This window comes from Chanodichthys erythropterus, chromosome 3 (genome assembly GCF_024489055.1).
Source record: "Chanodichthys erythropterus isolate Z2021 chromosome 3, ASM2448905v1, whole genome shotgun sequence".
Classification (NCBI taxonomy): Eukaryota; Metazoa; Chordata; class Actinopteri; order Cypriniformes; family Xenocyprididae; genus Chanodichthys; species Chanodichthys erythropterus.
The window spans coordinates 37,389,141-37,533,319 of NC_090223.1; the positions used below are offsets into that span (position 1 = coordinate 37,389,141).

The 144,179-nt window shown below is 37.6% G+C and overlaps 9 protein-coding genes across 20 annotated transcripts; 3 read left to right on the forward strand and 6 right to left on the reverse strand.

The window, feature by feature from the left end:
- Window positions 1-12,848: 12,848 nt before the first annotated feature.
- Window positions 12,849-15,826, forward strand: pyya (peptide YYa). Its single transcript, XM_067375074.1, has 4 exons — window positions 12,849-12,978; window positions 13,610-13,797; window positions 15,072-15,152; window positions 15,629-15,826. The coding sequence occupies exons 2-4, from the start codon at window positions 13,610-13,612 to the stop codon at window positions 15,651-15,653; spliced, it is 294 nt and encodes a 97-aa protein (XP_067231175.1). The 5' UTR covers window positions 12,849-12,978; the 3' UTR covers window positions 15,654-15,826.
- Window positions 15,827-16,571: 745 nt separating this feature from the next.
- On the forward strand, window positions 16,572-31,374 carry mpp2a (MAGUK p55 scaffold protein 2a). Its single transcript, XM_067375088.1, has 13 exons — window positions 16,572-16,642; window positions 21,788-21,836; window positions 23,120-23,220; window positions 24,543-24,695; window positions 24,788-24,943; window positions 25,406-25,633; window positions 27,262-27,393; window positions 27,641-27,743; window positions 28,459-28,527; window positions 28,637-28,798; window positions 30,472-30,674; window positions 30,987-31,115; window positions 31,198-31,374. Exons 2-13 carry the CDS (start codon window positions 21,806-21,808, stop codon window positions 31,372-31,374), a joined length of 1,644 nt encoding a protein of 547 aa, XP_067231189.1. The 5' UTR covers window positions 16,572-16,642; window positions 21,788-21,805.
- A 5,057-nt stretch (window positions 31,375-36,431) lies between these two features.
- On the reverse strand, window positions 36,432-57,451 carry abi3a (ABI family, member 3a). Of its 2 annotated transcripts, XM_067382117.1 has the most exons (12): window positions 57,199-57,451; window positions 56,033-56,203; window positions 53,660-53,839; window positions 51,881-51,939; window positions 47,359-47,454; window positions 46,963-47,264; window positions 45,255-45,374; window positions 42,634-42,759; window positions 39,969-41,388; window positions 38,858-38,922; window positions 37,862-38,093; window positions 36,433-37,742 (listed from the first exon to the last, which is right to left on the reverse strand). In XM_067382117.1, the coding sequence occupies exons 1-9, from the start codon at window positions 57,328-57,330 to the stop codon at window positions 41,225-41,227; spliced, it is 1,350 nt and encodes a 449-aa protein (XP_067238218.1). In that variant the 5' UTR covers window positions 57,331-57,451; the 3' UTR covers window positions 36,433-37,742; window positions 37,862-38,093; window positions 38,858-38,922; window positions 39,969-41,224. The 2 variants fall into 2 exon arrangements, with proteins under 2 accessions (XP_067238219.1, XP_067238218.1); XM_067382118.1 differs by lacking the exon at window positions 38,858-38,922 and having other exon boundaries at window positions 36,432-37,742.
- Window positions 57,452-60,063: 2,612 nt separating this feature from the next.
- On the reverse strand, window positions 60,064-61,459 carry LOC137017647 (Ig-like V-type domain-containing protein FAM187A). The gene has a single exon (XM_067382101.1). It carries the CDS (start codon window positions 61,457-61,459, stop codon window positions 60,197-60,199), a length of 1,263 nt encoding a protein of 420 aa, XP_067238202.1. The 3' UTR covers window positions 60,064-60,196.
- Window positions 61,460-61,528: 69 nt separating this feature from the next.
- ccdc103 (coiled-coil domain containing 103) lies at window positions 61,529-63,756 on the reverse strand. The gene is made up of 3 exons (XM_067382102.1): window positions 62,387-63,756; window positions 62,120-62,249; window positions 61,529-62,002 (listed from the first exon to the last, which is right to left on the reverse strand). The coding sequence occupies exons 1-3, from the start codon at window positions 62,542-62,544 to the stop codon at window positions 61,529-61,531; spliced, it is 762 nt and encodes a 253-aa protein (XP_067238203.1). The 5' UTR covers window positions 62,545-63,756.
- Window positions 63,757-63,882: 126 nt separating this feature from the next.
- rpl23 (ribosomal protein L23) lies at window positions 63,883-67,060 on the reverse strand. Its single transcript, XM_067382103.1, has 5 exons — window positions 66,989-67,060; window positions 65,869-65,952; window positions 64,475-64,603; window positions 64,282-64,395; window positions 63,883-64,007 (listed from the first exon to the last, which is right to left on the reverse strand). The coding sequence occupies exons 1-5, from the start codon at window positions 66,999-67,001 to the stop codon at window positions 63,925-63,927; spliced, it is 423 nt and encodes a 140-aa protein (XP_067238204.1). The 5' UTR covers window positions 67,002-67,060; the 3' UTR covers window positions 63,883-63,924.
- Window positions 67,061-67,659: 599 nt separating this feature from the next.
- On the reverse strand, window positions 67,660-73,443 carry si:dkey-283b1.7 (von Willebrand factor C domain-containing protein 2-like). Its single transcript, XM_067382119.1, has 3 exons — window positions 72,285-73,443; window positions 71,873-72,002; window positions 67,660-68,909 (listed from the first exon to the last, which is right to left on the reverse strand). The coding sequence occupies exons 1-3, from the start codon at window positions 72,636-72,638 to the stop codon at window positions 68,665-68,667; spliced, it is 729 nt and encodes a 242-aa protein (XP_067238220.1). The 5' UTR covers window positions 72,639-73,443; the 3' UTR covers window positions 67,660-68,664.
- A 6,703-nt stretch (window positions 73,444-80,146) lies between these two features.
- Window positions 80,147-94,328, forward strand: gtpbp1 (GTP binding protein 1). 7 transcript variants are annotated; one of them, XM_067382110.1, is made up of 13 exons: window positions 80,147-81,031; window positions 83,229-83,340; window positions 83,426-83,606; window positions 85,233-85,581; window positions 86,714-86,837; window positions 86,943-87,057; window positions 87,150-87,294; window positions 87,371-87,553; window positions 90,672-90,807; window positions 90,899-91,107; window positions 91,235-91,399; window positions 91,704-91,742; window positions 93,094-94,328. In XM_067382110.1, exons 1-13 carry the CDS (start codon window positions 80,843-80,845, stop codon window positions 93,190-93,192), a joined length of 2,046 nt encoding a protein of 681 aa, XP_067238211.1. In that variant the 5' UTR covers window positions 80,147-80,842; the 3' UTR covers window positions 93,193-94,328. The 7 variants fall into 7 exon arrangements, with proteins under 7 accessions (XP_067238211.1, XP_067238215.1, XP_067238212.1 ...); XM_067382114.1 differs by having other exon boundaries at window positions 80,148-81,031; window positions 90,899-91,077; window positions 91,283-91,399; XM_067382111.1 differs by having other exon boundaries at window positions 80,150-81,031; window positions 90,899-91,077; window positions 93,094-94,244.
- Window positions 94,329-95,641: 1,313 nt separating this feature from the next.
- sgsm3 (small G protein signaling modulator 3) lies at window positions 95,642-115,857 on the reverse strand. 5 transcript variants are annotated; one of them, XM_067382107.1, is made up of 22 exons: window positions 115,686-115,857; window positions 108,881-108,953; window positions 108,694-108,782; window positions 108,482-108,545; window positions 107,410-107,621; window positions 106,997-107,104; window positions 105,077-105,244; window positions 104,780-104,975; window positions 102,838-102,983; window positions 102,476-102,709; window positions 102,175-102,357; window positions 101,073-101,228; window positions 100,934-100,988; window positions 100,325-100,374; window positions 100,082-100,234; window positions 99,850-99,920; window positions 99,715-99,763; window positions 99,539-99,624; window positions 99,313-99,435; window positions 98,268-98,328; window positions 98,084-98,155; window positions 95,642-96,713 (listed from the first exon to the last, which is right to left on the reverse strand). In XM_067382107.1, the coding sequence occupies exons 2-21, from the start codon at window positions 108,885-108,887 to the stop codon at window positions 98,084-98,086; spliced, it is 2,283 nt and encodes a 760-aa protein (XP_067238208.1). In that variant the 5' UTR covers window positions 108,888-108,953; window positions 115,686-115,857; the 3' UTR covers window positions 95,642-96,713. The 5 variants fall into 5 exon arrangements, with proteins under 5 accessions (XP_067238208.1, XP_067238205.1, XP_067238206.1 ...); XM_067382104.1 differs by lacking the exon at window positions 98,084-98,155 and having other exon boundaries at window positions 95,643-96,713; XM_067382105.1 differs by lacking the exons at window positions 98,084-98,155; window positions 115,686-115,857 and adding an exon at window positions 109,089-109,377 and having other exon boundaries at window positions 95,643-96,713.
- Window positions 115,858-144,179: the final 28,322 nt, after the last annotated feature.

Here is a 144,179-nt window from a genome sequence, read left to right on the forward strand (position 1 = left end):
GATAAGACCCGCATTCCTCGTCTGGTATCGTTTAAAGCCCTTTGAAGCTGCACTGAAACTCTCATTTTGACCTTCAACCGTTTGGGCTCCATAGAAGTCCACTATAAGGAGAAAAATCCTGGAATGTTTTCATCAAAAACCTTGATTTCTTTTCGACCGAAGACAGAAAGACATGGACATCTTGGATGACATGGTGGTGAGTAAATTATCAGGAAAATTTTATTTTATTTGAAAGTGAACTAATCGTTTTAACCAAGGTCCTGACTCTCTCTGTGGTCATAAAAAATCCTAGGATGTCCTTCAAAAAGATAAAAGGTGTAACTCCGGCATTCTGGCGAAACTTGCCCATTGGCCTCTGTCCATCATGGCCTCCTAATCATCCCCATATATCATATTTGGCTTCATCACTCTTTGCCCTCTCCACCAATAAGGTGGTGTGTGGTGGGCGTTCTGGCGGACCATCCAGGTGGAGGCTATGTGTTCAGCACTTCCAGGATCTATGTCAGAATGCCGACTCATTATTGGCTGGCTCCTGTCTCAGCATCACACACATTTGTTGCGCTGCTCACGTGAACGTTTTCTACCTTTCTGGGCCTTGAAAGTTTCACTGACGTGGCTGTTTTTTTTGTGGTTCAGATACCTCTGGGATTTCATCAAAAATATCTTAATTTGTGTTCTGAAGATAAACGAAGGTCTTACAAGTTTGGAACAACATGAGGGTTAGTAATTAATGACAGAAATTTCATTTTTGGGTGAACTAACCCTTTAAAGTGTGATTTTTTTTTTTTTTTTTTTTTTTTTAAATAAATGCCACTTGGTTTGATATTTTGTTACATAATACCATGGGGTCACAATAAATTTTCATCATTTGCTTTATTTGTGCACTTGATATGTTTTTCAGGTTTTAAAAAGGTTTTCTTTCCCTGAAGCTATATTTAGATATTCTGGAACTCATTGACATACATAAAATCTCAGTAGTGTCGTAGTGGCCAGTGAGTGAAGTGTTGACCTTGTGTTCATGGTTCAGTGCATTGTTTGCTGGGATGGTTCTTTGAGGCTGGGGGATGGTTATGAACTCATGAGTGTGCTATTGAACAGGCCACAGGTGTTAAGGTTGCATGAGGCCTCCAGGGCTTCGGTTGGAGCTGTCAGCTTCGATCAGGTTCTCTAATCGAGATATAATGTTACAACCCCTGCACCAGAGGGCTGGAATTAAAACTGGAGTTACCTCAGTTGTGGTCACCTCAACAGAGAGTTCAGAAGCAAACGTATCCTTACGGCCTTAAGTTCACTGAGCTGCTTTTTTTTTTTCATAAACCCAATATAGCATAGTTAAGGCCTCAAAATACTAAGCAAAATAGAAGAATGAACTGGTGTAAGATCATTTCAAACAAAATCACTCCAAAACAAAGCTTGTTTGGAGTTCATTTCAGGAGCTCTTAACAGCTTGCCAAAGAGAACTCTCTGGAAAATTTGGCTGGTAAACACCCTAGAACTACCATTTGTCCATGGCTGTTATGTAATAGGTGGATGTGGCTCTGGGGCTCCGCCTTCTTTGACATGGTAATCTTCTCCGGTTCATTTTTTCTTTTCAGTTCATCTCTGAGGTCAGATGTGAGTAAAAAGATGAACACGCTGGGGAGCTGTTTTATGGTAGAAATTAAAGTTGGCACTGGCACTGTTTTTCATGTTTAAAGGGGACCTATTACGCAAAATTCACTTTTACATGGTGTTTGAACATGGTGTGTACACAACCACCCTATAATGATAAAAATCTACCCACTCAGAACAAGCCATTTTCATTTTCTGAGCAGTAGGTCATACTGCTCAGGCCCCGCCCACGACTGCTGACGGACTCTGCTGTATTAGCATAGTTTCTGCCATATAAGCCTAAGGCTGAACACTGCTACTGACAGTTTCAGACATTTTCAGTGCATGAGATTGTCCTGTTTTGCTGTTGCATGAGCTCTTGACACGCTGCCCTCTTCTTGAAAGGGGGTGGGAGCATCAGCTTATTTGCATTTAAAGGGACACACACAAAAACGGCAAGTTTTTGCACACATCCAAAAATGGCAATTTTAACATGCAATAAAAATAATCTGTGGGGTTTTTTTATGCTAAATCTTCACAGACACACTCTGGGGACATCAGAGACTTTTTTTCATTTTACATCTTGTAAAAAGGGGCATAATAGTTCCCCTTTAATACTGTAAAGCTGCTTGTCTATCTCTATATATATATTATAGAGTTCTATATGAATGGACATGATGTGACTTAACTGGAGTGGATAATTCCAAAGCTGGTGCAAACATTTCCATGTCGCTATGATCGGATGCTTTCTGAACAGCTGTTTTCTCACAGCTGTCATTTTTTAGTGTGTTTATTTTGTTTTTGAAAGGAAAGCATGCAGCACATTTTACATATCCATCTAAATGCCGCTTTCAGCACCGTCAGGATGTTTGCTAACAGTATAGCAGCGAAGGTATTTTAAATTTCTTTCTACCTGAACAAAGAACAAAAAAGAACTTCGCCATGAGTAAATTTTATCAATCATTGGTCAGTGTTGCCAGTGTTTGTCAAGTGGCTGCAAGAGCAGCAATACCAGTACAACAATACCTCCTATTTCTTATTACCTTTGCGATACAATATCCAGCCTAACGTAATAAAGCAACCCCAAGGAAAACTGCCACGAATCAAACCACGTGATATGGACATTATGTGCTTTGTATCTACTGAGCCAGTTCCACATTATCATATCGCTGAGCTGCAGGTGAATGATGACGAATCGCTGTTAATATGGGGTCAGTCAATGTTATTGAGGTCTCACTTCCTCTTCATAACATGTTCTGCCATCGGCGCTTGGAGTGACTGTTCACTCATCCTGCCATTGCTCAGATTTCACCGGTGGTCCGCTGCCAGATAATTGTTCTCATAAAAACACACTTATGCCAGTTGCTCTTGCAGTAAAGTGCAAACATTCAACAACACAAACTCCTCGTCATTGCCACGTTTGGTCATACGGATTGCATAATGATGCCACTTCTCTGTCCACTTCCTGCCACATGACAAATTTTATCAGAAGATTTTTTGCAAAGAATGAAAATAAGAGACTTCACAGATTCAAACTGTCAATGAGTCAATGAGCTGAATGAGGACTAGAACAGCAAGTAATGCAGGAGACACAAACACATCCATTTCCTGTAAAAGTATCACAGTTCACAGGCTATTTCAATGGCTCAGAATTTTTATTCTTTTCTTAACCTTTTTGTACCACCATTTCAACAGATTAGATTAGAATTGATTATTCTTTCTTTTCAACCAGATGTTTATGCCATATTTTGTTCACCTGAGATCTTTGCAGGAAATCCACGGTTGCCAAGACAGAAGGCTGTGTGAGTGACAGTGTGCGTCTGCAGGGTGTGTTATGACGCAGAGTCTGCAAACCCCCTACACATGTTCTCCTACTCCCTCAACCGCAGGTGTAATGGCTGGTTCCAGCACAGAAAAGTTCTTCTCCTTTTCCCCTTCAAAGAGGCTCCACTGCTACATTTATTTTCATTGTCTTCAGCTGCTTGGTTTCTGTATAATTTTAAAGAAAACCTTTTATGCTTTTTTACATTTTCGACCTTCTTTAGTTGCTGTTTGAGCATGAAAAATGTCTGCAAAGTTACAAAGCACAAAGGGAGTTATTCTCTATATCAATAAGCACAGTTTCTGAACTCCCTCAAACGCCTTGATTTTAGTGTTTAGTTTTCTTCCGGGAACAAACACATCAAAATATCTCTCATTTAAATAATTACCACCGAAGATATTGTTGAAACTCGTGGTTATGGTAAGAGGCGTGACATTTTTGAAACATGCTCGAAGCAGTTGACTAATCACAACACTGATCCAGCCAACCAATCAGAGCACAGTGTGCTTGTAAGTAGGAGGGGCTTCATAGAGACATGAACTAAACAGAGTCCTACTGACAGACTGGGAAAAGAGGTGCTGCAATAATGTAAAATATGTGAAAAAATAATGTGTTTTTTGAAAATGAAGCTTTTATTGGTTTTCTTTATATATAACAAAACATACCAGTACAAAATTAAATAAATAAATACACTGTATACAAAATCAAACAAACAAAAGTAATTATAATAAATAATAATATTTATAGAAATGACACTTAAATGCACAACAGTGTAAGCATGTCTCTTCAGATCCATGCCTGAATTGACAATCTGAATAAACTTCTCCCACACGTCAACATCCATGTGATTTCCATTCACTTTAGCTAAGATTTTTTTCATATGATACATCCTCTATCATAGATTCAATCCGCATTTTAAGTGAAGGGCATTGAATATCTTTCCAAAGTCTAAGTGTCATACTGCTGTGATTACACTCACAGTAACAAAGGGAAAACTCATTGTTTTTAATCTGAGGAATTTCAGATTTATCTCCTAAAAGCGTATCCTTGATGAAAATGGAAGGTCAAATCCCAAACATCTTTCAAGAATTTTCAACACAATTTCCCAAAAAGGTTGAATCTTTGAACATTGCCAGAGAGCATGAATGTATGTGCCAAAATAATGTGTTTTTTGAACATTCTTGCATGGAAACCTATTCTAGTAGACCCCCCAAAAAAACTTTATTACTCCTGTTGAGAAATAAAAGGACAAATTTAACTTGTCATAATCTGTCTGAGAGGGTTCCTACCTGCGTAAAAGGTGTTTGAATCCTATAAAATTCCCCAATAAATCAAAAGGACATTTGGGATTTGTGTAAATGGCAAGCAGACAGTTTTTGTTGTGCTAATAAAAGGCTAGTCGATTATGTGACACAGCCCTGAGAGGCGGACAGTGAAATAAACACTCAGTATTCCAACAGGCACAGACTGAGTCACAGTAGTTCATTCTGTAACACTTTTGTCACTTCAACATACAATGATATTTGTATGTGGTATTAAGTCAGAGCACTGATTTACTTTAATAAACTGATGAGTCTTAATCAGAGAGGGAAATCACACTTCTTTTTAAAGTTGTAATGTCTATGCCCAGGAAATTGTATAAGCCACAGCTTGATGCTTGAAACTTTGCAGATGATACAGTACTGTAATCCATGCATGGATGGGATGTCATGGTGCCCATTTCTTTTGTATTTGGCAAATGAGTGTACTGAAGAACAAATGTATTTAACCATATATGTTCATATCTATCATCTATGACTATGGGTCATGACTTACTGTCAGAACTATAGTGAGGTGTATAACAATTGCTGTTATATTTCCTCCACCTTTAATGCTTTTATAATATTTCCAATGTCATACAATGGAAAATAGATCATACATCATGTGTAGAGTGTTTTTTTTTTTTCTTTTAGACAGATGAGCCATGGGTTTATCTAAGTCTGTCTCTCAGCCTGTTAGCTTTAACCTTATATTACCATGTCAAAGGAATTTATGACCTGTGGTTGTGTGTATTTTTCCAAATAATCTTTTCCAAGAAATTTCCAAAATGTAATTTCTTTTTAAACCCACTCACACTGTAAAAAAGTGGAAGCCTTCAACTGTTACCAGTTAAGGAGCTCTATTTAATCTTACATAGTTTTGCTGGTGTAACCTAATGTATTTGGTTTGATTCAACGATGCTAAAAAAATTGAATAAAATAAATGAATATACAAACCCGATTCCAAAAAAGTTGGGACACTGTACAAATTGTGAATAAAAACAGAATGCAGTGATGTGGAAGTTTCAAATTTCAGTATTTTATTCAGAATACAACATAGATGACATATCAAATGTTTAAACTGAGAAAATGTATCATTTTAAGGGAAAAATAAGTTGATTTTAAATTTCATGGCATCAACACATCTCAAAAAAGTTGGGACAAGGCCATGTTTACCACTGTGTGGCATCCCTTCTTCTTTTTATAACAGTCTGCAAACGTCTGGAGACTGAGGAGACAAGTTGCTCAAGTTTAATACATTCTTGTCTAATACAGGCTTTTAGTTGCTCAACTGTCTTAGGTCTTCTTTGACGCATCTTCCTCTTTATGATGCGCCAAATGTTTTCCAAGTTTTCCAAAAAGAACTTCAAATTTTGATTAGTCTGACCACAGAACAGTTTTCCACTTTGCCACAGTCCATTTTAAATGAGCCTTGGCCCAGAGAAAACGCCTGCGCTTCTGGATCATGTTTAGATATGGCTTCTTTTTTGACCTATAGAGTTTTAGCCGGCAACGGCGAATGGCGCGGTGGATTGTGTTCATGACAATGTTTTCTGGAAGTATTCCTGAGCCCATGTTGTGATTTCCATTACAGTAGCATTCCTGTATGTGATGCAGTGCTGTCTTAAGGGCCTGAAGATCACAGGCATCCAGTATGGTTTTCCGGCCTTGACCCTTACGCACAGACATTGTTCCAGATTCTCTGAATCTTTGGATGATATTATGCAATGTAGATGATGATAACTTCAAACTCTTTGCAATTTTTCTCTGAGAAACTCCTTTCTGATATTGCTCCACTATTTTTCTCCGCAGCATTGGGGGAATTGGTGATGCTCTGCCCATTTTGACTTCTGAGAGACACTGCCACTGTGAGAGGCTCTTTTTATAGCCAATCACGTTGCCAACTGACCTAATAAGTGGCAAATTGGTCCTCAAACTGTTCCTTGTATGTACATTTAACTTTTCTGGCCTCTTATTGCTACCTGTCCCAACTTTTTTGGAATGTGTAGCTCTCATGAAATCCAAAATGAGCCAATATTTGGCATGACATTTCAGAATGTATCACTTTCAACATTTGATATATTATCTGTATTCTATTGTGAATAAAATATAAGTTTATGAGATTTGTAAAGCATTCCTTTTTTATTCACAATTTGTACAGTGTCCCAATTTTTTTGGAATCAGGTTTGTAGATGTTACCACATGATTTACATTACACACTTTTTACATTAACATTTTGTTTAGTGCACTTGAAGAGACACCAAAAGAAGCTTTTCTACTTCAAAGAAGTGTAATTGTAAAAACTACAAATAAAAATTAAAGTGTAACTATAATGCTATTAACTTATCCCGAAATTATTCTCATTCTATTATTTGCTGTTGCCATATGAATTAATTAGCATTAATTAAAGGTGCTAAAGAGGATGTTTTGTTTTATACATTTTGCAATATTACTTGAAACTGTCTTTACTAACTGATAAAAGACTATTTATTAGGTGCACTGAAAGGAATAATATTAATATACATCATCTGTGCACAAGGTAGGGCCTTAAAAACATCAGCCAATCGTCAAACGACGAACGATTGGCCCTCTGGCTTGTCAATCACTTCCATGATGTTCCTTGTGAGAGACGAGTGCTCAGGCATCACTCAGGCATCTTTTATCCACTTTTAGTGGTGTTTTGAAAAAACTCTAGTGAAAACACTAAAATAAAGTTTTATATTGAAGTGAATAAATTGTATTTCACTTTCAAGCCTTAAAGGATTAGTTCACTTTCAAATGAAAATTAGCCCAAGCTTTACTCACCCTCAAGTTATTCTAGGTGTATATGACTTTCTTCTTTCTGATGAACACAATCTGAGATATTTTAATAAATATCCTGACGTATCCGAGCTTTATGGTAGTGAACAGGGGTCACGAGTATGAGCTGAAGAAAGTGTCTCCATCCACATTCATCCATCATAAACGTACTCCACACAGCTCCGAGGGGTTAATAAAGGCCTTCCGAAGTGAAGCGATGCGTTTGTGTAAGAAAAATTTCCATATTTAACAAGTTATGAAGTAAAATATCTAGCTTCCGCCACACCGCCATCCATATTCAAGTTACAAAGAAAGTGTAAACTGGCGTTACATCATTTACACTTTTTCAGTAAGTAGAATAGGAAGGCGTATGGTAGCGTAAGTGTTTTTAACCGCAAGAGATTTACACTTTCTGCGTACATTGAATATGGAAGGTGGTCTGGCGGAAGCTAGATATTTTACTTCATAACTTGTTAAATATGGATATTTTTTTACACAAACGCATTGTTTCACTTCAGAAGGCCTTTATTAACCCCCTGCAGCCGTGTGGAGTATGTTTATGATGGATGGATGTGGATGGGTGCGCTTTCTTCAGCTCATACTTGATGATTTCGTTCACTGCTACTATAAAGCTCGGATGCATCAGGATATTTATTAAAATTTCTAAGATTGTGTTCATCAGAAAGAAGAAAGTCATATACACCTAGGATGTTTTGAGGGTGAGTAAAGCTTGGGCTAATTTTCATTTGAAAATGAACTAATCCTTTAACTCTTAATAAAATAACTGGATTACTAAAATAGACTTAACCCTTTTTATCACTGACTATACTGAATATAATGAATATAAACCACCCAGCTTTGGCATACTGTATAACTAATTCAAAGCCAGATGGGATATGTGACATCCTGTCATCACAACATGCAAATGCATTTAAATACAATTTGTACCTGGAAGTTTAGTCAGATTGTTTGATGGTTCTTTGGCACTGTATATCTTTTGATTAACTACAGGTTTCAAATGTTGAAAGATGACATTTTTCTCCTCACAAGGCAACAAATAGGTTCAATTCAACTGTCACTGGCAAATTTAATAATGTCACTTATACATTCATTAAAATCCTGTGTGACATTTTAAAATGTTAGACTGTTAAGATACTGAAGCTGAATTTTTAAAGGTAATGCTTTGACGTCTGGCCACACCTGTTAATTTTATCTCTGAAAACTTTATAGTTATGTTTGTTTTATAATGTTTGTTTGTTTTTGTTTTTATGAGACTAAAAATCATAAAAAGGATGTATTTTTCATTTTATTTTTCCTGTTGTTTCTTATTTTGTTATTTATCTTATTACAGGAAAACAGTGAACACAGGAAATGATGGGGAAGATGATCAGGAAATTGCTTTTGAGTAATAACGTACATTTTATTATGAAATATCATTATTGAGGACCTCTCTGCAGCAAATCCATCCATAATCTGTATTAGAAATGCTAAGACTATACAGAAACAAACAAGAAGTTGTCCTCATGACACACAAGCTTTGCTAATCAGCTTTCGTGTGGGTGACTCCTCTTGAGTCAGTTTTTTTTTTTTTTATGGGGGGGGTCTCAGAGTTGGTGCATCAGTTCGAGTGACTAGTTCGCACCTCAAGGGGGTTGAACAAGCCTCCAAACTGTGATGTGGAGCTTATGAACCACAGCACCTATAAGTGAGGAGGAGCAGTTAGCATGAGCAAGCCCGATTGACGTCTCCTGCGCTGTGATAGGACGATTAGGATTCTTAAGGGTGGGGGCCTCCCTGTGAGGGCTCGTGTACAAGAGAGCAGCCCACGTCAGCCGCCCCGAGACTAAATTCAGTATGATGACGTAGTGCACATGAGCCAACAACAACTTGAAAGGACTGGAAGAAGTCATCACTGCCTGTTGTCACAATGAGTCAGATATTAGTTGACCTTTTTGATATTGCACGGCAATCAAGTTAATGACACATGTAGAGTTGAACTATTTGGATCCTGACATTAGGTTTATTGTGTGGCACAAATGGATTAATACTGATGGAGGGAAGCTAAAATTTGACATTGCACGTAAATTCCAGCACATTTCACTAGTTCTAAATGAAGAATATATGTTAAAATTTGTAGCAGTTAGTTTATATTTGATTTAGCCAACTAGTAAGGAGCACTACTAAATATATTCACTATTGGCAACTACTAGTGTTATTCTTTAAACCACACATTTATTGTTACTTAATACACTTAAAGGGTTAGTTCACCAAAAAATGAAAATTCTGTCATTAATTACTCACCCTCATGTTGTTCCTCTTCAGAACACAAATTAAGATATTTTTGATAAAATCCGATAAAAGCCTTTACTGATAGCAAGATAATTAACACTTTCAGTGTTAATGCCCAGAAAGCTAAAAAAAAAGGCATATTTAAAACAGTTCATGTGACTACAGTGCTTCACATTTAACGACTATCTAAAACATTCCAAGACTGTGCTCAACATACAGCGATTGTTTCCTGCGACTGAAGCAGATTTATATACTCACACATGCAATTGAACACCGACTGTAATCGCAGACTGAACGCAACTGGCTCTGACTGGACGCGTTTGAGCGTAATCAGTCATAAGTATCAATTTACATTCATAATCGGCCTTACAATCCTTAAGTGTGTGCGCGGCTTTACTGAAATCACGTGACTTTGGCAGTTTGATTCATGCTCTGAATCACTGATTCGATACAAAAGATTCATAAAGCTTCGAAGCTTCATGAAGCAGTGTTTTGAAATCGCCCATCACTAGATATTGTTGAATAAAGTCGTTATTTTATTTTTTTGGCACACAAAAAGTATTCTTGTCACTTCATAATATTATGGTTGAACCACTGTAGTCACATGAACTGTTTTAAATATGTTTTTAGTAGCTTTCTGGGCATCTGAAAGTGTTAATTATCTTGCTGTCAATGGAGGCCTCACTGAGCCATTGGATTTCATCAAAAATATCTTAATTTGTGTTCTGAAGATGGTTGAAGGTCTTACGGGTGTGAAACGACATGAGGGGGAGTAATAAATGACATCATTTTATTTTTGGGTGAACCCTTTAAAATTAGCTATTAATTTTATAATTGCTGCAATAAATTAAGTAAAGAAACACTTTATAATGAGTTAATCAGAAATGATCAGTGAAATTGCTTTAAAAGTGTTATACCCCAGAGTTTTTACTGATTACAATTTCATGAGTGCAGTTTATAAACAATACCAGATTACACAGTAATCTACACGACACTGGCCACAACCATATGAGCCTTTCTGCATATCTTAAAGTCATTTAAAAGTCATTTGAGTCTCAATTTTTTAATCACGACTTTTTTATTATTATTCTTTTGTCACGTAATGTAACTAAACTACAAGTAAAGACATAATTGAATTATCACAAAGCTCTCCGTGGGAGTATTAACTACCTGCAACATAATCTGTCTGTTGGGAACAAGTTTTATTATTTATGCCTCTAGGGATCCTGCAAATACACAGAAATCAGATGCAGCAGCCTATTACCGAACTAGAGCGCTTTCATTTCTTTTTACCCATATATCCTCTTACTGATTTAATTTAGACCTTATGCAAATGTGTCACTGCATCTTCTGTAAAAATCACAGATTCTTCATTTCCTATTGAAGAGCGATATCCACACAGATACATTCATCTTTATTAGGCTACTCCTGCGTGGAAATTAAGACTCAGCTAGATGCAAATATGACTCAAAGTGACCTACTATTCCGCAAAATCATATTTCTTTAAAATCGGTTTCCATTTAGCTATCCAAGCTTCCAACCCCTACAAATAATATTGTATACGATAAAGTGGATATCTTTTTCTTTCTTTCTTTCTTTCTTTCTTTCTTTCTTTCTTTCTTTCTTTCTTTCTTTCTTTCTTTCTTTCTTTCTTTCTTTCTTTTTTTTTTTTTTTTTTTTACAAAATAGACTTGAAACTCCTAAATGAGCGACCACACCCAGGTGTTTCAGTACAAAAAAAGTTATATAGTTTTTATATAGTTTCAACATGTTTCTCGTCACTTTTTGGCTAGACGCGAACAAACAGAGGTGGATTTCGTCAGAGGTGGTAACCATAGCAACAGTGTGTAGCTCGAGAGAGTTTCACTGCTGTCCGATATTGATGATAGCATGCTAGTTTCATTTTGTTTTATATGTATCAAAAACGTTTATATTTTGTTTTAAAAGTCTTGATAAGTGTTAGCTTAGTCACGCCAAATGACAAACTGCGCTGCACGACAAGAACCTCTACAGATTGCGCCACGGAAATAGCATTTACATTTAGGCCTGCTTTAAAGTAGGTAGCCTACATTTGCCCTCGGTTTCACAGACAAGGCTTAAGCTAGTCCTAGACCAAACTGTATGTTTGAGCTGTTTTAACTAAATGCAGCTTGTACTGACACATCTTAAAACAGCCCTTATTTTTTTTCTAGCGAACATTTATACAAGCTACTTAAATGATCTAATTGAAACAATGCCTAATCCTGTCTGTGAAACCGGACTTTATTATTATTATTTTTTTTTTAAATAAACCGAAATCCTTTTTAAATAGGCAATTAATTGAAAATCATTGTATAATTCCCACACTGGCTTCAATCTACTAATATCTTAGATGGACTAGACAATTAATAGCTAGGCCTATACAAAGGGAGCCATGAGAGTGAGACAGTCCAATCTAGAAGATAATCTGAGTTGTTAACTTGATGAGATGAGACGCACTGATTGCTCGATTAGTCGTGTTTGAGTTTTGATTGGCCGGTGCAATCAAAAGGTACGTCAATCTTTCATAGAGCGTCATCTGCTGTTTTTGTTGTATATTCAAGGCCACTCGAACTTGATTTCTTTCATCAGAAACTTCCTTCTGACGCAAAACACTGCGATTAACTTGATTAAAGTTCCTCTTGACAGACACTTGTTGCTATCTGTTCACAAAGAATAGGGTAACTTATATTTAATAAACTTTCAAGAAAAATCATGTAGGATATATATATATATATATATATTTATATATATATATATATATATATATATATATATATATATATATATATATATATAATTTGAAGTGTCATATTCATTAAAATTGATCTGCAACTAAACATCAACAATGATCCTAATGAAAATGTCTCGTGAGATGTGTTACAAATGTGTTTATGATTGACGTATGATGTAGAGGAGGGGGAGGGGGGGGGGGCAGAACTACTGTCATGTCCACCGCCCGTCTCGTGTTTACGCAAGACTCTGCTCTGTATATAAAGCACTTGAGGAGCGGGCAGGACATAACAGTTCCGTGAGTGGACAACTTCTTATTTCTGAAAGACCTCACAAAGATTCGGAAGACGCGAAAAGAACAGTGGAACAAGAAACTTCAGGCTTCCAGTCCAGAGAAATAACTGCACCTAAACTCTTTAACTGCTGAACGTAAGTTTTTATTGTGATTACCATTCTGCATGTGGAGGTGCCAAATCAAAATGCTATATTTGCCTCGAAGTGCGGTGGGAAATCTAGGCATTATTGTTTTCATTATTGTGAAATTCTTTCTGAGTTTATTATTACGCCGGATACAAAAGATGTTTTCGGTACATGCTATTTTTGTCCGTACGAGCGCATTCAGCACCATGGACAGCAGTCACAAACAATTAGCCGAAATTCATCTAGATTAACAGATTATTCATAATTATTCTAACGTTTCACAAAAAGTTTTAGCATCTCTTAAACACCTACGCAAACTAGTGTTTCGTTGCTTTACGCAGTTCGAACCGTCTTGATCTCAGATGTTTGATTTTCGATTGATTCAGATGATAGTTCTGACAATTAATGATGAATTTCAGAGATATTTTGTAAGTTCACTGCAGTGTAACATGCACAGCTACTATCATGCAAAACTATTACAAAACTGTATTTTAAACAACTACTACATGCATATCACAAACTGATTTACGCTTTCCCACCTGTTGTCGCTCGCTCCCTTTCCCGATCTGTTCAGACATTTTACAGAACGCACGTGCATCAGTTTATGCAAATAAATAAAAACGCGAGTTTTATTTTCCAGATGGCTGTCATGCTGAAACCCTGGACCGTCATCGCTACTCTCCTCTTCTGCGTGCTCCTGTGTCTCGGGACCTTTGTGGACGCGTATCCGCCTAAACCAGAGAATCCTGGAGATGACGCTCCTCCGGAGGAACTCGCCAAATATTACACCGCGCTGAGACACTACATCAACCTCATCACGAGACAACGGTGAGTGTATCAGACAAACTATTCATGTTATGTTCTTATTATCAATAAAAATCATTTCCCGTTGGTGTCAGTGCACCAGCTCCCATTAATATATCAGGAAAAATGACCAAGTTCTGCAATAGGGTTCCGAAAGTGCATTACGGTCCACTTTTCAGTGGCCAAAGGCTCTTCATATAACAAATCTGAGTGATAAAATCCAACAGATGCACCTCGGAGAAGCCTCCAGGATTGAATAGGCTACTCATCTGTCATAGATTGATGTTTCGCTCAGTCCTGCCCTATAGAGGACTACATTTATTTACATATTTATAGTCTCCTAACAGGCCTTTGACATTTAGGGCTCAGACAATGATCAACACATTCCAATAAAAACATTTACAGTAAATCATTTTTTTTCCTCCCTACAATACACCTTCATTCCAGGGCCTCTCTCCTATACCCTGTTAGTTTGCCAAATAATAATAAGTCTTGCCTTTAAGAGGTCAAAATTAACATCTGTGATGAATTTCGGAGATAAAACAAACAGACGTGATGGTTCAAGCAGCTAAACTGTGTGTACGTCACAGCCGTGACTATGTTAAATGAATGTTGGCCTCTTCACAAAGTATTCTGGACGTCCGTAATAGGGAGCAGGTGGGATTCTGCAGAGCCCATGTTTCAGAAACAGCTAAAACATTAGTTTAGTCTCAGGCTCATTGATGTTGCTCGTAGGCATCTATTGAGGAGGAATCTGAGCATGAAATTGCTTTTTTATTCGAGTGCCAGACCACTGCCCTTTAGCTTGTTTTCAGTGTATGCCTATTCATCTTAAAGATGCTGTTCTGAGAGAAAGTAATACTCAAATATGATGGTCTCAGGTCCATATCCAAACTCTTTTCTCCATTTCCACTAAATGTTCTCTAAAACTGACAATCGTGTTTTTTTTATAAAGATACAGAGCTTCATACATATCATCTGTGAGATACTGTAAAAGTCCTCTAGGTGACATGTCTCAAGCACATTCAGCTGTCAAGCAGTCAAAAAACATTTAACTGCTAAATTAGATTCATAACGTCTGGGGTGAAAAGACAGATTGTATTTATATTGGTGATTGGTGTCTGACAGATAAAGTGGGCTGACTAGTTCTTTTCACTTTCTGACACTTTCACACACCACAATGAGCTCACTGTGTGAGCAATTTGAGATCATTATTTCAGTACTGAAATGTTCCCAACTAAGCTACATGGCTGGAATGAAGTAATGAGGGAATAAATTGTCATATTTCTTATATGCAGGTATGGAAAAAGGTCCACTTCGGAAGATGTGATGGCAGAGCTGCTGTTCGGAGACGACACAGAGCACAAACAGAGATCAAGGTGGGAATTTTTTTTTTTTGTACTTTAGCTGCAATTAGTCTACTTTCAACAATAAAGCAGGAAAAAAGTAAGTTTCCTGATTTATATGGTATTCTAAAGGTATTTGTGGTAGTTTTTTAAGTCCTCGAGGAACTCACTCACAAAGATAGGTGTTAATGGGAAGGAGGAACAACTCATGAATTTTTCACACCTGTTGAGGAATCAGGGGACAGATGGGATCCCTGGCTTCTTTTCTCTCTGTCCTTCAGGAAGGGAGTGGGTTAGGGAACATGACGCACACTGAATATTTGAGAGGCCTTGACATTTAACAGCCCTTATTAGGCCTACTAAAAAAAAAAAAAAAATCTCACTGTGCTTGCTAATTGAAAACTGTAACAGACTGAGAAGATGGAAAGATTTAAAGGTGACAAAAAAACATATGAATAGAGAATATGCTATATTGATGTTTATTAATTCATGACATGCGTCTCTTTCAGATATGATGACTCTTTTATGTGGTGAAGTTCAGTGACCCCCGTGTTGCCTGTCCTGAGCTAAGATCACCTGTGCCTCCCACAGAAAACCTCCAGACAATTAAATGAGAACCAGTCAACATCAGACAACCTCATCCACCTCTTTGTTATAGACATCATCTCTTTTTATTTTTGTGCGCACAGAACAAATCTCATTAACAACTGTACATAATATATTATAATAGGAACTATCAATGGAAGTGTAGCTATATTCATTGTGTCATATGGAAATTATGCTTTTTTGTTTGTACCATGTAAATTATTCTATGTGATTAAAAGTTTATTGAATGAATCTGGCTATTTATTTTGCTCTGGTGCTTTTTGACAAGGCTGTACCATACTGACAAATGACAAGTCAGTTTCTTTAATCATTATTTGTTCATATAATACAGTCTGATCGATTGTAGTGCATTTTCAATATACTTGGTTGTTCTCTTTAAAAGGTTATTTCTAAATGACCAGCAGATGTCCCTCCTGTAACACAAAATAAATCTCTTTTAGATCACACACGACAATAACATTTAGGCAAAATACCTCAGTTTTATTAATTTCTTTGACTAGTCATTGCTAACATCTCATTCTACAAAAACAACTTCTCAAAAATGTTTGAACAGCAAAACCTATATGATTAAAGATAACACTTAGCCTCACTATATTGCTTACTATTATTTATTTAATGATGTGACGGTCTTTTATATCCACATTTTTAACACATTAAGAAGAAGAAATGCTGCAAATGCAAGTTACTGAACTGATTGGCACTGTTATGTAAATGAGTGGAGAACATTTAAAGCGGGCTATCGAGAACATTCTATTGTTAAGACGGCCCTGAACATCAGCTGGTGGGCCCCACCTTCTGAGACGTTTGAGCGTTGCCCCTTTATGTCTACGCAATGACTAGACTCTGATTTGATGCTTTGTAGCGGTTCAGACACCTCTCACATAATCAAAACAACGTAACGCAGCTATACGGGAAAGGTTAGTATCTTTTTTTATGATACATATTTTCAGAATTGTGTGTTGACGTAGCCCTCTAAACGTAAATATATATATTCCATTCAGGGACGCAAACCCTAAAATCGTTTCATCTACTGTATAGTAGGCTATAGTGTTGTCGTCTTATTGTTGTTATACGGTTTGGAAATTATTAATTCATCTGTTGTTTAACGCGTCGGGGGTTATTGTTGTTCTCCACTGGCATGATATTCTTTTATTCATCAAGATGTGAATGCTAATTAGTGTAATTTGGGACTGCATCAGGTATTTGATGGTATCGTTCCGTCCATATTGTTGGCGGTGAGTGAAATTCTTGAATTCTTCTCTTTTTTTCATTACCATCAGCACTTATTATTACAGTTTTCAGCCCATAACTGCAAGAGAAAATGTGATCAGAATGTAGAAATACACTGTACCTTTTCTATATGAATTGAGCTATACTTTATTAAGGATGTAACAAATGCAATGTTATTATGAGAGCTCTAAAGTAGTATATGAGACATTATTATACATAAATTAGTTATGGTCCTCTTATGTGATTGGTTGAATTCAATGAAGTCGCATATTAATGTGTGTGTGTATATATATATATATATATATATATATATATATATATATATATATATATATATATAAATGTTTTATATATAATATATATATATATATACAAATTATAATGTATAGGCTATATATATTAATATATGTATAATATATGTGTTTTGTGTCTGAAAACTTATTCATGATACTATTACAGCAGCAGATTTAAAGCGTTAATAACCTGTTATTTATGTGCTGTCAAAACCAGGTGATTAAATGCAGGAAATATTCTGGCATAGTGTCAGCTTCTTGTTATGGTTCCTTAAACGGGACGCAGACCTATCTGTGTGTGTTGGAGACAGATGGGCCATGCCTTTTTCTGGCTCGAGGGAGCAGATGGAGAGCATGGTTGCTTGTGATGTGGGCTGGGCCAGACCAGGGTGTCATTAGCATGGGGGGCTCAGCGGGGTCTGCAGGAAGGATGGCAATGGAAGGAGGTGGGGGCCTCAGGAGTTGCTAATACATAATAAATTCACCATCGCTCCCTTTTATAAAGGGCTAGAGGAAGACCCCCTTGTGCCTTCTCTCAGGAGATCTCACTCAGATGCTGAGTTTGCATTCACTCCTGGCCAAAACGCACTGGAGCAGTCTTTTTGGTAATGAGATTGAAATGTGAGCTTGAGCATATCCCATGTCTGGCTTTGGCTGACAGCTCTCCATGTCAGTTGACATCAAACATTAGTAGACCCTTCATCTAAAGCCAGTCTGAGAGAGTTTCGGCCAGGTGACAGAACTTTTGTATTTTATTTATTGCTGTTTTTTTTGCATGATTTCTGGATATTATTGCAAATATAATTAAATAATAATATTTTGATGATTTTTGATTATTTTAAAATATATTTTAAATACTAAATACAGCAAGTAGGGTAAAATAAATTTTATCCGTGTAGTTTGCTTTGTTTTTGAGGTGTGCTGTTTTTTAAATATTAATTATTATACATACACTAAATATAGTGTCCCCAAATATAATTTGGGCCAGGGTTATTGTAGTTAACTACAACTAAAACCTTAAAAACACATTTTTGTTACTTAAAATGAAAGAAAGATCTGATATACAATACAATATTAAAAAAAAAAAATTTAAACAATTATTTAAATTATTTAAACAATTTTCATGTGTATTTAGTTTAACTTGATGTATTAAAATAACTAAAACTGAAACCGAAATTTAAAAACAAAAAACTTTATATTTTTTAAACAACAACAAATTGACAAACAATTGACAAAATGCAACAAAATGACTAAAACTTTAATTAAAATAAAAATGGAAAATATAAAAATAAAAAACTGATCCCAAATATTAGTAAAAACTATAATCTCAGTGTTACTAAAATAACACTGATTTGGACACTTGAAAAGAACTAGCATCAATTGCATATTATTCAGACATTTTAAGTGATTTATGGGTTCAAATATTGGGGCTCTGTGTATTTTTTTTATTTTATTTTATTTATTTATTTATAGGTTCTGACACTATAATTTGCTTTACTTTTTTCTGCAACATTTTTGCTCATATTTTGCTAACTGTGGTGTTCAATATTTAAAGTTTTAGAGGTGCAATTTATGTCCTGTTATGTTCAAGCTCTGTGCCTGTAGGTTAACAATAAATCTGTTTGTTTTGTGGGTTAATAAAAGCAAAGAAGATGCAGCCCTGAGGTGCCCTGTGATTAAAAATGCTTGAATAACTAGTGGACAATCAGACATCAGAGGTGCTTGAGGCGTTCACAACACCTATATATTCAAAGAAAGCGCAGCCAACACCCATTTATAACGATCTGTTTTTAACACAAGAAAGGAGTTGCTGGAAATGAGCTGAGTGATGCACTGGACTCCATTTAAATGAGTGTCTGTGTTTGCCTGAACTGAACCGAACTGAACTGAACTGAACTGAACCGAACTGAACTGAACTGAACTGAACTGAACTGACACTTCATCCCAGTATAGCAGCATCTCTCTGAGCCTTGTCATGCTTGTGAATAAACTAGAGTGTGAGAATGAAACTGAGGTGTGTGAGAAGTCTGACCTCTCCATCCCGCCGGGACTGATCTCAGCTACATAAACAACAGATTCACACTAGCATCACAAAACCACATGATCAAAGATCACATGTTTTATGTCTGATTAATTCATTATTACAATAATTTTCATTAAAATAAATTAAAATATTTATTAGAATAATTAGACCATCCATACAGTTATATTTATGCAATATATATATATATATATATATATATATATATATATATATATATATATATATATATATATATATATATACATATATATATATATATATATGAAGAGTTTCGTTGCAAAACGAGATAAATCCATTTTTTTAATTTTTCAAAAATCTTGTTTTTTGGTTGTGCATTCCAATTAATATCAATTCAACTGCAGTTGGTTTGTTTTGATTTAAACCTTCATAACTTAAAAAATACAGCTAAGTAGCACCATAAAACAAAATAATAACATGATAAAATAATAATAAACATGTTTTGACAAAAATGTTAAAAACGGATTTATCTCGTTTTGCAACGAAACTCTTCATATATATATATATATATATATATATATATATATATATATATATATATATATATATATATATATAAACAACTTGTAAGCAATTTAAAATAAGCAATTTGTCCTAGAGACAGCAACATTAATAGTGTACAATGTCAGGTTTATTAGAAAGCTAAACTAGACAAACTATAGAGGTGAAATGCAAAGAAGAAGAGAATTTAACATCTTTTTTTTTCTTTTACATTTTTTTTTAATCCTAAACGCAGAGTATCAAAAGCAGGCTTTTTTGACCTTGTTTACCCTCTACCTCATTTAAACTGAGTACTGACTCAGCTAAACCCTCTCAAGTGATTTCAGGACTGTTCTGGTGTTTTTAAACTGTCATGTCATGTTCGATGTGTTTAAACTCTGTCCTCATTTTACTCGACCTCATGTCATTCCAAACCTTTCTTCTTTGGAACACAAAAGGAATATTTTGAAGAATGTTGATATCCAAACAGTTTTGGTGCCAATTGACCTCCATTGTATAGACAAGAAAAAAGAAAGAAAAAAACACTGAGACATTTCTCAAAATATCTTATTTTAAAAAAGAAAGAAAGTCTTACAGTTTTGGAATGACATGAAATGTGGTAAATTATGACAGTATTTTCATTGTTGGGTGAACTATCTGAATAATAAGCATTGAAATAGTCCTGATTCTTAAGTAAGACTTTCTGGCTTATTCAGCTTCAATTCTGGGCCGCTGGTATGTAAGGCAGCTCCTTTCCCCTTTAGGGAAGTCACTCAGCTCAGAACCTACGTAACATGTGGGAGAAAAAAGATTGCTATAGCAACCACCTCCGTCATACAGTGTATGTGAAAATGGTTGCATGGGATTTTTGAGAAATCCCATAATTTGTTTGGAAAGCCTCATAATGTTAGTAGAGCAGTGCATTGTTAATGCTCCCATGGGAAGATCCCTCTATGAGCTTAAGTAGCAAAGGCAGTGTAATCATCTCTAGAGGAAACATGGCTAATTTATTGCCCTCAGTGTGCTGTATCAGTACATTCATTACATAGTACACCCTGTTGTATAATATATTATTGACAGTGCAGCTACTGTTTGTGAGAAATACAGCAGATGTCTACAACGAATACTTGTTTGCCTAATAGTTTGATGAGGTGTTTATCTCTCTCTCTCTCGGTGTGTGTGTGTGAAGGAGAGAGAGAAGGTGTGTCAGGTCTTAAACTCCTCTGATCCTTTTCTGAAGGATTATTGTACTTGCTTACTGAGTAAAACCATTTGCAGAGTTTCACAGCAGGAACATCTCTATCTATCTATCTATCTATCTATCTATCTATCTATCTATCTATCTATCTATCTATCTATCTATCTATCTATCTATCTATCTATCTATCTATCCATCCATCCATCCATCCATCCATCCATCCATCCATCCATCCATCCATCCATCCATCCATCCATCCATCCATCCATCCATCCATCCATCCATTCATCCATTCATCCACAAGACTTTGGAGTTAATCTATTGCCAGGAACAGCAGTCAGTTATACAGTTTAGTTCATTTAGTTCAAATATCTGACAGCAGAATGCAGCGATTGACAAATCTGAATCAAGTATTCCAGAAAGTCGTATAATAAATGCATATAAAACCTTTCAGTCTTACTCTCAGCACTTCTGTCACTCCCACCGTCCATCTCCCCTCTCTCCTCCTGCGACTTGTGCACCTGCTCCTTGTCATTGTTTCATATGGAGGACACGGCTGAATCTAAGCACCCCCCCTAAAAACAATTCATTCTCTCCCTCCCACCTCTTAACACTCACACAAAAGACTGCATGTTTCATTTTATTGTATATATCACTATAGCAACCACAGCTTACTAGTAAATCCCCCACTCTTTTACATTTATTGTTATTCCCCATATTTTTTGCTTATACTTTACCCTCTAGTCCTAATGATGGTGTAAAATATTAATGTTAAATCTCTCTCCCTCCAATGCTTTAGTTGCAGTTTTCAGACATCATGCCTGTGGCAGCCACCGGCACAGAGCATGGTAAGTATCATCTTATAAGAGTGTTTTTGGCCCTGTGGACTTTTATAATATAACTCTTAAACTATTAAAACACACTTTTAACACTGTCACTAGTTTATTTGATGTGTCTAATAACAATGTCCAAAGTGAATGTACATGCATCACAGGATATTTTTGTCACTTTTTTGAACTGTCAAGAATAGTTCCACCATTGTCATTTCTATCACATTTCAAATTATGCAAATTATGTATTGTTTTCAACAGCATTATGTGATGCAAATAACAGTGATGAAATCACACTTTTTGGATAGTGACATTTTATGATAAAATGGCCAGCTCCTTTGACTTGCTTATTTTAATGTTATAGCTAGCATTTTGTTGATTCTAAATAGACACAAAATGTTTTTTGTTTTTTTTTGGTACAGTATTTGCCATGCATAGGATGAATGCATGGTGAAATGTTGCCAAGAGTGTTTTATTGTGATCTTCATATAGCAAAAGAAAATTTAATGTTTGAATGAAAATCAACCATTTATTATAAGCATTTATTTACAGCATATATTTTTTTTCTTTGTACTTATTTGGACCGTAATGCAGATGCTTAGCGTCAGTACAGAAAACTAGTGTTGCATTGTGCCTTTGGCGTAAACAGCAGCCACAACAAAGTTGCTTAAATCATTGTAAGAATTTGAAGTTAAGCCAAAACAGTACAAATCATAATAGATGAATTACATAACTGAAAGTCATTGAAGGTAGTTTGATCATTTGTGGCGAGGATTTTCCTGGCACTATACTTATAAACATGGACACACTTGTGCCACAGATGGCTGGCACAGACACAGGGATACCCAGCTTTAGTGATATCATGCCCTGGAGCTCCACTTGACATTTTTTTGCCCTGTAGTGTCAGCTAATACATAGTGTGTGATTCTGATGAAACTCATAGATTAAGGAGCTGTGATCTCCGCTAAAAGGTCAGTCTTGTAGTTTAAACCCTCTACATCATATTATATACACTCACAGTCACATTTCAGTAGTTAAAGGCATATTTCAAGAAATCTTTCTTACTGCCTTTACAAAAAATGTAGTGTTCTGGAAAAACTGTGGCAAATGTCTGGCAAAAACCATATTCAAATATACTACAAATTTATATTTCATGTACAGTTCAGCTGTACTTTTAAGAAAAGAACTAATGTTGTCCATGTGTGAAGATATAAGTATAAAACAGATTGTGTGAGTTAATCAAAGAGCACAGTATCTCATAAGCAGCTGCATAATCAGGTGCCTCTGTCTTTTCCCTCCAGCAGTGCCGCAGGTGTTGGACACACTGAGTGACAGCGCCAGCTCCACCACTGCCAATGACCTGGACCTCATCTTCCTCAAGGGCATCATGGAGAGCCCAGTGGTCAGTTTTCTTTCTGCATACAGTAGGGTAATTTCAGATCTAAACATACTACAAAAAAATAGTATTATTAGTAGTATTATCCCATTACATTACATAATCCTATTATCTAGTCACCAAATAAATACATTCATGAAATATTCATTTGAGTTAAAATTTATTTTATCACAATTATTTTATAGTTTTACATGTATATTATCTTAATACTTCCACTAATAAATTTTAATACTTTCGATAATTGAGATTGATTTAGTGTCTTAAAGTTGTTGATATTATCCTATATGGGGATGGATCTTGGTAAATATTAGAACCTTTTGTACAAGAAACACTGGGATACAAAAACAAACATAATTAAGTAAATAGTAAATATTGAGTAATGGTATATACATTATAAATGTCTCTCTCTCTATATATACTCACACTCACACACTTAGTTACATGTTTTTATGGGTACTTCCCATAGACTTAATGATTTTTACACTGTACAAACACTAACTCTACCCTTAAACCTACCAATCACAGAAAACTTTCTGCTATTTCAGATTTTCAAAAAAGATAATTATGTTTGATTTATAAGCTTGTTTCCTCATGGGGACTAAAAAATGACCCCACAAGGTCAAAATTTAATGGTATTGATATGAAATTCTGTCATGAAACACTAGATGGCGCAGGCTAATAGCTCCTCAACCTGCTCGTAATCCATCGTTATCGATAGGGCACAGCTGATTGGTTACTGCTGTATCAGTAGCCAATGAGCTTGCGTGCTCAACCTTCAAAATACTTTTGTAGCATTGCCTTAGCAGTGCAGTGCACTTCAGAAACCCTCCACCTTCCCCAGCTCCACCTGTATAGATCAGCTATGGGTAATTCATGTGTGCTATATTGTACAGCAGCAGCATGTCTTACTTGCTCACAGTAGCGTGTTGTGTATGTATTGACAGTAGCAAGTCCTGTACTTTCTCTGCAGCAGCAGCAATAAAAGCAGCAGCAGCGCAGCAGATTTATTCCACCAAGACCAAACATACAACATTGTCATATCCTTTACCATGCCAAACACTCCAAGAGTTGTCATGACAGAACTATACTTGTGAGGATATTCAGTCCCTATAACGTAGTGAATACCAGGACCCCCACCCCCCCCAACAGACACACGTATATGCAGTTATTTCAAATATGCTGCAGGCTGTTCGTCATTCTGGATGTAAAGAATGTCATCTTAGAGTTGTCAAAGTTGTCAAAAGCAACAGTAGCAAATTAGGCATTCATGGAAGACAAACTAATAAACAATGATTAATATGCCATTTAAAACCTGAATAATCTCCCAGAGTGCAGAGAGTCTGGAGGAGACACGACTGGAGGCTGTGAGGGACAATAATGTGGAGCTGGTGCAGGACATCCTGAGAGAGCTGAGCCCCTTTACACACCGCAGCAACACCGCTGCAGAGCTGTCACGCATTCTCAACCAGCCGCACTTCCAGGTACACAGCTGCAGCTCAACAAAACTGTGAAATGAAATGAGAATAACACACAGTCTGATTAATGCCTGACACTCTATGCTTTTGATGATCAGTCTCTGTTGGAGACCCATGATTCTGTGGCCTCTCAGACGTGTGAGACTCCGCCCCCGAGCCCCTGCGCTTTCATGGAGCCGCCCATCAACAGCGTACCAGTGCCAGCTGATGCCATCCGCATGGTGGGCATCCGCAAAGTGGCTGGAGAGCACTTGGTGAGACTGCGTTCAGTGTATAATTCAATTATTTACTAATAATACTAATATTATATTAAACACAAGGATAAATTAAATGTATGGTCATGCTCTGTTCTAAAATATGAGATTAATATACACTGTATAGAAAATAGATTTAATATAAACAATGTTCTATAGTAAATATGCAGTTTATTTTAACATATTATTTAAATATTTTTGCATTTAATAGTAAGTTTTAATATATTTTAGATCAGAGCATAACAATAGGATTAAATGAAATTCATAGTTATGCTTGCTCTAAAAAATAAAATTGTTAATATTGTATGAAATTCTACAGTGAATATATACAGTTTTTGTTGGTATGCTCTGCTCTGAAATAGTACATTAATATAAAAATGTCATGGTAAAGTCATGTGAATTCATTGTTCAAAGAGTGTCTTGACCACTAGTCTCTGAGCTCGTGTCGTGTTGCTGTGTCAGGGTGTGACGTTCCGTATTGAGAACGGAGAGCTGGTGATTGCACGTATTCTCCACGGGGGGATGATCGACCAGCAGGGTCTGCTCCACGTGGGTGACATCATCAAAGAGGTGAATGGGAGAGAGGTGGGTGACGACCCTCGTGTGCTGCAGGAGATGCTGCAGGAGGCCAGCGGCAGTGTGGTGCTCAAAATCCTTCCCAGCTACCAGGAGCCACATCCCCCGAGACAGGTACCATCCCCTCCCCCTAACTACAGAACGGGAAATGTTCAGAAGCTGCATCTCATTTTGAAGGCTGTGTCCTCTGGAGGTTGCATTTGAAGGCTGCATATGTCATCGAGTCGGTCTCACTTAAGAAAAGTAATTTCTCACCTGGGCTGGGCTTGCTTGTTTGTTTGTTTTTTTTATAACGAAATTTTTTTTTTTCTATTTTTGGCAACTGTAAAGTATGGAAGAGGATTAGGGCCAAGCAATAATAAAAAAATAAAACCATCTCGTAATTTAAAGTCATTAAATTACGAGAAAAAAGTCGTCAAATTATGAGAATTTAATGACATTTTTCTCATAATTTAACGAATTTGTTCTCGTAATTTAACGACTTTTTTCTCGTAATTTAATTACTTTATTCTCAACATTTTATCTCGACTTTTTTCTCAAAATTTAACGAGTTTATTCTCAACATTTTATTTCGACTTTTTTCTCGAAATTTAATGTTTTTTCTCGTAATTTAACGAGTTTATTCTCAACATTTTATCTCGACCTTTTTCTCGAAATTTAACGAGTTTATCCTCAACATTTTATTTCAACTTTTTTCTCGAAATTTAACGATTTCTTTCCCGAAATTTAACAACTTTAATCTCGAGATGGTTTTATTTTTTTATTATTGCTTGGCCCTAATCCTCTTTCGTAGTAAAGACCCTCTCACACCAAAAGTGAATGAATAAGCCTAAGGCTGAAGGAAATGCACATTTACACCTGTACAGTAGAGGGCGCAGCTCAAACAAACCATTCAGCTGTGCTGCCACTCTGGATTAAAGAAGAATAGGATACAGGAGAAGGAAGTTCAACACTCTTATTTCTAAATCTAATCTAGACATTGGTTGATAAAGTGAGATTAAATGCATAAAGTATATTTAATTTAATATAGTTAATTATTACAGGTTTGCATAAAAATATTTTCATTCATTTTGAAGAATATTGAATGTGTTTGTGTAAGTGAGATGAGTTAATGTATGTTCTCATTTAGTCTTGAACTACAATAACCATCATGTTTACACAGCGCACACAAAGCCTCTGACCTTTATTTCTCTCATGGGGACAGGAGAGCTGTTAGTCAATAAGTGTGAAAAAGTAACTTGTGTTACTTATTTGAAAAAGTAACTTAGCAGCCAGAGTCTCAGTGCCAGGGTTCTTATGTGTGTAGGGCATCAGCAACCCTGTTTACACCTGGTATTATATTTCAGGTGACCAGTGATTTTGGTGGCTCCATATATGCACATCACTGCTGCCTGCTTTCCTCTTGTTTTTCTCTGCTGCTCTTTTATGGTTGTCATGGATACTGGAGTGAGGAGTGAGCGTAGCATCTCGCTCTCAGTTAAAGCCAGATGTGTTTACTGTGAGACCAGACAGGAAGGTTAGAAACATGTTGTAGACGGTCTCAGCAGACACTTCCAGCATTGTACTATTCGCCTCCTGATCCTATCATCTGTCCAGACTACATTTATATTGTTGTTTGATGGGGTGTATCATTTTAACATTCAGATAGGCTGGGCATTTTAGGTCAAAGGCCTTAGAATAACTCCTTTGAAAACAGTGACTTTAAATGAAAGTCAGCATCACCCTCATCCTTGTCTCTACAGGTTTTTGTTAAGTGCCATTTTGATTATGACCCTGCCAATGACAACCTCATCCCTTGCAAGGAGGCGGGACTAATGTTCTTAAGTGGAGACGTTCTGCAGATTGTTAACCAGGAAGATGTGAACTGGTGGCAGGTTGGTTGGTCAACTTAGAAACACTAACGTTACAATATTTTTTGTGCTAAAATGATATGCCAGATAGTTCATTTACCTTTTAAAGGACCTAAAGTTACATCTGCTTTTTATGTAAAATGTAAGATCCGTCTTTCGGCCTAGTGAATTTCTAACAAACACATAAAAAAATGTTTGTTTATGATATAGAACAATGTTATAACAATATTACCCTCTGAAAGCTGTACATTAAAGTCATGTATCTCTGCAGGCACGTCGTGTAGAGGGAGGCAGTGCTGGCCTGATTCCCAGTCAACTTCTGGAGGAGAAGAGGAAAGCTTTTGTGAAGAGAGATGTGGAGCTGTCACAAGCAGGTGCTCATATATAAATACATGGATTAATTAATAATATCTGAATGATTTTTGAAGGATCATGTGACAGTGAAGACTGGAGTAATGCTAAAAATTTAGCTTTGCCGCCATCACAGGAATAAATTACATTTGAAAATATATTACAATAGAAAAGTTATTTTAAATTGTAATAATGTTTCACAATAGTATCTGTTATTGATTACTGGATTTTCGACCTGGTAGTCATAGAAAGTTCAAAAACAGCATTTATTTGTACATTATAAACATCTTTTCTATCAATTTTGATCAATTTAATGCGTCCTTGCTGAATAAAAATATTAATTTCTTTCAACTGTTTTTAAATCTACCCTACTGAATGGTTGATTCGTGTATACTGCCACCTGGTGGATTTAATGTGAACAATTGTCAAATCCTCTAAATCCAGTGGTTCTCAAAGTATGGAGCAGATCAGAAGAAAAAATAAATAAAACAAAACACAGAAAACAGCGTGGCAATGAGCATATTCAGTGCATGAATGGTGGTTGGCTCTCTGCCTTTATAAAGCAGCACCGACCGCCAATTCCTCTGAAATTTTCTTCTCCAGACTGTTGACTTCACATCACGGCTCTAATCAAACATTCATACAGCAATGCAAACAGTTAAAGTGCAAACTTATATTAAGATTCGATAATGATGTAAATACTTTTTGTCTAAAAAATAATATCATTTTGTATTGCAGCCAATCTCTGCACTGGAATGGTTGGTAAGAAGAAGAAGAAAATGATGTATCTGACTACAAAAAATGCAGGTTAGGTTTTCTTTTTCTTCAAATGTATATCTTGTGTCTTTTGAAACTCAACACTTAACAAACTTGTTTTTGTTATGTGTTTTATTATTTCTCTTTTATTCCCTGGCAGATTTTGACAGGCATGAGTTACTGATCTATGAAGAGGTTGCAAAAGTCCCCCCGTTTCGCAGGAAGACCCTGATTCTGATTGGTGCTCCTGGAGTGGGCCGACGGAGTCTGAAGAATAAGATGCTAGTGTCAGACCCTCAGCATTACGGCACCACCATCCCCTGTGAGTCTTCTCTGGGTGTATCGGGCGTAATTCTCCGTTTTAGGGGAGTTCAGACCAGGGTTTTATAAATACAGAGTGGGGTTCAGAAAAAAATAGATAACAACAGTTTTAAAACCATGCAATGAATGATCACATATTCCAAACATGAATGGCCTGGTGTTTGTGAATGGCAGTTGTGGACTAATGGTTAGAGTTGGACTTAACCCAAAGATCGTGGGTTCGAGTCTTAGTACCAGCAGGAAATGTAGGTGGGGGGAGTGAATGAACAGTGCTCTCTTCGACTCTCATTACCCACAAATGCAAGGCACCTAACCACCAATTGCTCCCCTGGCACCACAGCTCCTGTGTTCCTGTGTTTGCTCTTGGATGGGTGAAATACAGAGCACAAATTCTGAGTATGGGACATCATATTTGGCTATATGTTTCTTTCACTTTCAAATAAGAAATGTTTCAATTCCTGCTCTTCCTCTTTAATCTCCAGCACCTTCTCTCTTTCTTTTTCTCTCAGTCTCCATATGGTGAATCTTGTATCTACCCTGCATCTCTTCCCTTCCCAAAGCTGAACTTTGTTTGATACAGTAAACATTTTTAAACATAAGGTCAACTGATATTTATATTCTTATAAATCATTTTCTTAGACGAGAACATTTACTGAAGATTACCAGGAAAGCTAGTTAACTAAGAGGCCGTTTACACAACATTGTTGTGGAAAACATTGTATGCCATTCATTTACATAACAACTGCATTTTTTTTTTGAGAACTTTTGAAAACTTGTTGCAAAGTGCAAGTTTTTGAAAACAATAGTTATTGTCTCTGAACAACAAAAAAATCTCTCTCTGTGTAAACTACAATAATGCAAATTTGTGAAAACTGTGACATCATGTGCATGCATATTATGTGTTCAGTCTATAGGTGTAAGGGGTTTCTTTACAAAGTGACATTGCCAACTACTGGCCTGGCATGAATAATACAGCATTTTTAGTCGGATTTGCAGATCCTTGTGAACAGGGATTGTTTCACGAAAAATGCTAAGGAAAAACTTTTTCATTTTTAGTACATTGTTTTCATGTAAATGTACCCTGAGTTTAAATTAATTCACAATTCCCAGTTTCACAGACAAGGTTTAAGCTGGTCCTAGACTAAAATGTATGAGTGAGCTGTTTTAACTGAAAGTATCTTGTATTGATGTTTTAAAATATATCAGTCCAATTGTTTTGTCTCAAGATGCACGCCAGTAGTGTTTTTTTTTTTTCTAGTGAACGTTTATAAAAGCTACTTAAAAGCCCTAATTGAACTAAGGCCCAATCCTGGTTTAGGCTAAGCCCTGTCTGTGGAACCGGGCCAATATGTGCACATTCATAAATAATCTTATGCCTAATGTGATGAAAATGGCTTCTTATTCTAAACCCAAACTGTACATTTTCAGGAAACGTTCATATAGACATTATTCAAACTGCTACTGTAAGTTGCTGTTTGAACAAGATATTTTGAGACTCAGACCTAAATGCGGTTGTCAATCTAAAAAAACTGACAGTGTGAACGTAATATTTCTTCCCTTTTATGTGAGATTTTTTTTTATTTTTTGGAGAAAATGTGCTGATAATGTGTTAATTAACAGAAAATAAAAAATTGTCTGATGTTCACTGGGCTGTTCTTGTATAAATGTCCACAGACACCTCCAGGAAGCCCAAATCAGCAGACAGAGAAAATATGATGTATGCCTTCACATCCCGGAGTAAGATGGAAGCTGATATTAAAGCTGGCCACTACCTTGAACACGGTGAATATGACGGTAACCTCTACGGCACCAAGATAGACTCCATCCATGAAGTAGTGGAAGCTGGACGCATCTGCATCCTGGACGTCAACCCACAGGTAAGGGTCCTGTGACTTTCTAACTACGGACAGGATAATACAACATCGATGACATTCCATAAACGATTACAAATAAAAGTTCTTTATTGGCATCGATAGTTCCACAAAGAACTTTTAACATCCAAGAAATCTTTCCATTGCACAAAAGGTTCTTTACAGTGGAGAAAAAGGTTCTTTGGATTATTAAATTGTTCTTCACTCTAAGAAAAAAATCTTTCTTTTAAGATATTTTATTTTTAAGAGTCGAAGCATACTGTGCTATGCTGTTTTGTAGTAGTTCATAAAAAACAGTTTTTTTCTTTTTGGCCATAGTCCCTAAAAGTCCTCAGGACTTCAGAGTTTTTGCCATATGTGGTGTTCATCAAAGCCCCTGAGTTTGAGACGCTTAAGGCCATGAACAGATCTGGACTCGAGACAGGAGTGGCGACCAAACTACGAACAGTAAGTCCTACTCAGTGTCTGTTTACTAAACTTCTCATGAAAATCTGGTTTTGACCATCCTAAAAATGTCTCTTTTTATCAGGATGCAGAGCTAAAGAGGACAGTGGATGAGAGTGCCAAGATTGATAGAGTATACGGACACTACTTTGACCTCACCATAGTGAACGAAGATTTGGAACAGGCGTACAGGACCCTCAAATCCTCCCTAGATCAGTTAAAGGGAGCTCAGCAGTGGGTTCCGGTTGGGTGGGTCTTTTAGAGCTCATTATAGCAACTATTGGATGTTTCATGTGACACTTTCTATCAGTGCCACCTGGTTTATACCATCAACCTCATTCCAAGGGTGTACACCAGGGATGGGCAACTCCGGTCCTGGAGGACCAGTGTCCTGCAGAGTTTATCTCCATCCCTGATAAAAACTCACTTGCCTATAACTTTCTACTAATCCTAAAGACCTTGATTAGCTGGTTCAGGTGTGTTTGATTAGGGTTGGAGCTAAACTCTGCTGGGCAGTGGCCCTCCAGGACCGGAGTTGCCCATCCCTGGTGTACAGTGACCAGAGAGATCAGGTGTGAGTGTGTCTGTGAAATCACCATCATCCTGATACAAACCTCAAAACCAGAATATCTTGTGTCAGAATTTAGCCCCATCTTTGTCTCAAAACCGTTTTGTTTACAGCATGAGCATTCACATTTCTGTTCAAATACATTTTAAAATTAAAAAATTTAAGAACTTTACATACAAAAAGTTTAGTCTTAATTATATCTAAACATACTTCAGTGATTTAGATAAAAAGAATAATCCTTCAAAGAATAAGATAAATTTACTTCTGACACAACATTGTGTAAGTAAAACTAAATTTTGTTAAATATATCTTTAATTAATCATTAATAATTTGATACAACAATTTGGAATTCAGACCATTTTTTGTTAGTTTAGGCATAAATTTAAAATTGTGTTAGATTTATGGTTAAACTAAAAAAATATAAACTTCTGTTCAAAAGTTTGAGGTCAGTTTTTTTAACGAAATTAATCATTTTATTCATCAAGGATGCATTAAATTGATCAAAAGGGACAGTAAACACATTTATAATGTTACAAAAGATTTCTGTTTCAAATTTTGAACTTTCTGTTCATCAAAGAATTAAAAAAATGTATCATGGTTTCCACCAAAATATGAAGCAAGCAGCCCAACTCTTTTCAATATTGATAATAAATAAAGCATCAAATCAGCATTATTTTAAACTCTAACAATATTTTACAATATTACTCTTTGTACTGTATTTTTAATCAAATAAATTCACCCTTGATGAGCATACAGAACTACAGAATGAAATCTTCAAACTTTTGAACAATAGTATATATTCTCTGAAAACAAGTCTTATGCAGATTTGCTTCTCAAGTAAATTTATCAAGTTTTTTTTTTTTGCAGTGTAGTGTATTTGTTAATAGTTTGATCCACAGTTTAGTATACTGTAACTGTACATTAATTCTGATGACATAGATGGTAGATGATTGGACAGTGTTTCATCTCTGAATTATATTTTTATTATAAGGCTCTATTTTGCTCCTGTTGTTGCGTCAGGTACATGACTTTTGTACAGTTTGTTTCTTTTACATTCACATTACAGCACTTTTTTTAATTTAGGGCAGGAATATATGGAAATGTGATTTCGTCACACTGATAGGGGCATCAGAAATAGAAACAGCAGGCAGATCATATTTTAGAAGTTGTCACTGAATGCAGTCATGTTTTGATTTCAGATGGTTGTTTTTGGAGATCACCATATTATTATCAGCCATAGTCAATTATGTATTTACATATACTACATACAAATATGTGGCAAAAAGTTGAAGGACCAAACGTGTTTACACCCTAATTAGAAACAAATCCATGAATTGAAAGCAAGAACAGTGCTAGAGCATGACATCAAGACTTTTATCTATGAAGATCCTGTCGGTGTAAAATGTCATCATTGCATGTATCTGTGTATCTGCTCTTATTCACTGAAAGCATCATGACATATTTATTATAATGCTGTATATGCTTATTGGATGAAAAAATGTCTTTTTCTTACAGACAAACCCTCTCTACTTTTTTATTATGGATATCATAATTCAAGTGCTAATTCAAATTGACTGATTACCATTCATGCCAATGGTATTTGGCTTGAATACTGGCAGCTATTGTTTATTTATTGTTTTTTATTGTTTATACTAGGTGTAAGGTGTTTGAATTTGGATTTTAGTTTTGATATTGATATTACATTTTCTACATATCAGATGGTATAAGCTAGAAGCAGATACTGTACAGTAGTCATGTTTCACTTGCAAAATCAGTGTATGATTAGAAGAAAAATCTGTAAATTGCCTGATTTCTGAAATAAAATGTTTGGAGAAATAATGTGTGAAAAAAATGAATGACCGATTGCATGATTTAACAAAGTCTAACAAAGTCCCAAAAAATATTTTCAGCATTTTATAGACCTTTTGGCTTACAACTGACCCCTTATGATGTCACACGTTTTTTTGTTGCGCATTGAGGGATTTATGTGGTAAATGTGTTTTCATCATAGTTCATGCACGTCTTCTATCAAATAAAAACATTATCCGCCTCAATTGAACACATTTTTAAAATTTATGCACATCTTGGCATTTCAATACAGCGTTTTTTGTTGTTGTTGCATCAAAATTCACATAAAAATAGGTGGATGGCGACAGGAATACAGTACACAAACAAACACATGACAACTCTTTAGTGCTAAATTTAAAGTAATAAAAGTAATACAATACAATGTTTTTGGCACTTTAAATTATTCACTTTATTTTCAAACTGATTATAATCTATCTTAAATTCTATTCAGCTCATTTTTTTTTTTTTTTTTTTTCAGTCACATTTCCTCATGACTTAGTTTTAATCAGTTTCACCACCAGAGGCCAGAGTTTGTCCCACAATTACAGTCCTCTCACTTCAGCGGCTGTATGCCAAATTACTCAGACTAGAGCAGCACAATGATGAACATCTGCCATAAAGCTACTACATGAACATTTGCTGAATATCTCTGTCCACCAACCACCAAGTGCCTCAGATATGATCTTTGCTGACAATAGTGACTTTTTCATTAACACAGCATTAAAAGTTTATTGTTTAGAGAGAATCTTGATCAAAAGTTTGTTCATTGCTGTTTGAAGGGGAATTGCTTGTTTTTCCTAAAACAAAAGACGGAGTATGTCAAAAGACGGCAACTGCAACCTTGACTATACACTCTAAAAAATGCTGGGTTGTTTCAACCCAAGTTTGGGTCAAAAATGGACAAACCCAACCATTGGGTTAAATTTTTAAATGCATTTTTTAACCCAACGGTTGGGTTTGTCCATATTTGACCCAAATTTGGGTTGAAACAACCCAGCATATTTTAAATATTTCAAATGGCATCCTTCACCACTCATCACATTAAAAATAACATTTGAAGTGCTGGAAAACAATGCGTGTGTGTCTAATTCTAGACACAGCATTTCTTAAACGGTCCCAGTAGCTTCATCTTAATTGCAATTAATAAAACTGGATTTTTGGCAAATTGTAAATGTGATAACTGCATTAATATATGAATACAACATTAAAAAGTCAACCACTGATGGTTTTGTGTCGATGTACAGTGAGTACAGAATGAACAGCTAGCCTACCAGTTCACTGAAAAAGCCCAAGCTGGCTTAAAAGGTTAGTTCACCCAAAAATGAAAATTCTGTCATTTATTACTCACCCTCATGCCGTTCCACACCCGTAAGACCTTCGTTAATCTTCGGAACACAAGATATTTTAGTTGAAATCCGATGGCTCCGTGAGGCCTCCATATGGGGAGCAATGACACTTCCTCACTCAAGATCCATTAATGTACTAAAAACATATTTAAATCAGTTCATGTGAGTACAGTGGTTCAATATTGTTATTATAAAGCGACGAGAATATTTTTGGAACGCCAAAAAAACTAAATAATGAATTATTTAGTGATGGCCGATTTCAAAACAATGCTTTAAGAAGCATCGGAGCATAAATGAATCAGTAGTTGCGTCCCAAATGACACACTATACACTATGCACTTATACACTATGTACTTGTGCACTATGCACTCATCCATGTAGTGCGTGAATTGTATGAGGTTATTTTGTCATTTAACAATGGAGTCCGATCCTCCCTTCCCCTCTGCTACGTAATTAAAGCTGCGACAGTAGTGTCCAACATTCCACACTTCGTTTTTTCCGTTAATTTAGTGCATCATCCGGGTATTTAAAGTGTACTTTTTCTTTTTGGAACTTTCAGTGTGAACGCACTACTCGCACTATTTATACTTAAAAACGTCATAGAATAGTGCACAAGTACGCGAATTGGGACCATGATTGGGACGCACCAAGTGTGTCGAATCTGCTGTTCGGAGCGCCAAAGTCACGTGATTTCAGTTTCAATTTGACACGCGATCTGAATCATGATTCGACACACTGATTCATTTGTGCTCCGATGCTTCATGAAGGTGGTGGAACGGCATGAGGGTAAGTAATAAATGACAGAATTTATTTTATTTTTGGGTGAACTAACCCTTTAAGAACAACCAGGAATTACCAACATGTGACGTTCTACACAGAGCTGTTCATGTCAAGCCAAAACGAATCTGATGTGAATGCTTTTTACAAGTCGGAATCTCGTAATTACGACATGGCGTGAACACATCTAACGTTACAGTATTTTATGTGTTTATCATGGAAAACATGTGGCTACATTTGACCAGCACAGGGAAGACATCAAGCTAAATAAGATAATTGCAAATAACACAAATGAGTTTATTAGCTCTAAATCATCATAGCTAGCTCTCTAAAATATGAATGTGAAAAAACGCTTCTCACTCGATTGGCCCTATGTGTGTTTACACCTCATTACCTGTTACCAGAAGTTACTTACACTCCCCTCATCACCAACGTGCTTTATCTTCTCGCACGTTTGGAGATGACGCACACAATTCCGGTAAGGGGGTGAATTCTTATGTAACTTCTGATGAAAATCGCTATTAAAAACTCATTATTAAGAGAAGATAATTCATAGTCTGAAAGTAAGCCCTTCTTTTCAGCAAGCCAAGTTGTCAGTTGCCAAGTTTTTAGCCATTTACTTTTATTTTACTTTTTTATTGGGTTTCTGTAGGTCATGTACTGGATATATGTCTTGCATGATTCCACACTTTATGGCAGAACAGTGTCATTTCTGAGAAAATTTTAGTCACAGGATGTTGATATGACATGGGCGTGTTTTATGTTTTTGTTTCCACTCATTTAATACATGTACAAGGAGGACTAGCTATAGTAATGTAGACCTTTGTACCAGTAAACATTCCATTTCAACCCCAATTCCATTGCATTTACAACCAAGACATGGTAAAAGCTTTTCTTTTATAACATTATGACAATCATTAAATTACCTATAGATTACATGGCATGAGCAGTGATGACTGAAAAGGATCGTTTAAGCACGTTTCTAGACAGTCCCTTTTGAATTTAAATATGAAACTGACATTTTTTAAAATGATACAGATTGACTATCATCTTGTATTTTTTTAGGTCATAAAATATTTCTCAATTGTATTGTAAGTCGCCCATTTATATGATTGATTGGCATTATTTAATGTGATGGAAGATGTTTCAGGGTATGAATTTATTGATGTCATTATCACAGTAACATAAATTGACAAAGTAGCAATGTGGTTTTATAAAATTATACATCTGACTGACATTTAAGTGACGGAAAACAATTCAATATTTGTGTGCTTAACTGTACATGCACCTTAAAGCTGTGAATTCACAACTATTTCATTTGTTTATCTGGTTCATTTGGTTAATTTTGTGGTTCATTTTAAGATTAATAAATGCATTGTATGGAGATTAGATGCATAGTCTACGGCTTATGTCAGTGTAGGACAGTGAGGACAATGACTTCCTCTGTTGTAACAGCGCTGGACTTTGACCTGTGAGGGTGCAGCTCTGACCATGAAGAGCGAACTTCCAGACAGTAACAAAGAAGGCTTATAACACATCATTTTTATCTCTCGTTAACATATTTTCAGTTATATGGGCATTATTTAAAGCCAGTGTTTTTACAAAACTTTTATTTTATTTAAACAGGTTTCCCTATAGTTTTAGCTATACAATTTACAGCAAATCAACCATTTACACCATTTATTATAAATTAACACATTTCATTTCACAAAGTTAACAAAAAGGGTTTAGCTAGCGTGTGCAAAATTTATAAATATTCACTAAAAACATATATACATTTTTAAACTTTTTCCTGACAGTTTAAGACATGTTCAAAATCCCAGCAGAATCACAGATCATCACATCTGTGACATTGTCTTCCTCACTATTTAAATTCCTCACTATCCTTTGCATAGGTAGAACGAATAATAATCCTTAGAAAAAGTCATGGGAATCCCAATTTTCCCCCTTTTTTTCCCCTTTAACCAGTCCAAGTGCTTGAGATACTCTTATGTTTGGTGTGATCATGATTCATGAATGTGAAGGTGAGGCAGAGACAGATTCTGAATATGCAGGAGGGGATTCCAGAGGGATTTCTGTCTTCATCTGTAACTGCAAAATAAATGTTGTATCCTCATTAACTTAAAAACCATTAACAGTGAACAACAAACATTTGAGGACAAGATGCATTCAGTGATGTTGTAGATAATCGACAAAATCTCCACGGTTACCTCGTTATAAGCAGGAGGCGGCTCGTAGAACTGTACGGTGCTGTAGCGCGGCGGTCTGTGCAGGTCATCATCGGACAGAGAGATGGGAATGACGTAGACAGACTGTTGGTCCATGACTCGAGCTTGAGCCTGCAGGCGCTCTATGCGCTCCTTACGGGCCCGATAGAACATTTTACAGAAGGCAGTACAGCAGATTGTCAAAAAAACAAAGATTATGACAGGTGCGAAGATCCTGAAAGAACAACAATTTTGCTATGTTAAGATCCAGCTTTAGTGTGAGCATGTGTGCTGATGTGATTTTGTGGCCTATAGACAATAGAAACTGAATGGACCATGCCCGGCTCCAGCTTTGAGATGTGACATTCCTGGTGGGCCAGAGATTTAACATTATTTACAAGATTTTAGTTTTTCTCCCATAAATGATTTTGCAACTTTATTTTATAACAAAAGGGGCAGGTCTTAAATAAGAATGAATGAACAAATTACAAAAAAATGCAACAAATAAATACTACAAAAAATACAAAATTTCAGGTAGGTTTAACAGTATTCAGGTACAGAATACTGTATTGTATAAATTAAATAGGCTATATATTAATCCTATTAAAGCTAAATAAGTCAGACAAGAGCAGATATGATTTAGTTGTTTTTTATTTTATATATCTTTAACGTTAATGACACAAGACATCAACAAGTATATTAAGCTACTAGATTTTCTATGTTCAATAAGACTTTATTTTAACACAGTTAAGACTGTGCTTGCGAGGATACTCGATAAAACGGGCATTTTTACGTAATTTTGTGTGTATTTGTCTGATTAAGCGTGGTAAGACGCAAAAGAGAACTCAGTTCGGAGCTGGCGCGCTGTCTGCCTTGCGCAGCTGTAAAAAAGGTGAGTGAGGGTGAGAAAAAGGATGTGAGCAGATGTCTAATGGGTTTCGTAACAGGGCTTATGTGTGTTCAGTTTGGAAGAAGAGCACTGAAAGCATGTATACATACATAAATAATAGAAATCGATCATTGTTGTCCATGGCAATGAAGAAATTCCCAATTCAAAAGCAACTCTGTAAGGAAATAAATAAATTACATTTGGTGATGACAGATTTAATTAGTCTATGGTCATTAATATAGGCTAGATACATTTGATATTGAATTCATTGTGGGTTTTTTGCAGACTGTAGTAACTCGGGCATTATCCTATGAAAGACTGGACACGTATGATAATGAAGCAAGAGCTTAATATTCATCAAATGCATCTGTCTGGAGAAATATACCCAAAAAAAAAATCATAACAAAATCACTTGCAATATGAGAGAATTCTATATCACTTAAGGAGTAAATGTGAAAACAGAAATTTCCAGGTCCTACTAGACCTTTGAGAATTAATGTGTGAATATTTAACCATCTTTAACCATCATAATAAACTTTTGTAACCCAGTGAGTCAAGATGATGCAAGTCGGAAATATCCAAGTTCAGTATTGAGGACAGATGTAAACGATAACAATCCGCAGTTATACCTCAAAATAAATCAAGTGTGCGGAGGTCGAATACATCTTCTGAAGTAACAACACTGGTTTTATTAAAGAACAAGCCTTTCATACTGTGTATTCCCAATTTCCATTCATAATTTGACAATTACATGCAAACCAGGGCCACCAAGGTCATCTATCTATGGCCTACTTATTGGTAAATTTAGTGAACTGTAGGCCTATAGAGCAGCTCATGAGGTTCCCACTTTCATGCTACACACACCCCTTCAAGAACCCCTTCTACTGACACTATAAAGCAACAGCTGCCATGTTGGTTTCTCCTATTTTCACTGACTGCCAAGCCAACAGTGTGTTTTAGACCATACCTGTCATTTCCAGTGATCAAAGGAATCACAAAATAAAAGAAACTCTAGATAATATGGAAAGGTCTAAACTATCGAAAACTTCCGCCTTCGACATTAGGCTACAGATCAATATATTTACACAAGCCCAGTCACATGTCAAGTGATATTCTATTGGCAGGTGAACATCATACACACTATTTATGTAGTTATTGAATTTATTTCTTAAACCAAGCGGGTTTTTAAGCACCAGACTGAAAAACAAATAAAAGTCTTACCTCAAAGAATTCAGGCGATTACGTCAATAATGTAGACTCCGAGTGCACTGCTCTGATTTGAGACCGAGTCTTATCTGAGGGAGGGGTTGTAGTGCTGATAGTGAAGTTTGAACACTTTTATGGTGACTGTCGACTGTTTAAAGACACAGCACCTATATCACGTGTTTCCTGTGGCAGGACATTGTCTTTGCAGCACTTCATTCATTTTAATCATCACACAGCAACAGTGTGCTACATTATTATTATTTTATTTCACTTTATTACTTCAATTTATCATTAAAGAACAGTCATTATGTTATCTATATCATTATATTTCCCCTCCCTGTTGAAAATGAAAGCTTTGGGCCAGCAGAAATTTTTAGTAGTTTTGGTTTCGGTACAACTGGACCATGACCTTTCTGTCTCCAAATGCACATAAATCCCTAGAATTTCCCTTTTATTTATGTGAAATAAATAGAATAGGAGCACATTCAGTTTGAAGAAACTATGGAAGGTTTAATATCTTTCATGAACATGAGTAACAGTCTAAAGGAGAACAATAAATGTAAATAATAAGGCTACTGGTACATATGAGTCAGATCATCATTAATAAACAGGTCAAAAGATCTTTGTATAATGAGTGGATAGTAATAATTGACATGAAAAAAATAAAAACTTTATTCCCAGACATTAATGTCAACAGTTTATTGATTTTATAGACTGTAAATGCCTACTTGGTATCATGAAATTGTGACTGAATTGTGTATATTAACAGATTTCAGTCACTTACTAGGGTGAAACAAGTTTGGGAAAATACTGCTACTCATTTGCTAGGGAATCAATAAAATGTTATCAATTTATGAGTAATAAAGGTTTACAATTAGAAAACTAAATTATATTACACAAATATATTATTTCATTATTTGCTCAACATAATTTAAACAAACACCACCCACTATCTGCTTTTTGAACTTATCAAATACAGCTAAATGTACAAAAATGTTTCTTTATATATTGTACATTTAGATTATAACTTAAAGTCCTGAGAGATCCATTATCATTATCATTAATTAAGACCAAAATAAACTTTAAAATAAGAGCGGCTTTTCATGTCCACACAAACTCCTCTCTGCTGGAAACATCAGTCAGCATGTTAGTTGGAATGTTTTAAAACTTCAGCCAATCGTTTCACTGTTTCATTTTATAAAATGCAAATACAAAGTGCCTTATAGGTTTCAAATAGTTGGTTCACTGACATTCTGGATTCTTACGGCCAGTTAAGCAGTGGACTCCACATAGTTGCCAGGAAAATAACCCTTTACTCCATTCAGAACGCCCTCACACCAGCCATCCTCATTCCTGCTGGTGAGGTAGATGATGTCCCCCTCCTGAAAGACCAGGTCACCTGGCTTGCCTGTCTCGTAGTTATATAGTGCCACCACTTGGTAGGAAAAAGAATTACAATGGAAAATCAGTACCTTTAGATATATGTTAAAGGGTTAGTTCACCCAAAAATGAAAATTCTGTCACTTATTATTCACCCTCATGCCGTTCCACACCCGTAAGAGCTTTGTTAATCTTCAGAACACAAATTAAGATATTTTTGTTGAAATCCGAAATTCGTGTTTTGAAATCGTTTTTTTGGCGCTCCAAAAATATTCTCGTTGCTTTATAATATTAATATTGAACCACTGTACTCACATGAACCGATTTAAATATGTTTTTAGTACCTTCATGGATCTTGAGAGAGGAAGTGTCCATTGCTCCCTATGGAGGCCTCAAGGTGCCATCGGATTTCAACAAAAATATCTTAATTTGTGTTCTGAAGATGAATGAAGGTCTTACGGGTGTAGAACGGCATGAGGGTGAGTAATAAATGACAGAATTTTCATTTTTGGGTGAACTAACCCTTTAAAATCCTAGATTCTGAACTAGACACACTGATAGAGCTTAAATAGGTTACAGATCAGTCTGACTTCATTATGAATTATTATCAACTGTCACAGTGAAATATCTGTTAACACTTTAAGAAAAAACTATGCAAACAAACCATTTGAAACTGCTACGGCAGTGGGGAAGATGCATGGGAATTAATTTGCATTATTTTAACATTATGTTTAGGATGTCCCGTTCTTGGCTCATTTTGAGTCAGACTTGTCAGTGTATTGTTAGCTGGAGGGAGACTCGCTCTGACCAGATCATGTGAATCAGCGAGTTGCTAACTCGAGAACAGATGCAATCAGATCGGTCCAATTCACAAGTGAATTGTTCAGTGTGATTTGCGATCCGATTTAACAGGTTAAGAATCAGCTCGTTCATGAATCAGACACTGCTGTCGCATCTCGGAGCGGGTGACAATTTCTTCATTTCAAAATAAGGAGGAATGACATGTTTTTATGAAATGTAGTGGAGTAAAAAGTATTATATTATGCTTTGGAATGTATTGAAGTAAAAGTCAAATTTTTACCAAAATAAAAATACTTCGATTGAGTACAGATTCTTAAAAATACTTTGTTACTGTCCACCACTGGTCATTACAAAATTATCTTGAAAATCTAAAATGTCAGTGCAGTCATTTTTGTAAACACCCATTTACAAAACATCTATTACGAAATACCAAAGTCTTGCTATTATGATCCTCTCTTCAAAAATGAGTTTGACTAAAATGAGCCAACATTGAGCCTACCTTTCTCCAAATAGTCAACTGGTGCAGATATGTCGTAATCAATAGGGGGAGGTAAAGGGGGCATTTCCTCATAGTTGTCAAAGCCATCTACTGGTGGTGATGGGGGTGGTGCTGGAATCTCAAGGTCTAAATGTACATGGACACACAATGTTAACACATATAGACAACACTAGAGCAAATTCACCTTTAATGCACAAGCAAAGTGTGTGAGTTCTGCGCCACAAACTGCATCAAAAAAAAAAAAATATTTTTTTTCCCACTTCAAACACATGGAAGACCACACCGGCAATTAAATAATAAATAATAATAATAATAATAACAATAATGCGTTATCTCTGCGGGTGTTCATATGTTAAAAAAATTATGTTTGCAGTTCAATTTGTTGACAGCACAACTTACACACTTCACTTTTAAAGGAATAGTTCATTAATGATAAAAACAAAAAGCCATCATTATGGCTTCAGATAACTTGGAATATAGTGTACCAGTGTTATTAACATTTATTAATTATTATTAATACTTTTAGTTATCTTTTATTTTTACATTTCAGTTTTCATTTTATTTTCAATATTTATATTTGGCTTTATTTCAGTTTTAGTGATTTCAGTACTCCAACATTAATACGTTTAAGTTTTTCAAGTAATATTTATATTTTATTTTATCTTTATTTCAATTACTGAAAACTGAAATTTGTAATAATTTTAGTTAAAGGATTAGTTCACTTTCAAATGAAAATTAGCCCAAGCTTTACTCACCCTCAAACCATCCTAGGTGTATATGACTTTCTTCTTTCTGATGAACACAATCTGAGATATTTTAATAAATATCCTGATGCATCCCAGCTTTATAATGGCAGTGAACAGGGGTCACGAGTATTTATATCTGATTGTGCTCATCAGAAAGAAGAAAGTCATATACACCTAGGATGGCCCGAGGGTGAGTAAAGCTTGGGCTAATTTTCATTTTAAAATGAACTAATCCTTTAACACTAACAACACGGTAGTGCATAAATTGCATGGATTACTTCTATCATGCCCTTTTTGGTTCTTTTTTTTTTTTTTTTTTGTCCTTTTTGGAGCTAAAAGTCATCCAGGCTTGGATTAACATGGTGAGTAAATGATGACAGAATGTTCATTTTTGGCTGAACTATCCCTTTAAATCACTGGACTCATTTCAGTTTTCAAAAGAGCGATCTAACTTCATTGAGGATGTAGATCAAGTGTCCTCTTGTTTGCAGGAATGTTGTGATACAAGGTCTAATTATATGCTGGTTTATAAGGGTGTAACAATATATAGTGTCACTATATATCACAATACAAAAATGCAACAGTATTGTATGGTGGATAATGACAATATGTGTTGTGCAGAGTTAACCCAAAATGAAAATTACTGTGTGAGAAAAATTCAAGTTTACAGAGTTTTAGTGACAGTATTACATTAAACTACTATATATGATTTTGAAAATGTATACTGGGGAATGTTTGTGGGTCCTTATGTGTCTTATGTCTTATGTTACCAGTAGGTGGCCAACATTATTTTAAATATATCTAGTCAGTGACAGAGTGCAAACATATATTTATCTAAATAAATCTATGTTTCAGCATTAGAATCATGAATGTTTTCATTCTGGTTTCACGATTGTCCTGTGCATCCTCCTATTCATATCCACCCCCAATGTAATACCAAATTTAGCATTTTAATAAACAGTACATTTTTTGTTATCCTTTTACCATATGTCTTGGAGTATTGCAATAATATCGTATCGTGATACGTATCGAATCGTGACATGAGGGTATCGTTACACCCCTACTGGTTTAGCTTGCTTAAATGCATTCTGGGGAAGTGCCAAATATTAAGGAAGAGAAGAGCGTCAGACAGCAATGCACAAAGACACTTTGCACACTTACCCAGGTGCGCTAGGCGAGCAGGGATCCTGCACAATGGGCTGAATGAAGCGGGCGGAGCCAGAGGAGGCGGGTATGGAGGGGGTGGGGGTATCATGACTGACGGATGTTCATAAAGAGAAGTGTGATGAAATGTTCAAATGATATGAACAGATTAGAGATGTTTTCAAGTGCCAGATAATAAGGGTTCCAAATTAGATTTTGATTAAATGGCCTTTGAAATGCCTGAATGCAAATTTTTTTTTTTGCTATGAAGTATCAATATTTTTGGCATCAAAAGTAGGAACTACCAATGAACTGTAATGAATCAGGTCTTAGGAATGAGTGGGGCCTTACGTGATTGAGCAGAGGGCAGAAAAAGCGAGCGCGTGTACAGCGAGCGAGCGCTGGGGCCCATGCGGACCCTCAGAGAGAGAGAGCGAGAGCTAGGAGGATGACGTCGCACTCGTGACCGGCGAGAACGCGGAGCTGAGTGAGAAGAGAGAGACAAGTGTGAAAATAAGAGCATAGAGTATAAAAGCTCACAGAAACAAATAACAGCAACGGCAAGATATAGAGAATAGGCTGGCTGTAACAGAAAGCAAACATTGAATCATTCAAACTGAAGAAAGACACAAAGCATCATAAAAAAAAACTAAATACCATGTTTGAACATGGTTGAAAAAAATACCATGTTTGAACAAAATACCATGTTTGAACATTTGGGCATGTTAGTACCATCATAGTTCTCATCGCCAGGCAGAGGCGGTGGGGTTGGAAGATCAAGGCCATCAGGGGCTGGTGGAGGAGGCATGTCACAGGGAGCTTCTGGTAGAGGAAATCCATTCTCCTCGGCCACTAGACAAAACATTTCTTTATTCAATTCTATTACACTATATAACTTTCTATTTTAAACTATTGTCACTGGATAATTTATCCATATTTGGACAGTAAAAGATTATTCATCCATATTTGGACAGTAAAAATACTATCCAAATACTACCAGATAGTATTTATACAACACACATGCATACTTATAGAACATACCATTATTTATTTATTTATTTTGTGTATAATTTATATATGTTTTCTTGTACTGTTTAATAATATGTAGGTTAGGCTAGTAAATCACAAGTTTTGTAGTGTAAGTTCTTCATCAAAAACACAATTTCAGATGCAGTTCAAGTCCTAACCAGTCTGTCTACACTGAACATGAAACAGTAAGATATTTTGAAAGAAACCTTTATTCAACAAGGACACATTAAACTGATGAAAAAGTGACAGAGAAGACATTTATAATGTTACAAAAGTTTTCAGTAACACTTTACAATAAGTTTTAATTAGTTAACATGGACTAAGAATGAACAATACTTGTACAGCATTTAGTAATCTTAGTTAATGTTAATTTCAACATTTACTAATACATTATTAAAATCAATTGTTATATTTGTTAACATTAGTTAATGCACTGTGAGGTAACATGAACAAACTATGAACAGTTGTACTTTTTATTAACTATTAACTAATGTTAACAAAGATTAATAAATGCTGTTACAAATGTATTGCTCATTGTTAGTTTATGTTAAAGCTTTAACTAATGTTAAAAAATGAGACCTTATTGTAAAGTGTTAAATTGTTTTTAAATTGTTCTTTTGCATTTTCTTTGTACTCATCACAGAATCCTGAAAAATGAAAAATCCTTTGGTTTGCACAAAAATATCAAGCAGCACAAATGTTTTTCAACATTGTTAATAAATGTTAATAAATAAATGTTTCTTGAGCAGCAAATCACCATATTAGAATGATTTCTGAAGGATCATGTGACTCTGAAGACTACTAGAAAATTCAGCTTTGCCATCACAGGAATAAGATGTCTAAGATGTCAAGACAATAAGATATATTAAAATAGAAAACATTTAAAACTGTAATAATATTTCACAATATTACTGTTTTCACTGAATTTTGATCAAGTAAATGGAGCATTGGTGAGCAGACGAAACTTCCCATTAGTTCCCGTTAGTTGAAGCATTAACTGACTTTAACAATGCGCCAATTATTATAGTGTTTATTAATCTTTGTTACTGTTAATAACATTACGGTTCATTGTTAGTTTGTGTAAACTCATGTCCGTTAAATGATAATAACATATACAACTTTTAATTTTAATAATGTATTAGTAAATGCTGAAAGATTAATAAATGCCTAAGAAGTATTTTTCATTGTTAGTTCATTTTAACTAATATACTTAACTAGTAGTGTTAACAAACTAAACCTTATTGTAAAGTGTTACCAATAAATCCTACTGACCCAAAACTTTTGAAAAATGTATTGCTCCTTGCTTTATCATGTCACATCTAGATGGTATTTGGTGTAACCTCCTGAAACCTTTGAATGACCTGTCATGTCGATTGATGGACCTGAAAACTGTCAATCAGCACAAACTAACCTGTTTCAAGAGGTGGGGCTGGTGGAGGAGGTGGCATGGTCATTAGGCTGCTGGGATCAGATGCACTGATTGAAGCAGGCATGGGAGGAGGTGGCGGGATGTCGGTGCAGTCAAGGGGAGGAGGTGGAGATGGAGGTGGAGGTGGACCGGTCTTCTGTCCATGATCCTCTTCACCCTCTGCCTCCATCAGTGGGGGTGGAGGAGGTGGCGCTTCATCCAGCAGTGTGCTGATGATGTCACTATCAGGGGTGGTGGGCCAGCTGGGCACTACCGGGGGCGGCACGGCTTTACCAAAGCTCGAACTGCAGTGACAAGAGAAATACAGTTATGAAAACCGATACAGATGTGACGTTAGGATTATAATCAGGAATGATAAAACACCTTATGTGCTCTTACGCAATAGACTTGTCATTAAGTGAGGTGAGGGACGCTCCATGAGACAGAGTGGGCGCCACGGGACACTGGACAGGCTCTGGAGGGCGGCCGCCTCGACTTGATGAACATACATATACAGAAATACATATATTGAGTTGTCAAGTAGTTAATATTAGACATGTACTTCTGTATTTTATGCATAAAGCCACTTAGGACACTTTGCTTTAAAAGACACGTGCATGTCTCATGTGCTGGTGCTGAGAAACTAAAGTCACCACAATGCAAACAGTGTTGCTTTCAGGCAGTGCAAAGAGGGGAAGTGGGTAGAACAAAACTAAAATCACTTCCTGGAGAAAGGCCCTTTAACTGAGAAAGAAGAGGAACAAAGGCCTGAGACGTGTGGGGTTAGTATATCTGAGTATATCCGATTTCATCTGTTTTTTTGTTTTTTATGAACAACAGAGGCATTTTTTTTTGTGGATGATCTAAACTAGAATAAAAGGAGATTTGATGACTAGCATGATAGTTTGTATTAGTGTAGCTGCTGTCATGTGGGTATCAGGAGATCAAGAAGAGGATGAAAAAATGTAAATTCTCACACATTCTGACATTCAAACTGGATGCATAATGGTGATCAAAAACAGGATAAAAATGTGCAGGTGCCTTGAGATATGTTTGTAAAAGTAATCAGCATCACAGCACTCATGGCACAGGATGCTGAAAACATAGTCTGACACTTTGCAATGGTCACAGAATCCCTCAAACCACTTATAAAAACAATTTAAAAAACAGAGCAGATAGGTGCTTTACAATTATTAAGAATTATTTTCATTAATTAAAATAAAGCTAAAATAAAATATAAATATTAAATGAAAGCTTAAAAAAACAACTGTTAACTGTTAGGCAACTATCTGAAATAAATAAAGTTGAAGTACTAAAATTACTAAAACCGAAAAAAGATGGGAAAAAAACCCATAACAGATAGGTAATAGGGACCCACTTTATATTAAGTGGCTTTAACTACTATGTACTTACATTTAAATTAATCATTTGATACAATGCACTTATTGTTGTTACAGATCCCTTGTTTTCCTAGACTCCATTTCCCAAGATCCTCCTGTTCTCCACACCTGCACTCACTTCCCTCGTCATCTCCCTATCATCACGGATCACCTGCACCTGGACTCTATTGTTAGCACTCCCTTTATATGACACTCACTCCCTTCACTCCTTGTCCGTTCTGAATGTTGTTTACTGTGTATGTTGGCGTTCCTTACCTTTGTTACATTAAAAGCAGTATATTATTGTGGAAATCCGCATCTGCCTCATCTCTCTACCAGTACACGTAACAGAAGAACGGACCAAAACCGACCGGATTTCCACAGTCAAGAAATATGGAGACACTCCCCGGCTCCCTGGCTACCGCTCCTCCAACGCCTCTCACTCACCTTTCTGCTGGCCATCGCCTCATCGGGCTTCTTCAGGTTGGTCGTTCACTGGAGAGGTATGTGGAGGAGTTCGTTGAGCTGGCTTATCTGACTGACTGGCCCGATGCTAATTTAATCGCCCTGTTTTTGGACGGTCTGGATGACAACACTCTCCGTCTCCATGAACCTGATTATCGTCTCTCCTTAAGTGAAACTATCAATTTTATTTTGTTTTTGAATAATTCCAAATTCTATGTGGATGAGTGTTGGTCTCCAGTCCGTCCAGAAACACGGTCGGCTGGGCCAGTTAGTCAGCCTCCGTATTCCTCCGCTTGCCCCTCCAGTGAACTTCCTTCCTGCCCCACACGGAACCCACACTCCTCAACTGGGTCCCGTAAGCGGAGGAAGAGGAAGCAAACCGCTCTAGTCTCCGCAGAGCCCGCTCCAGTATCTCCAGAGCCCGCTCCAGCCCTTTCCGAGCCTGCAGCTCCAACCCTGTGCGAGCCACCAAGTGAGGTGGCCTGGCTTATAGACTTTTGGACCGAGCCAAGTTCTCCAGTCTCCGCCGCCGAGCCAAGTTCTCCAGTCTCCGCCGCCGAGCCAAGTTCTCCAGTCTCCGCCGCCGAGCCAAGTTCTCCAGTCTCCGCCGCCGAGCCAAGTTCTCCAGTCTCCGCCGCCGAGCCAAGTTCTCCAGTCTCCGCCGCCGAGCCAAGTTCTCCAGTCTCCGCCGCCGAGCCAAGTTCTCCAGTCTCCGCCGCCGAGCCAAGTTCTCCAGTCTCCGCCGCCGAGCCAAGTTCTCCAGTCTCCGCCGCCGAGCCAAGTTCTCCAGTCTCCGCCGCCGAGCCAAGTTCTCCAGTCTCCGCCGCCGAGCCAAGTTCTCCAGTCTCCGCCGCCGAGCCAAGTTCTCCAGTCTCCGCCGCCGAGCCAAGTTCTCCAGTCTCCGCCGCCGAGCCAAGTTCTCCAGTCTCCGCCGCCGAGCCAAGTTCTCCAGTCTCCGCCGCCGAGCCAAGTTCTCCAGTCTCCGCCGCCGAGCCAAGTTCTCCAGTCTCCGCCGCCGAGCCAAGTTCTCCAGTCTCCGCCGCCGAGCCAAGTTCTCCAGTCTCCGCCGCCGAGCCAAGTTCTCCAGTCTCCGCCGCCGAGCCAAGTTCTCCAGTCTCCGCCGCCGAGCCAAGTTCTCCAACCGCCGCCTGCACGAGCCCTCAGCTCCAGCCGCCGCCTACGAGCCCTCAGCTCCAGCCGCCGCCGCCGAGCCCTCGGCTCCGGCCGCCGCCGCCGAGCCCTCAGCTCCAGCCGCCGCCGCCGAGCCCTCAGCTCCAGCCGCCACCGAGCCCTCAGCTCCGGCCGCCGCCGCCGAGCCAGCCGCTCCAGTCTCAGCCGCCGAGCCAGCAGCTCCAGTCTCAGCCGCCGAGCCCTCCGCTCCAGTCTCAGCCGCCGAGCCAGCCGCTCCAGTCTCAGCCGCCGAGCCCTCCGCTCCAGCCGCCGCCGCCGAGCCAGCCGCTCCAGCCGCCGCCGCCGAGCCAGCCGCTCCAGCCGCCGCCGCCGAGCCAGCCGCTCCAGCCGCCGCCGCCGAGCCTGCCGCTCCAGCCGCCGCCGCCGAGCCTGCCGCTCCAGCCGCCGCCGCCGAGCCTGCCGCTCCAGCCGCCGCCGCCGAGCCTGCCGCTCCAGCCGCCGCCGCCGAGCCTGCCGCTCCAGCCGCCGCCGCCGAGCCTGCCGCTCCAGCCGCCGCCGCCCGAGCCTGCCGCTCCAGCCGCCGCCGTCGAGCCTGCCGCTCCAGCCGCCGCCGCCGAGCCTGCCGCTCCAGCCGCCGCTGCCGAGCTAGCTGCTCATATCATGAACTTTATTATAAAAGTCTCCAGCTCAAAGACTGTTTTCCCTCCCAGCCACCCACTCCCACCTCCTCTCATTTGTCTCCACTCGTCACATTCACCTCAAGCCCCTTCGCCCAGATCTCCACCTCGGACCTCTGGGCGATTACCTACACCCTGGCTCCAACCTCCCTCGTCTCCACCATGGCCCATCAGTCCACTAGTCTCACCAGTCTCCATCCTGCCCCCGTTCACACCTTGTTCCTTCGTCGGCCTGCCCTCACTTCTGGACTGCACTCCTCCGTCTCTGCTCCGTCCCTCCGTCCCTCAGTTCCAGTTGGCCTCCTCACTCCCCCCGGTGTTCACTTTGTTGTATGTCGTCTGTCTTCTACTGCGGCCTTCTGGAGCCCCGGCTGCGCTTGTGTCGGCGGAGCCGTGGATTCCGCCATCTCCCGCCGGTCCTTCAGCGCCGCCTGGGCTCGACGGCTTCAAGGCTTCGGCTCCTGACCCTCCATGGCTGCCTTCGGCCCCTGACCCTCCATGGCTGCCTTCGGCCCCTGACCCGCCATGGCGTTTGAGCCCGCCCTGGAGACCTCCACTCCAGTCTGCTCTTCCCCCTGCTCCGGCTTGAGGTCTCCAGGGCGCCCACCCCCCTTCCGGTTGTTACATCTACGGCGCGAGGACGCGCCTACCGGGAGGGGAAGGTACTGTTACAGATCCCTTGTTTTCCTAGACTCCATTTCCCAAGATCCTCCTGTTCTCCACACCTGCACTCACTTCCCTCGTCATCTCCCTATCATCACGGATCACCTGCACCTGGACTCTATTGTTAGCACTCCCTTTATATGACACTCACTCCCTTCACTCCTTGTCCGTTCTGAATGTTGTTTACTGTGTATGTTGGCGTTCCTTACCTTTGTTACATTAAAAGCAGTATATTATTGTGGAAATCCGCATCTGCCTCATCTCTCTACCAGTACACGTAACAATTGTGTACATACATGTTTTTACATTGTACTTAAATTTTAAAAACACCAGCATGTAATTACATCTGTAATTAATTTCTGTAATTACATTTATAATTACACTGTTGACACTGAACCCAATAAGTATTGTACTTATTTTTTGATGTAAGTACATAGTAGTTAAGGCCACTTAATATAAAGTGGGACCGGTTATATATATATATATATATAATTACTAAAAATATTAAAATAAAAGCAAATTCAAAATATAAATAAATTCCATAATAGTATTTAAATAATACGTAATACAATGGGATTTAGTAATGGAGAGCTGTACTGGATGTACCTCAGCGTACTGCCGCTCCGTGTCATGGTAGCTGTTTTTAACTGCGGCTGGCCAGAATCCTGAAAACAACAAATCTGTCGATTAGCAGTTTCTGGATGGAACTAAATTATAATATCAAAACAAAAACAATCCACAGACCAACTAAAGTCTGACCACCCTGACTTCTTTCTATTAGCAATATCTATCTGTTTCCCAAAAGACTCCAATGGAGAATCTTTAGGGAAACCTTTTTAAAAACATTTTCGTTTCATATTGTTGTACTTCATTTTGATGATGCTAGTAGCACAGAAATCACACACTTCAGCTTTAAAAGTGAAATATGTGGTAAATAAATATATATATTTACACTACAGTTCAAAAGTTTGGGTCAATGTTTCTTTTTAAAGAAGCCTCTTATGCTCACAAAGAATACAAATGAATTTGTATTCACCAAGAATACATTTATTTGATCAAAAATAGAGTAAAACAGTAATATTGTGAAATATTATTACAGTTTAAAATAACTGTTTTCTAATTTATTATATCTTAAAATGTATTTTATTTCTGTGTTGGAAAAGCTGATTACTCCAGTCTTCAGAGTCACATGATCCTTCAGAAATCATTCAAATGTGCTGATTTGCTGCTCAAGAAACATTTCACAAGAAACAGTTGTGCTGCATAATATTTTTGTGAAAACCTTGATACACCATAAAACTCTTTATTTTGAACAATTTAATGTACTCCTGCTGAAAAAAAACCCAACTAAAACCAAAACAAAACAAAACTTACTGATCCCAAACTTAGTGTTTATAATAAATAATCTCAAATGAAAAACTACATTCTGCTAGTTAGTATATCAATATGTAAAAAAATATATGTATTTGTGCTTATGATATCGTTATCATTATAGCTGTGAACATTTTTCAGAACTATATCTTTATCGTCATCGTTCTCAGTGTGAACGCACCTTAAGACTTGGTGTGTGTGTGTGTGTGTGTGTGTGTGTGTGCTAATGTGATTTTCTGACTATGAATGTGCTTCAACAGTCTTCTGTGGTTTAGTGCCAAAGTATCTGCAGGCCTGACAAGTGCATTCCTGTGAAATTCTTGTAGCTTTGTGTCTGTTTGTCTGCTCACTGCTATACAGACCTAGCAGGGTATCAAGCTAGCTTAGCATGAGTAGCACCAATTAAAGACTGTAGCTGCTTTTCCCACGCTGCTTCAATGGCTGGTAGCCAGCCAAATGTGTGTTTGTGTTTGAGGGAAAGAGGAGTCTGAGGAGGTAGGAAAAGAGTGATTTGAATGTGCCGTTGCTCTGAGTGTGTGTGCACTGTTAATTGATGTCAGACTAACTGCTTTATAACAGGATGTGGTCAAGTGTAACAAAAGCTAAACTAACATTGAAGAGATACTCAACTTATTGCTAATTTTTATGATGGAATGAAATGAAAAGTTATATGCTGAAACAGCTAAAATGTTAAGATTTTTGAAATCATTAATCATTGTAACACTTCGTAAATGTAATCCTGGCATATGCTGTTCCTTGTTAACAATGATATTTGGACATTGATTGGGGAAGTACAGCACACAAAAAGTACTTTTCGTTCTAGTTAACATATTTGCCTTTACATTCCATATTTGTTTCCTCTCAAACACTGAAACTATACAAGAAAAGTGAATATTTAAGCACTAAGGCAGATTCTGCTTGGTTGTCTTGCTAACACGCTGTATACTTTTGAGAGGTTAACCATGATCTGTATCAAATTCATGAGAGTGTGTGTGTGTGTGTTTGTGTGCTCACCTTCACGCCATGGCCAACAGAGTCCAGGCTGGAGAAAGAGATGGGTGTGCGGGAGTACTTGATCTTGGCTTCTTTATTTTTTGCTGGGGGGATAATCTTATGACTGCGTGAGACCCTCTTGGCAACAGTGAAAGCGCCAATCTCTCTGCGGGCGACCTTCTCCCTGTGCATGTCCACCGTCTGTATGAGATATTGGGAAAAATGACACCTGGAAATCTCCTCTAAGACAACGTTTTGGTATTAAAATTTAGAAATTCCTTCCAATCCACATGCCACACTATCACTCAATAAACAGCTCTCTGGAAATCTTTTTAATAATGACTGATAAATTAATTATAAAACTAAAATGTTGCTGATACACTTAATGATTAATATTAAACATGAAAAATTTTAAAACACTATGTATTCCCATTTACTTTTTTATTATATGGTTACACCTTAATGTTATGAAGTGACAAGAATACTTTTTGTGCGCCAAAAAAACGAAATAATGACTTTATTCAACAATATCTAGTGATGGGCGATTTCAAAACACTGAATTCATGAAGCTTCGAAGCTTTACGAATCTTTTGTTTCGAATCAGTGATTCGGCGTATGTATCAAACTGCCAAAGTCACGCCCCCTAGTGGTGAACCATTGACATTTCAAAACGCTTATGACGTAATGAAGCCTCGTTTACTGAAATCATGCTCCGAATAACTGATTCGAAACAAAAGATTCGTAAAGCTTCAAAGCTTCATGAAGCAGTGTTTTGAAATCGTCCATCACTAGATATTGTTTAATAAAGTTGTTATTTTATTTTTTTGGCACACAAAAAGTATTCTTGTCGCTTCATAACATTAAGGTTGAACCACTGTAGTCACATGAACTGTTTTAAATACGTCTTTAGTAGCTTTCTGGGCACTGAAAGTGTTAATTATCTTGCTCCCTATGGAGGCCTCACTGAGCGATCGGATTTCATCAAAAATATCTTAATTTGTGTTCTGAAGATTAACGAAGGTCTTACGGGTGTGGAACGACATGAGGGTGAGTAATAAATGACTGAATTTTCATTTTTTGGGCAAACTAAGCTTTTTAATATTTTAATAACAATAATTGTAATAGTATTTTTATTAACCATGTATTAATTCAATCCGCTTAATCCCCTCAGTAAAAGTTTAGCCTGTGATGTAGGAGGAACTGATGTTGTTACTAACAGGAAGCCTTGCTAAGACATTATATACTTCCTGAAAAACTCCAATCTGGCTCGCCTCTGTGGGCCCTCAGATAGGGTGAGAAGGATAACCATTACTCCAGGCCTGCTTGTTACAGCTCTTCTTGGGCACAGGGCAGACAATGGAGAACATCAATCAGCGTTCAAACTTTGCTTCTGAGTGAGAGAACAGTGGCCCTTTTATTCCAAGTCTGGGATCTGGCTTACCCCCTCTCTGCTCTGCCTCAGGTGACCTGGTTAGGCAGGCTGGGCACGGAGCGCACTGGAATGCTGTGCCACAGTGAGAGGAGCCAAGGGAATCGAGGGGGAAGGGGGTCCTGGTGGCATGGAGTATTATCACCCGGGTGACAGGGGGCCCCAAACAGTGACTACCTACACTGAGTTTTGGGACAGACCTTAGCGCTTAACAGCAGGAAATCCTTCACCAAGACCAAGGGTGATTTTGCATCAAGCATTTTTTTTTGTTACTTAAATGTTATTTATATTTTTGTAAAGCAGTAATAAAAGAGAAACCCTTTTTGAAACCTTTCACAGATTCATGTTCAGTGAAAATATGACAAAACTAAAGGCCATAACAATCATAATCACTTAAAAGTCTTAACAGCAGGATTGTGGATCACTGAATTTTGAGTGTGTTTTTTGAATTCAGTTCAATTATTGAATTTAAATTGAGATCAAAAACATGATGCAGAACTGCAATGTGAAAGTGAAAACTGTTTAGAGAAATGTGTCTAACCGAAAGAAAAAGTAGATACAGCAAACAAATAGGCGTCAGAATTGATGTTAATATTGAACTGAGGAAATTTCAATGTTTTCTATACATTTCAGCACAGTAATTTACACTCCTAAATTGAAAGTGAGCTGCTGAGTAGGTAAGGTTATCATAGTTTAGAGACCAACCCTTCTACCAGTATTTAATTACTAAGAGAAATAAGGAACGAGCACATGAACTACTTCCATATTTCATGAAATGAAAGGCGACACTGTGAAGCCGACAAAGTTCATAAAATCTGCATGACAGGACTGAACTGCTTCACACTGCTTTACACTGACTGTATCGTGATCATATGTTCAAAATAACAAACATGTTCTGAAGCATCTCAGAATGTTTGACTGTATATTCCAGTCTCCCTAAAAGACAGAGAGGAAGGGGCCGATACCTGTCCGATCTGGTTGACGGAGGACTCTATCTTGCGGAGCTGCAGGGTCTGTGCATCCAGAAGCTTGAGCACATTGGTGGCCAGAGAGCTGATCTGATAGGCCACACTAGCCAAAGACTGAGCAGTGAAGGCCTTGGTCTCCTCCAGAGCTTTGCTCGTATCATTTCCAGACTGCAGAGGTAGAAACATCCGTTAAACAGACATGACATGCTTAAACCAGGTTCATTTTTACTTCATCTTAATGTATCACTAGCTGTCAATGTGTTGCATGCAATACATGGCCTAATTTAACATCCTGCTGCAAAAAGGGAACAATTTTTTTGTATACAAGTACACAAACGCAGTTACTTTCATTTGTTGTTCTTCTTTTTCTATCAGCTTCTATTGATTTTATACTGTGCCAGTGATATTAACTATACTTTAAGGCTTAATCCTACAACTCACACAAACCTTTTTTTTAGACATTATTAGTTTACTAAGTCTTTGAGACTGTTGACAGGTTCTTTGTGAGGAGCAAATGTAAAGTTAGAACACTGACCCCACACACAAGGGTCGAGTCAGATATAGTATCTAATGTAAGGAACACAGTCTTGGTTTATCTTGTCACTTGTATGTGTTCCTTCCTTCCTGAATTATGTACAAGAGTGCATTTATTTTGAACGAGGGTCAGATTAAACTGAAAATTCCACAGTTTTAATCTGCTTCAATCTGTTATCAGTTTTACAAAGTGGGAAAGTCAGTATAAGTGTACTAAGTGACTCTCCTCAGTGAATACAATATATACACCACCAACTCGTTTGATTAGGCTCCTGTTTGAATACTGATGGTTGAAACCTGGATTCTGTATAAACGCATAGAGGCTATTCACAAAGACTGGCAGCATCCAGAGGAATTGGGGAAAAGCGCAAAGTTTAGAGAGGCGTTTTTAAAGTTGAACTTCTTTTAACCTGAGACGCGTTTACACAACAAACACAATGGAAGTGCAGAAACGCATTGTCCCTCACACTTACAGTGAGAACGTCACTTAAGTATGCTATTAAATTGTTAAGTTACATGATTAAATTATGTTTTTGTTCTGTAAATGACACGTCTCGTCATTTTTAACAGTCACAGATTGAATCTGTATGTGTTAAGTTACGCAGCTCGAGCGCGTGTCAGCATCTTACCTGCAGGTAGTTGTTCTCGCAATACTTCGCTACATCGTGTAAGTTGTTGTAGTTGTCTAAAAGTGCTTTGCGAGCAGAGGGGGCCTCCTCTAGTATTTTTGTAATTTCTTCGCCGTAGTTTTGGTCCTTCATTGCGCGGTGGAATGAGAGACCTTTGATGAACAACTCCGGAAACCTCCGTGCGACAGCAGCCTACTGATGTCTGTCAGTCAGAGCCCATCCGCCACTGCCTTCCTCTGTCATCAGAGGTTCTCCTTTGATGCTGCAAGCACATATCTGCTCATGGGGCGTGCATTGTACACGCATGTGGAAACGAGGAGCTTTATGCGCCATATTAGGCTACATTTAAATACATTTACATTTAATCCAGCAATAATTTAGCAGCTAAAGTGACTTAGTTAAAGAAACATAATGTGTAGCATACTACACACATACTAATAAAACTGCGGTTTTACCACTACTGCTGCTACTTTTATGGTGAAAAAACGCCCTCTAGCGATTACATCGATTGGGGCCATGTTTATATTATCCTGGGACCCGGGAATAGTCTTCTGTCCTCTGTAGTGGACATTATATTTTAGTGATTTTCTTTGACGTCATACATGGTTGTATGTCTGGATGTCCTGTAAGGAGCACATTCAGGGCTTTGCAGAGAAACCAATTTTTTAGAGGTTTCCATATGACAACAACAACTCCTTGGTCTTTAAATATGACTGAAAATCAAATTTAGCTTTCTTTTGGAAATCATCAGATTAATTTTCAAACTGTTTGTTATACATCAACATCTCAGGAAAAATGTTATGGAGTTTCTAATCAAAATATGACTTTCTGTTGAAAAACAGGGCATTGATTTCATACATGTCCAGTGTAGAGGACACCGGGACTTAAATCATGTTTATCAGGCATTTTATGAGACACAACAAGTGAATAGGGAAAGAAATTATACATCAATATTCCTATTAATTATTAGATATTATTATGAAAATGTTGCCAATTATTACTGCCATTATTACACTTCTTTTTTCATTGCATGTTGCTCCAAGAACACATTAATATGCAAATTAGATACAGTGTATAGATGCATTGTAATGAATGGAAAAACTCATGTATGACTATTTTACCCACAAACTGCATAAAGTAAAATGGTATACCGATTCATTCTGTTCTATCTTTCATAACATAGTTGAGAATCAAAGTTTGGTTAAAAAAATCCTGAAGCCTAAAAATTGATTGTTGAATAATAATAAAAAAAAATCCCATTGTTTTTGCCTATACATGTCATTTCATGCCATGTTATTTTTTAAACAACTTAGTCCTGGTGTCCACTACAGAGGACATAGCATAATATATGAATAAAATATATATTTTTCAAAAATATTATTTTTTTTCTTATCCTCTAAACAATATAATGACCTGAAAAAAAATACTAAATTCAAACAACTCAGGAGGATATAAAAGTAAATTATGAGAACAGACTGCATTGAATATCTAAGACTTTTTATTTAAACCAGAAAATAAAACAAACCTTTAAATAATAATCATAAAAATGTTACATTGTAAAATGAAGAATTACTTAAATTTCTAGGTCACAAATCATTGGAACATTTAAAAAGCCCCTTTTGACTGTGCAAAACAGTAGATTTTTAGACCTTGAAAAGTAATGTGAAATAAAAAAAAATGACCATAGGCATTTTAATTAACATTTTAATTACCAAAGGCATTATTAATCATCATAGGCATTTTAATAATAAATATTTTATTCCTAGTTATGCTGAGCTTTATTTATTGTGTAGAAATTGAGCAAAAAAATATTTTTAAAAATTCGTACCCAGTAAATCATGAATGACTGGGAAAGTCATGTGAATTAATTTGTTTAATAAAGAATATTTAGCTTTTAAAACTTCTGAATTCTAAAATTAAATTTAAAGAAACCATTTGTGTCCATAGATTAAAATATATATGCAAAAACATTATATCCATGCATTTTATATTAACATTATATATAATTATTCGTTGTACAGTATGTAATGTTTCTCTTTTTTTTCTACATTTCTGTATTTCAAAATAGTAATAAAACAATGTAATATAATTTAAGCATTTACTCAATAAAAGAAAAGTACATTGTGATTTAGTTATCCTCCATCTCAATCTGTTAAAGAACAGAAACATTTCTTAAAGGGATAGTTCACCCAAAAATGAAAATTTGATGTTTATCTGCTTACCCCCAGGGCACCCAAGATGTAGGTGACTTTGTTTCTTCAGTAGAACACAAATGATGATTTTTAACCTCAACTGTTGCCGTCTGTCAGTCGTATAATGCATGTCAATGGTAACAAAATCTATGAGAGTAAAAAGCACATGCACAGACAAATCCAAATTAAACCCTGAGGCTCGTGACGACACATTGATGTCCTAAGATACGTAACGAACAATATTTATATTATTTTTTACCTCAAAAACTGCCCAGAAAACGCGTTCTGATGACGGAAGTGATCTCTCGCACTTTGCTTCAATGAGTGCTAGATCACTTCCGTTGTCAGAGTGCGTTCAGAGCTCACACACCGGATGCTGAACGCAGTTGGATATAGTGGTGTTTTAGAGGTAAATTTATTAAAATTATATAAATAATGTTCGGTTTCTCGCACAAACCGATCGTTTCGTGTCTTAGGACATCAATGTGTCGTCATGAGCCGCAGGGTTTAATTTGGATTTGTCTGTGCATGTTTTTTCGACTCTTATTGTTCGAGTTCCCATTCACTCGCATTATTTGACTGACAGGCAACGGTTGGAGTTAAAAATCATCATTTGTGTTCTACTGAAGAAACAAAGTCACCTACATCTTGGATGCGCTGGGGGTAAGCAGATAAACATCAAATTTTCATTTTTGGGTGAACTATCCCTTTAAAGACTCTATTCAGAAAATTCATTAAGCAGCATATTTTATTTAATTTCACGTTGCACTTCACAGTAAACATACGTCAGTATAATTGCTGCACATTCAAGATCTGTTAATATCTGCAAATATATCTTCCTTGCTTATCTGCCAAATAAACCTAACTAACACAGTCAAGAGAAACATAGCTGTAATGCCAATGTAGCAAGCAAGTATAACTTGTAGTGCATAGACAGACTCCGGGTCAGAGATTTGACGCAAACGTCCCAAGCGCAGATACACCCCCAGTCTGATCTCTGCAGCCAGCTCTCCTTGGAGCCAGCAGAAATAGGAGCCTTTATCTTCCAGACGCACAGGCCTGAAGTGTAGGTGGTGACCGGTGTCAATGAAGACACGAGAAGTCTTATTCAAACCCTCCAAATACTTAGAGCGATAAAGAGGTGCTGAGCCTTTATCCCAGGCCACAGCGAACTGAGGTTTGGCGCCAGGACAGGTCAAGACCAGATCAGAGTCTGCGGGGTGGTTGTGGAAGTGGATGGTGACACCTCGATCATCATACTCGAGGAACTTCAGCAGAGCTCGTCTCTCTGGAGATGTTGTAGGTTTCGGAGGGCAGTTGGTGTGGCAGTTCCTCACCTCAAGCTCGGCTCCGTAGCCACTGCCTGAAAGTCCAAACTGTTGGGGAACGGCTGAGGAACCGCAGGAAGCCACTGTGCCCGATTCATGCTGATAACGTACATGGAGGTAAATGCTTTTGACATAACAAAGTCCCACACGCGTCTGCTCCCCCTGGATGTCACAGCGGTCACATTTAGACCATGACCAGTAGCTGGTGAACACTTGAAACATTTCCATTTTCATTTTGACAGACTCTGCTTCTTGTACTTGAGATCTCTGTTTGACATTCCAGGGAAATAAAACTTGACGGACCTCCTGGATATCAACGTCGTAGCCGTAGAAGAATTCACCAGAGGCCGTGCCACAGATATAGTGTCCCGAGTCAGCTTTCTGGACCCTGAAGATGAGAAGGCTAAACAAACGGATGGAAAAGCGACTGTGCAGATCTGACCCTCTGCCAACTTTGGATGATTCCACCACTGTTGTGCCTTCAAAGTCTGTGAGGACCTTGGTGTTCATGGAGCCAATTTGTTTTTGATAGTACCATACCACTGAATGAGTCTCCTCCGGTTTGCAGTGACAAGGAAGTTCAATGGTCATGTCGGCTATGAAGGCAGCGGTGTCAAAGACGAGAAATGCAGGACAGGGCCTGCTGGCAAAAATGTCCTCCTTATCCTCAGGAGCCTCATAGGCTGAAAGTAACCATGGGAAGATGGCTGAAAAACAAATGACCAGCACTTCTTTTAACATATTTCTGCTGGCGTAAAGTACCAAAAACTACGAAAACAAAACAAAAAACTAAGGAGTTTTCAATAGAAACTATTTTTGGATGCCATATTTCCCCATTAACCCTTTAAGTTTTATTGTAATGTCAGTCTCATCGTCCTCCACATGTGTCAGACTGGCCTCACAAACCATTGAAGTGTCAGAAGAATCGTCTTTAGAAGTATGATATTCTCCTCCTACAACTTTTAGCTTGTTGAAAAGCTCCTCACAGGCTTTTTGTTCCGTGTGACTAAGAAGAGACTGGTTGAGGCCGAAACGGCCAGTTCTAGAAAGGCCGTCCAGCACTCCAATCACTTTTTCCTCGTCCCCTGACTTAAGACACTGTGACAGAATCAGAAAGAACTCGCCTAGAAGACCGAAGCCAACCTCAGTGCTGAAGATTTCCTGCAGAGCTTTGCCTCCCAAACTTACAAGGAGGCTGTACTTTTCAGAAGAGCTCCCTGCAAACCTGCGCCAGTCACGGATGAATTCTGATGCACTTCTTGGCTGGATCTCAGATACCTGAGGCTAAAGACAATAATGTTAGTCATACATTTCATTGTCAAGACGGATCTAGCATCCAGATTATCCATTTATTCGCATGTAAGAGAAAATATAGGTCAAAGGCTTCATAAAATGTCTCACCTGGACCTCATCAGCTGAAGCACTTTCATGCTTTGTCCCAAAAGCAATTGGATTCCACGGCTGCTTTCTTGGTGCACCAGAGATGTCCTTTCTATCTAGAGGCTTTAAGTGAGATGCTAGTACTATGTCCCTGAAATTTAAACATATTTAATCTTCACAACGGTTACAAGAGAGAAAAAAATAATAATTAATAATTAAAGTTTCAGAATTAGTAATCGTTTTGGGTCACAAATGTGAATTACACAGTACAATAAACCAGAAACGTACCTGAATTCTTCATAGCTGCCAACATTTTGGCTCAAAGCACGAAATTTGGCATCGTTTTCCCTCTGATATTTCCTGTCCGCTTCCAGCGCCGCTTGTAGCTCTTTTTCAAGACAGCTGAAATTTATTACATCAGATTTCTCCATACCTGCTCTTGACATTTACCGACAAATATGGTCGTAAAAAGTCGCCAAAGGTACTTTTTGGAGTTGATAATTTTATTTACCTCTATAGACAGAAATGCAGCAACTTCTTCGGTTGATCTAATAAGAGTGCAGCTGACTTGCTAGCTCACGCCACCATACAAACAAACTGGTGTCCATGACAACCACACAACGCATACACCGGCAGAAACAGCTAGTTTTATTTTTTAAGGGCAAATTAAACTGTGTAAACATTGCTAAAACATATAAATTACAACGTAACAGCCTCTTTGAGGATTAGTCTTATATCAAAGCGCAACTCTCATTGTATTCACTAACTCAATTTAACGATATTTGTATTTTCTAAGCTTTAATTAGTTTGGGAAAAACATTTCTGGCGTTTGTAACAAATGTATTCCAAATGTTTAGGAACCTCAGTTAGTCTTTTAAAAAATATAAATACATAAATTCTAACCATTAACTTATTTCAAGCCAATTAAAAACATGTCATCGAGGTTCATAATGCATTACAGAAGAAATCTAGCTTTAAAGTACTTAGATGTCAGTCCTCAAGATGTAATATTTCCCATACAACCGCATTTACCACATGTACTGCAGTCAAATAAAACTTGATATGCCCAACAAAGTCTGTCAAACCTTTGTGTCCTAAATGTCGCTCTATACACTATGTACTCATCCATGTAGAGTATGACCTGTTAGGTCACCATGATTTTGCCAAGTGAGACATATTCCTGGATCACCACATTTTGTTGATCCTGGAACAACATTCCAATCAACCAATCATATTTGAGGGACAAGTCGACAGTTTGTCTCAAGTTTAGGCTTACAACCAGGGTTAGGTGCTTCTACATCAATGTTATTCACCTATCTTTCCCCTCTGATTTTAGGGATGAGTTATGGGTAGGTTTAGTGGTAGGAACAGGGTTGACTAAATTTTCAGACTGGAATGTTGATCCAGGAACATGTCTTACTTGGCAAAATCATGGTGACCATGAAGGTCATAAGGTTATTTTGCCATTCAACAATGCAGTCTAATAGACCCTTACATAATTAAAGCTGCGACAGTTGAGTGCATGCAGTGCCCAACATTCCACACTTCGTTTTTCCGTGAATTTAGTGCATCATCCGTGTATTTAAAGTGCACTTTCTTTTTGGAATTTTCTGTATTAACACTACTCATACTTAAATGTCAGAATACATACATATACAAATTGGGACACATCTCTTGACTTCTGCATTTAATAAAATGTGATATGAAATCAAATCAAAACATTGCAGTTTTAATTGTATAGTTTCAAGACAATTCCCTGCAATCAACAGACAGTGACACGAGCGTAAACTTTGAGTTTTATTGAAAACGACAAGCCACATTTGCGCTCAGGCAATGCTACCAGCATTGGAAGCAATCCTGGGCCACAGGTCTGCGCATTCCTTGGCTACGGGTCCTGTGATAGCTGAGCCTAAAAAAAAACAAAAAAAAAAAAACAAAAAACAAGAGAAACAATTTAGCACTGCACCTGGACTAAATCTTGAACTAAAATTAAAGTGACCGGTGTCAAGAACAGAAGTTGAATGTTCCATCACGGATTGAGATTGTACAGCACATGGCGACTGCCATCTCACCCAAGAGCAATGGGATATGCTATTTCCTTCTACGACGACTCACCCAGCCACCGATCAGACAAAGCAAGTGCTTTAAGAAGGATAATGAAAGATCTGAAATTCACAACTCACCTTTCATTTCTCCTTTGTTATTTACTATGACCCCTGCATTGTCTTCGAAGTAAAGAAACACGCCATCTTTTCGCCGATACGACTTCCGCTGTCGTATCACCACCGCAGGATGCACTGGATTAAAAGAGGACAGCTGTATAAGCACATATGCTTCTCATAGAGTGCAGTTGCAGCAGGCTCTGAAAACACTCACCCTTTTTCCTGAGCTCTGGCTTGCCTTTCTTCACTGTGGCCATAACCATGTCGCCCACACCAGCGGCAGGGAGCCTGTTCAGACGACCCTTGATGCCTTTGACGGATATGATGTACAGGTTCTTGGCACCTAAGCAAGGGAAAAAAGACAGAACAGTGGAACTAAATAACTGCGCAATGACCAAATTACTTGCCTACAGCAGAGGTCTTCAACCCTGCTTCTGAGGACCCACTGTCCTGCAAAATGTGTTTCCAACCTGCTTCAGCACACCTGACTTTGATTTTCAAGCGAGCTTGATTAGCAGGTTCAGGTGTGTTTGATTAGGGTTGGAGCTAAACCCAGCAGGACAATGGGTCCCCAGGAGCAGGACTGAAGACCTCTGGCCTATAGTTAAAGGGTCAGTTCACCCAAAAATGAAAATGTCATTAATTACTCACCCTCGTGTTCTTCTACACCTGTAAGACATTTGTTCGTCTTCAGAACACAAATTTATATTTTTGATGAAATCTGATGGCTCAGTGAGGCCTGCATTCACAGCAATGACACTGAACCTCTCAAGATCCATGAAGGTACTAAAAACATTTAAATCAGTTTGTGAGTACGCTGGTTCTACCTTATTATAAAACAAGGATATTTGTGTGTACCAAAAAAAAAAAAAAAAAAAAAAAAAAAAAAGGACTTTAAAAATATAGTGATGGGCTGATTTCAAATCACTGCTTCGGAGCTTTGCAAATCTAATCAGTCATTCGGAGCGCCAAAGTCACATGATTTCAGCAGTTTAGCCATTTGATAGGAAATCCGAGTCACTGATTCGAGCTGTAAAGCTCCGAAACAGTGTTTTGAAATCAGCCATCACTATATTGTTAAAGTCATTTTGTATTCTCGTCACTTTATAATATTAAAAGGTAGAAACACTGAACTCGCATGAACCGTTTTAAATATGTCTTTAGTAGCTTTCTGGGCATTTGAAAGTGTAAATGATCTTGCTGTCAATGGAGGACTCACTGAGCCATCAGATTATCAAAAATATCTTAATTTATGTTCTGAAGATGAACGAAGGTCTTACAGGTGTAGAACGACATGAGGGGGAGTAATTAATAACAGAATTCTCATTTTTGGGTGAACTAACCCTTTAAGTTATATTCTCATGCTGCAAGTTAATGTATTGAATTGAAGTCTGCGAACCCTTAGCCAAGAAAAAGCATGTGACAAACCACAAACATTTGTTCCATCACGGATTGAGATTGTACAGCACATGGCGACTGCCATCTCACCCAACAGCAATGGGATTTACTTTTCCTTCAATGACGACTCACCCAGCCACCGATCAGACAAAGCAAGTGCTTTTTTGAAGGACAAGAAGTCTGTATGCCAAATGTTGTTAGATCTCATACCTGTGTTGTCAGCGCAGTTGATGACCGCTCCCACTGGGAGACCCAGTGAAATACGGAACTTGGCTCCCGATGACCCACCACGTCCTGAACAGAAAGACAAAAACATTATGATTTAACAACCACCAAAATATGTCAATCATATTTGCTTTCCATTTAGCAAGCCGGTATATTTTTATTTACATATATATAAAAAAGAGAAATAAATTATATAAACCATTAACTCTGCAGCCCCAAGAAATCTAGAGACTTTAATTCTAACTACAACTACAACCATGCTGACAGCTGTACATACTAACTTTTTTTGAGCCAATAACACTGCAAAAACAATCATTAACAACATTAAAACCATTTACACCTCATTACAATGGAACAAAATAAAAAATCTGATACAATTTCTGTAAGTAATAAAGGCTTTTGGTACATAAAAAGACACCTAATGAAAGTGAATGTGATAGAGGTTATCTTTCTACATGAATTCCAGTGTTTTCGACAAAAGAAATCAAGTTAAACTGGTTTAGAACTAGTGCAATTTAAAAGAAAAGACGTTTGCTTTAATATTAGTCTTCAAATGTCTAAATGTTACTGCTGCAAATTTAGAGTAGTGAACAGACGATTGCTCTCTGACACCAGTCTTATTTCACTTCACACAAACAATATTTCAGAAGCTAGTAAACAAACAGCTCCTACACATCTCAAACATATCATTTCTCTAATAAGCCAACGTGTGATTCAACTCGCCCCATCCAGCCGAGACTCTGCCTGCTTCGCTGCATGTTTTTGGTCCAGTAAGTTACTCGAGTCGCACCTCCAGTTCTTTAATTGTTCATTTCACATGAAACGGTGTTCCAGAACTTGCTTTCGCGCAACAAAGTTTGCGTTTGAAGTGTTTAATCATCACACTACTGCCTCCACGAGCTTGGCTCTGCGTACTTAGCAAACATGGCTTCTCCGGCTAGCTGCAGAGGTACATAACTATCTTTATCAAAATATACTTGGGAACTGAAATCAATATATAGAAAATATAATTCCTCTATGATCAGTTAAACCCGTGTATTCAGTTTGGGGGCTTCCGAGTCTGTCATTTCAAGGATGATTCTGGATTTTCATGTGTGTTTCTTACCTCTCTTAGACATTGTCGCCGAAAGGGAAAGAGGAAGAGACAGAAAGGAATGATGGGATATATTCGTGCGCGCACCACAGCTCTGACTGCTTCCGGCGCAAACTTCACCGTCTTTGTCTGCGTGTCGCCACCTAGCGTGGCGTATGTAGCCTTTGTCTTTCAAACAGAGCAAATACATTGTCATTAACGTGAAAATATAAAATAACGTGTAAGACATGTTGAATATGATCATTAATTTTTGCAGCTTGTGGAGTTCATGAAACTTAATTGCTGCTCACATCAAAGACATACCACCAAATACTGAAATCCATGTTGGTTTTTCACTTAAACTTTGTACTTTTATACTTATATTGTTATGTGTATAATATTATCTGTGAATAAAAAATGAAATGAAATTATGGGCTAACTTTTGGAGCCCACTGTCTATTAGCTGAAAAAACTACAACAAATTTCACTCAGATATTGCTAATAAATTTCACAGAGAAATGGCAAGTAACATAATGAATTAAACGTGAAATTTTAAAGACTGAAATAGTATTTTCTTGTAAAATGTAATCCGATAATCTTTGTTTTATTTACAACTTTGAAGAATAATTTTTACAGTGTAGCTATATATTAATTATGCATGTGCGATGTAAAATTACAGCTTAAGAAACCTGACTCACAGCTTCAGATAGGCTATAAATACACTATGTCATAATTTAAACTGAAAGAAATTGTCTGTTTTTAATTCATAAATACAATGATGCCATTATATTTACATGCATTTTGTAAATTAGTGAGATAAAATCAACAAAACTTAAAAGATGCAATGATTCAAATGTTCAAACAAGCAGAAAATACTCAAACCTGAGGTGTTTTAATACATAAATTATATGTTTCCATTTGACCAGCCCTTTGAAAATGGGTGTTTCAATTGCATGCTCCACTTCCCATCTAAACAAATCGTCTTTATGGAGAACAACATTTTACTGGTTATATCTAATACAGCAAGACTTTTTGTAAAATCTGTTAGAATGAACACTGAAATTATTACTTAAACTCATCATACTGGCCATAGAATAAAACATTTAGAAGTCAACCAAAAATTCAACAACATGAACGAGATGGAAAAATGGGAGATCATTTTTTTAAAAATACAATACTATATTTAAATGTAATGCTGTATAACTGCATCTTAATAAGTAGTCAAAATGATATACAGTAATATACACACATTTACACTACCGGTCAAAAGTATGGGGCATTTGATCACAAATACAGTAAAAATGTTGTGAAATATTATTACAATTTACAATAACTATATTAATATCTATTTTAAAATGTATTTTTAAAAGCTGAATTTTCAGCATCATTCAGTGTCACATGATCCTTCAGAAATCATTCTAACATCTTGATTTGGTGCTCATGAAACATTTCGTGTTATCATCAATGTTGAAAACAGTTGTGCTTGCTTGTGGAAACCCAATCTTTGGAATGGTAGTGTACATATATAGAGTTATGGAACATTGTGATATTGCTACTGCATGTTGCGAATCTGGTTCAGGGTGGGCGGGGCGTGGTGAGGTTGGCTGTAGAGGTCAGCATTGGCAGTTATCCCAGTGCAGGTTGTGTTTACACTGGGCACTCCATCCCCTCCTGCCTGTCAGGAGAGCTGGTGCCAGGCACACTTCCCTTCACGGGATGACATCCAGCCTGGGCGAGAACACTCTCTCTTTCTCCTTCTCCTGCTCCTCCATCTGTTTGGATGTGTTGTCGGAGTCAGTGGCTTCATTGTCTGTTTGCTGGCGCTCCTCACAGGTAGCGTGAGGGTGCGTCTGCCACGTTCCATCCTGGTAGGTGCAGAAACACACCGTCTGCTCATCAATCTCCACACGTTCTCCAGCTGAGATCACGCGATTTCCAGCAAAGCAGTTTGGCCCTTTCATTAGGAGACAGGAGTGTTAAGCTCAGCATTTGGGTGGAATTATAACTTCGCTTATAATAGTTCACCTAAAAATTAAAATTCTGTCAGCATTTAGGTTACTCATGTCGCTCTAAACCTGCATGACGCAAAATGAACTGTTTTTATTCATTTAACCACTTTTTAAATTGGTGACTTTTGTGGCACTTGTTGTGTGCTCACAAAAAAGGGTGGCATGATTGGAAAACACTGTGGTCGGAAAAAGAACAGTCATGTAAAAATAAGGGAGAAAAAATGAAAATGCAGAGTTTTTTTTTTTTTTTTTGGGGGGGTGTATAATCAATAAATCTGCCACAATGCAGGAAAAAGCATATAGTCCAAAACAATGTTGTTGTTTTTATTTATGTTTTATTCGTAACACTTTATTTTAATGTGTCCTTCTTACACGTTACATGTTTTCACTATAGTAATAACCATAAATTAGGCATAATTACATGCTACTAACCTAAACCAAACCTAAACCTACCCTAAAGTAAGTACATGTACTTAAAGGGATAGTTCAGCCAAAAATGAAAATTTGATGTTTATCTGCTTACCCCCAGTGCATCCAAGATGTAGGTGACTTTGTTTCTTCAGCAGAACACAGATGATGATTTTTACCTACAACCGCTGCCGTCTGTCAGTCTTATAATGCCAGTGGATGGGAACTCGTACAATAAGAGTCTAAAACACTTCCATAGACAAATCCAAATTAAACCCTGCGGCTCATGACAACACACTGATAGTCTAAGACTTGAAACGATCAGTTTGTGCGAGAAACCGAACAGTATTTATATCATTTTTTACCTCTAAAACACCACAATGTCCAACTGCATTCATCACTCGATTCGTGAGGTCTGATCACGCTCTGACAACGGCAGCGCGAGACATCACTGACGTTGTCAGAGCACGATCAGACCTCACTGAGCGAATGCTGAACGCAGTTGGACATTTTGGTGTATTAGAGGTAAAAATTATATAAATACTGTTCGGTTTCTCGCACAAACCCGTTTCGTGTCTTAGGACATCAATGTGTCGTCATGAGCCGCAGGGTTTAATTTGGATTTGTCTGTCGTGTTTTATTTACTCTTATAGTCCAAGTTCTCGCTGACTTGCATTATACCACTGACAGACGGCAGCGGTTGGAGTTAAAAATCATCATTTGTGTTCTGCTGAAGAAACAAAAGTCACCTACATCTTGGATGCACTGGGGGTAAGCAGATAAACATCAAATTTTCATTTTTGGCTGAACTATCCCTTTAATTAAAGGTGCAATATGTAGTATTTTCTGTCCGCTAGAGGTCGCTAGAGGCTTATCCAAAAACAAAGGAGTAGCTTGATGATGCCAAGTTTTAGAGCAGAATCTTGGGACATGTGGTCTCCATCTCAACGGACGGTGCAAAAGAATAGTGATAGGACTCGGGAAGAAATCATGTTCATAGATGCAATTATCAATGTTACTGTAGTATGAAGAAAGAGCAGGAGCGAGTGTTGTGGGAGCTGAACGAGGACTCTGGAGCGATTGCGTAACACACGCCTCACGAGCAGCTGAACTTTTATTATGCCACAGTCGCCGGCGCTGCTTCCGCTTTTCCGGTCATGAGTATGAGGTAACGCAGCTCTGTTTATCATATTAGATACATTTGAGTGTGTTGAAAATGATGTTATAACGTTACTCTGCGCGTTCGTTCGGCGGCTGCTGTGAGACACTGTTACACACTGCAGTAAGCTGATCGATTTTAGATTATCATATTAAATGCTGGATGGCTTGTGTTGGTAAATGGCATGCAATTAATTTTAAAACGTATTGTATGATGGAGAAAATTCTGTATTACTGTTACTAAAAATAAAGCTGCATCTGAATATGCTATGTTAGCTACTTGACAAAACAGTGTTTTTCTCTGAGGCATGGTAAAGCATGGTACTCACAAAAAAAATTAGATTTAAACAATAAGACTAAACATGTTGAGCTATATAACAATAATTAGGTTTCTGTCTATAAAAGTATCAAAACAGATGTTCCCTTGTCTATTAAAACATGTTTTTGGTGTTTCCATGGTTTCTACAAAATCAAACCGGAAACCGAGGGTAACGCGGGTATGACACAATTGACAGGCGACTCCTCACACGTCCCGGAGCCTTGGTTAAAACTGCAATTTAACTAATAGTTGGAAACATTTGGGATATTGTAAGTACTCAAGTGAACAAAATATATAACACTGGCCTAGTGGATTTTGGATATTTTACTGCAAAATTCTTACATATTGCACCTTTAATATTACTCAGTAGTACTTTTATGTATAATTACACAGTAATAGGGACACATTAAAATAAAGTGTAACCGTTTTATTTTTATGTTCCACAGAAGAAATAAAGTCATGCAGGTTTGGAACAACATTAGTGTGAGTAAATGATAACATAATTTATTTTTAATGAAACTATCCCACTATTGCTCATGAATAGAACTTACCAGGCAGACGCCCACAAATGCATTACATTTATACACAATGTCATACATACTTTCATATATACATGTTTTGAAATTGATACATATTATTACCCATTTCTACATAAACATTATACACACAATCTGTCCACCTCTTCTTGCCTTCTGTTGTCAGGAATGGCCTAATGCCCCATAGTGCCTGTGCCATCCCAGCACGCGGTGAACTAGTTCCTATTTATAGACGCCATGTTGGTAGTAAACAATCTATCGAACAATTCCATTGCATCATTCTTTTTCCATGACATCACTGCGAACTATGCAGTAATCAAGAACAAATCGATCGAAAACAAGAGGTGAGGGCTCCACATCACCAGTGTAACTTCCTCATTGATCCTTGTGAGTTGCACAACACAACCTACATGTCTCTCAAAACACTAGATGCATGTGATGGAGTTTATAAAAACATTACGTTGGATGCATGTGTAAGGACTCTCACCGCTTTTGCACACAGGACAGCAATGGTTGGGTTCATATACAGGATTTACACAATGTAAGGCAGGACAGCCGGATATGGTGCAGTAAACTTCTCTGTTGACTTCACACCGGCAACGCTCACAGGGTGACAACTGTTTTAAACAGGAATGTAAATGTGAATATAAGTAAAATATACTGCCTTAAAAGAGAATTTAAAAAGTCAAAAACATAATATATCACGGAGTCAAACAATTATCATGCAATTAATAATATGTCCCAACCTACATTTCCTGAAAATTGTGTAGTGTTGTGATGAAAACAATGAAAAAGGTTGTTATTCTATGCTATGCAAAGTTCTAGAAAGAAAGAAAGAACATTTAGACCAATACAATAGTGACATGTATTTTCTAGCCTAAGAACTTACGCTGACTCACCCTAAATTCCTCCAGCATTCTGTAAGTTTTTCCTTCATACACGCAAACTTTACTGACGGCTTCACACACGGGACAGCACGACTTGAATTTGATGCGCGTGCATCTCGGGTGTATCCGCGGGCACTTGGGTTTGACACACACGGGTCCATCCTCTGTGCAGGTGCAGGGACACGCTGTGGAGCTCGGATAATAAACTTCTCCGATGCCATAAACAAAACCTTGATCGTCCATACAGAACTTGCCCCGATAGTCACCAAATTCGTATTCCAGCTCGGATTTTGAAGAGTACTCTGATGCGCTTTGGAGAACGAAGCACTGGAGCGCAAACGAGAAGCACAGGGCGAGAGATCGCATCGTTACTGGCAGTAAGCTGTGGACTGGTGTGTCTTCATGCGCGTGGGTCAGTGCGTGAACATTTGCCCAGTGACATACACGAGAGAAATGAGCCACCTCTAAATGCCGCTGTCGCTACTGTACAGGCTTGAGGGCAACTTTACTTCAGTAAAAAACAAACTTTCACGTTAGGCTACATTTATTTTTACATTATAGCATGTGATTGCGTTATCATTTCTGAATCATTCTAACCTTTTAAAATATTTTATAATATTTAAAGACTTTTCCCAATAATATGGGACCGATGGAAGGATGGACAGCTGGTCTGGGAGCTTCACAGAAAAGGTGGATACGTACCGATCCAAGTGGTGCCAATTGACGTCCAGCTCTCCCTCTCTGGACGTCTTGGTTTGAGCTTGACCAAGTCCATCTCCACCTCTGTGGATCTAATGGGTGGAGGGATAGAGTTATGGGTAGGGTTAGGGTGTGGTTGGACCTTCTAGCTCTACCCATTACGCCCAAATTACATCTAGAGAAGGGGCTGGACGTCCAGAGACTTCACGCTCCACCCATGGCTCTGCAGTGAGCAGCCTCTCTCTGATCTACAGCGTAGATTGTTTTCATCATGAAATTAGACGAGTACTTTTACTCCTTTTCTGCCATCTGCTGGTCAAATAGCAGTGGAATGCTTATTGTGTGCAATAAACAAAACTGTCCCAGACTTGGAACCACACAATATAGTGATCTCTGCATTGATTCTGGTCTATGCAGGACTTCTTAAATGAATCTAAATCGTTTTAAATTTTGTCAGCTACAAAAATGCTGGGTTAAAAACAATCAAATTTGTTTTTTTGGCAACCCAGTGCTGAGTAAATACTGGACAAAACAGATGCTGGGTTATTAGGGCCCAAGCGAAAATTCGCGCAGGGCCCTCTTGTTCTTCTAAGGATTATTATTATTTTTTTTTTTATTTTTTTTTTTTTCCGTCTTCCGGGGCTTTTTGGGGGCCTTAACATGCTCAAAAACTCTTGAAAATTGGCACACACATTGGAATCCGCGGCCATTAGGACGCCGGAGAGGCTGGTACCCGGGCGTGGCAGGGGGCTCGACAGCGCCCCCTTGAAAAAAAGTCTGAAAATTTGGTCCATATATTAAACATGCTTGCACGTATTAGTATGAAACTCGGTACACATATAGACCTCATCGGGCCGAACAACTTTCGCGCTCTAAGTTAATCGCCACGCCAACAGGAAGTCAGCTATTAAGGGTTGTTTGAAAAACGCATGCTCTGGAATTTGATATACTCCTCCTAGACGATTAATCCGATCGCCACCAAACTCGGTCAGCATGAAGTCAAGACACTGATGATTAAAAATTGCCAGGGGGATTTTTGATATCTCGAACGGTTTGGCCGTGGCGAGGCAACGAATTTATGGCGAGAAAAAGGAAACAGGAAATGTGTTATAACGTCTTAATACATATATTGATCTTTATGAAACTTCACGAGTGTGTTCGTTATAGGAGTCTGATCACATGGATGTGACTATTGTGAGTCAAAGTTATAGCGCCACCAACTGGCAGCAGGAAGTGTATCACTTTTTGAAATGTTTTGAGATCACCCTCTTATTTTTACCTGATTTGCTTCAAACTTCATCAGTGTAATGTCAATACACAGCAGATGTAGACCTATGACAGGATTTTTGATATTTGAAATATTGTTGCCATGGCAACAGGTCAAACTGTAATAATATTCTTGAGTGTTTTTGAGGCTCTTAACATGCTTCAAATTGCATGAAACTCGACACACACATCAATATTGTCAACCAGTAGACATGGACAAAGCCATAGAAATGGGCGTGGTGGAGGGGCTCAGTAGCGCCACCTTTTGACAAAAGTGGGGGGGTTAGTTTTTCCTACAGTCACCAAACTCGGTACACATATTATTCTCATCAAGCCGGACAATTTTCTAATTTACATTCATTAGCTCCGACCAACAGGAAGTCAGCTATTTTGGTTTGAATGTTAATTTTTTGAAAAAACAGGCTATGAATTTTATACTACTACTCCTACAGGGTTTATCCAATTTACACCAAGCTTTTTTTTAACTTGTTGCGAACACATTGAAGTTGTTTAATTGCAAACGGATTTTGGATATCTCAAACGGTTTGGCCGTGGCGAGGCAACGAATTTATGGCGAGAAAAGGGAAACAGGAAATGTGTTATAACTTCTGCATACATTGATTGATGTTTATGAAACTTCAGGAGTGTGTTGGTTGTAGTAGTCTGATCACATGGATGTAACTATTGTGAGTCAAAGTTATAGCGCCACCAAATGGCAGCAAGAAGTGTATCACTTTTAAAATGCTTTGAGATCACCCTCTTATTTTTACCTGATTTGCTTCAAACTTCATCAGTGTAATGTCAATACACAGCAGATGTAGACCTATGACAGGATTTTTGATATTTGAAATATTGTTGCCATGGCAACAGGTCAAACTGTAATAATATTCTTGAGTGTTTTTGTGGCTCTTAACATGCTTCAAATTGCATGAAACTCGACACACACATCAATATTGTCAACCAGTAGACATGGACAAAGCCATAGAAATGGGCGTGGTGGAGGGGCTCAGTAGCGCCACCTTTTGACAAAAGTGGGGGGGTTAGTTTTTCCTACAGTCACCAAACTCGGTACACATATTATTCTCAGCAAGCCGGACAATTTTCTAATTTACATTCATTAGCTCCGACCAACAGGAAGTCAGCTATTTTGGTTTGAATGTTAATTTTTTGAAAAAACAGGCTATGAATTTTATACTACTACTCCTACAGGGTTTATCCAATTTACACCAAGCTTTTTTTAACTTGTTGCTAACACATTGAAGTTGTTTAATTGCAAACGGATTTTGGATATCTCAAACGGTTTGGCCGTGGCGAGGCAACGAATTTATGGCAAGAAAAGGGAAACAAAGTGTTATAACTTCTGCATACATTAATTGATTTTGATGAAACTTTGGCTTAGTCTTCGTTGTACAAGGCTGATCACATTGATTTGACTATTGTGATTCAAAGTCATAGCGCCACCAACTGGAAGCAGAAAATGTGTCACTTTCAGCATACATTGAGATCACCCTCTTATTTTTACCTGATTTGCTTCAAAATTCATCAGAATAATGTTAAAACTTAGCACATGTAATCCTTTGAAAATGGGCAGGGAGGAGGGGCTCTATAACGGCACCTTGTAGTGCAGTAAATGTGGAGTGAATTTGACATAGTCCTTTGATGTTTAACCGTTTTAAGTGCCTATTGCCCGCTGTGCACAGTTGCCCTGAAGCCACCGGGGTGGCGGTGCCACCGGGCTTGGGCCCGCCATCGCTGCTCGCAGCTATATTTTTTTGTTTTTAATCAGTGCTGTCAGTCAATTTGATTTAGTTTTTTTTTTTTTTTTTTTTTTTTAATAATAATAAAAAATGCACTCTAGAATTTCTCTATACTGTAAGACAGGAACAGTTCATATGCAGACCCATACAGATTGTACAAATTGTGAATAAAAACAGAATGCAGTGATGTGGAAGTTTCAAATTTCAATATTTTGTTGAGAATACAACATAGATGACATATCAAATGTTTAAACTGAGAAAATGCATCTTTTTGCGAAAAAAAATAAGTTGATTTTAAATTTCATGGCATCAACACATCTCAAAAAAGTTGGGACAAGGCCATGTTTACCACTGTGTGGCATCCCTTCTTCTTTTTATAATAGTCTGCAAACGTCTGGGGACTGAGGAGACAAGTTACTCAAGTTTAGGAATAGGAATGTTGTCCCATTCTTGTCTAAATAATACAGACTTCTAGTTGCTCAACTGTCTTAGGTCTTCTTTGTCGCATCTTCCTCTTTATGATGCGCCAAATGTTTTCTATGGGTGAAAGATCTGGACTCCAGGCTGGCCATTTCAGTACCTGGATCCTTCTTCTACGCAGCCATGATGTTGTAATTGATGCAGTATGTGTTCTGGCATTGTCATGTTGGAAAATGCAAGGTCTTCCCTGAAAGAGACGGTGTCTTGATGGGAGCAGATGTTGTTCTAGAACTTGGATATACCTTTCAGCATTGATGGTGCCTTTCCAGATGTGTAAGCTGCCCATGCCACACACACTCATGCAACCCCATACCATCAGAGATGCAGGCTTCTGAACTGAGCGCTGATAACAACTTGGGTTGTCCTTGTCCTCTTTAGTCCGGATGACATGGCATCCCAGTTTTCCAAAAAGAACTTCAAACAGTTTTCCACTTTGCCACAGTCCATTTTAAATGAACCTTGGCCCAGATAAAACGCCTGCGCTTCTGGATCATGTTTAGATATGGCTTCATTTTTGACCTATAGAGTTTTAGCCGGCAACGGCGAATGGCACAGTGGATTGTGTTCACCGACAATGTTTTCTGGAAGTATTCCTGAGCCCATGTTGTGATTTCCATTACAGTAGCATTCCTGTATGTGATGCAGTGCTGTCTAAGGGCCTGAAGATCACAGGCATCCAGTATGGTTTTCCGGCCTTGACCCCCAGAGATTGTTCCAGATTCTCTGAATCTTTGGATGATATTATGCAATGTAGATGATGATAACTTCAAACTCTTTGCAATTTTTCTCTGAGAAACTCCTTTCTGATATTGCTCCACTATTTTTCTCCGCAGCATTGGGGGAATTGGTGATGCTCTGCCCATCTTGACTTCTGAGAGACACTGCCACTCTGAGAGGCTCTTTTTATACCCAATCATGTTGCCAACTGACCTAATAAGTTGTTCCTTATATGTACATTTAACTTTTCCGGCTTCTTATTGCTACCTGTCCCAACTTTTTTGGAATGTGTAGCTCTCATGAAATCCAAAATGAGCCAATATTTGGCATGACATTTCAAAATGTATCACTTTCAACATTTGATATGTTATCTGTATTCTATTGTGAATAAAATATAAGTTTATGAGATTTGTAAATTATTGCATTCCTTTTTTATTCACAATTTGTACAGTGTCCCAACTTTTTTGTACAATAATTTTAAATGACAATAATATTCAATGGCAAGATAGCCTTTTACAATCATAAAACACTCAACATTTAGCCTATAGGCCTAAATGTTTTAGGACATGACAGGAGCAGAAACAGCAGCCAATGTGGAAAGAAAACTGGTATCTGTTCCATTTCATTAAATGGCAATCTTATATTAATTTTTGAAAAGTTGCATAAAAAAAAAACATTGTTAGGCTACCTTGTGCCATCTCATCTGTCAGGCATTTAAGTTTCAACTGTCAAACGCATAGTGCCTGGTCTCCTGGACGCTCATTTGTTTGACGGCCGTGAAACTTCCATGGTGGCGCCGGCGGGTCGTTCGCTTTGAGTGTATATCCGGTGTATGCCTTTGTAAGGCTGAGGCGTACATGTAAACAAAAAATAAATAAAAAATAAAAGGTAAAATGTGAGACTACAGAAGTTTTCCTCTTTGTACAGTAATAATTTGATAGGAATACAGTGTAATACAAACCTTAATTTCATTCAGGAATTTTCCCTCAGGAAGTTTTCTCTCAGAACAGGAAACAAAATGAGGGGGTTCATTGACATTAAAAATAACCCAGCTGAGATACAGAAAAACTACCAAACACCTGAGTGAAATCTTAAAAATAACCCAATAAAGTTGCCCAGCAGGCTAAACCCAGCATTTGGGGGGGGGGATTCTGAGTGACCCAGCACATGAGTAAAAATAATAATAAAAAAAACCAGCATTTTTTATAACAAACATTTCTTGCTTGGTTTATCACAGTAATTTCTGGTACCATGTCACATATTTCACATGTGCTAAAACATTTCCTTTTACACTTGATGAGGAAAAGCTAAATGATAAGTTCAGGACAGGGCTCCACCAAAAAGTCACCTATAACCTATGCTTACAGAGCACTTTTACTATCTGTGTCAGACATTATATTGTTCTGTCCATTGTTCTGGTCAGTTGCTTGCTTTTTGTCTGTTTTTGTTTTGTTTTTTTCTTTGGAGAACCTCATCAGCCTGTTCATTTTTTCAGGTTCAGACTGGACTACTTGCATCTGCTGCAGTGGTTCATGAGTTGATGAAAAGCTAATGAGTAACTGAATTATAAAAGGTACAATAAAATAATAACTTATTAAAATAAAACAATTAAAATAAAATATTAAGAAAATGAAATATTTTATTGGTTACATTTTATTTAAAGGTGAATGTTAATACATTTAACTAAAGTACTGAGTAATATCAATTAACGTTAATTGATATTACTCAGTACTTTAGTTAAATGCTCTTACAGGGTTAGTATTAGCTTTGGTAGTTATACATAACATATATTATTATAGGTTATTACTAAATACATGTTACATGTGTAACAAGGACATTGTAAAATAAAGTGTTACCATTTTATTTGTTTACCAGTAGTACTCGAGACTGCAGTCTAGACCATTTTTTTGTAGGTCTTGGACTTGTCTTGGTCTCAGACTAAAAGGACTTGGGATTTTGTTTCAAGACTGGTCAAGACCACAACTGCAGGGATATTGACAAAGGCTTTGTGCTGAAACGTTGGTCAATAAAAACTTTCTGCAAGTGAGTGTGCATTCAAATCTCATATATACCAAAATGAATACAAGCAATGCTCACAAAATTCAAGATATTGTTGCAAAAAACTTGTATGAGATCTGGATTTTTATATTATAACGTGATATAATAACGCAATATCACAAGAGCATGAGAGCTGTCTTCACAAATTTGAGCATGACTGCAAACATGATATTGCTTTTATACAAACATAAATCATTATTCTCAACATTATTTATGCATTTGTAATTTACCAATTCAGATGCATCTTCTGTTCAGTGCAAAGAGGAATTTTGTTTTGATTTGATTTGATTGGTAACAGCTCTATAGTGTCTTATTCAAATTATATTTAAAAAAGTCATTTGTCAGGCGGTAATGTGGATCTTTTAGATGAATTTAAGGAGTGCTGGGCTGGTCTTGGTCTTGATTTTGTGTTGGTCTCAACTCCTAAAAGTCTTGGTCTGTCTTGGTCTCGACACACACTGGTCTTGGATTTGGTGGTCTTACAACACTACCAGCATGCCATGTGATAATTAACACTTGTGAATGTGTTGTTAAATTATTTAAATATTAACTTTAAAATCTCAGGGTGTACTTCAAGTAAAAAAATACTGACTTTGTGTTACTCCAAAAGTGCAACTGTAGTCCAGAATGATGCAACATAATGCAACCATTTAACACTCATTTAAATTGCCTATTGTAGTATGTATATGGTAGTATTTTTGCAGTGCTTAAACCTTGCCTTTAAAGATCCAGAAACATTATTCTTTTTTTTTTTTTTTTTTTAAATACTGCCACCTTTGCTTATCTATAAAGTGATTTTAATGATCCTGATAGTAACTTACATTCATACAATCAGAGGAACAAATAGCCTAGACTTAGGCCTAGTTTAATTAATCTGATTCTCGGCTGAAGAATTTAGTAAATTAGTCATATATACTATTACACATAAACACGATAATCTGGTGACACTTTATTTTTAATATTCTCGATACACGTTTTGTTGTAGCACATGATTTCAGAGTTACACAGTTGCGTGATAGAAACAGTTGTCTATTGTTCTGTTCTCAAGTTTTACGTACAAATGATCTACTGATATTCATGATTAGGGTCTCTTCTTTTTTCTTAATTAATTGTTTTTTTTCTGTCATCCTAAGCTTGTTGTACCAAAACAAACCTTGCGAGTTTACAAATAAATGTTGCATCATTTGCAATATAATTACAGTAAAGATATGCACCGCCCACGAACTTTCATTGGATAACAACACACGTGATTCGGATTCTAAAGAAAACAATTGGTCAGGACAGCTGCTGAATAATTCATGAGGATAAGAAAAACACACGACTCATTTTCTTAACGTTTTTAAACTAACACATAAACGTGCACAGTCACGGGAGTGTCAGATTTTAGTGTGCTTTATTGTCAGCTTGGCATGTTATTGTGATACCAGTAATATGTAGCGATACTTGTTTATCTCGACACAGCAGGTTTTAGCCTAGTGGTGAGCGGCGTCACGGTCTGAATGTGTTTGTGCTGCATCAGCTTGCAATTGTTCCCCCAAAAGCTGTTTTGTTTTATAGTTTTTTAGCTTAATTTTAAAAACTGCTGCCCGAGAGATGGCATCGTTAACGACGACGGATCCAGTTTTTAACCCCGGGGCCATAGGGTTGCCAGAGTCTGTGGTCCCTGCTTGCATGTTTGCTCCTGGCCGGGGATGCGGCGATGAAGACGGGGCAGAGTGCTTCGAGGACGGGGAGATTTTCAACGGCGAGACCGTGGATCTCGGCATTGACTTCTCCAGCAAGGTAGGCCTCAAACACAGTCAGCTTAGTCGGAGTGAATTAGTGTGTTTACAAAAAATGTATTATTAATAATTGTGTAAATATTTGTGGTGACTTTTAATCACGCTATTTGATTTGTATGACTTTTTGAGATTTTCTCGGTTTTACGAGCTGACCATTGAGTGCTTGAAACTGTAAACCCAAGCTAACCCGGCTATGTTCAGCGATATTTTTAAACATATTTGTTATAGTCTGTATCATATGCACCCGTCGTAGTGCAGTATTATAGTCTGGCTTTTTGATTTATCCATCTGTGTGGGGTTATTGTAAAGCAAGCTGATTTTGGACTGTACATCTGCATTAAATCCAATGAATGAAAGACGGACATCAGTGAGCGAAGACATGACAACCTGACAACACAAAACCTGATGAAATATCAACGCAACACAGAGGGATTTACCTTCAACAGGAGGGAGATAAACAGATCAGAGAATGAGGAAGTGCATTTTACACGAATCGAAACATTTTAAGTTACTTATGGTCCTAAAGTTTTAACACCATGTGGAAATAGAGCCATGATCAGGGTTATTGTAGTCAACTAAAACCATTAAAAATATTCCTAACCTGAAATAAAATATCAACTTATTTAATTTCAGCTAGTTGCCGAGGCATAATTTCTCGTTTCTATTTTGTTTAACTTGGTGTACTAAAATATCAAAGTAAAACTGAAATAAAATTCATAAAAACTATATAGATGCATTAAAAAAAAAGTAAATAATACAAGTAACAAAAAACTACAAGTATTCAATGTAAATACAAGTATTAAACTACAATTAAAAATGTAAAATCTAAAAATAGAAACCCTTTCATAAAACCTTTTATTAGATACAAGTAATTACTACATTATTACAGGTAATAACACATTTTCCATCGAGTTCTATAGGTACTGTGGTTAAAATATCAACGATTTATTCCAAATAGTATATTTGATTGTTTTAACCCCTTTCCAGTTTTACTAGTAACTGTTAAATAGTTTAGTACTTGTTACTACCAACTATTAAAATACTTATAAAAATATATAAAATGTGTATATTACAGTTTCTCTTGTTTTAGTACATTCCAGTTGATACTAGCAACAATTTTAATCTTTATAGTAGGGCTGTCAAATGATTAATCGCATACAAAATAAAAGTTTGAGTTTGCATAATATCTGTTTGAGTAATGTGTGTAAATAATATGTATATATAAATACACACAAATTAATGTATATATTTAAGAGAAATGTTATTTATGTACAAAAAAGTATTTATATAGAATATAAATTTATATAAACATATAAATAAATACATGTAAATATTTTTCAAATATATACATGGATGTGTTTGTATTTATATATACATAATAATTACACACAGTAAATCCACATATATTAGGCAAACTCAAACTTTTATTTTGTATGCGATTAATCGTTTGACAGTCCTACTTCATAGTAATATTTTTAATTGAACTATGATGTACCCGTTCTGACTAATAATGACACATGGCAAATGGCTAGTGAGATGAGAAATGGTACTAGTATGAATTTTAATAGATATTAACTTCTCATTAATGGGTAAAAGTAGAAACGCACACATACTTACCAAGAAATTAGTACCTAATGAGAAGTTCAATTGTTTAATGTACTCTCTCAAATACTATGATTAATTAAATTGTCTTGCATTATAATTATCCAAGAATTAGAAAAATAGTTTTGGAAGATGTAAAGCATGTCACCACATGGCACAGCTTGACACGTCAGCTTCTAATTTAGGTCTAGAAAGCCACCGGTACTTAACCTTGATGAATGTGGGAACCAGGGCAGATGAGTGTTCATGTTTTCTGCTGTGGCAGCTGCCTCCTTATCATTCATCAGACCGTTTCAGGCTGAGGGGAGGATCTGTTTTCATATGGCTGGAGCTGAGCTCTGTTTCTGCTATAGAGTGTTTTGTATGAAGCTTCGTCACCTTGTGCAACATTACTCCTCATAACATCTGATGTAACATGCAGTAAAGTCAGGAAACTCTTCTCCAAGTCCATTGATCACTGACTCTGTTCCTTTTTTACACTGACGTTAAGTCAGGTTGAGGATTTGTACTATGTTTATGGCAATAATAAAACAAACAGGATGAATGTTTTTCCACAACCATTCTGTGTTTAATAAGACTCTTTTTTTGCATCATAGCTAGCCCTGGTCAGTCCCAATGGAGAACAGTATGACTTGTTACTACGGCAGCTACGTGAAAGGATGGACGAGGGCTGCGGGGAGACCATCTATGTCTTGGGGGTGGGTTCAGGTAAGACACTGAAATGAACCCCACGAGACTCAATTTAGATTTTGTTTTATGAATACACACCAGCTTGTCTCTCTCTCTCTTTAAGATGGAGGAGACTATGGTTTGAATGAGAGTGATATGCAGGCGTCTGTGGCGACAGTAAGGTCCATGTGTGAGCAGATCGAGTCAGACCTCATCCTGTTGAGGGAGCGTACTGAGGCCGGTGGCCAGGTCAGGGATTACCTTATTCGCCGCCAGGTGGGAGAAGCCGACTTCTTGGAGGTTAGGTAAGTGATGTCAATGGAGATAGTGGCCTTTTCTTGCAGTTTAAGGGACCCCTCTGAATTCGCCCCAGAATTAATTACATTGCTGCGAGATCTAGTGAGAAGCATTCAAATTCGGTGCAGAGTTCTCGTTATTAATCGCAGATATAAGACCAAACAATGCTGATGTGGAAACCAGGAGAAATATTGTGCCATGAATGACGAAGTTATAGAGGGCTTTCAGTCCACAAATTAACAACATTCGCCATGGATTTAATGTAGTATTTAATGTATGATTTAATGCACTTTTTTGTCCATGTCTTTCTTTCTTCAGTCGAAAAGAAATTAAGGTTTTTGATGAAAACATTCCAGGATTTTTCTCCTTACATTGGACTTCAACGGACCCCAAACGGTTGAAGGCTAAAATAGTTTCAGTGCAGCTTCAAAGCGTTCTACGTGATCCCAGACCTGGAAAAGGGGTCTTATCTAGAGAAACCATCACTCATTTTATAAAATTTTTTTAATTTATATACGTTTTAACCATAAACGCTCGTCTTGAACTAGCTCTGGATTATTCTCCATATAGTGGACTTCAATGACCTCCAGACAGTTGAAGGTCAAAATTACAGTTTCAGTGCAGCTTCAAAGGACTTTAAATGATACCAGACGAGGAATAAGGGTCTTATCTAACCATAAATGCTCATCTTGAACTAGCTCTCTTCTTCTTCTTCTTCTTCTTTATTACAATTCCAGCAGTGTAGACACTGATAAGTGTATTACTGCCCTCCACAGGTCAAAGTTTGAACTAAATTGTCATATACAATATGCTAGTGCACGTATATAACAATTAGTTCAAACTTTGACCTGTGGAGGGCAGTAATACACTTAGCAGTGTCTACACTGCTGGAATTCAAATAGAGAAGAAGAAGAGAGCTAGTTCAAGATGAGCATTTATGGTTAAAACGTATATAATTTTAATTTTTTTAGAAAATGAGTGGTGGTTTCTCTAGATAAGACCCTTATTCCTCGTCTGGGATCACGTAGAACGCTTTGAAGCTGCACTGAAACTGTAATTTTGACCTTCAACCGTTTGGAGTCCATTGAAGTCCACTATAAGGAGAATAAACCTGGAATGTTTCCATCAAAAACTTTAATTTCTTTTCGACTGAAGAAAGAAAGACATGAACATCTTGGATGACATGGGGGTGAGTAAATTATCAGGAAAATTTTATTTGAAAGTGAACTTATCCTTTAAGCAGCACACCTGTTTTCAACATTGATAATAATAATAAATGTTTTTTGAGTATCAAATCATCATATCAGAATGATTTCCGGAGGATCGTGTGACACTGAAGACTGGAGTAATGATCCTGAAAAAATTCAGCTTTGCATCACAGGAATAAATTACATCTTAAAATGTATTAAAATAGAAAAGTCATTTTAAATTGTAATAATATTTCACAATATTACTGTTTGTACTTTACCGAACCCAAACTTTTTATGAACCACGTCAATGACCGATATGACTTGTGCTCTGTGTAAGGGGCATCTTTAATGTGTCTTCCCAGTTCTATAAGAACTTTTACTTTTACTTTTATTGAGTGTAGTCATTTTGGATTTCTAACTCAGTCACGATGGTGTTCTCCTCAGGGTGGCTGTTGTGGGGAATGTGGATGCCGGTAAAAGCACTCTGCTGGGGGTGCTGACTCATGGAGAGTTGGATAATGGCCGTGGCTTTGCACGACAGAAGCTCTTCAGGCACAAGCACGAAATGGAGAGTGGGCGCACCAGCAGCGTGGGTAACGACATCCTGGGATTTGATCAAGAGGGCCAGGTAGTCAACAAACCTGACAGTCACGGAGGCAGCCTGGATTGGACCAAGATCTGTGAGAAGTCTTCTAAAGTCATTACCTTTATTGACCTTGCTGGCCATGAGAAGTACCTGAAGACGACTGTGTTTGGAATGACCGGTCATCTGCCTGATTTCTGCATGCTGATGGTAAGGAGGGAAGAGAAAGAGATAGGTTTCAAAAACCTATTGATGTTTTGATAGACAGCTACAGTTTCTCCCATGGCAGCATGCTAACCAAAGAAGAACTTCATAAATAGTTCATTTGAAATGTTCTTCATGGGCAGCAACACTGTCAACAGTCACTCACGTGCATTACATAAATAGTATAAGTGAGCTACACAAGAACTGCCTCAACTCACTATTGCTCACAATTGATTTTAGTAGTCTGATATCAGCATGTTGATAAGCTAAGGACTTGATGCTACAACAAGCACAGCGAATACATAGCTCACACAAATATTGGTAACACATTTTAAATAGCTATTCTATTACCTTTTTTATGCAGTAAAACATTTTAGTGCTGATTGAAATATTTGTATATTTGACATTTTTCAACTGTGTTTACAATCTTGGATTTTGGCTAAAATGTAATATAAAGGTGCGGTCACATTAACAAAATTCAAGCAAAATCTGCAGGCAAAAAAAGTTTATTGTCGATAGAGTAGCAATGTATGAAGAACACAGAAGTCACTCTCAAACTGAGCAGCTGTTTGTTGGTCAATGCAGCAAATCGTGTGACCAACTTGAACCCGAAATCTGTGTGGGGAAATCTTTTGCTCTCATGCGAAGCGTCTAATCGCATAGATGTCTTTTGCAGTGACTGGATTTCTCCTGCAAAAATTTGCTGAAAATGGTAAATGTGACTGTACCTTAAGGCAACATCCTTTTGTAAGGAACTATTTGGACCAAACTTAATGTTAGGAGTACACTTAAGGCCAATTCACATCACACAGACAAACACGTTTGTTGGGTTTTGTCGGATCAGTGTGTTACCCCTGCTGGCGTTTGTCGCCGTTGGTCAGGGTTTGTTTTCACCAGACTGAACATGTTCAATCAGCGTTTGTCTGTGTCTGCTGGGGCTGTGTGAACATGACAGTTATTTTCATAAAATTATAAATCCAACAGCCAACTTGTGTTTGTTGGTTTGGTGTGAATTAGCCTTTACAACGCCTAAAAAAAAAAAAAGAGCTGCCAAAGTGGGGGTCACTAGGGTTTGGAATAAAGTGAACTGATGATCGTTGACATCTTAAAATTTACTCCTTTTCACTCTCTGTCACAGATTGGAAGTAATGCAGGAATTGTTGGCATGACCAAAGAGCACCTGGGTTTGGCATTAGCTCTCAATGTTCCCGTTTTTGTGGTGGTTACTAAGATTGACATGTGTCCAGCTAATATTCTTCAAGGTGAACCATGAGTCCACAAATAATGCCATTGTTTAATTGACTGTAAATTATGGAAAGCTGTAGGTAGTGCCATACTAATGAATTTAACACACTTTGTCTTTTCAGAGACCTTGAAGCTCCTGCAGAAGATATTAAAGTCTCCAGGCTGCAGGAAGATCCCTGTCCTAGTCCAGAATAAAGATGATGTCATTGTCACAGCATCCAACTTCAGTTCTGAGAGGTAATGCCTCGCAATACACGCTTTTTTTTGCTTACCTGACAACTTTTAACCCAGTTATTCTCCAGACTTACCTAAATTTGTTTGTTTTGTAGAATATGTCCCATCTTCCAGATCTCTAACGTCACAGGAGAGAACATGGACCTATTGAAGATGTTCCTGAACCTGCTCTCCTCCAGAAGCTCATTCAAAGACCACGAGCCTGCCGAGTTCCAGATAGATGACACCTATTCAGTACCAGTAAGCACGCTTTCTGTCTCTGTTTATATATTTATGTCTCCCCTCTCTCAACAGTCTGATTCTTTTTGGGGGGAAGGGTGTAGGAACAGTAGTATCTGGGACCACGTTACGAGGGCTGATTCGACTCAATGACACTTTGCTTCTTGGACCAGACCCCTTGGGCGCTTTCCTCTCCATCACTGTCAAATCCATTCACCGCAAGAGGATGCCAGTGAAAGAGGTCCGCGGTGGACAAACAGCCTCTTTTGCTTTGAAAAAGGTATGTGATGTGGGTTCCAGACTAAATAAATGGCTAAAATTAAACATTTAGGTCAAATTACTTTAGTTTACACATTACAGAATCACTCAAAGATGGTTGTTCAGAAGCGGTTTAGTTCCCTATTGATGCTATCTCTCTAGTGACCTTTTTCACAGACTGCAATGAAGAAAAAAAACATACATTTACAACGCTCTACTTAGTGTTATATTACCTGGGTAGTAAATTACAAAATGCAAATTAACGCTGTTTTGAGGGTGTTTCTAATACAATGGCTGAGGGAGTGACGGCAGATTTCACATTATTCTTTCTTCTGACTGCTGTAATCAATCTCTCTATATTTTTCCTCTCCTTTGGAAAGTTGTGTAAATGCAATCATAGATTTTTTTTCTGTTGGTATTGGTGCAAATGGGAATACAAAAATTATATTTGCCTTCATCTCCCATTCACCTCTACAGAAGTTTACCCAACTATGACGACTTCAGCTTCTGAGAACCCTGAAAATGTAAAAAAGGGATCATTGTATTTGTGACATGACTCTGTTTTGTGAGAATATTTCTTCTAAGTCAAATACTTTTGTGATTTATTGATCCATCATGTTCCATCACCACCTTACAGTTTAAGATTCAGCATTACAGCTGATGATACTGATGACCAATAATGTATCTGAATACCATTCATTACATCAAAATTATGTTGAGAATGTGTTTTCAGTTTTGAATTGGACAAAGCAGTTTAGTAAAGGCCGGGACACACCAACCCAAGAGTCAGTCGTTGGCCAATGGCGAGCATCCGACAGACTAGTTTTTGTGGTGTTTTCCACACGTCGGCTCTTGCCGGGCTCACATCAGCGGCAGTTTTCCAGATTCAGCATGTTGAATCTGCGTGGGGATTATCAATAAGAGTGGGAACTCTGATTGGATGTTCAGTTTAGTGAATGAGAGTTAAAGTGAAAATGATGGAGAGCAAGTCAAGACGGCACAGACAGAAGGCTGGTCTAATGTTATGTTATTGAGCATTCCAGAGCGCAAATATTTTCATAACAACTTAAAGGGATAGTCACCCAAAAATGAAAATTTGATGTTTATCTGCTTACCCCCAGGACATCCAAGATGTAGGTGACTTTGTTTCTTCAGTAGAACACAAATGATGATTTTTAACTCCAACCGTTGCCGTCTGTCAGTCAAATAATGCGAGTGAATGGGAACTTCTACTATAGGAGTAAATAAAACTTGCACAGACAAATCCAAATTAAATCCTGCGGCTCGTTGCGACACATTGATGTCCTAAGACACGAAACGATCGGTTTGTGCGAGAAACCGAACAGTATTTATATAATTTTTTACCTCTAATACACCACTATGTCCAACTGCGTTCAGCACTCGCTTAGTGAGGTCTGATCGCGCTCTGACAGCGGCAGTGATGTCTAGAGCTGCGTTCCATTCGACAGGGTCCCTACGCAGTGTTCACTACTCCCTGAGCACGGTAAATCCGTTGAAGTGGACTTCGCTGACAATAATCGTTCATTTGGAACGCCCTGCAAACGTCATCAAAGAAAGTCAACAACAGTGTCGCGCAGATTGATAACATAAATAAATAAATGGATATTTTAATTTAATTTCGAATTTAAAATCGACTCTTAACAGATATGTAGCTGTAACTGTCATGCCATATGAAAATAAATTCTCATTTGGTTAACTGTATAAATGTATTCTTAATCCATGGTCTTGTGCGCTTTCTTTTCCATGCGCAGCCGCATAAACACTCCTGAGGTAACGTTAAATAAAATAAAATAAATGATAGAGTCTTAGCTCTAACACTTTTACTTTGTCATGCCTATTCATACAATAAAATATACAAATGTAACACTCATCGCCATAACCATTCATACTTTCGTTCGTATAAAATGTATGAATACTCAAAACCAGAGAGCTGTTAAACTCTTTCAACGGCTCTGCTTCATCGTAGTTCTGACTGGTGACGCAGTGCGCAATGACAGTTGGGTAATTTTACCTCTCTACTTCCTGTGAAGTGATGTATCGATGTTCCCTTATTCCCTATGCCGTTCGCAGTGCCCTTCGAACTGAACATGTTCGCTCCCTTCGGAATGGAATCTCACTTAAGATGGCGAAATACCCTGTGAAGTCCACTTCACAGTCCACTTACGGTCTAATGGAACGCACCTTAGCACTCATTGAAGTATAAGCGCGAGACATCACTGCCGCTGTCAGAGCGCGATCAGACCTCGCTAAGCGAATGCTGAACGGAGTTAGACATAGTGGTGTATTAGAGGTAAAAAATGATATAAATACTGTTAGGTTTCTCGCACAAACCGATCGATTCGTGTCTTAGGACATCAATGTGTCGTCACGAGCCGCAGGGTTTAATTTGGATTCGTCTGTGCATGTTTACTGACTCTTATAAATAGTGTTACCATTCACTCGCATTATTTGACTGACAGACTGCAACGGTTGCAGTTAAAAATCATCATTTGTGTTCTACTGAAGAAACAAAGTCACCTACATCTTGGATGTGCTGGGGGTAAGCAGATAAACATCAAATTTTCATTTTTGGGTGAACTATCCCTTTAAGCCACTTAAAATGAAGAAAGTTATTAACATAACTGATATTAAAAATGGTAGGCAAGCACTGGCTTGTTTGCGTTCCGTTTATCTGTGTATATCTCCTATATCCTTGTTTTGGTTTCTTCTTTTGAATGACGTATATAGACTATTGAGACCTGCTGATATAGACAGTTCTTGCATGCATCCTTACATGCTGGCACAGAACGCATGTGCTAGTTTGCAGTCAGCTGTACTCTGTGCTGTATGTTCAAGCGCAGCTTTTTGGTCCAGACGTAGCCGACGTGAGGTGACAACACCATTGGTTTTTGTCGCAACTAGCTCTTTGAAGACGGCTTGGTGTGTCCCAGGCTTAAGAGAGAATCAGTTGCAAATGTTTTACTCTGAATCAGCCTCACTCCTCAATTGTTCAAATCGCTAATTCACTAGTGAGTTTGACATCTTTTTGACTGATGTATTAAAGTCATTTGTTCATGAACCTCATATGTCTTGCTGTTCCTTACACTATCCCCTCCTTATCTCATTTCTCTCTCCTTCAGATCAAGCGCTCCTCAATAAGGAAGGGAATGGTCATGGTGTCACCAAGATTAAACCCACAGGCATACTGGGAGTTTGAGGCCGAGATACTAGTTTTGCATCATCCGACGACCATCTCGCCGAGATACCAAGCCATGGGTGAGATGCCGGCACTCGCACGCTCTTGAATGCAAGTATGTTAGATTTTCCCCTTACAGTTTTTCTTGTACTTGTCTCTCCCCTCCCACAGTGCACTGCGGTAGCATCAGGCAAACAGCTACTATCCTGTCTATGACCAGAGACTGTTTACGCACAGGAGACAAAGCTACCGTACACTTCCGCTTCATTAAAACCCCAGAGTACCTGCACATAGACCAGAGGCTTGTCTTCAGAGAGGGAAGAACCAAAGCTGTGGGCACCATCACCAAGGTCAGCTTCATGAGGCATGAGATTGAGGGTGTAGGTCAGAATCGAATACATGGAAGTGTTGCAGTAATTTTAAAGACACACAATTATTTTATAAGATTCTTTATGAGTGATCATTTTTCAGAATCTAATTTGGTCACTTTGTTCTCTTGGCTTATAGTTGCTCCTGTCAACAAATAATCAGCCGTCAAACTCCAAACCTCCGCAGATCAAGATGCAGTCAACAAAGAAAGCCCCGGCTAGAAGAGAGGATGGAGCGGCCCCACCCAGTGAGGAGACTGCTAGCACAGGATCGCCAGCCGCCCAGCAAACCATACCGCAACAGGTAATAACAGAAATGCTGTGTTATACTCAGAGTTACAAGTATTGTCAGTTTGTCTTCCTGCTGCGGTTTGTCTGATCTGTCCAGTCTAACAGCTTTCTATCACACTTTCCCTTCACTCCACCTTTTACATTTTTCCTTTTGATACTTGTACGAATTTTCATTTTTCTTCAACTACAATCATGCTCTTCTGCTGCTTTTATTTTATTTTTTTTATACCTGTTCTTCCATTTCAACCCTCCTTATTTCCCATAAACTGCTCTGTTTTGCTTTCGTTTGCCTTGTTTCACACTTCTCACTGCTTCAGACAGAAATGGAGGAAGACCCTCAAAACAAAGAGAACAAGGTAAAACAAGGGAACCAAGTGACTCACTCATTCCCAAAACTGCTAATTATCCCCTCACAGGAACTGTTCTGTTTATAGGTTCTCCATGTTCTGAAAGGATATTGCATGACGCATATTTTACCTAAATTATACTGTGGCATGGGAATGAGTGAGGCTTGTGATCACCTGATTTCATTTTGAGAGGGTGTTGTTTAATATTGGCTGGTTTGGTAGTTCATAGTGTTCCTGTATATTTAGGAACAACTTGCCAGTATTTTGGGTGATGGTAATCTTTTTTGGGGGGTGATTGTCAGTATGATCTAGGGCTGCAACGATTAATCGCGATTAATCGTTTGCAAAATAAAAGTCTGTGTTTACGTAATATATGTGTGTGCTCTGTGTATAATAATTATGTATATATAAATACACACACATACAGGTATAAAGTTTAGAAATATATGCATGTATTATAAATATATATATTTATATATATTTTATATTACATATAAACATAAATATTTTCTATCTAAATATAACATTTTTCTTTAATATATACATGAATGTGTGTGTGTGTGTGTGTGTGTGTGTGTGTGTGTGTGTGTGTGTGTGTGTGTGTGTGTATGTATGTATATATACAGCTATGGAAAAAAGAGACCACTTAACATTGATTTCTTAACTTGGAGTGGTCTCTTAATTTTTTCCATAGCTGTATATATATATTATTATTACGCACAGAACGCACACATATATATTACGTAGACACAGACTTTTATTTTGCAAACGATTAATTGCGATTAATCGTTGCAGCCCTAGTATGATCTGTTTGGTTGACCGTGACAGATGGATAAATATTTGGAAAACTATGACGTATTTTGTTGAAATTCGAATTATAGACATTTACCAAAATACCATAGTTTTGTATTTTTATAGTTTTGAATCCAAATTGTTTGTGCATTTTTTTTTTTTTTTTTTCTGGATTTTTGAGACCAAATTAAATATTCGGATTATACAATTACAGCTTCAAGTTTTTGTCATCTGCATGATTTCAAATTCCATCTCAACAGTTGAAACGTTTCAATTGTTTTAAATATGTCTAGAATTCAAATGGACAAAATTCAAATGTTTTTTTAGTTGTGTTTGCAAATCAAATACTGATTAATACTAATTAATTACATGTACTGATTGTTTAATTATTTTGTGGAGCTGTGTATTATTACTATTATATTTCAAACTGTTATATATTATACCAAGTATGTGGAAAAGCAAGTGATTTACAGTGTTACCAATAATGTTATTTACCATATCAGGATAAAGTGTAAAGTTTAGAAGTCAATAATCATCTTACAACCTCCTTCCTCTTTTCTTCTTGAAGCCAAAGTCTGGAGGCAGAAGACGAGGAGGTCAGCGGCACAAAGGCAAACCTCAGAACAACTCCACAGTGACCCTTGCTGGTGCGGTCGGGGGCTGCTAAACTCGCCCCTTTTCAAGAGTCCAGTTCACCCTCCGTGTTTTATTCATGCCTTTTACCTGCCCACATGGACCATGCCACTTTGATGACAAAGCTTAAGGAGTTCACAGAACCAACATGCACATTGTTTTGTGAATTTTAACTTATTATAAGATGTGCGTGTGTTTGTAGACTGTATATACCGTAGATATTGAGACTATAGGACAGACATACTGCATGGTGGTTCTGTTTTGGCTGTAAATGTCAACTTGAGAAGGATAAACTTAGTCTGTTTCTTCTTGCTGAACATGACATCATGTACTTGCTCAATGACTGTCATTCCTATCACATTTTTAAGATAATCCCATTGGAAGCTCATTATGTAGCAAACTGTTATAAAGGGACTATTAACAAGCCTTGTCACTCAACCGCATTTAGTTTGAATTAGCATTATTGTTATTGTGGACCACGACGATAAGAGATGCTTTTGGAATGTGTTATGAGCTGAATTCACAGGCGACTTTAAGACACTGTGACTTTGCAAAGGTTTTTGGCAGCTAGTTTAGTGTGAAATATAAGAATTGGCAATTAAATGTACTTAAAAATCTAGTAACACTCATTTCTATTTTTTACCTCATTTCAGTCTCTTCAGTTTCCCAAATCCTTGGTCAACCTGGAGTTATCAGGTCTGAAAGACTTTGCTCAGGTTCTGGGATCATATTAAAATTGTCAAATAAGATACTTTTTTAGATTACCCAGGTAAAGAACAGAATGCTGATCTTAAGTTTTAAAGTCTTGTGTAATAGTTCATCATGAGGAGATGTCGCAAAACAGTGCCAGTTGTTCTTGGATGTTTTTTTTTTTTTTTTTATGAATTAACCATTTTTTTCCCCCCAGCTGTGATTGACAGGCCTCCAGAACACTTGCTTGCAAATCCTTTCAGATTTCTATACTGTTTACTGATCTTTAGTATTCACAATATGACACCTGGACCATTCTCTGCGTTTACATGTGAAACTCACCACATCCAATATCCAAATAAACTGATGTTGACAATTTCAGCAGAGTGTGATTCTCTGTCTCAGAAGTTTAGAGGTCTTCAGCCTTTGTCAGACTAAAGACCCCTTTGTGGAATTTAAAGGATAGTTCACCAAAAATGAAAATTGACATTTACTCACCCTAAAGTTGTTCCAAACCTGTATGAATTTCTTTGTTCTGCTAAACACAAAGGCAGATATTTGGAAGAATGTTTGTAACCAAACAAAGCTCGCCCCCATTGACTACCATAGTAGGAAAAAAAACACTATGGTAGCGTTGGAAACTTTTTTTCTCGTCAAAGCGGAGACCAGGAGACGTTGGGATATCTTTCAAGCAGAAGTTACTCTTTATTGAGAAACGCGCTGTGTTGCTGTAGTCATCCAAGTCTAATTCAAGCAGTGTACTTGGTAGTTCATATACATTCAAGGGGGAGGGATACATAGAGTAGGGGGTTGAGACAATCCAAACGAAGCATCTAATCAGCATAACTGTGACATTCGAATGCATAGGTGCTAATCCAATCAGTCTGACAGTACTGCCCATACCTTTACATTATCATAGAGACAAAAGCACCAATGTATCTTGAGCTTGTCCTGCCAATTTTTTAGGAAGTTAAGGAAGACAAAAGGTTTGTCACACACACCTGAGCTGCCTGCCTTGAGCTCCTTTGAATGTCATTATCTTTACCTCAAAATGTAAAACACAATGTACATAAAGTTTTCAGTTCATATACTATTACATTGGAACCTAGATATAACATAGTACAAATTTGTAATCCCACATTGTCAAAGGGGGATGAGATCTGTTTGGTTACAAACATTCTTCCAAATATCTTTGTGTTCAGCAGAACAAAGAAATTCATACATGTTTGGAACTAGAGGGTAAGTAAATGATTTTTGGGTGCACTATCCCTTTATAGATGGAGCAGGGACCCCTCTTATTGATGTGTAGCATTTTAACTTAAAACATTTTAATTGTACTAAATACATTGAGACAATTATACATTTAGCTAAACTTTATTTTATTTTTTTATATCCATAGAAGTCAAAATATTTCCATTATATGAAAATTTACTCTATTTTCTAAATTGTGAATGATTCTAACATGCAATTTTAATTTCGAATGCTTAACGTAGTAAATTTTAATCATGACTCAATCTTCAGGTGACAGACTTGTGTCTGGTGATGTGTGCTGAACTCCAATCCGCTTAAACTCTGTCCCTTTTTCAACTGACTGCAAGCTTGTGTTCAGATCTCCCTCCACCCACACAACCATTGGCTTGAACAAAGTCCCTCCCCATTTTTTTTTCTTTTCAATAATGTGTTTCAATTGGTTGTAAAACAACAAAGAAAGTAAATGATTGAAAACGAGCAGATGTTGCACAAATAAAAGACAAACAAGAATTCTTACAGATATAGATTTTTATTTACGTACACATCAGTGATCGTGGATATGATCTAAAGCCCTGCGAGTTGGTCATGCTTAACCATTACAGACTAGTTTTTGGTTCAAAACAATTATACCAATTATAAGAACTACAAAGTGGAGCCCCTTTTCCTTTAACTCACGTAACATGTAATTGTGCCGCTGTAGGCTCTTAAAGTAGTCCATTATGACTTGATGTAGACTGTAATGCAGTGCTGGACAATCAATTTTACATTTCAAAAAGCTAAATACCAGTTTCTCTTCTTTACTGTATACTTTACGTGGTTTATAAGAAATACCAAGATATGTCACCAGGTCGATTCATTGCCACACCAACAATGAATCAGTGATGTCCTTCATGGCCCAATAGAGGTCGATTCAATCAAATGCTGCAGTCTGAACTACACATGAGAGAGAGATCTGACTACAGTAAATGAGTCTCTCCATCACCTGCTGTCATTACTTTGATGTTACAGATGTGGGGTGGCAACCAGTTATTTTGCAAACCATCTTGATTTGAAAATCCTCTAAAGATCATTTGACATTGCGAAGCATATGTGTTTGACTAAATGTGGTTTAATTCCCAATACACACAAACGTGAAACGTGATCATTGACACTGATTTAGCTCTTCAAAACAACTCTTCAGAAGCCAACATTCATTTGAGTCATGACCACTGTAATTGTGCCCCAAATGGTGCAATATTTATTTTGCTTCGGAGGAGGGGAAGTGCTTGCAGGCAGACCACATTGGCCCTTTCTGTAGTTTGATTCTGTGCAAACTACTTGGCAATGGACTCCTCCTTTGTACAGACAGACTCTTACAAGAGTCACAAAAAGTGAAACTATTGTGCCAAGACACGCTAACACTCACCATTTCAGCCATGTGACATAAAGCTGTACATGAAATGAACTTTAATTTCACATGTGATCCCTGTTTTTCTGCAGATGGAGAGTGATTTGGCCTGTGTGTGCAGCTCACAGGATGTGTGTAATGTTTTAGCCGTCGATGTCCCAGCTGAAGAGGTGATGTTTCACCAACATGTCCTGAACTCCCTCCTTCAGAGGCCTCTGCTCCTTCTCCTGGAAAAAGAGTGGGGTAAAGTGAGCCGTTCGGTAATGCGTCTTCACAACTGCATAGCACTGATTAAACAGCTCTCTGTTGGCTGAATTAATTAAAACAAATGGCTGTGCTCAGCATTCCCGCTGATTTTCACCACTATCTTACTTTAATTAAACATGGCACTCTATCAGTGCTTGAGAGCTCGAGTCAAGACAAAAAGGTCAGTGGTGACACGAGAACCACGGTGCACTAATTCAGCTAAAGCACAGAGCGGAAATTCCTCTATGAGCTAACATTAGCGCCAATGGTCTCGCGTTTCAAGTGAATGTGGCGTCACTGTGGAATTCCTCTCAATGCAACTTATAGACAACTGCAAAAACCTCCATTAGCATCGAGCCTACCAGAATGAAGAGAGGATTTTCACGAGCATGCATACGTCATAATCAAATTATCATCCTGTGCAATATTGCATCCTGTCAATTCCCACAATGAAGATGACGGCAACTAGTCAGACACCCAGACAATCCACCCTTAAAGCCTGTTCACACAAAGTTCAATGTTTGCATGAAAAGTTTTTGTATTTTTCAATTGTTGAGATGCAAAAATAAATAAATAGAATCGTCCAATGAGTTTGCATTATGATATACACTACTCAAAAAGCTTTGTTTCAAATAAATGCTGTTCTTTTGAACTTTCTATTTGTCAGAGAACCAAGAAAAAATTTTTTCACGATTTTCACAAAAATATTAATCTGTAATATGAATATTAATTTAACAGATTTTTTTGTTTTTTTGAGCATCAAATCATCATATTAGAATGATTTCTGAAGGATCATGTGACACTGAAGACTGGAGTAATGATCATCACAGAAATAAATTACATTTTAAAATATATTACACAGAAAACAGTTATTTTAATTTTTAATTTTAATATTTCATTTAATTTACTGTATTTTTTATTCAATAAATGCAGTCTGTGTAAGAGACTTAAAAAAAAATAATTTCCCTTCATTTAGATGATTAAAATGAAGCACAGGTAAAATAATAATAATAATTTAAAAGATTAAATAAATCAGCATTAGATAGATTGACTGAATAGTTCTGGTGCTAAATGTTTGCTGTTTATCTGCATATGACTTGGTGTGAGCAGGCCTTTATCTTAACAAGCACACAGAGGTCTGTCTTTAGTGAAGAGTAGTGTTTGCTGTAGAGTTTAATTAGCATTCAACACAAAAGCTGCTAAACTGGTTTTTAGAGGTTTAGTTCACATTATGTGGAGCCACTATGTAAACAGCAGTGAACAGGAGAGCAGGACACACCAAGCGCTATAGCTACTACTACCACCACTTCTTGCTTTGGCAGCTAGTTATTAAGCTAGCTGCCAGCATTACCTAGAGGTCCCAACTAAAGAGGTGATGTTGGACCAAGACATCCACCACTTCTGATTTGAGAACGGGAGACTTCTGGAATGGCAGACAAACACATTACACTGTGTGTTTTTTGTGTCTGCGTGTGCGTGTGGGAGGACATGTGAGACGTTGAGTGAATGTGAGTCAAGAAGTGTTAATCTCTCACCTCTTTTTTGGTAGGCAGCTCACAGTCTTGGGAGAGACTGAAGGCAAACTTTGAGAGAACTCTGAAAGCAGCACATACAAACTCATGTCAGTAATACACTCAAAATAAACCAAACCAACAGTTGTGGCAGTCGTTTCTAACACGGAGACCAGCTTTAAACACTTCTTGACACTTCAATGAATTTCTATGACCCCTCCAGTTATGATTACAGAGAATTCAGCAATGAATCATTCAGACCAAGTTATGAAATGACTCAAAGATTTGCTCGGAAATTAAATTAATTATTATGGCTTATGAGAAAATGTAATGTTTAATGAAAATAATAATAATGATAATTTAGAGCAGAAATAAAAATGTAGAGTAACAAGACAATCTACATTTTAAAATGTTATTCTTATGACTAGTTTTGAAATTAAAAAATACATTAAATTAACAAATTTTAAAATTTCTCTTTGTTCTGAATGGTTCGTAACCCCAATTTCAGCCCAACAACAGTTTATTTATTTTTTATTGCCATATCAGCAACTATGGCTATTTTCATGGCAAGATCAATATATTAAAAATAAATAAATAAACAGAATTAGCACAGTAGTAGTAAAAAACAACAGTTGAACCAACTCGCATAAATATAACAAACATTATATATGCTTTTTCATTCCAATATTTAAAAAGAAAGAAAGAAAAAAAAAAAGCTTATTTCTGGTGAAACATTTAAAAAAAAACATCCATTAAAGAACTTTCTGTGTAAAAACATTGCCTAGTGACATTAAAAGCAGTACATTTCAACAAAATTTGTAGTTTTATACACATACTGGTGGTACATCACCTTTCAATAAAGACAAGTCTGGAATGACCAATTCAGCATCATGTCTACTCTCAAAAATAAAATAACGTATTATTATTAACACCGCTGTTCCGTTCAATGTGCCATGTTTTGATATATACACAAGTTTAGCACAGGTTTGAGATCTGATGGAGGAATTTGACAGTCTGTAATTCTCAAAGAGACAGCCATCTCAGCCCATCAACAGACGCTCAGTCTTACCTGAGTTCACACTTTATCTGAACCCAGCCAGGACTGCGCAGGAAAGACCAGGGATGGTACCATTTCTCCACGGCACTCATACTGGAACACAACACCTCCAGCCAAAGGTGCAGCACCTGCTCACTGACACAACACACACACACAAAGATGAAGAGAGAATATGCTGCAAGCTTGCATAATGGGAAAATAAAACATAAAGAGAGAGTATATCAGCAGGGCGACTTACTTTAAGCCCACGCAGATAAGCGAGCGGAACTTGACATCCATCTGAACGTGAGCAGCATCGTGGCTCATGTTGACAGACTGCACTGCCTAACATGACAGACAGGGAGCGCTCAATGCATAAGCAAAAAACAGTACTCAACTGCTGATCACTAATAAGATTTCTATTGTAAAACCCACCCTGTACAGTAGCTCTTCAGGTGTGAGCACCTTCCCATCTTCATCTAACCTGAAGAGACAAGGATCCGACCGGCTATCGTATCAACAAAGCACCGTTATGAGGATATGTTACGTTTATATTACTACATGTCTCACCTGTAGGTCTTGCACAGCACCAGTCTGGAGTAGACAGAGTTGAAATCTCTCTCCACTTCTCTGCTGGCCGCCTGTGATTAACACACACACATAATCACAACTCTTTCACCCACTTGAACTTCTGGCATGTATGCATCTATACTGTATATTTATTTATAAAGGAAACACAACCTGCTACAAAAGCACTTTAAAAAAGGAGTAAGACATTTCTCTCACAAAAGTTGTCATGTACCTCCTCAATGAAAAGCCATGGGTGACAGGGTCCCCCAAGTATGGAGGGCTTCTTCAGGCCGTGCTGAAAGATGGCCTTGAGAGCAGGACACAATGTGCCTCTGACCAAGTCATTGACTGCCTCAGTTACGGTGTCATCTCCAGCCAGAGAGTACTGAACAACAACAACAACAGATGTGCATGAGAAAATAAACCGCTTAATGACCTATTATCACAAGCAAAGACATTCCCTATTAATAATCACCTCTTTACTTCGTTCATCTAAGACTTCCACAAATTTTGCAGGAAACCAACCTAAAAAGACAAAAAGTGTTATGGGAAATACTGATGGACTTGTAAGTGGAGTAGGGACCTTTTCAGAAAATCAGATTTAATGTTTATAGAGTGATGCAGGTATGACGTCACTTTGTAGGCCAATCGGCAGTTAGCATCACACAAAAACCCAATAGGATTTTTCCATAGGCTTCTGTATTATTGCAAAAAACAAGCTCTGTGATCAACAACAGTTTATGATACACATTTAGCCCATCAAGAATAATAATAATAATACCTGTTCGGCGTGATGACATTTAATCTCCCTGACTGCCTCTGTAGTCCCATTTAGCAACCACCTTTTTTAAGACATGTAACAACTTTTAAAAAAAATCAGGAGTGGGGTAAATGCTGATGCTTTATGTCGTAGAATAAAACGTGAAAGTGTCTCGAGCTTGTGTTCAGCCATTTAACCAAAATCCCATTCAAAAAACCCGTTGTCTTTGGCACAATGGAACCGGAAGTGCTAACACGGTAACTCGTTTCTACGTTTTGCCCTGTCATACCTGCACCACTCTATTGTAAACTCATCTCAGTTCACCTCTCAGGCCGTTCAGTTCTCCCACCCAGCAGTGCTCATCTTTCTGTGAGATGATCTAAGAATAAACAGAAATACAGTTAAGAATCAAGGGTCAGGCGTCAGTTAACATGTTTAAAGGACAGAAACGGCAGATGCGCACTGTGATGATGTCATTCTTCCGAAAGCCCAGTTCATCATCATCGTGCCGTTCAAAGTCCAGCAATGCTTTGGCTCGTCTCCGACGATTCCGAGACACAACCAGGAAGTTCTCGTGATCCCTTTGATGACTCTCCATAGAATAGTCTGGAGTCAAATCCTAGAGAGAAAGACACACACAAGAAATGTACAAAAAATGTTTTTGGGCTATAATAAAAATTAAGGTCAACAGTTGCTAATAATAATAATAATAATAATAAATATAATTATTACTATTATTACAATAATTACAATACTGTAAATATCATTATAATTTTTATCATTAGTATAATTATTAATATACAATGATATAATAATAATAATAATACTGATGGCTACAATTAATATGGACAGAAGTTTTCTTCCAGTTTAATTTTCAGAGGAATTCAGTATCCACTTGTTAAGTCATGACGTAAGGAACGCCGTTTCCGGCTCGACTCGTTTCACTTGAGAATGCCATCGATGGCCGTTTATGAGCGATATTTATTCATTTCGAACATCAATCATTTTAAAAAGTTAAACATTTTAAATACTTACAGTCTACACAACAGTCTCCGTGCTCACAGCGTCACAGATATTAATATTTTGACGATTTATAAAAGATGAATCATTGTCTGGCCATCTGGAATTTTGGTATGGAGATAAAGGTTATAATTATATCTTTTTTGTAGTATTACACCACATCGTGTGTGTATATTAGCACCATTTGTTGTTTTCTTGTGGTATGAGACAGAGCGTTTGGACCCGGAAGCGCTGCTGCGTGACGTCAGACTTAACAACCGAATTGTCAAATGAAATATCTGGCTTGATATCTGACTACTTAATGATTATAATTGATTAATAACTCGAGACTGTCCATGACTCACGGTGGTCTGTTTACAGGGAAAGCAAGTGTGCTGCTAATTTCTTGTTGCATAAGCCTAATTTACACAATTCAACAAAACAACTCAGTGAGTCATCCGGTCAGCTCAGTGCAACCATACATGAGTCACAGTGTTGCGGTTTCAGTGCAAATGTTCTGTTTCTAATTGAATTCTTCCTGATTGATTTGATTGAGTGGCTCTTACAGTGCTGCAATTGCGAGGGTCCAGGCAGTGAAAGTGCTCTGCGGTGCGACTGATGGCTTCTCTCAGCGCTGCCACCAGCTCTGTTTGTTTAATATTTTTGGCCTTCATTGCCTCCACCTCGTCCTCGCCCCAAAGCAGTGAGCTCAGGGTGGATTTCCTGTGCAGGCTCTGTCTGCGGACCACCTGCGCAATGACACACAACTATGAGTAAGCCTTCGATCACATTTTGTCTCTTGTCATTGGGGTGTGTCAAACTGTGTGCATCACAGATGATGGTTAAAGATGTTTTTCATGATCTCACTTTGTTGAGGTTGGTGTGGAGAGAATGGGAGTTGTTGGAGTTGAGCTGGGCCTGCTCTGCCAGGATGTAGGCCAAATGCTTGTGTCTGTGTGCATCTAGGTTATCCTGAGACAGAGATCCTGCCAGACGCACAGCCTCTCCCAGCACTGCGGCCCCATCCTCTAGTTGACTGGGCAGATCTGACAGCGTGTTGAAGATTGATGCTGAGTTCTCAGACGATACCAGCTCTTCCTCCTTAAGAACACAGGAAGAAACGATTATTATTGACTGTGTCAAATAAAACACTCATCATTGCCTTATTTAAAATATGAAGGTGTAGTTAATAGAATACAAAAAACAAAACAACCAAAGACATGAGCTACCTTGATCTTCAGCATGCCCAGTGTAACCTGGAAGAGCACCACTGAACCCTCGTAGAAGAGCAGGTCCCAGATTCGCAGCAGGATGCGTATGTCCACCACACTGGCAAAGGCAGTGAGGAACCAGTGCAGCGTGATTAAAGACAGTTCTGAGAGGGAAAACATGAACATTAGGTAGGGCTGCACGATTTATCAAAATATCGCAAATGTACACATCGCGATATGTATATTGCAATGGCTTGCAATGCCATTTGACTGTTTTCCATAGGCTACAACAAAAAGTTGTGAAAAGTCCAAATTTTAGGTCGAGGCATACCGCAGAGAATAGACTGGGCACACGACTGTTACCTATGTGTGACCTGCTTGACGTTAAAAGAGTTAAGCGCAGTAAGCTGCGGAAAACAACTCATTGCGGTACTCGTGCTGTCTGAAACACAGCCAAAGCGCTCGAGCAATCCCGAATTCAGTTCCCTTTTGTGGCTTACTGCACTTGAACGGTCAAATACACACACAGTTATGTCAATATGCCTGTCTTGTTGAGTATTTGTGTCATTACCTACTCACCCTCATGTCGATCCAAACCCGTAAGACTTAAATTCATCTTTGGATTGCAAATAAATATCTTTTTGATGAAATCTGAGCGATTTCTGTCCCTCCATAGACTGCTACGCAATGACATTTTGACACTTTAAAAAGTAACATGCATGACTCATGAGCTACTAGCTAATGTAAAAAGTTAGCTTACGTTAAGCTAAGGCAATATATCATGGCCATACATATAGGCTAATGTGCTGTACTTAATGAAAACACTACAAGTGAACAGTAAAATTTGTGTCTAATAACGTCATCACATTCGCCACGTTGATGTGCAAATTAGGCGTTAACTAATTAAAATGCGTTAACGCATTTTAATTAGTTAACGCCTGTCATTTGCATACGCTTGACACTGCAGGTGAATAGGATCTAATTTTTGCGGTGTTTTTTCCTGTAAAATTAACAAAATAGGAGCAACAGCTTTTTCCAGTTTAGTGTGAAGATTTTCGTCTAATTTTGAAGTGTTATGTATTCCATTACCACCAAAAGAATTAAAACGATTTATTGCCTTGCTCAAAATAAACAAATCATTGGGGAAACTATGTCCCTCTCCTTGGTGCAGTCATTTATTCCAAATATATACTTGAGACTAGTAGCATAGAAAACATGCACATTGTGGCAAAGTTTCCTTTGACGTTGCCTTCTCTTGTGAGAAACCTAGTGAATACTAAAGAAGACCATGGTCTCTGTGTAAACTGATTATTTTGTAGAAATCTGTTGAGTATGAAACAGTTGTGTGAGTGAATTAAAATAAATCTGTAAGGAAGAGTTGTGTTAATATATTTAACGTTTTGTTTAAAAAAAACAAAAACGTTTTTTTGAAATAAATAATTGAGAAGTGCCCTTTTTTCCGCTTGAGCCCCTGTCCTCCAAAATGTCTGTGCACATCCCTGGTCAGAGGAATATAATTGGAAAGAAGGGTTACGATCAGGCAAGAACTAGGACATGCATTAATATTGGAAAAGCTTCCTAGTGCTGGAGAGAAGTTAGAGAGCGTGAAGGCCTGAAAACAGACACCCGAGGTTGCTTTGTTTCTGCTTGATACGCGAGTAACATTGGATTTTGAATTGGTTGTTGTTGAATCAAAGCTGTCTGATGCGGCTGCTGTTTGTGGTTGCCTGTGTTGCATTGTATGTTCGTTATTTTTGGGGCGGAGCAATGAGTGTTTGTTTGGGTGTCAATTTCAAATATCAAAAGTGTTTCTCAGAAATCGCTTACCGCACCTTTAAAATGATAATTAAGACTTTTGTTATACCATTTAAGATATTTAAGACGTGTTATTATGACCTTAAATTTGACCAAACTGAAAACTTTTAAGGACCCTCTTAATGTGAGGCTGTGTGTGTCTCACCAATGTCATGCTCCTGTAGCAGCTGGTCCAGGCGAGGCAGATACTGCACTATGAGCTGTCTGAGCACACGCTGGTCAGTTTGAACTCCCAACAAAGTGGAGGAGAAGTATGAGGGAGGCAGCATGTCCTCTATCAGAGCACACATCATCCACAGAGCATCTTCCTCCTCCAGAAACAACAGCAGGCAGGACACCACCTGCATCAAAGACAAACACGCATGCCACAGAGTCTGACACCTGATGACCCAAATGTTAGACAACAGAGAGACAGAGAGTCTGTGTTAAGGTTGCTCCTCACCATGCCAGTGCCCTGACAGTAGCCGATGTCGGGATACAGCCATGCAAGCCCTTTCAGGACCCGCCTGAGCTTGGGCACCCCCACACTCGACAAAGTGCTGAAGCATGCATTAGTGGGCATGGTCCGCAAAAGATCCTTTTCTATCTGCAGCACAGACAGAGAGAGAACCTTAATAAAGGAAATATTGGAAGATGGTAATAAATAAATCAAACACATCACGAGTAAAATGCATATTGATGTTAGCTGACACAAAACCCAAATGAAGATAATTCAAAAACATTATTGTGGCAGACAGATCAAAATAAAAGTAGTTCAACTTTTAAAGGGGACCTATAATGCCTCTTTTACAAGATGTAATAAAAGTCTCTGGTGTCTCTAGGATGTGTCTGTAAAGTTTCAGCTCAAAATACCCCACAGATCATTTATTAGAGCGTGGCAAATTTGCCCCTATTTGGGTGTGAGCAAAAACATGCAGTTTTTGTGTGCGTCCATTTAAATGTAAATGAGCTGCTCCCGGCCTGCTTTCCAAAAGAAGGCAGAGCTTTAACAGCTTGCACTACAGATGCTCAACAACAACAAAGCTGGACAATCTCACGCAGCCAAAATGATGATCGTCAGTAACGGTGTTCAGCCTTATACTGTTCAAACCAGGGTCGGACACTGATGGAGAGACAACTTATAGATGTTTCTGAACGGTTAGTGGATAAATTTATATAGTTGCTGTGGAGTTGATTCAACTCATCGACTAGCATGTGCCGTCATGTTAATCTTTTGTGCAAATCCAGCATTGAATTGACCCTTGTTTGTGAAGCAGTCTGGCATAAAATGACGGTATGGCAGCAACACTTCCTCTTCTCTAAAGCAGCCCAACATGGCCTCACCTCCTTTGTTGCATGTTCTCGGGAGCAGGGTTTATGTAAATTTTAGGATTAGTGATGTCACTAACCCAGGAAGAAGCTTGTTTTAAACAGAATTCTGTAAAAGAAAATATCTCCCTTTGCAACTTTGCAGATGTTGTTTATGCTGAAACACCAATATTACACACCAACTAAAGTAAAAAAAAAACTATAAACACATAGCCCAAGACTTATATTTTGAGATATTCAGATATTATCTTTTATGCATATATATATATATATATATTTTTTTTTTTTTTGCCACAGTGAATTTAAATATCAATGTAGCTTGTTAAATTTAGCATATTTCATTATTCTTCAAGCTGGAAGAAAACAGAACATCATCATGTTTTACCAATAAGCTTTTTACATAACTACTAATATTACAGGATTCTGTTTTTGTTGTTTGTATGCATCAGCTAAATAAATTTTATGAAAACACTGTTTTCTTTTAAAGCTGCTGTACAGCCTAAATGATCTCTGTTTGCATCACTGAATCATTTTCCTGCTATCACTGTAAAGCTGCTTTTAAACAACCTGTATTATATTAAGTGCTATATAAATAAAGCTGACTTGACATGTAAATGACATACACTATCATTTAAAAGCTTGAAGTGTGTATGATTTTTTAAATGTTTCTCATGCTCACCAAGGCTCCATTTATGTGATCAAAATTCAGTAAAAACAGCAATATTGTGAAATATTATTACAATTTAAAATAACTGTTGAACTATTGAAAAAGGCCTATATTTAAAAATTTAATTTATTTGTAATATCAAAGCTGAATTTTCAGCATCCAGTCTTCAGTGTCTGACCCTTCAAAAATCATTATAATATACTGATTTGCTGCTCAATAAACATTTATTATTATGATCAACGTAGAAAACAGTTGTGCTGCTTAATATTTTGTTTTTGGGGGATTCTTTGATAAATAGAAAGTTCAAAAGAACAACATTTATTTGAAATAGAAATTTCTACTTCAAATAAATCTCCACAATAGATCTGTGGCAGAGATGACATGTACCTGCTTGGCTGCTGTAGTGTCATCATTAGAGCTGTTTTTGACGATTTCCCTGTAGGAAATTTCTGACGTTCTCTTTTTCTGCAGAGCCCCAGACAAACGCATCCACAACTGAGGAAATGCATAAAAAAGACAATGGAGTACGAGACAGATAAACACACAAAGATGCAGCTGGAAGATCATAGATTCGAGACGCACCGCTGTTCTCATGGGATTCTCTAAAAATAGCAATACAGCATAAACAAGATATTACCAAGACATCATGTCCTATTTCAGTGACATTAAGAATGCCTCAAGCATGAACATGGTTGCCATGGGAACATTACATCAGCAGATAAGTCGCCTGATGGTGTGTAACAATACAAAGACAGCTTTTAATATGCTGTGAGGTCGATAAACAGGCTCTCAGTGCTGACCTGTGGTCTCATGCTGTGCGGTATGCCCCCCAGCACGAGGGAACGAAGGCGGTCTGAGCGGGCCAGTGTGGGGGAGATCTTGTCCCACGTCAGGTCTCCTACAGTGTTATTGTGGGTGAACTCCAGATGGGCTTGCCAGCGAAGTCTTTGCTGAGGATCTTCTCTTTCAGGGGCTCCCTCACCACGCAGCCATTTTCGTGTCTCAACCCCATCTGAAATACATACACACACACACACACACACACACACACACACACACACACACACACACACACACACACACACACACACACACACACACACACACACACACACACACACACACACACACACACACACACACACACACACACACACACACACACACACACGCACGCACGCACACACACACACAAAAAAAAACAGTTTCACACTCTTGTCAAAGAAGAGAAAAGACAGTACTAGATGAGACATTAAGCTTCTCCATTTTACTTTTCTTTTTAAACCTGATCACTTACTTTTCCAAAAGTCACCTGTCCCAAAAAACACTTCTACAAAGATTTAACATATTAAATTATTGGCAATAATTATACATAGTGTTTTTTAATACATATTATATACTTTACTGTTCAAAAGTTTGGGGTTGGTAAGATTTTTAAATGTTTTTGAAACAAGTCTCTTATGCTCACAAAGGTGTTTGATAAAAATACAGTAATATCTAACATGATAAATATTTTATAGCAAACTTTGATGAAAATAAAGTTCAGAAGAACAGCATTTATTTGAAATATAAATCTTTGTAACATTATAAATGTCACTTTTGATCAACATAATGCATCATTTCTGAGTTAAAGTAATCATTTCTTAAAAAAGCAAAACAACACTCACTAACCCCAGACTTTTAATTGGTAATATATACAGTATTATTAAAACCGTCTGGGGTGGTGCAGAATAATGGATTATGCAAACTTAGTGCATACACGTAATGCAATGTAAAGACAGATTTAGCTTTTTTTTCCCTGTGGTTGTCCAAGACAAGTGTTAAGGTTGAGCCTTTTTAACTTTTTATTAATGCAGATGTTCCCACACCAACCTTCACTGTCAATCCGGAACCCAAATTCATCGTACTGCAGCTCTGCTTCCATACTGGGGTCTTTCTGCAATAATCAGAACAATGTCTGTGAGAAATGAACCATCTCCCATGACAATGAAGATGTTACAATAACAAAATACCATTTATCTGGCACACATCAATGCAATGTTATGAAACATTCCTCTAAAAAGAAAGAAATGTGAGTAAACTACCTGACAGTACTTCGCCAGGATGTCCTGGGGCCACATGCTGGGTGTGAGGGCCGAAAAAGGCCCCCCTGGGGCTGGAGTGTAACTACCTGCTAAACAGAAAACTCTATGAGGGGATTTACTGTGTTTAACAATACACAAATACAACCATGCTCCCATTTTATTTTTTATATTCATGCAGTAAGCTTACTTGACATGGTATTTGTTTTAGTGTCTGAAGAGAAGAGTCCGACTAGAGCAGGTCAGGTCGAGGTTCACAGGTCCTAGAGAAGGGACCAACACATACCAAATATGTAAAAACATTCCCATTAAACATAGTAGTAAAGCCAACACACACAGAGAGCATCATTACTCAAGTGATCAATGCAATTCACAGCCTCTAGAAATAATTACCTTACCTTAAAAAATGCGCTTAAAGGAGCCAACAAAGCAGAATATCATATAACGTCACTCTAGTGCAATTCAATAAGGAAAAAAAGTAGTAGACTATGAGGAAGTGAAATGTCTGAAAGCTTTTTTTTCAAAGCTAAACTTGAGCTGCAGGCATCTTAATACTGTCCTCTTTCATGCTCCATTTCTCCAGATCAACGCAGACACACTGGATGGCGAGCAAAATCTTCAGCAGCACAGCATGTCCACATGAAGAAATCATCCCAATGAGAAGCCCATAGACAACACACTACCTTACATGACCTCTCTCTCTCTCTCTCTCTCTCTCTATAACACTGACATCAGCTGGGTTTACAGCCTAGCATAAGGCAGGCATTGTTTATCCACTAAACTCACAACAAACCCATTAGGGAATGTGAGAGAGGGGGGATATGGGATTATAGGCCCACCCAAATCAAAAGAAATAAATGGCAAAACTTAATGCCAGAATTCTCACCTATAAGCTCTCTAAGCGTCTGTATATGGTGTGAATTAAGCAACTTTTTTTTTTTCGTTTTTTTTTTTTTTAATAGCCTATATGTGCAGATTGTTCACATGATGTAGGCAATTGTTTTGTATTGTTTACATGACAGATGCACATTCTATTAATTATTACCATGTAATGCTTTCTTAAATGCATCTCAACTCAGAATGCCTATTGTTGGTTTGATTGCTCGTTACATAAATATTTTTTGTTGATCTGATGTAGTAGATTTAGTGCTGCTGGAGGATAACAGGTCAAGTGTTTAAGTACTGCGGATGTGGGTTTACCAAACAGGACCCGTGCAGGACTCTGCTCTGAGACAGTGTTTTAAGAAATTTGATGGTTTACGGCTGCCAGAGGCTTTTTTCAGCTGGTATGCTAATGCACCATTCAATTTCCTTGTTTGTTTAAAATAAATCACTTCCTTGTTGAATGAAAGCCAAAGAGTCTTTGGGAATAGAGTTAAGGACTGCTCTATAAATGCACCAGAGCTTATCTTCCTGCTCTGCATATATGTGTGTGTGTGTGTAGCATGACGTCAGAAAGAGAGCAATGGAAAAACTTAGATGTTATCTGGATATGCATAATGCAAGTACAGGACCTCCTGGAAGCTCCACTGATGGATATAATACAGAAAGAGATATTGAGAGAGAGTGAGAGCTTTCTGCTGAAAATGTAGTGATCTAGTGATCATCTTGACCCATTGTGTTTTTTTAAATTATTTATTTATTTATAGCCCTGCAAACCTGAGCATTTGGTTTTCTGTGTGGTTCTCAACCGTTTTGACCCCAAGGCCCCCTACTGCCCACAACAATATTCAAATGTTTCCATGTTTTCAGTTGTTCATGATGTACTGGATAAGGATTAAGGATAAGGATTTTTAAAAATATTTTTGACTCAAAATTTCTACCTGATACAGTATTTTAGAGCTTTGAATAACTTGGAAGTTTGCTGAAGTCCCCTGATTGAGAACCATTGTTCTACATTAGCCCCTTTCACACAGTAATCCTGGTAAATTACCGTAAAATTACCAGAATGACTTATACACAAATATGCTGTTCACACAAGTAACGGCGTTCTGGCATTTTTCCCTTAAGAGACCATACACACATCAGCAGCAAAATGCGGGTAAATTTTGTGATGTCAGTCATTGGAAATGATCTTTAAACACTGCACCATTGTCTTCATTTGCATTTCACTATCTATTCAATTTGACAAAATGTTTTTGCCGTCTGAGTGACAGGCATAATGGATGATCAAACAAAATGCATTTTTACTCTTAAAAACATGAGACACACATAATAGTATCCAACTGCAGAGCCGTAGCTCTTATGAATGGAAAAGGCAGGGTCTCGAGCGAGACATGTTGAAAAAGCTGCGAGATGTGGTGCACCTGATATAGATGATCATCTAGTGTATTTAAAAAAAAAAAAAAAAAAAAAAAAAAAAATATTAAAAAGCTTACTGTAAACAGCGCAGAGTAATCACATCATCTCCATAAGAACTTTGATTGGCCCAATTTACTGGTAATGTTACAACTTCCAATTTACTGGTATTTTTGAAAAGGTCCTGTTCACACATGATCTCTTACCAGTAATGACTGAATGTGGGCTATTGTCACAAAGATAACAAACTTAAAAAAAAAAAAAAAAAAGAAGTGCCGTGTGACAGTTCTGAAATCTTCAGTATGTCTACAAATCATCAGTTTTTCATCATTGTTCTCAAACTAAAATATAATGTCCAGTTTGCTGTGAATTTTCTTTTTGTAAATAAATAAAATGAGTGAAGAACTTCATAAAGAACATTTATGTGCTGCTATAAAATAATGGGCAAGAAAAAATTATTCAAAATTATCATTATTAAAAAACCTAATATATATATATATATATATATATATATATATATATATATAGGCCAATGACGTGATGGGTCATTTTTTTGTCCAAAGGCCTTAATAATACTAAAAAACTAAGATATGGCATCCAAAGTATGTAAGGTAGAACAACTAGATCTCTTTTATTGAATCCAAAAGGTTTTAATTATATTTTGCTACATATAAAGTTATTTTAAAGATTCTGAAGCCATTTCATGTGATTAAAATATCTTATAACATCATATATCAACATAGTGCGAAATGGTATTAAAATTATGTGTGGAAGTCGTTGCTTTGTTATGAGAAAGAATGTCCAGAAAAAAATAATTTCATTGATGTCATTCGGAGTAACCAATATAAAGGGACCATTTTGGATCAAGTCATGCGGTCAAAATCATGTGACAGGATGTGACATCATTCAGACGCCTGCAAAGGACCACATGATCATGAAGCAAACTAGCTAACTTTCTTTTAACTATATGAAAAGTTCAAGTTTTCACTTGCTCATACGCATGTCCCGAAACATCAGGTCATTCGGTAAAACTGCTATAAATGTTGTAATATTTTAAAAACTTGTACTAAATAGAAAATGTTTGATTGTCCTTTTGCTAGCTAGCTAGATATCAGCCTGTTAGCATTGTTTGAAAATATTATAATTCGGTATAACCAAAAGTGTAATTCGGTAAAACCAAAAGTTTGGTTAAACCAAATTTTTTTTTGGTGATAAATCTTGAAAAAAAAAAGAAAGTCAAAAGCAGTGTTAATTGATTATAAAAACTACAAAATCTTGTCAACACTTAATAAAACTTCAAAACATTATTGAGCCCTGTTGTAGAAATGAGTGTTACTGCATTTCAGAGTTAAAATATATGGCTTTTTAACCATTTACAAAGCCAAATGAATACAGATTCATGTAGACCAGTGTGTCTGAGCCTAAGAGGACAGTCATGACATCACTGCAGGCTCTCCACCATTAAACAAACAATGACAATCCTCATCACACTGTGAACACCATCGATAGTATCATCCCTATGGCAACAGACCCCACAGCAACCAAAAAGACACAGGCTGAAGGCACCAGATTAGTGTCCAGTGTGAGAGAGGAGTCAGTGCTCCCAGAAGACACTCTAAGAAACAGAAACCTTACAATTTTCCAATAATAGTAGGTTACAAATCCCAGTACTCTCAGGAAAACAGAGTCTGGGCTGTTAGCTGCTATAATGAAAGTAGATTGGATCATGTCAAGGTAGGTAGATAGATCAATGCAACGTTGTCATGACGACAGAAGGGTAACAGTGATTTGTGGGTGAATTATTCCCTTTAAAATGACTATGCTGGCGTGGCTGAGGAATAGCGGGTGTAAAATAAACGTTAACTGAAATAAAACAAAATATATTAATAAAAATGACAAAATAACACTGGTGTGTGTGTGAGACAGTGATTGAGCGAGACGCCTGCCAACCGAAGGCCATTCATGCCATGAGGCACGTGGCAGCTCTCTGACGTCAGCAAGAAGGGGAGAACAGAGGGAGGGACGGGGGCAGTGTGTTACATGACTCACGCCGTGTTGTGACTAGAAGAAGCTGGAGGAAGGAAAGCTGGAGGTGGGGCTGATGAGAGACGGGATCTTTCTCACCGAGATGACTCTGCTCATATCGGGGTACTTTTTCCCCATCACAGCTGGACACATAACGCACTCAGAGGCCATCAGAAGTGTCATAATCTCTGCAGGATATCCTAACCTGCACTGTGCTTAAGGAGGGCGTGAACCACAGTAGACAAACAAAGCCAAACCTTACAGCCACACTATACTGTACATATGTCGAGGGAGTGTCGGTTTTAAAGACGAATTCAAAACTTCAAGCAGACGAAGGAATCTTTGTTAACACTGACCAAAACAATATGATTACATTACAAGCACATTCAATCTTTCAAACTGCCAAACTGCAAGGGTGCCCGCCCACTTTTTCAGCACCCTTGGTTTCAGAAATACAGATTTTAAAAAAGTCTTTAAGAATTATAAGCCATTAACCAAACCAACCAGCCACGATTTGAATCACAAACTTTGATTTAAAGCAAAAAAGCATTTGAAAATCAGACACTGCGTACTGTTGAGTAGGTACTACATTTGAATTAAAATTTACTTCACGACCGTTGAAAAAGTATGTTTTATATAGTACAAATGCATGTAGTATGAATGAATTTGGACGTACTACATCCGCTATGTTGTTACTGTCATGTGATCTACCAGCGTCAGTTACGTCCCTTCAACTCCATTCACAAATCCTCTCCCGTGGCCTCATGGGATAGTAAAGTGTCCATTGTATGCGCACTTCAGAATCTTACTGGAAGTAGTAAATCATCCGGATACTACTCTGTTTGCATATTGTTTTTCACATACTATATAGCAGAGAAGTATCTGATTTTGGACGCAGCATCTTTCGCAGTGCTTCATGGGAGTGGGTGGAGCTAAAAAGCCTTGACAATTCTGATTGGTGGAGATTTCCTTACAGAATCATGGATAACGTAGATTTCAACCACGAATTCCACTGTTAAACACGATCATTTAATGAAATGAGTTTGAAGAAACCTGGATGATGGCTGCGACAAAATCATTTTCCATAGATAAACCACCTAGTAGCTCACACTATAGGTTTGTTTTAAAGGTTTTTAAGTTATTATTATAAAAAATCAATTCCACTATGGAAAAAATTGGGGGGAGAAAAAAGTCACAAAATCAATGGAGTGAAACAAACCCATTAAATTCTGTTAAACTTCAAGCAAATAAATACTTAAAGGGTTTGTTCACCCAAATATGAATTTATTACTCACCCTCATGTTGTTCCACACCCCTGTAAGACCTTCATTAATCTTCAGAACACAAATTAGGATATTTTTGATGAAATCTGATGGCTCAGTGAGGCCTCAATTGAGAGCAAAGCCATTGAAACTCTCAAGACCCATAAAGGTACTAAAAACATATTTGAGAAAGTTCATGTGAGTTCAGTGGTTCTGTCTTAATATTATAAAGCGATGAGAATACATTCTGTGCGCCAAAAATACAAAATAAAGACTTTTCAACAATATCTTCTATATGGGCCGATTTCAAAACACTGCTTCGGAGATTTACGAATCAAATCGGAGCACCAAAGTCACGTGATTTCAGCAGTTTTACGGGTGTAGAACGACATGATAGTGAGTAATTAATGACATTATTTTCATTTTTGGGTGAACTAACCCTTTACAACTAACGTTAACTGTATTATATACGATTCAGAGGTCACGATTAAGAATTATTATTCTAATTTCATTAAAGAAAAATGTCATCTAAAAATAATTTTGTATTCAAATCACCTGTATGATTTTCTTTTGTTTAGCAGAAAAAGAGATGAGGGTCGAATGAGAGCCTCAGTCAGCTTTCACTTTATGGAAAAAAGGAGCAATGAACATGAATGGTGACTAAAGCTGTCAGTCCATAATATTCTGTCTAGCATCATATTTTGTGTCCTAGAGAAGAAATAATATGACCAGCATGACCGCACTCTTCATTTGCATTCTATTGAGACCTTTAAAAAGCAAAAAATCAATGGGAGCAGGACGAGTCGTTCACCATATGGCACCTGAAATGAGTTCACGAACTGGCGCACGGGTGCAGTTCACAATGAACCAGAATAACGGACCTATAATAAGCGTTTCAGGGTTACCGAACCAAATAATAATAATAATAATTCACCCCCTCTGCGATAGATATTAGCAGACAATCACCTGTAATCGCACAAGAGTAGCGCACTGTCAAAAACACTGCTGCTGTCAGTCAAGCAAACTTCGATGCGCGAGCTGAACATCTTAGAACAAGAAGAAACCTTAATGTTTGCTTCTTAATATAATCTTATGTCGTGCGAAAACAGTGTTACTACATCTACAGGGCAAATTATAGCAACCACGCTCTCCAAATATGAACATATTGCTCTGATTAATATACAATACGTGCAAAATACAGCTTAGAGGACATTAAAATCTGTTTGCCGCTTTCATAGACGATACCGATACTGACTATATACATGTAAAACACGTAAACAGCACACTAAAAATATATAAAAGTCCGCTTTAGCTCGGAGACAGTAAGTGGTCAAGCATCAGTGATCAATGCACTTGCCGCTACGATTAGCCACCGAGCTAGCGAACCAACAGTGTTATCTGTCCTCTTACCTTACGTCATGCTGAATCTCCTTTCTGAAGAGATGTACTTCGTGCCACAACTGCGCATATAATTTCTGGATACGGTGTCAGTATGGGATGTGTACTTTTAACTCGGGTTTTGTGATGGTGGACGGATGCACACCGCACAGACCGACTGTTTTGCGTCATTCACCTGTTCGTGTTTCGCCCTGAAGGACTGTATCCTTCCGCTAAAAGACATTTCCTAAATAAATAGTTCCCATGCTACTAACAGATTTTGCTTGACAATATATATATATACATAATGGAGGAGAGTAAACCGTATTTTTAAAATCTTTGTATATTTTACCCATCTTTTCATCATTTACATCATCATATCTGGAAACTTCACTCTCATATGAGCTTTCAAGTGAAACATAGCGTGTTATTCACTGAATAAGTGTCGTTTTTGAAACGAACTGCTCACGTTAGTCGCGTTGTGTGGCCCATAATAGTGAAATAAAGTGTGCAGCACTGACGTTCATCTCAATGTTCAGAAATCATGTAGCAGAGCAGGAACTAGAGCAAACTGTGCCAACACAACATCATCATATCCGTCCGCCGCCTTCATTAAACTTCATGACGTATACTTACAACGGTGCTTAATCCGTTCATTCATTTGTACGGTCTCTTTATACCACATGTGTTTTTAAAAGTTTTAAAGCGTATTATTTGCTGCCCATGTAGGAATTTTAGCATTTCTTGCAGTTGTAGCACTGATTTGAGTCTTATTCAATGCGTTATTTTCGCATTATTTCATATACAAACATGATTTTTTTTAAAACGACATAGAGAAAAGTATTGTTAAAATACAAGAACTACTGGAATACAAAAAGAACCAGTCCTAATGCAGCTGTCAATTACATCTTTAGTGTTTGATAATAGTCACGTTTTAATATAATTTCAGCTAGGCTACATATTTAGTACACTATACCCTTAAGTAGACTATGTTATTTATATTGAAATAAATGTATGGACAGTTTTAACAGGTCAAATAACAATCGTTATTTCACTGTCCTGTTAGCATTTAGTTCATATGCATATGTTCCCGGATCAACATATTTTGTTGATCCTGGAACAACATTGTTGTCTGAAAATCCTATTCCTACCTGTAAAACCTATCCCTACCCATAATTTATCCCTAAAATCAGAGGGAAATGATAGGTGAATAACATTGATGTAGAAGCACTATAACCCTGGTTGTAAGCCTAAACTTGACATAAACTCTAAACTTTTCCCTCAAATCTGACTGGTTGATTGGAATGTTGTTCCAGTATCAGCAAAGATGTTGTACTTGGTAAAATCACGTTCGCCTACGCCTATATGCGCAGCCTGATGGTCAATCTTCACTGATTTTACATTCCATCAAAGAGCAGAGAGTGAAGGTTGAATTAGCAGACCAATGCACACAACATAATGGGAGTCATATCAGAGTCCAAAAGAGGACAAATTGTTGGTGCATGTCTCGCTGTGACCAGGACAGCAAGTCTTTGTGGTGTATTGAGAGCTATGGCATACAGGGTAATGTCGGACTATACCACCATGTAGGACGAACTGCATCCAACAGAAGTCTGAAAGGGATGTCCCCGGAGTGTATCCAAAAAACATAAAACCACAGCTACCCAACTCAATGCCCACCTCGACTCTTTTGTTTCTAAAACTGTTCATCAGGAGCTCCACAGAGTCAATGTTCATGTTCGGGCTGCTATAGCCAAACTTTTGGTCACTCGTGCCAATGCCAAATGTTGGTTTCATTGGGGCCAACAGTGCAAATCTTGGGCTGTGGACAATGTGAAACATCGTTCTCTACCGTCCCATCCCATCCAAGTTATAGTGTGGAGAAGCCCTAAAGAAGCTTAAAGTTGCATGTCCAGAGTGAAGCATGGGAGGATCATTGATAGACTGGGCTGCAAAATCATGGGATTCTCTACTGTGCTTGATGGGCATGTCACTGCCAAGGACCGAACCATTCAGGAGGACCATATGCACCTAATGCAGGGGTAGGCAAGTTCGGTCCTAGAGAGCCGCTGTCCTGCAGAGTTTAGCTCTAACCCAGAAAAAACCCTTCAGCTGCCTATAGCCTATAATCCTGAAGAGCTTGATTAGCTTGTTCAGGTGTGTTCGATTAAGGTTGGAGCTAAACTCAGCAGGAAAGCGGCTCTCTAGGACCGAACTCACCTACCCCTGACCTAATGGATCAAACATTGTACCCGTGTATATCAGGATGATAATACAAAAAAAAAAAATTATACACACAGCAAAACTTGACAGAATAGTTTGATGAACATGAAGCTGAACAACTCCCATGGCCTGCATTCACCATATCTAAATATTTTTGAGCCACTTTGGGGTATTTTGGAGAAGCAAGTCAGAAAACGTTTTGCTCCACCAGCATCACATAATGACCTGGCAACTGTTCTCAAAAAAGGAACTGCTCAAAATCACTCTGGACACTGTATCTGTCCCAAGATGAATTGATACTGCATTGGCCCCATTGCATGTTCTCCTTTTGACTGAATAACATGAACTTAAAGGGTTGGTTCACACAAAAATTAAAATTCTGTAATTTATTCCTCCCCCTCATGTCGTTCCACACCCGTAAGACCTTCATTCATCTTCAGAACACAAATTAAGATTTTTTGATGAAATCCGATGGCTCCGTGAGGCCTCCATAGGGAGCAATGACATTTTCTCTGTCAAGATCCATTAATGTACTAAAAACATATTTAAATCAGTTCATGTGAGTACAGTGGTTCAATATTAATATTATAAAGCGACGAGAATATTTTTGGTGTGCCAAAAAAAACAAAAAAAAAAAACACTTAGTCTATTTAGTGATGGCCGATTTCAAAACATTTCTTCAGGAAGCTCCGGAGCGTTATGAATCAGTGTGTTGAATCAGCTGTTCGGAGCGCCAAAGTCACGTGATTTCCGCCGTTGGCAGTTTAACACGCGATCCGAATCATGATTCGATACACTGATTCATTATGCTCCGAAGCTTCCTGAAGCAGTGTTTTGAAAACGGCCATCACTATATAAGTCGTTATTTTGTTTTTTTGGCGCACCGAAAATATTCTCGTCGCTTTATAATATTAATATTGAACCACTGTACTCACATGAACTGATTTAAACATGTTTTTAGTACCTTTATGGATCTTGAGAGAGGTAATGTCATTGCTCCATATGAAGGCCTCACTGAGCCATCGAATTTCATCAAAAATATCTTAATTTGTGTTCCAAAGATTAACAAAGGTTTTATGGGTGTGGAACAGCATGAGCATGAGTAATAAATTAGATTATTTTCATTTTTGGGTGAACTAACCCTTTAAGGTGAAAAGTGCCAATGCCAATCTTCACCACAAGGTGTCAGGATATTGCAAACAATTATTTGAGTAGGACAAACAAGCACACAAGACATCTCACTACTGGAAGATGCTCTGTTTTATTTATGGCATACTTCAACAAAACACAGAGTGGAAATGTAGACATATAAAAGGGGACACACAACACCAGAAGGGGCACGTTACGTGTACGTGCTGAGGAACTGGTCATGTAGAATACAGGTTTTTGGCACATGATATTGGATAAGTGCATTTCTGAGAGAACATGAGCTGTCGCTCTCATGAGGTGTGAAAAACTTAATAGTGAGAAAAATCTACTGTCAGATATACACACATTGGCCTGCTTTTGAATGAGTTCTCATGTGAAATAAATAGCACTAATGTTAAACTGCAATAAATGTCACAGACGTTAATGAAAAAAAAAATAATAATACATTCACACACGTTTGGCAATCCTTGGAGCTTGGAAGAGCAACCAAACTAGACAACTGGACAAAAAGGGCAGAGAAGTAACCAAAGGCAAAGCTACAGCGCTGTGCTGCAGAGCACATGGATTTAAATATGACAAAATGTTTGACCAATCTCTTTAGCACTTCATAGATTCAGACTCTTAGGAGTGGATATAAGGAAACCACTTTATCAGCCAACAAAAGTAAGGCCTGGAGTTAGATAAAAGCTGTGCAATTACTTGAGAAATTTGAGATGCAGTCCAACAAGAGGAAAGTTGAGTTTCTTTCTTTTTTTTCCTGAAAACAAAGCCAAATCCAGCCCAACACTCAGGTAACAAGGTGGCAAATAAATTTAACAGTTTTTTTTTACCACTAAATTTACTGTGCTCAGTTTTTTTCTTCATTGGAAATGCACATTTAAAATAATGTTCACTCACATAAGATGCCAAAAAGGTTTATTAGTAACACTTTAATAAATAAGGTCCCAAAGGATTGCTGAATGCAGAAATAAGCTGGATCAATTTGCAAACAGCTTTCTTTAAACAAAACTACACTTCTTCAGGCTATCTGGAAACAAAAGTCAACAAAACACCTAAAGTGAGACAAGATCTGAAAAAGACAGACAAACACAGGGCTCTTTATACACAGGGAACACTAGCACTGAACAAAATAATTAACAAGACACAGGTGAGACACATGAGGGCAAATCAAACACTGTGGCAACAGAGGAACAAAGACATGAAAATGAAAAGAACACATTGCAACTCAAAGCTAAATTAAAACAGGCAAAATATGATAACATTTCAGTATTTATTATTTTTTGTTAATGTTATTTAACAAAAAATAGTGCTGTCAAATTGATTAATTGCGATTAATCGCATCTAACAAACGTTTGTTTACATATCAGTGTGTGTCTATATATATACTGTATGTTCTGTACACATATTTATACATGTATATATCTGTATATGTGTATATATATATATATATATATATATATATATATATATATATATATGTAAACACAAACTTTTATGTTAGATACGATTAATCGATTTGACAGCACAAAAATGCAACTGTTCATTATTTGTTTGTTAGTTCATGTCCACTAAATAGGCTTAGTTTTGATAATGTATTAGTAAATGTTGAAACTAACATTAATATATTCTTTAGGGTTTTTTTTTATTGTTAGTTTATCTTTTATCACCTCATGTGTGTTGACATGTTGAGATCACATCACCAGTTCAACACTCACCCACTGTTATTATGATGCATTCACGCCATGTCGTAATTACATTATTGTATAGAACTGTGAAGCTGCTCACATCCTCGAACTAGGAATTATGCGTTTCTAAGGCAACACTGACATCAGTGAAATGAATCTGCAGAGGTCAGGTGGAACTCTCAAAAAAATTGTTTACAAGTTGTAATTACGAGTTCTTTTTTTACAAGTCAAAATCTTGTAATTACGGTAATTCCGACATGATGTGAATTCATCTTTACATACTTTACATAAAATTAAATGGCTTACTATGAATAGTGCATTTCCACAATGGCATTAGTAGCCTTTGACAGATTTTGCATGATGTAATTGTAAGTTCAAGGTCATAGCCATATATTGGTCAAAAAATAGTGAACTGGGTAAATAGGTCTTAAAAGTAAGCCCCTAAACTGAGGAAAATTGCTGTTCACAAATTCTATTTTGAAAGTACCATTAAATATAATTTCCAGACGTTATTACTTATAGAACAGTGTTCTCTCTAGTCATCACAGTAGTTTTACATTGTTTCTGTATGTGAAAGGACTTTCAAGATGTTATTCATCAGCACTCATTTTCAGTTTATAGTATGTCAGAGTTGCAGGTCAGAGACTGGTAGGCATGGTCACAAGTCTCTGTATGTGAAATTTGTTATATATTGTGCATATGTGTATATTGTTCCTGTAAGTATTCCCAAGATAAAAAAAAAAAAAACCTTTTCAGATGTAACTATTCTTCAAGAGGGCAGTTGTATTTCTCAGACCTCAGAGTCAGTAGCAGCAGACTTTCATAGAATCCTCTTGAACTTACCATTTGTCTGCACTGATAGTGTGTCTGTGTTATACATTCCAATAAGCAATATCACATGAGTGAGTCCGAATATCAGCTGAGGTGTAGACCAACAGCACTGCAAGTGTGATATTGGTTTTATAGAGATATCAGATTTCTGTGCAATATAGATACACAGACAAATGGAAAACTGATCAGGATTTTATGAGAGTATGCATGAATTAAGTACTATAGAGTTTTGAATGTTTTGATTGCCTCAATGATTCACTCATAAAAAGTTATTTGCTAGCTCCTGAATGAATCAGTGTTTTGAATGAATATGCAAATTTGCATATTTTATATTGCACTTAATAAATTATAATCTACATCCATGTTGTCATTGTCATGTGACCTACCAGCATCTGTTGTGTCACTTCACTGCTCATCTCCTGTGGCCTCATGGGACAGTAAAGTGTCCATGATGTGCACTTCAGAATTTCACCAGGGGCCAGATGCATTAACATTGCCATTATGTTAAGACTGTGTCTTAGAGGGTTAGTTCACCCAAAAATGACATTTACTCACCCTCATGTCGCTCTAAACCCGTAAGACTTTCATTCATCTTCGGAATGCAAATGAAGATCTTTTTGATGAAATCTGACAGCTTTTTGACTCCGCTATGCAACTACCACTTAGATGAAAACTAATCCATATGAACTGAGCGGTTTAGTCCAAATTTTCTGAAGAGACTTGATCACCTGGCTTTCACTCACATATAAACATTGATCATCGAACATAAACAAAATCTCAACCGAACCTGAATGATGTGCCAGAACAAACCTCTTCCGGAAGCTCAAACTTGCTGCATAACCAATGAGGTTCATTCTCGTGTGTTACGCCAACCCAAGAACTTTGTTCTCGCAAGTCATTCAGGTTCGGTTGAGATTTTGTTTATATTCAATGATCAATGTTTATATGTGAGTAAAAGCCTAATTAAATCTGTTCATCATAAAAAGCGAGTCTCTTCAGAAAATTTGGACTAAACCGCTCAATTCATATAGATTAGTTTAACAGTCTTTTTATGAACTTTTTGAAGCATCTCAGTGTCAGTTGCATATCTGAATATGGAGGGACAAAAAGCTCTCAGATTTCATTAAAAAGATCTTCATTTACAATAAGTTCTTACAGGTTTGGAACGTCATGCGTAATTACTGACAGAATTGTCATTTTTTTGGTGCACTAGCTCTTTAAGGACTAGTACGACCTAAAAAATCTGTTTTTATAACTGACTTTAACATAGAAAAATAATTGGATGACTAACTAAGTAGCAGTTTGACCGTCCCCAGGAGGTATTTGAACATAATTTGAACATATTACTCTTTTCACATTCTGTTTTAGTCGGGAATTGTGATTGTGGATGCAGCCAATGTAACCTGCAGAAGAGTGATTGAAACAGTGAAAAGTCCAAGTGTAGTTGAACTGTTATATAAGCATTCTTGGAATGACTGGAACTTGTTTAATAGTCTTAGACAATTTGATTGTCTTGTGTTTTATTCTGCATTTGTTTTTTTGTTTTTTTCTTAATTTCATGGACAAAGCTCAATCCAGCTCTCTGTCTTTTCTCCATCTGTGTGCCCTTTGTGCCCCTTTCATTCTTATCCTTCTCATGTTCCTCCATTTGCCCTGTTGCTTGAACAGTTTTGTTGTAAGCTTAGCTGTCTGCCCTCAATCTTTCTGTCCTTCCCTTTTCATTCTCTCCGTCAGTCTTAAATTCTGTTTCTCTTATCTCTGCCTGATCCCCACTGCTCCTGGCTCATCATTGTGTTGGATATGCACTAGTGGCTCAGACAGCTGCAGTCCCTGTGACGTCAGTGAAAGAGTTGGAGAGAGAGAGAGAGAGAGATGGCAGGTGATTTAAAGAGAGACTCCACACATTTTTCTTTCTTTCGTGTGCCTGTTGAATCGATGATATTAGACCATGTGGACGTGAGATGGCTACAGGATCAGTATGCGATATTGACCCAGTCGGCAGTGTTAATATTTATGGAGTGTGATTCAGCAGGTCTCGTACAGGGAGACGGAGAGGAAGAGAGGGCTGGTGGGAAAGAGAGGGTTTTTTTGATCCTCAATAAATCCTGGTCCTCACTTGCCCAGTCTGTGCACTGCAGTACTGTAGCTCCTCACGCAGCTCGACAGATGGCGCTGTTGCATTCCACAATGAGTCTGCATCTGACATGCTTGTCTATGATAGTCTTGCCTGTATGCAAATTTAATGTATAGTGCATGTACTCTCCAGCTCGCCCAGTTTCATTATTCATACATTTGTATATGCCTTGGAATGGCATAAGGATTACATGTTACATTTTAAGAGCCCTATATCACTATAATGTAGGATATATGTTTTGACACACACTTTTGTGTGGAAGTTTCACAGATATGAGCAAATGTTCATGCCAGACAAAGTGCTGTCAAATAACTCTTTTTGGCTGAAGATGTATGCTCTTGGGGCTCTTAAACATCATAAACCTGTCTCTGTCAGGAGCTAAGTTATCACCTATTATGATCTGACTGCTACTATATTGCATCATCTGGCTTGTGAGAGTGCATTCTCTTGGGCTGAATGTGAGTCTTTCAGCAGATTCACAGATGCACTGCTAGGCTCTCACATGGGTTTCTGTCACATTGGTTGGCTCACATGTGTGATTCTCTCTTGTCTATGGGTATTTCTACTCATATGATGTCTGTAGTATGCAGTGAGTATACTAATACCTGGAGTACCAGGGTCAGATGACAGTACCCTGAGGACCATGGGCACACAGCTTGGGCAGTATTTTGATCAGAAAGTAAATTCTCATTAAACCAGTAAAAGCTGAAACTGACCTGCTTTTTTGTTTGTTTCTTGCTTTCCTAATTCTAATATTTAAAATATAATATAAATATGTACAAAATGAATTAGCTATTATTCCATTTAAACAATAAATACTAAATAATAACCAAACCAGGTCAGTAAGATTTTTTCAAGGAATGAATACTTTTATTTGCCTTAAATTTCAAATAAATGCTGTTCTTTTGAACTCTGTATTCATAAAACAAAATCCTGAAAAAAATGTGTCACTGTTTCCACAAAAATATTAAGAAGCACACCGGTTTACAACATTGATAATAATAAGAAATATATCTTGAGCAGCAGATCATCATATTAGAATGATTTCTGAAGGATCATGTGACACTGAAAACTGGATTAATGATGCTGAAAATTCAGCTTTGCCATCACAGGAATAAATCACATTTTAAAATATATTAAAATAAAATTGTTAGTTATAGTTTATTAGTTTAATTGTTTTCTAACTTTTTAATTGTTTCACAATATTCTAATTGTAATAATATTTCACTATAAATATATATATATATATATATATATATATATATATATATATATATATATATATATATATATATATATATATATATATATATATATATATATATATATATATATATATATATATATATATATATATATATATATATATATATAGTGAAATATTATTACAATTAGAATATTGTGAAACATTGTATATATATATATATATACACTGTCCAAAAGTTTTTTTCCAGGATTCCTTGATGAATAGAAAGTTCAAAAGAACAGCATTTATCTGAAATACAAAGCTTCTGTAGCATTATACACTACCGTTCAAAAGTTTGGGGTCAGTAAGAATTTTTATGTTTATTTTTTTGAAAAGAAATGAAAGAAATTAATACTCAGCAAGGATGCATTAAATCAATCAAAAGTGGCAGTAAAGACATTTATAATGTTACAAAAGATTAGATTTCAGATAAACACTGTTCTTTTGAACTTTCTATTCATCAAATAAAAAAATGAAAAAAATATTGTACACAAATATTTTGTACAATTGTACATTAAATGTTTCTTGAGCAGCAGATCAGCATATTTGAATGATTTCTGAAGGATCATGTGACACTGAAGACTGGAGTAATGATGCTGAAAATTCAGCTTTGCCATCACAGGAATAAATTACTTTGTGAAATATATTCAAATAGAAAACAGTTATTTTAAATTGTAATAATATTTCACAATATTACTGTTTTTACTGTATTTTTAATTAAATAAATGTAGCCTTGGTGAGCAGACGAAACTTCTTTTAAAAACATTAAAAATCTTAGTGGTTCCAAACTTTTGGACTGTACTGTGTATATATATATATGTGTACACACACACACACACACACACACACACATGTTTGTTTTTGTGAATTGTGGGGACTTTCCATAGACTTCAATGCATTTTACACTGAACAAACTGTACATTCTATCCCCCTACCCTGCCCCTACCCCTAAACCTAACCCTCACAGGAAACTGTGCAAACTTTTACTTTTTCACAAAAACTCATTCTATATGATTTATAAACCCATTTACATTGTGGGGACCGCTGGCTGGTCCCCACGATGTAGGTGAACTCAGGTTTATATTACATCATGGGGACATTTGGTCCCCACAATGTAATATAAACAAAAGCACACACACACACACACACACACACACACACACACACACACACACACACACACACACACACACACACACACACACATGTTTGTTTTTGTGAATTGTGGGGACTTTCCCTAGACTTCAATGCATTTTACACTGAACAAACTGTACATTCTATCCCCCTACCCTGCCCCTACCCCTAAACCTAACCCTCACAGGAAACTGTGCAAACTTTTACTTTTTCACAAAAACTCATTCTATATGATTTATAAACCCATTTACATTGTGGGGACCGCTGGCTGGTCCCCACGATGTAGGTGAACTCAGGTTTATATTACATCATGGGGACATTTGGTCCCCACAATGTAATATAAACAAAAGCACACACACACACACACACACATATGAAGAGTTCCATTTGAAAGTGCTATTTTAAATGTTCTTTTAAAATGAGCATTTTTATCAAGCTTCTATGTTTAGTTTCAGTAATTTCACTTTAATGTCAATTAATAGGTCATTTTCATTGCCATTAAAGTGAATTAACTGAACATAAACATACAAGCTTGTTAAAAATGCTCATTTTAGAAGAAAATTTCAGATGGCACTTAGAGGCTTTTGCATCTGAACTCTTCATAATATATATATATATATATATATCACGCTCTATATAGGTGTATAATAAAACAGACCCATTTACTTATTGTGAACTGTTCTTTAAAGCACATTTAAGAAAAATAATTTTAATCTTGATAAAATAATATCCTGACTTTTTTACTTAATAAAATAAGTTATGAATGTTCTACATTGTCATTACTGATTGTTTGTCAACGGTTAGATAAACAATTACACAGTGTGCGAATGTGCTGTACCAGGATCTACAAAAGCGGACTTCAGATGCCTTTATTTATTTTTTTTTCAAAAAGTGTTTTATTTATTAATAAAAGAACCACCACTGGCTAAAGTGTACATTGATCTTTTTGCATGATAATATTTGAAAATCCATTGTTCCAGAAACATTGTGTACAAGAAAGATTGGATTATTCCAAAGGCTGAGATGAAGGGACGTGTAAAATCATTGTTGTATCTTGCCAACTAAAGGGGCTCAGCTGTACATGCTGATGGGGCCAGTGACCCTGGTGTTAAGCTTACGCTGTGTGTGCGGATTGGCTTTGAGGTCCTCGTGTTCAGCTCATGGTGTATATGCTGATGGGCCTATGGCCTTAGTAGTCAGCCTGAGCTGTATGTGCCGAGGGCCCTGGGGACACTAGTGGACAGCTCATTCTGCCTGACCTGAGGAGTCCGGTGGCCCTAGCGATGACCTGTCCAAGGGACCCGGATGCTTTGGAGGATCCTGGCAGTCCGAGGCCTGAAGCACTGGCCTGGTCCATAATTCAGCCCTGTGGAGGAACTAAATGTGCAATCTGAGCCTACAGCAACAACCCGCTCCAGGGCTCAGGATTCCATATGCGGTCCTCATCAAGGCTGCATTTAGCTAATCAGAAATGTAAAAACAGTAATGCCATGAAATGATTTTACAGCACCCACATTTCATGAAGAGACGGCGCCAACTCCTGCGAGAACTTCAGAAGACGCAATCATCTGGATCAACATGCACATTCCCAAATTTCTGTATCCTAATTATTGTTAATATGTAATTTTTCCAGGAGCTCATTGCTTCTACGTTCAGTTAAACTGCTAACAGTGATTGTAAATTAATTGCCTAAATGATCACAACTGTGTTCTTTAAATTGTAATGTTGAGATACATTCTCTGTAAAGCTGCTTTGAAATGATAATGTATTGTGAAAAGCGCTATACAAATAAATGTGAGTTGAACTGAATTGAAATATTACAATTTAAAATATCTGTTTTCTATTTTAATATATTTTAATATACAAAATCTTTGTCACTTTTGATGAATTTAATGTGTCCCTGTTTTAAATAATTATTAATTAAAAAACATTATGACAAGTATGAATGCTATATTCCCCTGTGAACATAGCCCGTCTCTGTCTCTTTAAATACTCCAAATTGTTTCACAGGTCAGATCACATGGATGCTAGTAAAAGAGCTACGCTGATGTGCTCAGTGATCTGTGTATGTCTCTGCACATGTGCTAATCATCGCTATTCACTCTGACAGTCAGGCTCAGGCATTTAAAAGGCTTAATAGAAAAAAAATGCCATCGAATTTACAGCACCCACAGTTCATGCTGTGAACTCCTTTACCTATGAAAACAACCATATTGTGCCGCTTGTGCTTGAGTGAACGTTTCATACTTCTGCTGAAACATGCTGATTGCATTACATTACAGATTTCACAAATCTCCCCCTGCTGTCTTTGTGAGCGTGTTTATTTGTGTGTTTAAGGATGTGAGAAGTACAGGGCGCTGGTCTTACTCTCTAGGTATACAGTGCGTGTGATTGCATCAGAGTATAACAATCCCAGAGGCTGCGGGTGTTCTTTGTACTTGACCATCACATGAAGATGTACGACAGGCTTTTACAAGCCTTAATCCGTCATCCTTCAAAAGATTACGTTTGTCCCGACTCCATCTGTTCGATTGCGACATGCAAAGAATTCAAATAACATTTATTCGCTCAAGGTTCTGCAGGAAAAGCTGGATTTCTAGTCCTTAAGGAGCAGGTCAACAGTTCAGCGTCTGTGCCGCCTTCATACTATCCAAATAACACAGAGGCTGATGTCACCATTTCATACTCTATGAATCAGCCTTGGAATGACAATACTGGTTATTCTTCGCTGGGTCAAATATGACAGCAGAGATCTGACAATGAGAAAAAAGCATGCCATTTGCAGATTGTATTATTTTTTTTATATTCCAGTAAGCATGAATAATGTGTTAAAGGGGTAGTTCACCCAAAAATGAAAATTATGTCATTAATGACTCACCCTCATGTCGTTCCAAACCTGTAAGACCTTCGTTCATCTTCAGAACACAGTTTAAGAGCAATAATGTGCAATAATTATAGAGATAATAGAGAGCAATAATAATAATAATAATAATAATAATAATAATAATACAGTACCTGTTTCAGATAAGTGAGTGATGTAGCAGAGACAAGAGAGCAGGATATGTCAGAACAGCAAATCAATAGTGGCAAATGAAGTATGAATGACGGTGAATGATTAGACGTAGAGATAGAGATGATAAATGTATTGTCTGTGAATGAAAGATATTGAAACATTAAGTTGTAAATATTTTTATAATAAGGAAAGAGACAGACATTTTCTACTCTGCTGCAAGGTAGTTACTGTTGGGCTCATGCCAACTCGGTATAGAGAGATTGACTGATATGGATATAAAGTAATTGAATGAATGGATTGCTGGGTAGTTATAGTTATCTTGAAAAAGACCGACCTTGAGTGAACAGATAAATCCACTTACTGTAAAGTAGTAGTCTAATTGAATGAAAGGGAAAGCAAAAAATCTGTCATTAAACGCTTGCGAGACCATGTCATTTAGTGTTGAATGTGACATAGTTACAGCACCACTCCATCAGCAAGGTCCGGTACGACTTTGTCACTTCCGATGAGGATTTATATGCAAAATGCTTCAGCTACACCAACACACAGAGAGACAGGGTAGAAAAGAAACATATGCTTCTTGATTGCACACTTTAATTCAATGGTAATACAAGAAACTTATAAAATAAAATAAGTTCACCACAATTTAATAAAGTACAATGATCAAATACCAAATGAAGTAAAAACATGTATCATCATGTATCATTCCCTGATCTTGATACATGCATTTATTCAGTATTAGTTCTGAACCCATTTATGGAAAAACAGGATACAAATCAGTGATTTACAATGATTGCTTACCCAAGGTATTAATGACCCTTTGCATGGAGGCCCAACACCATGGTTGGGTGTTAGCTTTCAATAATTTAATAATCCATAATCAGAAACTCTTTACATATTACTCTTTACTTAAGTAATATTACATTTAATAGTAAATTAAATTTTATGGCACAACGTTAGCTCACAAGAATTACATGTTTTTGTAAGGGGTGCTCTGGTAAGAAGGTTTGAGTCTGGCCTGTGTCATTTCTTATTCACATCTCTTATCTCACTCCCCCTCTTCCTCTCTCAATGCTTTTCTGACTCTCTCCTTTTTCTTATTCATTGAAGATATAAATTCAAAGGGGAATTCCCTTACATTTGAGAACTGAATAAAAGGTGTTGGAATGAAATATTTCTCAGATCTCTCTCCAGATTATGTCCAGAATCATACAATAGTACTACAGACATGCTCTTGCGGTTTCATTTCAGCTTAATAAAAACTGTAAACCATATGAAAGATAATGACTGAGAAGATAGATATTAATAGCATGAGATTATCATACTAATTATGCACCTAAAATATCTGATCTACACTGCAATGACCATTAGAAAAGGTAATAGACTTTTCCATCTACAGATTTAGAACTGCTGAAATGTATAGTTGCAAAATTGTTCAAGTAAAGCTAAGTTTAAGCATTATGCATCATTTTATGTTCGTATTTACTGTTTAGGTGAAATAATGTTCTGTTCTAGAGTTATATAGTTATAGCAAAAGGATTTGAGCGAGTTTGACAAGGGCAAAATTGGGATGGCTAGAGGACTGGGTCAGAGCATATCCAAAACTGCAGCTCTTGTGGGGTGTTCCCGGTCTGCAGTGGTCAGTGTCTATCAAAAGTGGTCCAAGGAAGGACAGTGGTGAACTGGAGACAGGGTCATGGGCGGACAAGGCTCATTGATGCACGTGTGGAGCGAAGGCTGGCCCGTGTGGTCCGATCCAACAGACGGGTTACTGTAGATCAAATTGCTCAAGAAGTTAATGCTGGTTCTGATAGAAAAGTGTCAGAATACACAGTGCATCACAGTTTGTTGTGTATGGGGCTGAATAGCCGCAGACCAGTCAGGGTGCCCATGCTGACCCCTGTCCACCACCAAAAGCGCCAACAGTGGACACGTGAGCAGGGTTTTAATGCACCCTGCCACAAAGCAAAAATGGTTTGAGGAGCACAAAAATGAGTTTGAGGTGTTGACTTGGCCTCCAAATTCCCCAGACCTCAATCCAATTGAGCATCTGTGGGATTTGCTGAACAAACAAGTCTGATCCATGAATGCCCCACCTTACAACTTGCAGGACGTAAAGGATCTGCTGCTAACGTCTTGATGCCAGATACCACAGCACACCTTCAGGGGTCTAGTGGAGTCCATACCTCAATGGGTCAGGGCTTTTATATACAGTATCTCACAGAAGTGAGTACACCCCTCACGTTTTTGTAAATATTTTATCATATCTTTTCATGTGACAACACTGAAGAAATGACACTTTGCTACAATGTAAAGTAGTGAGTGTACAGCTTGTATAACAGTGTAAATTTGCTGTCCCTTCAAAATAACTCAACACACAGCCATTAATGACTAAACCGCTGGCCACAAAAGTGAGTACACCCCTAAGTGAAAATGTCCAAATTGGGCCCAATTAGCCATTTTCTCTCCCCGATGTCATGTGACTCGTTAGTGTTACAAGGTCTCAAGTGTGAATGGGGAGTAGGTGTGTTAAATTTGGTGTTATCGCTCTCACTCTCTCATACTGGTCTCTGGGAGTTCAACATGGCACCTCATGGCAAAGAACTCTCTGAGGATCTGAAAAAAGAATTGTTGCTCCACATAAAGATGGCGTAGGCTATAAGAAGATTGCCAAGACCCTGAAACTGAGCTGCAGCACAGTGACCAAGACCATACAGTGGTTTAACAGGACAGGTTCACTCAGAACAGGCCTCGCCATGGTCGACCAAAGAAGTTGAGTGAACATGCTCAGTGTCATATCCAGAGGTTGTGTTTGAGAAATAGACGTATGAGTGCTGCCAGCACTGCTGCAGAGGTTGAAGGGGTGAGGGGTGAGCCTGTCAGTGCTCAGACCATACGCCGCACACTGCATCAAAATGGTCTGCATGGCTGTCGTCCCAGAAGGAAGCCTCTTCTAAAGATGATGCACAAGAATGTCCGCAAACAGTTTGCTGAAGACAAGAAGACTAAGGACATGGATTACTGGAATCATGTCCTGTGGTCTAATGAGACCGGCAACCAGGTGAGGAGTACAAAGACAAGTGTGTCTTGCCTACAGTCAAGCATGGTGGTGGGAGTGTCATGGTCTGGGGCTGCATGAGTGCTGCCAGCACTGGGGAGCTACAGTTCATTTAGGGAACCATGAATGCCAACATGTACTGTGACATACTGAAGCAGAGTATGGGCAGCAGGGCAGTATTCCAACATGATAACGACCCCAAACACACCTCCAAGACGACCACTGCCTTGCTAAAGAAGCTGAGGGTAAAGGTGATGGACTGGCCAAGCATGTCTCTAGACCTAAACCCTATTGAGCATCTGTGGGGCATCCTCAAACGGAAGGTGGAGGAGCACAAGGTCTCTAACATCCACCAGCTCCGTGAGTGGAAGAGGACTCCAGTGGCAACCTGTGAAGCTCTGGTGAACTCCATCCCGAAGAGGGTTAAGGCAGTGCTGGAAAATAATGGTGGCCACAAAAAATATTGACACTTTGGGCCCAATTTGGACATTTTCACTTATATTTTCCCTGTAAATATAAGTGAAAATATAAATAGTTTCCCTGTAAATATTTTCCCTGTTTTGTGCACGGTTATCGTTTTGTATAATGAGTTGTACTACTTGTACTAAGAGTTATTCATTGTTTGTATTACTTAAACCTCGACAGCACCTGATATATTAGTTTACTATCTAATATATATATATATATATATAGTAACCTTCAAAGAGAATGTTCAGTAAAGCAGACTAAAGTTGCTGAGACCAGATGTCACAGGAAGTCATAGAAACTCTTTGAAGTGACACATCTGAGCACACTGAGACTATGATCGGTCAGGTAGGGCAAGAGAAAAAATATCATCTCTTTCTGTTCCTCCTCACCTGAAGCCGAGGATCTGAACATTCAGTGCGCAGAAAACGAGAAGTAATAGCTACATTTATTCGGGATGATATTCACTGTATTTTGCATTTTGATAAATCTTTCATTGACCACAGGACTCCACTATGCTGCTTTGTCAGTCTCTGTCTAACTGGCATCATTGTCTAAAAGCGGGCATTAATTAAGCAGGCTTGTCTCGACATTTTTTCCATTTTTATGTAAATGCTGCTGTCAAAACTGAAACAAACATGTGGGTACACACGCACATGATTACAACTCTTTTTGCTTGTAGATTCTGTCCCCTCCTGCAGACACAGGCGTTTCGCTGCATTGTCTATTTAAGACCAGTGGCTTGGCGGGTGATATTCTGCAGGGAGTTTTTCAGGCTGTGAAACTGTGAAAGATAGCTTCGCTGAGCCTGGGACGTCATTAAAGTTTCCTCTCTGTCTTCCATTTGCCGACACCATTCAAAAGATAATCTGGGAATTATAAATTATTCACACCCTTCAATTATGTAATATCAGAAAAAAGAAAGGAAGCGGAAAGAAAGCAGATTTTCGTCAGTCTGCAGTATGCGTGATGTTTGAGGTGGTTGACGGGTAGGATTCACTTCAGCCTTCGAATATTCAAATTCAGCTCTGTGTAAGGGTCCCCAGGAGGTATGGATTAGCTTCAGCTGTATTTTTATGTAAAACCAAATTTTTACTATGTCAGATTCAATTGGATTTCAGAGATACAAGATTAGATTAATAAGATATACCACACATGAAAAATAAAACAGATACAATGCATATAATTCTCTTTAGCTTTTGGTAGTTAAACCAGATGATATTTGAGTTCTGATTATGATCCGAGTGAAATATTATGTATATTTTTTTACTCTTTTTCTGCTTCTAGCATGGCCTGGGTAGAGCCTTTGCAAAATACATGAGCAATATTTTATCCAGGCCATGACTCTCTGATGTGATTCTGCATTCAATTTTTATAATCATAATTCTCCAAAAAAGGCTATAAAGACAGAAAGTGATACTAATAAACCTGTCTTCTGGCTTTCCCAGAAATCTTAATTCAAAGCATTGTTAGAACTATTCAGGTTGGAAGCTTTTGCAGTATAGGGAAGTGATGCACACAGCATGTATCAAAGTTCTTTTGGCTATTCTTAGTGCTTCCCTAAAAATCTCTTAGCAAATATCACAATATCACTGCCCTCACTTGCTTCTTGAACCTGGTAGATCCATGCATTATTTTGCAGAGATTTGCTTTTTAAATGGTCCCTCTTAATGCTTTGAAGAAAGCTTAACGCTTGGTTTGTCAACTGCTCTCTCTCTTCAGCCAGTCAAATGTTTGCTCCAGTTTTAGGTTTCTCCCAAATTTCATTCCCGTTTGTTTTTTCATCGTTCATTAAAAGGATAGCTTATTAAAAAAATTGTCATCATTTACTCACCCTAATGTCTTTCCGAACCTCTTCTTTTTTTTCCTTCTGTGGAACGTTAAAGAAGATATTTTAAAAGTAGTATCTTGAAAACCCTAGAATTATTTTCTGAATTTGGCTATTTCTTTTTTTCACTATACCCAAATGTACACCCGCTAGCTGATACAATATATTCAGGAGTGTGTTCATGATGAATGGCTGGCTGCCTCGTTCTTCACACTTTATATGCAGCTTCTGAAGCTTTTACCATCCTCACATGAATTTTTAATACATTCTAGTAATGCACAACATATATTCTTTTAAAGAATATACACATTAAAGTGTCTGTATCTACCCAGTGTTTGTCATTTCCATATTTGTAATATCCATAAAACACATCAGGTTTGGAAGAACAGACATCAACCAAACCAGTCCCATTACCTCTTCAGCAGCATAATGTCATTTCTGGATAGTTTAATATTCATTGTTCCTGTTGAAATGGAATGTCCAAATAAACATAATCCCTTATCAAAATAGCTATAAACGGATAGTTCACCCAAAAAGTAAGTCTGTCATCATTTACTCAACCTAAAATGGTTCCAAACTTGTATGAGTTTCTTTCTTCTGTTCCACAAAAAAGAAGATATTTTGAAGAATGTTGGTAACCGGCTACAGTTGAGTTGACGGTAGCCATTGACTTTTGTAGTATTTTTACTATGGATATCAATGGTCACTGTCAACTTCTTGACATGAACTGATTTAAATATGTTTTTGTACATTAATGGATCTGGAGAGAGGAAAGCTCATTGCTCCCTATGCAGGCCTCACTGAGCCATCGGATTTCAACAAAAATATCTTAATTTGTGTTCTGAAGATGAACGAAGGTCTTAAGGGTGTGGAACGACATGAGGGTGAGTAGTTAATGACAGAATTTTCATTTTTGGGTGAAATAACCCTTTAATTTACCATGTATGTGACTTTCCAATGAGATTTTATAGCTATTTTTGATCAAATGTGGTTAACATTACTTCAAAAGAAACATGTTTCTGTGATTCAACAGCATATATTGGTTCTGTGAAACAGCAAAAATAAATAAATAAAGCAGAAACAAAGCAACCTTGGCATCCATTTTCATCTAGCTCAACATCTAGCAAATAATCACAAAACTGTTTGTTTAGGTGCAAAAATTTCTCAGAAATCGCTCACTGCACTTTTAAATATATCTGAAGCAGCTGTGTTGTTTGAAAAGTTGAAAAAAGTTGCTAACAAGTTGGTATATAAGGGCTACAGAATCCTTGGTTGTATAAGGACTGTAAAAACACCAGATACATCATAATATATAGGACTCATGTCATGTCAGTGTCTACTGCCTGCAAGAACTGTTAATGAATGACAGTAATGGCTCTGGCACTCCTTTTGATGTCTTGTTCAAATCTTTCAAATGATCATCCCGAGGCCTGGCTCAGTCATAAAGGACGGTGACCTCTCTTTCCTCGAGACATTGCAGTGAATTATACCCATAATAAGCACTCTTTCTGATCCACAAGTGATTAAGCGGCTTTTCTTCCCAGGCAGCGTTTAGCAACCATATGCTGTGTCAGTTCCTTCATAAATTCATGTTTGTCTAAGCACTGCTGTAAAATTGTGAATGCATTACTAGTGATCTACATTCATCTCAATCTGTCTGTTAGAGCAACACGCTCACCTGCTGTCTCTCTCTCTCTCTCTCTCTCTCTCTCTCTCAGAGAGAGCACTAAACAGACAGAATACAAAGAAAAAAATGTAAGACCTCTACGAGCTGCAGACACCTGAGGGTATCTCCTTATTTAAGCTGTATGCAGTGAATGTTATGCTGGCACTTCAGCTCTAGACCAGGGCTTCTATTTAATTCCGAAATTTTTAAAGGGTACAGGAGAGAAGCATCCGGTCTCTGTTTGAAAGACTGATTTCATCTGAAATCACTGTGACTAGTAGCTTAAGTGGAGTCTGATGTTTTCAAAAATCTGCACCCAGGATTGGTCAAACTAAAGGCCCAATGAATGGAGCATCGGGTCCTTAAAAGATTAGTTGACTTTCGAATGAAAATTAGCGCAAGCTTTACTCTCCCTCAAACCATCTTAGGTGTATATGACTTTCTTCTTTCTGATGACCACAATCAGAGAAATATTAATAAATATTCTGATGCATCCAGGCTTTATAATGGCAGTGAGCGATACTAATGAGTATGAGCTGAAGAAAGTGTCTCCATCCACATCCATCCATCATGAACATACTCCACACGACTGCAGGGGGTTAATAAAGGCCTTCTGATGTGAGGCAATGCATCTGTTTAGAGTTGTTTAGAGTATGCATCTGTGAGAGTTTTACACTTTCTTTGCAAGTACAATACGGAAGACGGTCTAGCGGAAGCTAGATATTTTACTTCATAACTTGTTAAACATGGATTTATTTTTTTTTTAATGATGGATGGATGTGGATGGAGAAACTTTCTTCAGCTCATACTCATGACCCCTGTTCACTGCCATTATAAAGCTTGGATGCGTCAGGATATTTATTATTTCTCTGATTGTTTTCATCAGAAAGAAGAAAGTCATATACACCTAGGATAACTTGAGGATGAGTAAAGCTTGGGCTAATTTCATTTGAAAGTGAACTAATCCTTTAATGAACAAATAATTGAAAGTATGGGATACCCAGAAATAGACAAAATAATATCGAAAATAAATTAATCATAATCTAAATCTAAATTTTAGAGTAATTTGAAATAGGATTATCAGATTAAGTAGAGAACTAGAATCAAACTGAAACAGATTTCTAATAAATTAAGTGAATTTTAAAGAAGCGCAAGTACAAGACCTACATCTATTATATTCCGGGCCAATGGGTGCTACTTACAATAAAGTATTCTGAGTTGTTGCTATTATGTTGTTATACGGTTGCTAGGGTGTACTGGGTGGTTGCTAGGTGATTTCTTAATGGCCAAAATCAAAGTTTCTAAATAGTCTGGTTACTTATGTGCCGGTTTCAATACATGTCTAGGGATTTGCCCACAATGCCCACTACATGAGGGTTCGACCATTTAGAAAATTAAAACAAAAATTCACAGTTTGAGGTATCATTCATGTCTGTAGCTCAAACAGCCTGTTACAAAAATGTCAAACAATTAGAAGAAATGCACCAATATTAAAATTCTGGCCAATTCCATAAGCCAGTAATTATTTTCTTGTTATTGCAAATGAAATGTTATTAGAATTCTACACCATTTTGTCTAAATAGACTAAAACCAGTTGTCATTATAATGGGCAGTGTGGCTATTTAACAATTAAAGTATTAGTATTTTTAAAGATTAACTTTAATAATTTAAATAATTACATTACAAATGTAACAGGGTATATGAGCATGCAAGATAAATTAAAAGAATCTAATATTCGCCGATAACCTATGCGGTACTGATATATTGTGCATCCCTACTATTACTATTACTATTGTAACGGTCCAAATGCTCAAGGTCACTTTACATTCAATGTACATTCAAAATAGGGTTACAGGTTTGGACAAAATCTTGAGCAACTGTAGGCGTGCCTCATCATTCACTGCAAATGAAACACTGACATGGAAATTCACAGTATTGTTTCATTCTAATTCTCTGTTTACCTTCACACACAAAAACACATTCATATTCAGCTGTCCCAACAGAAACCAGTAATTAGATTATTTAATAATTTAAAACAATATTATGATTACTGTTGGGACAGTATTATTATTCTCATTACAGGGAGCAGCATGTTGCTTGATTTAAGTATGCTGAAACACACAAACACATTCTGTAGACAGCAATAATGTGGGGCAGGAATATTCAAGCTATCCTTTCTCTGTCGGCTTTGACAGCTGAACACTTAGCAGTTTGAGCACAATCCCGTTGGCACAATCCCGTAAGGCAACACAAAAAGAGCAATTTATGCAATCTCTAACAAAAGAATGAAAAAGTAAAAGTAATAAATAGGACTACCTCAGAATCATCACCATTTGAGGATCCAATTTGCAGTACAATAACAAAGGAGGAGTTAATAAACAACCCAACCACCTGAAAGTCTGAGCGCATAACAAGTGTGTTACTTCTGACATGAACTTGACCAATTTGTTAAGGATTACATCTAAAACACAACCTGAGTCATTCCCTACTTGGGGGATTAGATTAGTCCCATGTTCAAATGTGCCTATGCAGAAGGATAATAAAGGGTTTATGTAAATGTTTCTGGCTAACAACTATTTGAAGTCGGTCCACACAAAGTGTAAGATAACGAGTCACGTTCAAACCCACGTTTATTAAAAACTTTCCTACTGCACGTTTCCTTTTCAACGTCAGTCGCGGAATAAGATAATGTCTTTCCATTATGATCTTCCCTTATTCTTTCAAGTGCTCTGAATGGTTCAGGATCATTATTGTAAGCCCTTTACTTTTAAAAATAGTATTTAATTTATTTACATACTGAAAATAGTTCCATTCACCCTAAAATATTGAACTACTGCACATGGAGCCATACTTCAAATCACATCGAACAATCAAATCACTATGGACACATCAGTAGCGTATAGCTAACGCATCTAAAAGAAAGCAAAATATTTCAGGTAAAATAATTATTGATATTCAATCAGTGCTTTTATGCAAAAGTTAAATAAACAAGTTGGTAAATAATGAATAACTTGACTGAATGATTCATTGACTCACTCATAAAGGCAATAATATGTCGCCACCTACTGGATTAGAAGAGGAACTAACAGTTCTTTAATGTTTTTAGTACAATCTCAACTTCATGAATACTGAACTTGTCATGTAACTGACATCAAGAATCATTAGATTTATCTGACATCTAAGGAACTTCCCCATTCCTTAAACACTTACCCCCGGTTTCACAGACAAGGTTTAAGCTAGTCCTGGACTAAAATGCATGTTTAAGCTGTTTTAACTGAAAGCAACTTGTACTGACATATCTTAAAATATGTCACTGCCACTGTTTTGTATTAGGATACACACCAGAAATGTCTTTTTCTAGGATATGTTTATAAAAACTACTTAAATATCCTAATTGAACTACGGTCTGTGGAAACTGGGCCTTAGACTCTTACACAAGTAAACTTTATATCTCTATAGTCCACTTGCATCTGGTTTTTAACCAGTGACATTAAAGATGTCATCATCTGTTTTCAGTGGCGCCCAAGAGGTCTTGATGCTGTCAGATCTGTTCTGTCTGTCCTTGGTAGTGAGTGCAAAAATGAAGTTCATAAAGCAACAGAGGGAATGGTAAAGTAACACTGTAAGTCTCTCTGGAACATGTAATTATGAGTAATTATGAATAATGAATTCTGTTCATAATGTTATTGGTGCTGGGAGAGGGTGACACAGAGAGGAGAGCTCATTGCTGAAATACTTTCATCACTCTTTCTCCTCCAGTGTCTCTGCCGTCATGATCCATGGTTACATCTTTTATCACTTTTTTTTTGACCATGTCTTTTGTTCTTCTCTCTGCCCAAAGGAACTCTTATTATATCTTTATTTTAAAAGCTAGCATTCCAACATCAACATACTGTGTTTGGGTTGATGGCTGTTCAGCTGGCGGGTTGTTTATTGAATCTAATGCTATTTGGTTTGTTCCTGTGCTTGTTCCTGAGGGTTGGTGCATATTTAGCCTGTGTTTTCTTCTTTTACACCCTGTACAAATATTTTGGAGGTTTCAATGAGTGTTGTCAAGACATTATGCATTCCCAGAGTGAGTAGTCACATGCTGTTTCCATGGTAGTACCATAGTATTCTGTCATGTACCATGGATATCTGAATATGGCTTCATGGTATTCATGCATGGTATAGATCAAAAAGCATCTATTCTGTGCATTCTTACGTGAATAACCAGTGGCCAGTTTTGTTTTGGAGGACACTTTAAAAACATGGAATATGGAGTTATTTTTACCAACATGTTCTCCAACCAATACGACCATATAGGTCATTTGTCTCTTCCCTGAAATACGACCCATAGGAGCGTTTACTAAAGTGGCGCCCCTATCGACAACAGGACACTTTCATTTTAATGCATTTTTCCCTTTTATCTGTGTCATATTTCGGGTTTCGCATAGCTCAATTGGCAGAGCATTGCTATAACAATATGCAATCATGTGATCATGCAGTTGTGGGTTTGATCCCTGAGAACACATGTGCTCATAAAGTGTAAATGCACTATAAATCAATAAGGTTAGGTTTAGGGGTGTGGTGGGTGTAGTCATTAATAAAAATTAATTTTGGTAAATGGAAATAGGAGAAATGGTGTAGGAGAAAAGGTCCACACATTGGGTCTCATTCATGAAACATTCGTAAATATAAGAGTAAATATGTGAGTGATTTGCGCGTAAAGAGGCCTTCCCGAAAACTCTCCTCCTGATTCACAAATACTTCGTAAACGTCAGAAGTGATAGTGAAATGAGTGTGTGTTAATGAATTCCAATCAGTCGTAAATGGGACGCGCGTGCACGCTCATTCTCAATTACCATAAATCCCGCCCATTAAATCCGACTGACAACTATATATGGGCATCATAATATGACACCAAACGAAGGATTTTGGCCATTTGGGGCCATTAGTTTGCCCAGCCCTATTGAAATCAATTAATTATTTGACATCACTAAACCTAAACCCTGACCCCGAGAACACGCATCAAAGGGGTGAGACCATGTTATTGCAGTACAGTACATAACACAAATGAAATAGCACGTCTATCTTCATGCAGCATATATTCTCTGGCTCTGTAGAATCTTACAACGATGTATAGATTATCATGACTAATCAATGACTTTAAGTTAACTCCACATCAGATACATAAATTCATCAACTAACCGTTCAGAAACGTCCTGTTGCATTCTACTTGTTGTCACTTCTTCTTGAGTCTCTCCATCATTGTCCGACTCCGGTTTGAACATAAAAGGCTGAACAGTTTCTGACATTTTAAGTGAGTCTTCATGAGGTAATAGAGTGCCCCAGGGATGACGTGTTTTTGTAGGCCAACCCGGAAGTTAGCAGCGCACAGGTTCCCTCGACTGAAAGCCTATTCATTTTTCCCATATTTTTCCCAATCGCAGAAAATAAGCTCTGTGTTTAACAAAGGGTTATGACACTTACATGTTTTGTCTATCAAGATAATCTTTACAAGTTAACACAACATTTATAGATTTTGAAGCCTAATTAAAGTGGTCAGATATAAAAGGCTAACAGTAGGCTATAAACAGACTACAGCACACCATGGTCGCGGATCAACGTCACCACCACCAAACTTCCTCAAACTTTATTTAGAAAACAACTCTATTTAAAAACATGCTCACTGATTATGATCTGCGCTGTGTATGAATACTTATCCACTTTTTCATGAGAAATGCTGTCCAAATGTCCCGTTTTTAATGATGACGTCTAAAGTCCCCGCCAAAGGAAGTAGTTCGTTTTAGCAATTTGTTAGCAACCGCCAAATTTAAGACACAGTAAAAGTTTAAAAAATCACAAGTGGGTTATAACTGGTGTGTTTTATGTCATAGATCAAAACGTGAAAATATTTAGAGGCTTTGTTAACCACAGACCTTATTTCAGGCGATTTAGCAAAAACCCATTCAAAAAACCCATAGACTTTACGGCGTTGGAACCGGAAGTCCTAAAATGCTAACTCGCTTCCGGGTTTTGCCTACAAAAACGCGTCATCCCTGGGGCACTCTATTGGCACTGCTAACATGAGCTCTTGAAACTCCGCCCTCTTCTTGATAGCAGCAGCTCATTTGCATTTAAAGGGACACACACACAAAAATGGAGCGTTTTTGCTTTTGCTTCGATTACAGTCGATTGCACCTCAGTATTGTCTTAATCTACATTTCTTCCCTTCACCCTCTCTTCTCTCCACATGCTGATATCACCCGAAACTCACCAGAAAATCTATAAGATGTTTAATGGGAACAATTAGCAAACAGCACCATACATGTTTGGTATCAAGTGAAATGTTTCAGTGCGACTGGTACTCATCCCACAGAAGTAAACCAAAAGGTAATGAAGGTGTTTAGATTAGATATGAAGGAGATATGCTTACAGGAGGGTGAATAAATCATCTTCTTTCAAAAACATCTTACCTATCCAAATTTTGAACAGTAGTGTACTAAATAAATAGGTTCTACTTATTTAACCATCTTTTTCTTCACTCTCTTCCTTTTTGCCACCTTTTGTTGTTAGACTGTCTTCCTGCACAACAAGGCTTTTTTCAAGGTCTTTTCACCTACATTGTAACTCATTTGAAACATGTCCTGTGTGTTTTCTCCCTCTTACTTTTACTCATCTACTCTCCAGTCGCTCTGTGTGAACACTCTGTTTACTCCAAGGAACTGACAGCTCTAGAGATGACCTCTGCCTTCACCATCCATGTCAGGTGGAAAGAACCTACTCTTCCTCACCGCTCACCTAATGAACGCCAACATGAGATGAATACCAATAACCTCATCAGAGAACTGCTCTGGGTCTATTAAAAGGCAGTATTTGTATTTTCTTTCAGCTTTCCTCTGAACTCCTCTTTGTGAAAGTAAATGATTTTCAAAATGATTCATATCTCAGTTTGTAATTGGTTGGGCTCAAAATGGCATGATGTGTCATCAAATTAATGATACCCTTTGGTTATAATTATAAGTTATAATTATGTTGGATATAATTACTTTAAATGGCAAACTAGGGTTATTCTGAGAGTCTCTTAGAGCCGTGACAACATGTAAACCATTTAAATGATCAGTGCTGATTCTTTTTGAAGTCCTTTGAGAGAAATATGTTTTCTCTGTTGAATTAGTAAATCACAGATCTCCAATACTGTAGTACTACAGGAGTTTATATCTTGAGGTGGATTGACATAGACATTTATGAACCCGATCTCAGTGGCTCTCTTTTCATGTTTCATTTAACAACTGAGAGCTAGTTTGTTTGATTTTTTTTTTTTTTTTTTTATTAGATTAACCTCATTCAACAGCCAAAGATTCATTTGGCATGTTTTCACTTCAAACAGACTCATCTAGAACCACCAATTTAATGCAAAGAACATTGAGATTTCATTTGATCATTGATCCAAAGTGAATTTAAACAGCTTTGTTAGTCATCTGTTTGATCTCTTTGAATCAAATCATTCTGTTTTAATATTAACTCATTTTCCTCATCCGCTGTTTTCTCCTGGGATCTGGACAGGAGCCTGGCTGTGGAAGAAACAGGCCTCCTGCTGGAACTCATTCTTGAGGGAACATAGATGAGGACAAGGAGATAGAAAGATGCCTTTACTTGAGAGTCATGCAAGACCCCTTGGGTCAGGGAGGGAGAGAGTTGAAGAGGTAGCTGGGAATTCTGTGCCCTGACTGTATTATTCTGTGCCTGTTTCTTTTTGTAAAGTGAAGACATGGATGTGGCATCATGAATAGTCCGCATACAAATCCTACCCAAGTCAACACAACAAAATTGAACATTTCTCAGTATTTCTGTCATCAAAGTTCTTGTCTATTTCTTTATCCTTGTCTTATGTCTGTTATTTCTATTATGCAAGATCACTATTCTGTTCTAATATTTGATCTACTTTCGTATGGCTTATTTCTCAACTTTTTTTAGCTGAATTGACCCATCGCCAGGAGTTTGATTGACAGGTGATCTAACCAATCATAACGCAGAATGCACCATTGTGTCCAACAAAGCAGTCAGGGGAGTTTGTAGATTTACATCGGTATGTACTGATGTCTTTCCGTGG

Excerpts from the sequence above, each read along its gene's own strand:
- LOC137017647 (XM_067382101.1), bottom strand. The coding sequence starts at position 61,459 with ATGTTAAAAGAAGTGCTGGTCATTTGTTTTTCAGCCATCTTCCCATGG.
- rpl23 (XM_067382103.1), bottom strand. Across the intron at positions 64,604-65,868 it reads CAACTGCGCTGACAACACAG|GTGCCAAGAACCTGTACATC; the intron begins GTATGAGATCTA and ends TCCCTTGCTTAG. Across the intron at positions 64,396-64,474 it reads GCCAGAGCTCAGGAAAAAGG|TGCATCCTGCGGTGGTGATA; the intron begins GTGAGTGTTTTC and ends CTTTTAATCCAG.
- si:dkey-283b1.7 (XM_067382119.1), bottom strand. The coding sequence starts at position 72,638 with ATGCGATCTCTCGCCCTGTGCTTCTCGTTTGCGCTCCAGTGCTTCGTT. Across the intron at positions 72,003-72,284 it reads GAATGCTGGAGGAATTTAGG|TTGTCACCCTGTGAGCGTTG; the intron begins GTGAGTCAGCGT and ends TGTTTAAAACAG. Across the intron at positions 68,910-71,872 it reads CTGTCCTGTGTGCAAAAGCG|GGCCAAACTGCTTTGCTGGA; the intron begins GTGAGAGTCCTT and ends TCCTAATGAAAG.
- mpp2a (XM_067375088.1), top strand. The coding sequence starts at position 21,806 with ATGCCTGTGGCAGCCACCGGCACAGAGCATG. Across the intron at positions 24,944-25,405 it reads AAGTGGCTGGAGAGCACTTG|GGTGTGACGTTCCGTATTGA; the intron begins GTGAGACTGCGT and ends TTGCTGTGTCAG. Across the intron at positions 28,528-28,636 it reads TCTGACTACAAAAAATGCAG|ATTTTGACAGGCATGAGTTA; the intron begins GTTAGGTTTTCT and ends ATTCCCTGGCAG.
- gtpbp1 (XM_067382110.1), top strand. The coding sequence starts at position 80,843 with ATGGCATCGTTAACGACGACGGATCCAGTTTTTAACCCCGGGGCCATA. Across the intron at positions 81,032-83,228 it reads GCATTGACTTCTCCAGCAAG|CTAGCCCTGGTCAGTCCCAA; the intron begins GTAGGCCTCAAA and ends TTTGCATCATAG. Across the intron at positions 87,554-90,671 it reads CCTCTTTTGCTTTGAAAAAG|ATCAAGCGCTCCTCAATAAG; the intron begins GTATGTGATGTG and ends TCTCTCCTTCAG.
- pyya (XM_067375074.1), top strand. The coding sequence starts at position 13,610 with ATGGCTGTCATGCTGAAACCCTGGACCGTCATCGCTACTCTCCTCTTC. Across the intron at positions 13,798-15,071 it reads AACCTCATCACGAGACAACG|GTATGGAAAAAGGTCCACTT; the intron begins GTGAGTGTATCA and ends TCTTATATGCAG. Across the intron at positions 15,153-15,628 it reads GAGCACAAACAGAGATCAAG|ATATGATGACTCTTTTATGT; the intron begins GTGGGAATTTTT and ends CGTCTCTTTCAG.
- ccdc103 (XM_067382102.1), bottom strand. The coding sequence starts at position 62,544 with ATGTCAAGAGCAGGTATGGAGAAATCTGATGTAATAAATTTCAGCTGT. Across the intron at positions 62,250-62,386 it reads GGCAGCTATGAAGAATTCAG|GGACATAGTACTAGCATCTC; the intron begins GTACGTTTCTGG and ends TTTAAATTTCAG. Across the intron at positions 62,003-62,119 it reads CTTCAGCTGATGAGGTCCAG|CCTCAGGTATCTGAGATCCA; the intron begins GTGAGACATTTT and ends TATTGTCTTTAG.
- sgsm3 (XM_067382104.1), bottom strand. Across the intron at positions 105,245-106,996 it reads ACACTACAGCAGCCAAGCAG|GTTCTCTCTCTGTCTGTGCT; the intron begins GTACATGTCATC and ends TCCTTTATTAAG. Across the intron at positions 98,329-99,312 it reads CAGATAAAGTGTGAACTCAG|AGTTCTCTCAAAGTTTGCCT; the intron begins GTAAGACTGAGC and ends TGCTGCTTTCAG.
- abi3a (XM_067382118.1), bottom strand. The coding sequence starts at position 57,330 with ATGAAGGACCAAAACTACGGCGAAGAAATTACAAAAATACTAGAGGAG. Across the intron at positions 51,940-53,659 it reads CTGTTGGCCATGGCGTGAAG|GATTCTGGCCAGCCGCAGTT; the intron begins GTGAGCACACAA and ends TGTTGTTTTCAG. Across the intron at positions 47,265-47,358 it reads CTTAATGACAAGTCTATTGC|TTCGAGCTTTGGTAAAGCCG; the intron begins GTAAGAGCACAT and ends TTGTCACTGCAG.